General features: G+C 34.6%; 10 protein-coding genes and 1 pseudogene across 10 annotated transcripts; 9 read left to right on the forward strand and 2 right to left on the reverse strand.

Moving 5' to 3' along the window:
• Positions 1 to 9,347: 9,347 nt before the first annotated feature.
• On the reverse strand, positions 9,348 to 59,222 carry LOC140744059 (uncharacterized). The gene is made up of 21 exons (XM_073075513.1): positions 59,078 to 59,222; positions 52,393 to 52,595; positions 51,348 to 51,511; positions 49,560 to 49,697; positions 48,286 to 48,488; positions 44,057 to 44,192; positions 41,414 to 41,515; positions 40,849 to 41,070; positions 40,356 to 40,456; positions 39,501 to 39,669; positions 38,767 to 38,917; positions 30,935 to 31,135; positions 30,328 to 30,491; positions 18,623 to 18,760; positions 17,030 to 17,229; positions 14,784 to 14,919; positions 14,537 to 14,632; positions 13,984 to 14,205; positions 13,447 to 13,547; positions 11,022 to 11,190; positions 9,348 to 9,684 (listed from the first exon to the last, which is right to left on the reverse strand). Exons 2-21 carry the CDS (start codon positions 52,590 to 52,592, stop codon positions 9,518 to 9,520), a joined length of 3,180 nt encoding a protein of 1,059 aa, XP_072931614.1. The 5' UTR covers positions 52,593 to 52,595; positions 59,078 to 59,222; the 3' UTR covers positions 9,348 to 9,517.
• Positions 59,223 to 70,606: 11,384 nt separating this feature from the next.
• On the forward strand, positions 70,607 to 71,969 carry LOC140743974 (15-hydroxyprostaglandin dehydrogenase [NAD(+)]-like; annotated as a pseudogene).
• A 2,278-nt stretch (positions 71,970 to 74,247) lies between these two features.
• On the forward strand, positions 74,248 to 75,130 carry LOC140743975 (15-hydroxyprostaglandin dehydrogenase [NAD(+)]-like). The gene has a single exon (XM_073075414.1). The coding sequence runs from the start codon at positions 74,278 to 74,280 to the stop codon at positions 75,025 to 75,027; it is 750 nt and encodes a 249-aa protein (XP_072931515.1). The 5' UTR covers positions 74,248 to 74,277; the 3' UTR covers positions 75,028 to 75,130.
• A 1,016-nt stretch (positions 75,131 to 76,146) lies between these two features.
• Positions 76,147 to 76,927, forward strand: LOC140743976 (15-hydroxyprostaglandin dehydrogenase [NAD(+)]-like). Its single transcript, XM_073075415.1, has one exon. The coding sequence runs from the start codon at positions 76,181 to 76,183 to the stop codon at positions 76,868 to 76,870; it is 690 nt and encodes a 229-aa protein (XP_072931516.1). The 5' UTR covers positions 76,147 to 76,180; the 3' UTR covers positions 76,871 to 76,927.
• Positions 76,928 to 80,076: 3,149 nt separating this feature from the next.
• LOC140744102 (15-hydroxyprostaglandin dehydrogenase [NAD(+)]-like) lies at positions 80,077 to 80,661 on the forward strand. The gene has a single exon (XM_073075571.1). It carries the CDS (start codon positions 80,077 to 80,079, stop codon positions 80,659 to 80,661), a length of 585 nt encoding a protein of 194 aa, XP_072931672.1.
• A 5,586-nt stretch (positions 80,662 to 86,247) lies between these two features.
• On the forward strand, positions 86,248 to 86,937 carry LOC140744103 (15-hydroxyprostaglandin dehydrogenase [NAD(+)]-like). The gene has a single exon (XM_073075572.1). The coding sequence runs from the start codon at positions 86,248 to 86,250 to the stop codon at positions 86,935 to 86,937; it is 690 nt and encodes a 229-aa protein (XP_072931673.1).
• A 1,006-nt stretch (positions 86,938 to 87,943) lies between these two features.
• On the forward strand, positions 87,944 to 88,369 carry LOC140744105 (alcohol dehydrogenase 1-like). Its single transcript, XM_073075575.1, has one exon. The coding sequence runs from the start codon at positions 87,944 to 87,946 to the stop codon at positions 88,367 to 88,369; it is 426 nt and encodes a 141-aa protein (XP_072931676.1).
• Positions 88,370 to 90,519: 2,150 nt separating this feature from the next.
• LOC140744106 (15-hydroxyprostaglandin dehydrogenase [NAD(+)]-like) lies at positions 90,520 to 91,275 on the forward strand. The gene has a single exon (XM_073075576.1). The coding sequence runs from the start codon at positions 90,520 to 90,522 to the stop codon at positions 91,273 to 91,275; it is 756 nt and encodes a 251-aa protein (XP_072931677.1).
• A 1,694-nt stretch (positions 91,276 to 92,969) lies between these two features.
• On the forward strand, positions 92,970 to 94,881 carry LOC140743977 (15-hydroxyprostaglandin dehydrogenase [NAD(+)]-like). Its single transcript, XM_073075416.1, has one exon. It carries the CDS (start codon positions 92,997 to 92,999, stop codon positions 93,744 to 93,746), a length of 750 nt encoding a protein of 249 aa, XP_072931517.1. The 5' UTR covers positions 92,970 to 92,996; the 3' UTR covers positions 93,747 to 94,881.
• A 419-nt stretch (positions 94,882 to 95,300) lies between these two features.
• LOC140743978 (15-hydroxyprostaglandin dehydrogenase [NAD(+)]-like) lies at positions 95,301 to 96,477 on the forward strand. Its single transcript, XM_073075417.1, has one exon. It carries the CDS (start codon positions 95,356 to 95,358, stop codon positions 96,109 to 96,111), a length of 756 nt encoding a protein of 251 aa, XP_072931518.1. The 5' UTR covers positions 95,301 to 95,355; the 3' UTR covers positions 96,112 to 96,477.
• Positions 96,478 to 128,871: 32,394 nt separating this feature from the next.
• On the reverse strand, positions 128,872 to 129,757 carry LOC140743979 (15-hydroxyprostaglandin dehydrogenase [NAD(+)]-like). Its single transcript, XM_073075418.1, has one exon. The coding sequence runs from the start codon at positions 129,622 to 129,624 to the stop codon at positions 128,872 to 128,874; it is 753 nt and encodes a 250-aa protein (XP_072931519.1). The 5' UTR covers positions 129,625 to 129,757.
• Between the last annotated feature and the right edge of the window lie 14,422 nt (positions 129,758 to 144,179).

Genomic DNA, 144,179 nt, shown 5'->3' on the forward strand with positions numbered 1-144,179 from the left:
ACGGTTCATTTCGGAGACAACGGCACGAAGCATCGAAAAAAGGGACTGTCCCGTAAAAACGGGACGTATGGTGGCTTTCCCATTGATCCGCATGCTTGTCAAAGACAAAGAAATAATGGAACAGAAGGTAAAAAATGTCCAAAACTGTCGTTAATAGTTTTAGTATGTCGTTTACGTAGAAATGTTATAGTACAGTTTAACTAAATAAATTATTATTATATAAAAATATAATTTAAAAGAATGTATCTATACAGATGTATCGACTGGTTTAAAATATACGATTTAAAAATTGTTTATATTTATTATCATAGATTAGTAAATATTACTCACTCCTAACAAGAAAATGTACCCAGTTTTGAGAATTGAAATACTTGCGTAAAAAAGTTTTGCCACGTCTCCGTGCTAAAATGTCTCTAAAATATTTGAAATAATTATTTATTTATTATGTAAATTACGCAGTATTAGTTATTATTTATTCGTAAATTTTCTCTAAAAATGTTTTTATTTGTCAAGAATTCAAAAAAAGAACTTACTAATAAGCCGTTTGTGGCTTATTTCAATTTCAAGACGGCGAAGTATCTTTACTAATCTATGTTTATTATTATCAGTTTTATTTTACACACGACCATTAATTGCAAAGTTGTGTAAATTTTATAAATGTACTAGCTGACCCAGCAAACATTGTGTTGCCATATAAATAAAAAAAATGTTAAGGGTGAACAACCCTTATCACTTAAGAGATATGAAAAATAGATAGTAGCCAATTCTCAGACTTGAATATGCATATAAATTTTGGTGAAAATCAGTAAAGACGTTTCGCAGGAGTAGGTACAGTAACTAACATTGTGACATGAGAATTTTATATATAAGATTCTAATTTACCGTGTTTTTTTGAGGATTAATTTCTGGCTATACAAAGATTGTTTATTAAATTATGTTTAGGTTAAGGAAGAAATACGACCTTAATGATTGAAATATTTATTCAATTAAAGGAATTTTAAAATACCGTATACTATCCTATTATGGTAATATTTTTTATTATTTACCACAGGTATCGAAGGAAATTTAAAGATTAGGATACAGAATTTCCCATATATCGATTTTATTTTATTAAAATAAACCATAAAATGTTATATTTTGACTAAAAACACACTAATATAAAAATTAAGCAGTGGGATCTTAAACTATAACATACGACATATGAACATCGTCAGATTCAATAAAATGTCACTTCTGTTCTGTTGATCTATGACCATGCATTTTGCGTCTTTATCACTTTCATTGATAAAAACATACTTTGTCTCTTTCTGGTTACTCACGTAATCATGGCGGATCGAACACGAAAAATAAACAAAATTTAATCATTTCTCTTCATTTACGTGTGATAGGTGATTCCATGAAGTTTGTTTCTTTTTCGAGCATAATTTTTGCATTTACGCATTGCACAAGAAGGCATTTTGAGGTTTTAAATTCAAAATAATGACGTTTAACGTGTTCAGTGACATTCGTGTGTATTACTACGCCGCGCGAGAGCGACTGGACTTGGCTGGAGTCGTTTTACACCACTTGCCGTATTTTGTATGTTTCAAGATTTGCCCGCTTGTGGCGGATCTTTAGTTATAGATCAATGGCTTTATAGATATGGGAACCTAATGGTTGTTAATATAGGCTAATGTACGCCAGAAATTGCATACGGGTTAGATTTGAATTTATTTTTGATAACTTTTAATGTTTCAAACTGGGTTTACGTATATGCGTTTGTTATTATTGTATGGAAGGGACTATGCGGTAGCAACAAACGCAGTTACAGAGAACAGTATACCTACTAGATATAAGTGACACGTTTATTAAGTTGCAGAATTTTGAGTATTCATAATTGTACAGAAATGTATAATATCTACGTGGTACATATTTAACTGACTGCAAATAAGTATCACGACCACCGTATTGAGTGGCTGAGAGTACCCACGAGGGAAATGGTAAATGAGTTTAAGGTTTATTGTTTTTTTTTTCGGATATTAATTGACTATATTTAAAAATAAACTTGCATTCACATCTACATTGTTCACATTTTCATTTTATAAATCAATGAAATTTTCCTTTTGATTTCATATACTTGATACGTAATTGTTATGAAAGGAGCATACGTACGTTGCCAAATTTAGCTTTCCATCAATTCTAGGCGAACTCACGCAGTACTGTGTACTACTGTGTTTTGACTGCCATAAAGTAGAAATGCACATTAGTTAATGATCTATAAGAAAACTGAGAAACTTATGCGCAGCGGTCTTTGGAATATTATATATAAAAAAACAATCTCCCATTTTACTTCTGACTGACTCACTTATACAGAATATTAAATGTCTGTTTTAAATTTAGTATGCAACGTTTCGTTTTGTATTAATATTTCTTTACATCTCGTAATTTTAAACCTTTAAATTTGAATTTGAATTTGACACATTACACGTCCTTTTGGTTTGAAAATTGGGCACTATCAAATACTGGTAAATGAAGTTTGTACCTTAAACGTTGAGACGCTTAGACTATCGATATTATCAATTATGTGAGCCACTTACGAAATGATAAACGGGATCCACTTTGTATGGGATTCAGAATAAATAATTTTAAGTAAAATAATAATAATAATAATAAATTGATGCTTTTATAACTAGAGCTTAGTTCTATTTACAAGTTACAGCAATTAAGTTATTATACGTATTAAGTGAGAAACGGTCACTGAAGCCTACATACATTTAGATAGTCTTTTGTATACCATATTTAAAATGAGTCTTGCCTGCGACTTTGTTCATGTGGATTCAAAATATAATTTGAATTATACAATGCCCTCTGTCAAGATCACGGAGTACGTTGGTAATTTGGAATTCCCATTACCTGGTCATGTAATGTTTAAAAAAAATGTATACTTTTGATATTAACTTCGTAGTTTTGGTTTTAATGCATTTTCAAACATACAAACCGACAGACAATTTTTTTTTCTTTTTCAAATATATTCGATGTAAACACGTGAAGATTTCATTCTTATTATATGTATATCAGATCCAAATGAATAATAATGTTGTTTAATAATATAATCAAATAAAACATAGGTACATTTCGATGGCATTTTCTTATACAATAATTTACTTTTCATATAAATTTCATACGGTTCACAATTGCGTCATGTCTAGGTTTTCTCTATAGAAACATCGAGCGTCTCCTTGAGAGTGTTGGTTGTAAATGATACATATTATATTAACATAATCTATACAGATATTACGCACTAATATATTTTTTTTATTGCAAACTATATAAAAGTCAGGTGAAGCCGAGGCGTTTGAAATATATATAATAAATATGAATTGTTTGGTAATAAGGTGTATCGTAAGATAGTTTGACTAACTGTTTGTTTGGCTGGCTGGTATAAAATCATGATCAACTTTAAAAGACCTTTTTCAGGTCATAGAAATTTTAGGTTGTGATTGATAAGGAGCCACATGTTATGTAAAACAGTTATAGTTTTAAATCTGACGATCCTGATGAGACAAAATTAGAATTAGACAAGATTATTAAAATCATGTCATGTCATAAGTATTTCAAAATTTTTAAATAAATCTGACCGTTCAAAGTAGGTAAAAATCTAATTCAAATATTCCGTTACATACATACAGGTCAAGTTAATAAAAGCGTGGCAAAAATAAAAGCGTGTTTTAAAAAAAAAATCTGTTATCAGTTGTAGACACAAATAAGTATAGTTAAATAATGGCCGGTTTCTGAAGTCATTTTTCTTGGTAGGTAGTTAACGAGTATGTATTCAATAACACTATCCGTTTGATAACTACGAAAAAAAATCCGCTTCCGAGGAACTCAATGTAAGACAAGGTCTGTTTAAACTCCGTTTAGATTAACGGACCATTTTAATGTGTTTATTCTTTCCATAACATTATTTGATTTTTTTTTAAAAAAACGACGTTTTACGTAAAGTCTAGCAAATCTTCCTTAGTATAATGCATAACTTTTACAATAAAATAGCCCAAACTATAACTTCCTTATGGGAATCTTAATTTTAAACTTTTGGTGAAATAAAAAAAAAAGTTAAGTAGTTAAGCTTATTACACAATTGACAAGTATGTCGCTGACGTGAACGCATGGGTCCTTTGCTTTGTTAATTCATTTTGAAATTCATGTAATAGTATGTATTATTATAACTGAATATAAATTCAATTTAATGTAATGAAATTTCTTTCTGACTTTCAAAAGTGGGTTATGTGGCCCTACTTTGAAAGAAATAATTTGAATTTGTGATAAATAACGTAAAAATTTGGGTTCATACAACTTATTACGTGTTATATTGTGTGAAATTCATGGTTTGTTTACCATTATTTAGTCTTTAACTTTGATATAATTCATTTCAAATATAAACGATATATTATTATTTTGATACTGCTTCATCAGTTGATAAAAGACGTACGTTGGAAAGGCAACTATATTTGTATAAAATAACATTGTAATAATTAAAAGAAGTACTAAGTAGTAATAAAATAATGTTATAATAGTATTTTGAGTCGCATAGATTCATTTAGTGGCCAACTATAGATCTATCTATCTATCAGTATAACAGTTATTGAACAGGTTGTTGAGCATTCCGAAATGGACTAATAAGATAAACGTCGTTATTCTGATGCGTAACTTTATCGAATCAATAGTTGTTGGAAATTTAACTATTGGACTTAGAATCCAGGCATAAGTAAAGTGGGCAGTTAGATGTTGTCATTACTGTAGGTGTAGGAAACTTTGTGGTTTGATTTTTATTTATCTGGAGTTAAGATGGATTAGTGCAGATGCCTCTAGCAATGTGATGTTCACGGGTGTCTCTTGGTGATGCATATGGTTGGGTTGACCCAAGGCATCGAGTACCTGGAAGACATTAAGTGAATATTGCATTTTTGAGTTGAGCACTGGCCGAATGTTATCGTAAACAAGGTACAAAAACTGCGGTGATACATGACTAGAGTGATCCTATATGAACATCACCTAGTTATAACCGTGTTTTTTATTATTTAACAATGGTCTAATGCATTCGCTTCAATACCTGTCGCGCATATGACATTTATGTAAAGAGTCCTTATGAACTATGCCTGCAACAGAAATCCGTGGTGAACACTGTTGGGGCAGATTTATAACCTAGGTAATACACAACTAGTGTGATTCTATATGAACATCACCTAGTTTAAGCCTTGGTTCGGATCAACAGTTCGGGCCTTTTACATGCGAGTCGGTATTGCAAGAAAATGCGTATAGTTTAAGCCATGTTTTTGATAAACAGTTCGGGCCTCTTACGTGCGAGTCGGTATTACAAGAAAATGTGTAACTCTTCTGGACTTAGGCATTAAACAACTGGTTTTCTTTTGCAGCTCTTGCATCAGACCATACACGATCGAGGACGAACGTGTGAGCAGGACGGCCGAATGTTATCGTCGTTAATAAGAAGCTTGGATATTAACGATATCACATTCTTATAACGTTACATTAAAGTAATAAGTGACTCATTTGATACTACAGTTTAAAAACAGATGCGGGTAGGTGAAGTGGGGACGACACCTTGGCGGCGCTCGAATTAACAGAGAGCGACATTCTGGTCGGAGACTTCAGCAAGAGCAGTCGAATAACGGAGATACTTGTGTAGTTATAATACTTCTAATCACTAGTGTGAACTTACTTACGTATAATTGTTATATCGTTACTCTGTACCGTTTATGTGACTATATTATTACATGACTTCAAGACCTTCAAGATGACTTTGATTTCATAAGGGATAGTTTTACTAATCTATGGGTACGATTTATAATTTCTGCGGTGAGACAAATCCTTTACTCATTTTGTAAATAATATTACTCGTATATTTTTCGGAACAAAACGTGCCGGTTTACGACATTAAGAGATTTTTCTCCTTTGCAAGCCATTTTAAACGCTTTTAAGGATTTAGGTCAAGATGGACGAGATCGAATTAATTTCCCGGAAAATTAAATAAAGGGACTTACTCGGCTTTTTACATTTTCAAAAACTTTCGTGAATACCTCCGAATGGTTATCTTTCAAGAAGGCATTGGAGATATGAGTACATTTGTACGGTTCGGTTCGAAAGCCAGACAAAAATAGGTTTTCGGGGACGGCCACGCGTCCCTAAAGAGACATAGTGACTGTATGGTGTATGATTGTAATGCCACATTTACACATTTATGGAAACAACGAGGCGAGGCACGAGGCGAATAGCGATCGCATTGCTTACATATGTGTGTTGATATTCGCCTCGCCATTCGCCTTTGCGCGCTCGTGAACTCATAAGACGCGCGAATGTGTAAATAGTACGAATAGTTCGCAACAGCACTCGTTTACGAATGTTTCGTAGAATGTTCGTCAAGTGTCGAGGCGAATGGCGAACATGATTATTTAAATGCGGTGTAAGAGGTATAACTCAATCCTCGTCCCAGTACACGACGCTGTCACGGGGCTCAAGACAGAAATCATGGCCTGTTCTTTCTGTGGAGTCACTATGTACTTCACAATGCGCACGTGGTAGCACGGCTAGTCCACGGGGACAACAGGAGCGAGAGGGCACGTACAGAAAGTATGTAGGTTCTCGCCGAGCGCAAGAAGACAACTGGGCGCACGAAGCGACATTGACAAGTCAACTCTGGTGGAATATTTACATCTACCCACCTAACGTTGATATTAAACAATATTATTTACATTAGATTTTAACCGGTATTTATGTACATCAGTGATAGTTTGTGGTTAAGAAACTCGTCCTCTCGACCGAGGGGTCCGAGGTTCAAATCCCAGGCAAGCACCTCTGATTTTTTAAAGTTATTTGCGTTAACAAATTAATTATCACCTGCTTAAACACTGAAGGGAATCATCGTGAGGAAACCTGCACACTAGGGTTTCTGATTTTCCGGCATATTTTTCTTCCCGGCCCCAGGGAATTTCCGACCATATTTTCCCGGGAATTCCCGGGAACTCGAGAATTTCTTAAAACATTATTCTATGTCTCCAACCATTCTAACTCTGCTCTGGACCGTATTATACTACGCTACTCTGCTATACGGATTCGTGGACAGACGTACGGATTAGTGGCCGAACCATGTCAGATATTTTATCCATTATCCCTAAGGCCTCTAATAAGGTTTAACGACTTCTAATTAAGTGCTACAATACCGGAGATCGTCGAATTAACGTGTGCTACAAAGCGCAGCAGTGCGCATGAAATTTAGCGGTTATCTATATAGTACTCGTAGTAAGCTGAGAAGTATAATCGTGCTTTTATCTAAAAGCTAGAATGCAATCCCTCGGCCGCAGTCACACATGGAACAGAAGGTTGTTCACCGTTAAAAAATTGTTCAAGCTAATGGAGTGAAAAAAATCTTCGCCTTAACACCAATGGTGAATGTAATATACTTTTTGCCAATATTATAGTGAGCAAATTCACTTACAAGACCTCAGCATTATTAGGTAGAAATAGTTGTGGCGGTGGTGCCGCTGGAGTCTAACCACAATGGATTGTATCATCTTCAAAACCTACGTGACATCCACAATGGCTCACAGCGGACGGATCTTAAAATCAAAAGGGACAAGGCAAAAATCATGCTCAAGACTCCACGACACACCCGTATAGGTTATATTTGTGCGAATGGGGTTACTCGAAGAATCCATCTCAGATAGTTTACGTTCGGAAAATTGTGGAATGCTTTCTTATCCCAAATTCCTCATTACCTGAATTTGAAAGTATTCGAGCCAGTGATGACTTATGGCGCCAAGATATGATCCTTTATTGTAGGCTTTAGAAGCCTTAAAGCCAAAAACTCAAAGTCGGAGGGATAAATGCTCCGTCCACCGACCATGTGGACAGATGATCTGATGAAGACAGCGGAAAACCATTGATCTAAAATTGGAGAAACTTTAGGAGTGCTAAGTAGAAGACGTATGTGAAAGATTGTCTCGCCCTCCAAAGACTTTAAAAATAATTAATAAAAACCAAATTAAATGCTATTAATATGATTTAACTAGTGGTTAGAAACTAAGCCACTCAATCGAGGGCTCCGAGTTAAAAATCGCAGGTACCTACCGAAGGTGGACGCATAGCGGATCCTTAACAAAATATTGTTCCAGTCTTAACAATAAGTAAATAAAATTTCACACCTTTTTCTAGCCAGAGTTGTACTAGGGCTATGCAGACTCCTGAAGATATTAAAAATGGATTATAATAGTAAAAAATAAATTAAATATAAATCGGATGGGATTCAGTATGAATATAGGGTAAAAATGGAACCTTATTACTAAGCCTCCGCTGTCTGCCCGTCTGTCACAGGGCTCTATCTCCTGAACCGTAATAGATACACTTGAAAATTTTACAGAGTATGTATAATGGTAGCCGCTATACTAAAAATAAAAAAAAAAATACAAGAAACCGCTATTTTTCAATGTTTTTCACTTTATGACTAATGAACCGTAATTAGACTGTTTAAATGTTCACAATGCATGTACTTCAATGGCTGCAATAATAACAAAGTAATATTAAAAATAAAAGAAATGAAGATTTTGTGGTACGAATCTCTCTGGGTTCGAGTTCAAACTGCACTTGGCCAATTTTATTTATATAATAAGAGGTCTATGTCCAGCAGTGGTACTCAAAAGGCTGGTGAATGGATGGATAGAATAAGACAGCATTTAGTGCCTCATTTTGTATATGTATTTTTTATATTGACATGATTCTTCATTTCTTAAACATATTTCATTTCGGTCAGCTTGTAACCTCTACCAATAACGTCGTATTAATTCGTCGTTTTGAAACGTCGGTATTACCTAATTTGTACTTAAATGACATATTCTTACGCGATAGGGCTCTACTTTAACATTGTGAATATGTTTTGCTTGAGTATTTCATGTTGAAATCATCATAAATTTTGCAATCTATGAGTAATTTACTATTTTTTTAAGATTTATGGGACCTTTGAAATGTCCCGAGTTCCCGGGATCCCGGACCATTTTCCCGTCCTGACTCAGCGTGAATTTCCGGTCCGGGAATTCCCGACCAGAAACCCTACTGCACACCTAAGAGATTTTATAAAAAAAACTCGAAGGTATATGAAGACTACCAATACTCGTTTGTCCAGCGCGGTGGACTACGGCACAATCCTTCTCAATCTGAGAGAAGACACGTGCCCCGCAGTGGGACAATAACGGGTTGATGATGATGTATTGCTTATTATAGTATTGTGCGTTTATACCAATGCAATGCAGTAAAGCCTAGAGAGAAAAGTTTATTTAGATTTTCGAAATAAAACGCCTTAGTAACTGCACCACGATTATTTTTATAACAACTTTATTATATCGTATTTATTACCAAAATATAAGTGTATTTCTTTATTTAGACTCCATACAAAAACATCAAACATAAGGCGATAACCTGAAATGCACTTCTAAAGAAGCAGAAACAACAAAAACAAAATATCTTGTAGCAACTATGATCTCAACTTCATTCTGACGAAGTGGCCTCCGTACATTCTCATCTGGATGCCGTCAGTGATGAGCCTTGTGGGGTTACACGTCTTCTCGAAGGGCAGCACCTCCATGTTCAGCAGCAGCTGGTACACCATTACCTTCACCTCGCAGAGAGCGAATCTTGACCCTAAAACGTATGGACTTAGTGAATGCTTGTAAAACAAAAGTATAACAACTAAGCGACTTCTTAAAAAAAGACAAAAGTAGTTAAACGAATATGTAGTAGATGGTAAGTAGCCACTGCGACCTATAGACATCTGTAGTCAACCTCAAATAAGATAAGGGGCTGCCTCTGAAGACTCCGTTGACATGCCTTTCTTAATTCTCACTATGCGGCTGATCTATGTACATATATCATTTAAAATCATCTAGGTACATGCCTTGTACTCGAACCTGGGACCAAGTTTTAACCACTAAGATCATTTTACCACTACATTTATCTACACATTCTATCATGGATTACCTCAAATTAACGCCTGACACAAAATAACTACCAAAGGTTACATGGATATAATATACCTACTATGAGATATGTAAACTTTGTGTTGTGTTTTAAGCGCATGATTATTATTCTCATAATTTGTGTCATGTCTAGATTTGGCCTCACCGGCGCATTGGGCGCTTCTTGATACCGTATGATTTAGATCCGAAATTTATGTATCGTCTTATGAGTATACATACATTATTTACATGACTAATTAACATGACGTAACAGATTTATTTGATAGTGAATCACTTGAAGAGGACAATATTACGCAGAGGGTTTCAATGTTACTGGTTCGATTACCAGCTTGGCAGACTTCTAGATCATGAACTTACTTTTGTGCTCTGGGTGACTATGTCTATGCTTAAACTATGTGGGATAAATATGTAAAGTGTAATTTTTATATTGAAGAAAAAACAAACATGTGCTCTTGAAGTTAAGTGGTAACTTTCAGTTATGACAAAACCATAAACAACTCAAATATAACAGAAGTCAATATCCTTATAATTTAAATTCGTACAGTACCCTTACCATGAGTTTTTACGTTTTGACAATTATGACTGTTTTGGTATTTGTTTACGTATTTGCCCATACAATTTCCAATCAGCGCCCCTAGCAGATTGTATCAGAACTATAGTGTCAGTAACGTAACATTATATGTCTAAATTGACAAAATGGCGCTTTATGTTTTGTCTCTCTCTTTTGCGAACATGTAAGGCAGACAAAAAGATGAGCACTACTTATTGTTACATTTACTCAGTCCACTCAAGTAAACGGAACAGAATAATGGATTGAGTAAACCTAACGTAAAATTGTGGGATGTTTTGAAAACTCATGGTAAGGGTACAGCAGTGGAATACGAGTGATTTAGGACCCAATAGATATAGCGATTGGTCTTAACAAATCATGATTTATTAGATGTAAGATGAGAGTTAATAAATAAATAAATGATTACTGCTATAACATTCATTTAACCATACCAATACAGTTCCTAGGGCCAAGTCCAAAGGGCATGTAGGTGAAGGGCTTGATGTTACGCTTGTTTTCCTCAGAGAACCTTTCAGGGTCGAACTTCTCAGGTTCGGGGAAGAACGCAGGGTCGCGGTGGAACGCCCAGATCGGAATATACAGTGTATCATTTTTTTGTATCTGAAATGGCGATGTACAAAAAAAAATTAACAAAAAAATAAAACCGACTTCTATGTCACTACAAAGTAAAAAATAATCCAAATAAATGTTGGTTTAGTACATAGTTCTGAAATCGGCGCTCAATATATTTCGTTGGATAATGGCGTAAACAGCGTGTCCAGTTTGAGCACCGACTTCAGAAATATGCGCCCTGCTCGCTTAGTTTTATAGAGTCTTATAAGTTCCAACCTAACCTAACCAATTCAATACGAAACACTATAGGCGAGGCTATATGAAATACTATATTATTGGCTAGGTTAGGTTGGGACAGAAAAGTAAATAAATCAAACTAAGTGGTAAACTCTGAGACTGAGTCAGGCCAATTCACCAAAAAAAAAACTACAACGTAAAAGTTAACCATATTTTATATTTGTACGAAGTAATTGGCAAGTTACCATGGCTTAGGGCAGCAGCGTGCCTGCATCATTAGGATTGAAAACTTGAAGGTCACATTTTATACTGTATGCGACTACAAACTCTAGCTTTGATACTGTTTATAAATATCCGTAAGCATTAAATGTATAACTCATACGGTTTAGGCGAGAAGCAACCTTGCTTTATCAGGGTTAAGACCTTGAAGGTCAAAATTTTCATCCTATGTGTCTGCTTACTGACGTTAATACGTATATGAAAACACAAAATGGCTAACTCCTATGGTTTAGGTTGGAAGCACACCAGCACCATCAGAGTGAAAGAGTTGAAAGTCATTTCTTTACATTACATTTATCTGCTTAGGAACTGTAAAATATGTGTGAAAGCACTAAATGGCTTATTCATGTGATTTAGGCTGCTGGTACCTCTGCATCATCAGATCTAAGGAGTCAAATTTTTCATCATATGTCTCTGTCTAACCACTTCATTACAACATTACAAGAAATATATATTCTATATACTTTATATGGGAGGCACCACTGCATCATCAGGGTTGAAGGTTCAAGGTCATATTTTCCATCATATGTATCTACTTAAGGATCTTATCACATATTCGTAAGCTCCAAATGCCTTACTTCTGTGGTTGAGGCAGGAGGCACCGCTGCATTATCAGGGTTGGAGAGTTGAAGGTCGAATATTCCATCATATATCTTTGTCTATCACCCTTATTAAATATTCGTAAGCTCCAAATGCCTATCTTGTATCGTTGAGGCAGGAGGCACCTCTGCATTATCAGGGTTGAGGAGTCGAAGGTCGATTTTTCCATCATTTATCTCTACTTATCAACCTTATTAAATATTCTTAAGCTCTGTAGCGACTTTCCGCTACTCGTCAAGAGATGACGCTGCTGAATCACGCTATCGAAGTTTTCTAAACATCTCGCATATACAAGCTCCGAACTGAGACTGTTGGAGCGCGGCCGCTCCCCGGGCATGATCACCTAGCCCGGCGGGAGATCTCCCTTTGCCAAAGCTCCAAATACCTAACTTGTATGGTTGAGGCAAGAGACATCTCTGCATTATCAGGGTTGAAGAGTTAAAGGCCAGATATTCCATCATATCATGTTAATCTAGATATACGATGTTAATTTTAAGTTTCATGAGGATTAGATGGCCAGGAGGTAAAATATCATAAAATGTGTAAAAAACAGGGGTAGTCATAATGTTCTAATCATCAGACCATACCCATGTCAAGGTAGAAAAGTACCGCAATGAAATACCCTTTCATATGAAAAAAAAGAAAATTGAAATTGGCTGAGAAATACTTGAGTTATTCAAGTTTTAAAGGAAACAGGTTTTCCAATTTTCCGGGAAAACTGAAGACAATTTTCAAATTTCCTCGAAATGGGACCCCCTGTGAAACTAGCCGCACATAATGGCGGTTGAATCATGTCGATAGGTCGCGGTAGAGCGAAAAAATCGCTGGACATACATAAAAAAAAATATACGCGACGAATAGATAACCTCTCTTCCTTTGGGAAGTCGGTTAAAAATGATACAAGACTATGTATTTACATTGTATAAATCGATTGAACTTATTGTTTTTTTGGTGCTTCGTCATTAAGCCTCAGATTAAGCGAGTAGATGTAGCACAAATTATTCGAATTAAATAGTCATCATAATTATAATCATTATGATTTTATTACTATCTTAGACACAGTATAAAATAAAATTTAAGCGCTGCTTAGGCTCATACCTTAGTTCCCCAACCACTTAGGACTCAAAAAGTTTAATTAAAATTCCCTAATTTCCCAAAATAAAGATTAAAAAAAAAGAAACAACTCACCACTACGTCTTTTTTTGCTTTAGGATTCGGTTTTCCTAAGTTATAATCCTTAACACAGAGCCGGTCCATGAACGGAGCTGCGGGCCATAGACGTAGTATCTCTGAAAAATAGTCAAAAATACCGGTATACATTTGATAAATAAAAAAAATCTCATTCTGAGAGCAGGACTCCTCATTGCCCAGCAGTGGAAGTAATGAGTTGATGATAATGATGATGAAATAAAAATAAAAAAATAATGGAAGTATATAGGTTTCAGGAGCAAGCCAAGGCTTTTGTGAAAATTTTACAAATTTTTTCTCTCTTTGCACGGATCGACATAATTATCATTTTAATTATAATGATTGTTTTTCATCAATTTATTTTAAAAAAATATTTACGTCATCTATCACCGTATTATGAAAGATTTCCTTATCCTGGGGGTAAAGTCACTACTTCCACTCCTAATTTGGTAAAATGATTTTAACATGGAAAGTCTCGCAGTCCCTCTGCCTTGGAGTTCACGTTTTACAATACTAAATTTATTTAACTAAACTGACCTGACACGACCATATCTAAGTACGTCATCCTCTGTATGGAGTTGTAGTCAAACTTCCCATTGTTATTATCATTATTCTCCTTTATCTCTTGGTACAGTTTCTCCTGGATTTCTGGATGGAGGGCCAGCTCGTTGAGGAGGAAAGAAACCACCGTGGAAATCGTTTCGAAGCCAGCGACCAGGAAGAGGAATGCTTGGGGCACAAGATGCGCATCAGTCCATTCTAGAAAAAATATATAGTCTTGAAACAAGTGTGTAATTGTTGCATTTAAGAAATGCTCTTTGATGATTTTTAATGAGTCAAAAATAATTATTGTGAACTATCTTCTAAATTATTGTTTTGTCTGTTACAAGTAACACATTTCTAAATATGCAAATTACAGATTATTTGCTACTCTTGAGAAGTAAGGCATAAATCAAATGATTAACGAATCAATAAATCAGATGTAATCGAAAATATTTTATTCAAAGTAGATCCTTTACTGAATTCGTTTTGACCGTCAATAGTCTACCACTACTTCTGTTAAAGTATATTTTTTCTGCATCTTGCTTACCATAGTTCACGACTTTTTTGCCTAGAGACGATTCTTCCACCGTAGCGAAGCCAGCATCAGCGTCTTTTGCGTCTTTGTGATCGTGGGATAGATTTCCTGAAATTATATTTTGACAAATTTTACCATGAATATTATACATATCACCTATAATTTAATTTGATGACCCACGTTCCATCTCCAGCCAAATTTAAATCTAGTAAGTAGGTTGAATTAAGGAGATTATTTAAATTGTGCTGATCTTTCTTACCTTTCTTAGCTTCCATGAGAAGGTGGATCATATCGTTCCTGACAATGTTCTGCTCCTCCCTTTGTGTCATGGTGTCTATAACGAGGTTTCTGAAGAAATCGGTGATGGATTTGGTCGACACAGTGATATTCAGCATCTGGTAAATAACACATACATATATTGTATCTTTTTACTCCATAAACGTAGCAAAAAAGTATGCAGTCCATCTGATGCTGAGTGGCTACTGCCGTCTATGGACATATTTAGTCAACCCCAGATAGGATTAGATTCACATATGGGTTGCTATCCCTGAGTTACATATTTTATGTCTACTTTACCCCTTCCTTCAGATACCTTTCGGACCAGAGTGTAGCAGCGCTTAAGGCGAAATGATAGCCCAACGTCCTTGAGAATCGAACACGACACTGTAGGCAGTAAGCGGCCAGCGATTACTGCCTCACGCGCACGCGCACTCCCCCGAAAGTCAAAGAGTATTTGAAACCGATGCGTTCGAAGCATTTTTGTCACCTATGGACTTCTATCATCATAAAACAATTGAATGTAAGCAGACTTCAAATATTTGCAGTGCTTATTTCCTGAATAGAATATTGTTTAGTAAGTACAGTTATTGTTGTAAAAGTGAAATTGGAGATTTTTTAAAATTTTCATTACTTTCATTAATTTTCATTACTAACCAACTACTTCTTTAAATAAATACTAAAATTAGGAAAATTTTAATTTATTTTGTGAAAAAATTATACCGCTTGTCTGTGACGTGACCGGGAGCCGGTTGCACACTGAGTGAAAGGAACCGGTTCCACAGATGTGCCATATGCGTTTTTTGAAAGGTACACTTTTTTATTGTGCTTATTCTAATAAAAAACTGAAATGTGGAAATAACATCTTTATTGAACGTTTCGTTTAGACCGTTTAAAAACAGTCTTGAAAGTTCTTGTCTTCATTATGAGTATCAAAACCAACGTGAAAATGACCCGATTTCACGGCTGTGCATAAAAATCACATCAAATCACTATGAATACGATAGTTCTCTTTTTGCGGAAACACTGCAGTTTCGTTAAATCAATCAAAACTCGGTAAATTTTAAATCTCTAACCAACGTAGATTCTAAATACATAGATTCAACTGTATTGCTTTGGTTAGAGTTTGACTTCCATATATGTTTTTTTCTTCAACATTATGATAATAGTTTAATTTACAGGTTTGTACATTAATAAAAATATGTATATTCAGGTGTCTACTTACTAAAACAATAAAATCTGAATATTTACAAAGTTATTTGCACGCTAATAAAAATATTTATATTAAAAACGTCCAAGCTTTGTACCAAATGCACTGTATGAACTGTTTACTCTTCGACGCAAAGTGTAGAGAGCGGAGCGCGCTGACATGTGACACAACCTCCCCGTGCGAACGCTTGGATAAGACTGGCCCACGCGTCTGAGACAGTCGCGGCGCCATCCGCGAAACAATAATATGGTGTTATTGATTTAATAGCACTTAAGTAGTCATTTTGCAAAACTTTGAACTTAAATTTAATAAAGCAATAAATTGTCTATAATAATGTGAAAAAAACATTTAAATCGCTTCAGTCCTTTGGAAGCAGTAAGCAAATTCCTGCAAATATATAGACGATATAATAGATTTTTTTTCTTAAAAACCACCAAAAATAATGATAAAAATTAACTTAAAATTTAAAGTTTATTATATTATGCATATTAGGTATATTTTATTTTTTAATTTGATCAATCCGTCTATTAGTAGTAGGCCTTTAAAGAGAGGTCTATGTTGTAGTTTGGCCTATCCTTTCGCCTTAATAATATTGTTGTTAGGTAGAAATAAGTATTTGTCCCTGTAGTTCCGGGACTAGAATAGGGCTACGATATCCCCTGCCTGACGTAGGAGGCGACTAAAAGGGGGCTTCCGGGGTTATGGGCGGCAAGAGTGGGAGCTCGAACCATCCAGCAAGCGACCCCGGGAAGGACGGCGGTATGTGTGGTCGCATACCGTCGTAAACACTACATGTAAGTGTGGCTGAGGTGCCTCCGAATTCAAACCGTCGTAAATTTTGGAACATTCCGTTCTACATTATCTGTCACTATTTTATAAAAGAAAAGATATACATAACTGACTTTTGTGGAGGTTAGGTGAATATCAAGTGTACTAAGATTTTTTCATTTTAAAAGAGACAATTTTACTACACTGTCACTAGTCTTTTCAATAAAATTAGAAAATAATTATTCTCTTACGTTTGCAACCTTCGGAAACGTGCTGATTGCGGCAATTTTGACAAAATCCCTCAGCGAGAAGCTGGTAGCTTGTTTGCAGCTGGTGTAGAAGGAGTTGTCCTCACCCGTGGAGTCCACTTTGAGGCCAAACGCGCAGGTCGCTATCACGTCGTTCGCGTAACGAGTACTCATGTCTTTAGAGTCCACGTCTATATAACCCACTGAAAATTACAAGTTTTAGGCGTTTATTCCAGAAAGACAGAATACTTAATATCGATGCATGATACTCGTATCTTACATTACTTTATTAAAATATTGTTGCTGTCGCTGAGGATAAAGTTATAAATACTACTACCTATGGATAAAGCATGATGTGAACTTTAAAGTTAATTACAGTAGCGCTTAACAGTGTTGTTAAAAATCAGACACATTTGTGGAATATGTGATATAACAGTTAAACCTTGACGGTTCTTGGACAAACTTGACCAAAAACGGTCTGGAGTTTCCTTTTAACATTATTTATTTATTTATTTATTTTAAGGACTACCAACAGAACTATATGTTATACATGACTGACAATGTTATTTTCTTAAGTAATATAGCTTAGTACACATATTTCCATTTACAGGTAGTCACAACATGCAAAATAGTAAGTGCTTATACAATAGGTAGCTAGTACAGTTGCTTCTAAATTAGCGTTTAATTATATTTTATACAAAAATAAATAAAACGAGATTACAAGTAGTTGTTGTAATGATGATGGAGACTAATATGTTACATAATTTAAATGTAGTGTTTATACAGTAGTATTATTAAGTATTTTTAAAATTTTAACTTTAAATTCAGATAGATTGTCACTAAACAAATCTATAGTTTGATCTTTCAAGGTTAATTCCTTATATAATCTACTTAGTCTAGGCATTAGAGAATGGTGACCAAGATTGGTTCGATAGGCTTTATGAGTAAGAAGAGATATGGGATGCCGCGAATTTTCTTTGTACACTTTCTAGGCGATCCTTATGTATTTGGTAACTGGGGTTCCATATGATTGTTCCATACTCAAGTTTACTTCTTACAAGAGTGGTGTATAGAGTTCTTCGTGTTTTAGGTTTCTTGAAAGGTTTGGCATTTCTAAATATGAAACCGAGTGTTTTGCGTGCGGACCTACAGATGTTATCGATGTGTAGGTTAAAACGTATCTTAGCGTCTATTGTGATACCTAGGTCGCGAAAGGATTCACATTTCTGTAGTAGGCTGTTATTTATTGTATACCTAGTTTGAAACTCAGAGTGCTTGCGAGTAAACCTTATAAAAGAACATTTACTGGGATTTAAATTCATGCCATTAAATTTGCACCAATCAGCAACTCTATTTATATCGTCCTGTAGAAATTGTGTGTCATTACTCACCGAGATTTTTCTTGCTATCGTAAGGTCATCCGCAAAAATGTACAATTTTGAGTGTTGTATACAGTTACTGATATCATTGATAAATAAGTTGAACAGGAGAGGCCCCAGAATAGACCCCTGTGGCACTCCTGACGACACGTTATATGTGTGCGATGAATACCCCTCGAGTTCAACATAGGAATGTCTATTATGAACTTAAATAAACCTCCGGACTCTTCGATCTTCTTTTTAAGATGATTTATCATGAGGTCGCCGACTTCTAGCATGAAGGGTACCATCAACCGTATCTTGGAGCTCGTGAAGGCTGGACTCAAGGTTGACCGCATGGCTTTCCATTCGTCACCTGGAATTGATACGTGAATTCATATGCGCGTACAAGAATGGTTTACAATGTACATAATTATATCTACACTAATTTATACACATCTATAGGCTTTATACATTTACTAATCCGCATTGGAACAACGTTGTGGTACATACATTCAGGGCTCCCCCAGTTCTGGAAAAAGATTTGAGAGCTGTTATGCAGTCTCCTGATGTTAAGTGTTCACTGCATCGTGAACATTCCTCAACCGACAATGTCTCATATGGTCGGTCACATATAACGTTACTTTAAACACTAAGTTCGAGCACTATTGGTTAAAGAATGTTATAAAAAGGACAAGTTACTTTCTCTCTTTGACAAGAATCTGTCTTAATACTACAGTGGTCTATACTTGTTTCGGTGAGACATTTCTATAAGCATTTTGCAAATAACATTATTTTTATCTCAAATAATTTTAACGCTCTTAAGAAGTAAACTCAAGATGGATGAGATGAAATTAATTTACCGGAAAATTAAATAAAGGAACTCTCTCAGATTTTCGGATTTTTTTTAACTTTGGTAAATACCTTAGAATGGGAAAACTGTCGATAATGGAATCAGAAAGTCTACTGTTAATATCAAAATTACGTTTCGAAATACGTAAATATCTTTGAGATTTTATAAATTTCTCAGATATACAGGTTTCAGCGCGATGTTTCCTTCACCGTTTTAGCAAGTGATAATTAATGTCTAATATGCACAAAATTTCGAAAAATCTAGGCTACCTACTGCTGCTATTGAAATAAATATTGGTTTAGTACATATGTCTGAAGTCGGCGCTCATATTAGACACGCTGTTTACATCGTTATCCAACGAAATATATTGAGCGCCGACTTCAGAACTATGTACTAAACCAACATTTATTTCAATTATTTTTAACGTTGTAGTGACATAGAAGTCGGTTGTATTTTTTTGTTAAAAATATTTTTTCACCCTTTTTAGTGATGACGCACTCTTTCATATTAAAACAATATAAAATTGTATAAACGTGATCATGAATAAAGGTAAGGTCTGAATTTACATTGATTGGAACCACCCGTTCGCAGGGCGCTGCCGCGCCTTGCTCGCTTAGTTTTATATTGTCGTATATGTTCCAACCTTTTTTTTTTACGCGGAGAATTTATCCTCATGGATTCCCTAACGCCCGGGGGAGCGAAAGGGATATGTCGAAATTTTACCGACTAAAACTCCGCGGCGTTCCTCTGGACGCTCGATGCCGGGTCACGAGAAGCGTTAGTATTACATTCGCGGCCCGGCAACATCAGCCGGCTCCGATGTTAACGCCAGCCACATCCCGTGAGGGAGGGGCTTCCTCACTGGTGTTCCTCATGAGATGAGCGTGCAGAACGCACACACGACACCTCGAGCCCTAAAACTGGAGTTGGATTCCCCCGAATCCGCCTCGGTGGGCTCATGGGACGGGGAAAGGGCGGCCTTCATTATCCTCTCTAGCCCTCTCCGCCGCTTCCTTCGCGAGCATTACTGCTTTGCAGAAGGAGCGCACCGCCTGCCACGTCCTGTCACTCTCAACCATAGCACGAATCACGGTCGAGAGAGAGGTCGGCCCCTAATACAGAGCTGAGCGGGCTGCGCTCCGCATTCCACGCAGGGCATACCTCCAATGTATGCTGGGCCGTCTCATCGAGGCAATTGTCGCAGTGATGGCACCTGGCTGTCGGCTCTCGTCCGATCCGGCACAGATAACTCCTGAAACAACTATGTCCCGAGAGTATCTGTGTCAGACGGAAAGACAGGACGCCGAATCGCCTACCTAACCACTGCTGAAAAATCGGACGAATTGGCCTCGATAGTCCGCTGCCCAGCGGTAGGATTCGCCAGCCTGGACGTCCATATTTCTGTAGCCATGTTCTAACTTAACCTAACTAAATAGTCAATGATGAACTTTGCAATTTCATTAGAACCTACACCAAATATCTTCAAACACAACTCAATTATTCCCATCGATTTTGGAGTTACATATTTTGTCTCCGAGCCACATTATCAGACCCTAAAAAATAGTCAATTATGGACTGGCTTTGCAATTTTATTAGAACCTACACCAAATATCTTCAAACAAAACTCAATTATAGCCATCGGTTGAGGAGTTACATATTTTGTCTCCAGAACCCACTCTGATCCTCATCATATTTAAATGGGACCAACTTGTAGCAATTGTCCACACACGAAATTAAAGGCATTAAAATAGGTTCTTAAATGGCGAAGTTATGACTGTTATATTTACATGGGTTGAGGAGTTCCCCTCATTTCCTTCAGAACCCATAGATGGATCCTAACCATATTTAGGTGGGACCAACTTCCAGCTGGCCTCTACCCATAAAAAAAAGAATTATTAAAATCGGTCCACTAACGGCGGAGTAATTAGTGTACATACATAATATATATATATATATATATATGTATATATATATATATATATACCGGCCGAATTGAGAACTACCTCCTTTTTGAAGTCGGTTAAAAATGATTGAATATTAATACGGAAGACGCACACAGGCGGGGATGGGAGCGAAGCTAGTTAAATGATAATTTAAACAACATACTAATGTTAAAAAGCACTTGGGGCAAACAATACAATTATTATACATATGATTATATAAAGTGTTTGTTATGTTCGTTTTTACACCGTCATGATGATCGTAAAATAATATAAGTGCGTCGTGGGTTATTGAATTAGGGTTGTCAACTTAACTGCTGATATTATTAATAAATAAACTTCCAGATTAGAACTTCCTTTCCACTAAAAATAAAAAAGTTATAGTCGTAAACTTTACAGCGACCAGTATTCCTCAATAACAAAACGAAGGCTGTTTATCAAAATCAAAAACGTTAATGATGTAAAAGTAATACCTCATAAAGTTTTAAAATATATAATACTAAAACTTAAAACCTTACTCCTTACACCTTTACTCCTAAATACGTAATTTTATTTTCTTCGTTCGATTGTTATTTCAGAAGTTGATAACCCTAAATTGAACACGTGTAATTATGATCCTTTTGAATAATCGATTTTTTTTTATAATATAAGAGTAGCAGACGAGCATGTAGTCCACCTGATGGTAAGTGGCTACTGCCGCCCATAGACATCTGTAATCAACCCCAGATAAGATTAGATATTCCTACCTGAGGTCGGCCACAGATGCGCCGCTACCCCTGAGGACTAAGATGGAACGCCTCGGAAATGTCTGTCTCCCTTACCACACCCTTCAAACCGGAACACAGCAGCGCCTAACACTGCTGTTATTAGGTAGAAATAGGTGTGGCGGTGGTGCCGCCGGAGGCGAACCACAAAGGGTTCTACCACCTTCAAATTATTACAACCTATGACTTACGTTTCAATGGTGGACACGGGTATCCTCTCAAAAAAGACAAGGCTTTGCAATATTATAGTGACTAATAGCTTATGTATAAGAACTTGTTTTATCACTTGTTGATAAACATATTATTTACTTATTTGACATATTCATATAACATCTAACAAGTTATGGAGTTGTGGTTTACCTACAAATTGTGGTAAAGACCGTTAAGAATATTGAAACACTCGCGGCGAAACTTAGTAAGAAGTAATTTTTAAGATACTTAATTAGTCTGTCGGAGATTAACACGCCAATAAGTAAGCGAAGTTAAAACTATTTTCACGTAAAAACTTACGTAAAATAGTTTTAACTTCACGTAACAATTACTTCACGTAAAAATTACAGATTTAATATTTATTAACTCATACAAAATTTAAATTAAATCTTTATTGTTTAAATCACTACTTAGACATCCTTTACAGGAACTCAAATAATATGGGTTTGACGGGGTTACCGCGATAACGTACATCCGCGAAGAGATTGAGGGCTATCGAAAACTAACGAAGTAACTAAACTCAAAAAATTGTAGAGCTTTTTTTCATAAGAGTTACGTGAGATCCGTGGCCGACAGTCACCACATCGTTTTATCAATAAAAGGTATACACTTGAGACATAACCATAACAATAGCGATACCTATTACAATCTTATATACCTAATAGAAGATTGTATATCAGTTGCGCATGTAATTGAGGGAAGTAGGTATAATTCGAATCACAATAGAATAGAATCATAGATTGCGGCCGGAGCGAAAACCGTGCGAGCGAAACAAGACTATACTATCTCGCTCTCTTGTATTTGCATAGTTCTAATCTACTTATATTAGTATATTTCGCCTGACTTACATCATTATGTTGCGACTACCTTAGTCATCAGGGGCTGCAACGCGTCTATGATCGGTTTTAGGTAGAACCCTTGTTCAATGTGGTGGTATTGGTTAGAGATGTCCGTGGGCATGAGCACAGTACAAATATCTTATACTGTGGCATGAGTGACCAAGCATATAAAGAATTATTCAAGCCATTTGAAGTAACGACAGCTCGATGACTTTAACGAGCTATCAACGTTAAGGCGGTCAAGGGTACTAATTCGAAGGACTAAGTTTAAAACATTGTTACCATATCTTTGAATATATCTCATAATAGCGCTAAAGATTGTTGTTAGCAGAAAAAGGTGCAAGGTTCCATTTCGGTCGACGCTCACGTTACATTAAATTCACCACTATAAAATAAATAAAAATAATGGTGGCGAAACCAACAGTCTGATTTTTTGGTTCTTAAAACCAAGTTTTTAAGCAAAGTTTCTACCTTCCAGTTGGCTGTACTTTTTGTGGAAATATGTTTTGTTCCAAAGGAGGATGTGTAAAAACACTGGATTATTATAACTGTTTTTTTTCCAGTTGAGGTAAAACAAACGTATTGTTGTTGTTGTAACGTACTTCTGCGATGTTGCAAAATAAATGTTGTTTGACCTTGGAGTTTGAAAAGAGTATGTATGAATAATTATTATAATTTAATCTGATTGCAATCAGATACCATGTAACTTTGAGTGACTAGTGTCATAAACATTAACGTATTTACTTATTTACCAAAGGTAGGTTTTAGTTTGATTATTACTTTGAACATTAATTAAGTCCTTTTTTTATAATTAGAAATTAAACGAACTTACCTAAGTGAAGTTCCAATTTCAATTGTACGAACTGCATAGTCTCGAAATGATAATGTTGACATGTAGTACACCGCCAGTCGTCAGCCTTGTGTCACGTATATTCAGAGCTAAAAACCTCGAATTCAAATAATTTAAAACAATATCCAACCTACTTATAGCGCCCCCTACCGGTAAATGTCATTAAGTTTAGAGATCCTGGGGTCAAGATGTAAGTTCATTAGCTCGATTATTTTACAACATAGATGATATTATGGGTAATACTTATCGTATATAAGTATGGGTGGGTGGGTTATAATATCATTTCGAGACTATGCAGTTCGTACAATTGAAATTGGAACTTCACTTAGGTAAGTTCGTTTAATTTCTAATTGTACTTCACTGCATAGTCTCTTCAATGATAATGTTGACATGTAGATGTTTAGAGATTTGTAAAATAACGAGCCTATTAAACAAAATACAAAAACATTTAAATCCTATTATTTTTAAAATTCCTAATTTAATATATCTATTTAAATATTAATTACAGTTATCAAGTAACCGTTTGATGTAACGTCTCTACTACAAAATTGAACTTAGATCTGATCCATTCAGCTATCCTTCTAAGAGGGTCTTAACTGACACTCATATGTTTAGACGTCAGCGTAGCAGCGTGGTAATGCGTGCTCTCTAATGGTATGTATTGTAAAAAATGATATATCAATGCCATCATCCTCCGTGGTTGATAAAATCTAGAAACTGTCGTCTGGGAGGTCACTGTATTATAAGATTACATAAAGGAAATAAACTTATTCTTGTAACTCTCAAGTGTTACTAGGCCTATCTAGGTAATTTTATTAAGGATGTGCTGGACAAATACTATGATTACTATGAAATAATGGTAATACTAGATTGTTTGAACACTGGTTATAGTAAGGTTTAAATTCATGTGGCAATTTAATATACAATATCTTCCGCCAAGCAATTTGGTTAATATACAATAATGTTATTATTATGTTTATGTATACTTTTTAGAAGTCTCGACTCAGATGTAGGCGAATCGGTAGTAATAATGGCATTCACGGGCTTACACCAAGTGAACGTCATAATATATACGATATCTATTGTTTTTATATATTACTTATATATTATTATTGTTTTTTTTTTTTTTTTACTATATGAGTAATTACAATAACCAAAAAAAGTAAATAGTATTTTTTCTTCATCTCCATTAAATAATATATAATATTTTACACTTAACTCGCTAAAAATATTTATACATCAGATGTAACTATCCCAAGTAATAGCATACTTGGGATATGGAGGATAGAAAACCTAAATATGCATTTTAAGAACAAAAATAATTCTAGATATATATATATCAAAATGAAAAGAATATTGTAACCAGTCTACAGATAGATCTAGTTATTTACACTGTTTAGGCCAAAATATTATAAGCACCAGCATCACGTTTTCATTATTGCGTCTAACATTGCTTGTAGAGCAACAAAATCTTGAGATTCGTGTATAGAAACGAAACGCTCCTCGAGGAAGCGAGTAACATACAGGGTAAAGCGTTGACGAAAAACAAATGGAGTTAGATCTTTTTTTTTTTTTTTTTTTTTTTAAATTCATATGAGACCCAAAAAACAACCCTTCCAAAATGAAAGGTTTATTTATTTATTAATTTTTTTTTTTTTTTTTTTAACACTATTTTTTAGGACTGTCTGGACCAGTCTGGTACTACCACAAACTCCCCAACCGTTCAGAGATAATCTTTAACAACAATTATTTTATTAGAAATAAAATGAATATTTCCATTTAAATAGTATAACCTTAGTCATGACATGTAAGTCATACTTCTTGTAGGTTTCCTAGTAAATAAATCTATTTAAAAACCTTCAAAGTGTTAATTCGCAATGTATAATCTTGATTTAGTGATAGCAAATTCATTCTGAAATTATTGAATGTATTAGGGAAATAAAAACATTTTTTGGGTATTCAATAAATCCAATATGTGCCTTGATATTACGGTTAAATGTGGGTATTAAACACCATGCTGTTTCTATATGAAATAACTGTGGAGTTGCCTACACGTATTAGGGTTTCACCGTGTTGAAGATGATTATTGAAAAAATATCTTTAAGCACAAGTAACGCTGCATTTAACTTTAAATAGTTGATCGGATTTGTTATTTAAATCAAATAACAAAAATACCGAGAATAATGACCATATGTTACATAACTGATTGTGTCCCGATAATAAAAATAATATGACAATTACCACCTGTAATTATATCTATCTGTAAGAGGGATAGTATTTTGATAAACATTATTAAAATTGTTATATTTATATATACATATCTTTGCATTTATTATAATTTTTATTTTTTAATATTATTGTTATATATATATATTTTTTTTCTTTTTATTTCACCCTTGTGTTGATTTTTAATCTTTTATCTAATGGTAAAGCAATTTGATTTTTTATTTATTTATTGCTTGTATAATACAATGAACAACCTTAACAGTTGTATTATTTTCAATTATCGAACTATCTTTTAAGTAACCATTAAATCCTAAAGAATGATATAGCTTGTTATGTCTATGATCCTAAATTACTAAGTGTCGTTATTGTTCCTTGTCCATTATTATGACATTTCAAATAGGAACTATGTTATATAAATATATAACTGACACAATGTCCCTAGATCTTAATCAGTTATGTATGGTCTTGTATATGTTTAAAAGGTTAGTATTAACATAAATATAGTGTTCTGCTCAAACCAAAGGAAAGAACTTGAAATGCATATAATTTCCATTTAACCATAGACATGTAAACACTGTTTAAGGTAATCATGAATTAGTATCCAAATATGCATGCTTGAAAACAATAGTAAGTAGTGAGTGGAATGCCAGGCTTTATTTAAAGCTCAAGATTAAGACCAAGATATTCAATATAAACCAACATCACCATCATCAGGTGTTGGTAAAGTAAAAAATTGGTTAAGAGTAAACAATATGTTACCACTGATGTGAGAAGTCTTTCTACATACATACCGAGTATATTTTGACAAAATCTTCATTCCTTGAGAATAATGAGTTTAAGTGTTTATACAAATACTCTTAAAGCTAACCACTTGCAAAGCTTGGGTCAATAGTTATTTGTTACAACTGGTCTTTAAAATTATAATTATAATCGACCACATTATTAACCACTCACCTAAAAATCTGTTGTGATTGTAGATTTATTCCAAAGGAAACTTCGATCAAGCCTTTCTGTGACACAGGTATTTGTGCATGAGGCTTGTTGTAAGTCAGATAATGACCCTATTTGGTATGAGTATCTCAAACTTTTGGATGAAGTTTATCATAGGATGAAGTGTAAATATCTTCGTTATATTTGTTATTATAAAATATTGTACTATATATATATGAATTGAACAATCATTGTTTCTTAAACCATTTTGCTGATTATTTGTTCCAGTACTTGTACTATGAAATTTCTTCTTATTATTTATTATACATAATAAATGACCAGCACCAGTAATAAGATAATTGATAGCAAATTATCTTTATAAAGGCAAATAATTTAAAATTATTAAGAAACAATCATGTCAAATGCTCGAGAGCAGTAAGCATTCACCTGATGTGGCATGGCTTTTGACTCTTTACAGCTACAATAGTAACTGCGACTTGTGCAACTTTTAAAGTCTAATCATGTGTTATCCGTCCCACAGTTTCCTAGAGGCTAGTGTTCTTCCTTTAAACTATTTTTTCCTTTAGTCTATCTATCACCATCTAGATAGATGGATAGTTCCTTTAGTAAATTACTCTTTAATATGCTGATCTACCTAGATACCAAATTCTTATGAATGGTTAAACCAAATTTAGGTTCTTCTAGAGTATTACAAAAGGTTATAAATTGTCATCTCTATATCCTGTATCATGTACATTATTAATCTGAATGATTCTTCAATAAAATGTTCATTCATTAAAATCATTACACCCACTCGATGGTAATAGTTGTGTCTATCTACTGATTATTAGTATTTTGTTATATGGGTTATTTACCCAATGTGAAGGACATAATACCCTATTAGAATGGGTGAATATCCGTTGTATCCGTCTACTTAATAGTAGTATCTTGTTATAGTTGTTATATAGGTAAATATCCAATATGTAAGGGTCCCTTATTTGAACGGATGAATATCCATTAGGTATATTCTACTCAATAGTAGATTATTTTATGTGAGTAAATACTCAATATAAACAGGTTAGTACCCATGAACGGGGCTAAATAGCACCCTATTTCTTGTAATGTAGGTAAATATCCAATATGTAAGGGTCATAACCTTATTTGAACGGGTGAATACCCTTTAGGTATATTCTACTCAATAGTAGATTCTTTTATGTGAGTAAATACTCAGTATAAACGGGTTAGTACCCATGCACGGGGCTAAATAGCACCCTATTTCTATGTTCATAGCTTTGTATAAGCGAGATTTATATAAGGATTTAAATAAGCGAGATCACCTAAATAGGTGACAAGCTTAGTTAATGAACATAAGACGTCAAATTCCTTGCTACAGAACAATATGGTAATCTAAAAATCCTTTGCTTGGAAAAATATATATGTAAAAATTTACCTTGTCATTCCTCATGAATATATAAGATTATCATCTTATCTTTAATAAATGAAAATAATACATTTTCAATTTGCGACGGCATTCGTAATGGCCGCCTAGTACAAGTCTTCAGAATAATTTCGTCAAAATTCTTTATTTTCCATTGTAACTTTTCTGCACAATATATCACACCTACGTCTTTTATAAATTATTAATTGAAATATTTGTTATAAATTAACAATTTTTACTATAAATTACTTATTTTATTTCTTATTTTGAAAAATCATAAATGTACACAGGCTGCACGAAAAACGATAATGACATTTACCGGTAGGGGGCGCTATAAGTAGGTTGGATATTGTTTTAAATTATTTGAATTCGAGGTTTTTAGCTCTGAATATACGTGACACAAGGCTGACGACTGGCGGTGTACTACATGTCAACATTATCATTGAAGAGACTATGCAGTGAAGTACAATTATACCTAAACGATAAAGCAGACGGGCTACCTGATGGAAAGCAGTCACCTTCGCCTATGGACATTTGCAACACCAGAGGAGTTGCTAATGCATCGCCGGCTTTGGAGGAGAGCTCTTTTTACACCTTTTTTGAAGAGCCCCATGTCATAGCGCTCCGGGAATACCTCAGAAGGAAGTTCATTCCACATCTTGCACATCCGTGGCAAGAACGTCCGTGCAAACCGAACCGTGGAGGACGGCCACGAGTCCAGTTGGTGTGGATGGAACTTCATCCTTCGATGAGTGGTGCGATGGAGGAATGGTGACGTAGGCACTAGGTCAAATAGTACCTCGGAACACTCACCATTGTAAAGCCGGTAGAACACGCAGAGGGAACCTATGTCCCTCCGCAAGCTTAAAGGTTCTAAACGATCTGAGGTCCTGGGGTCGTTGACGATTCGGATCGCGCGTTTCTGCACGGAGTCAAGTGGGTTAAGTTGGGATTGGGGCGCCCCTGCCCAGAGATTGGAGCAGTACTCCATGTGGGGTCTCACTTGTGCCTTATACAATAGAAGGAGTTGCCCCGCAGTGAAGTACCGCTTCGCCCTGTTTAAGACGCCCAACTTTTTTTTGACGCCAACTTGGCCTTAATGTCCAAATTACCCCGGTACTGCACGTCATACGATATGTCAACTGCCAGGATCCCGACTGGATTGGAACCGTGGCGCTATTACTTTCAACCTCGTACGGGATAGTACTGCTGGCCTGCACTGCTGGGCATGGGTAACTCTGAGACTGGTTTTAATAATAAGGACGTTAAGCACATGTGGATTGGAAAGCAAGTTGCATGCTTTTGAGAACTTTTTAGAGTGCATAGGTTCTACTGTTTAAAATGAAAGGTCTCGTTCCCCGTGAATGAAACCTCCCATCCCTAGATTGAAATTTATAATTAGCAGCGCTATTTACATCAATTATCGAGCATATTAATTATCGAGTTATTGTAACATAACGTGTTTGTTCTAATCTTCATACCATTATAAACTATCTATTTAATTCATAAACAAATAATAGGAAATCCCGTGTACATCATACTTTTATTAACCTATGTCTTATCTGTTAGTACTAGAGTTGTATAATTGTCGTTATGTGTTAAAAATCATGAGTCTGGTAAAATTATATAACAATTATCGCCAAACTTTTGCTTTCCGCTCTGAAGTTGTTGTGCGTAGGTGTAGTAAGAGAGCCAATGCGGTCGAACACAACTACAAGTACATACTCCGTAGCAACGAAACGGTACACTTACGCAGCTATGTATGTGAGAGCGGGCAGCTGAGGATGCCGGGGGTCCCGCGCTATCTTCGTCCCGTAAATATCTACAGGTTGCTGTTGCGACGCAATTTCTATATTCGGAGCGGACTAGCAGTTTGGCGTGGACTCTACTAACCTTTTAACATTAATAAGCTTTTGGTGAACAGCGGATCTTGGAACCCGTCACCGATGCCGCGGCGGTCCACGAAGTAGTCGAAGTCCTTTACGACGATCTTCTTCAGCAGCTCCACGTCTTTGATGATGAAGACTGGCTTCATGAACTCGTGGAATCCCACTACCCTGAAACAGCAGTTGGTTTAATGTTATGACACTCATTGTGCAACGGTCTGCCATGCTGAGGGTTTTAGGGTTGAATCTACCTCTACTAGATAGCCATAGATTTGAAGGTAGTATCCGGACGAACGAGGCGAACAGACGAACGGTGTCGAACCACAAATGGTTCGAATCCGGTGGCACCAGTGCCATGCCAATTTCTACTTAATAACAGCAGTGTTAAACGCTGATTTGTTCTGGTTTGAAGGGTGTGGTAAGGGAGACATACTTTTCCACGGTGTTCCAGCTAAGTTCTTAGGGGTAGCGGCGCATCCGTGGCGGACCTCAAGTAGGAATCTAATCTCATCTGTGGTTGATTACATATGTCAATGGGCGACAGTAGCAACTTACCGTCAAGTGGACTGCATGCTTCTCTGCTATTGCTATACCTATAATAAAAAAAAACTTACCTGTCATCTGGAAATGTATTATAAACCCTCTCCAAGTTAAATAGCATGTGTTCCTTCTTCATTATGGAGGGGGTCATGTTCCCTAGTATGGGGGTCGCGGGCAGGTGGTTAACCCCCATAGAGCTGAACTTGCTGTAGATCTTCCGCAGGTACAAGTACACCGCCGACAGCAGCGCCACCGCCCATATTAGGTACAGCATTTCTAGAAATTAGCAATTTTATCATTCATACAGTTTGTAAATCAGTAATAGTCTCGTTATAAAGCCGGTCACAATCAGGACGTCCGAATTTCAAATCTCAGGTCTGACTCTTAAAGCACCTGCACCTCTGACTTTTAAAGTTTTGTGCTTATTAGAAAATTATTACTTGCTTAAACGGTGAACCTACACGACTGAAAGTAAAAAAAAAAAACACTCTTTCACCGTGGTAGAAAACCCGTGCCCAGTAGAACAGTAATGGGTTGACAACAACAATTTTATGAGTATAGAAAGAGTGTGAGATTACAAGTATACATATTTTTATAACAATCTACAAAATGATTAACAAATGGTGTATATGTTTTATCGCTAAAGTTTTGGCAATTAAGATAAACATATTATTGTTTGCACATATTCGTATATGAAATTGTATAATATATCAAGAAATGTAAGTAGTTTAAAATAAATAAATTATCATTATCGAAAAACATTCTACCCACAAATAATCGTTTGAAAATAAACGTATTTATCTGTTAGCTACTATTAAAATAACAATAAGAATGTGTAGCTAAGTATTTGTACTCAATAAACGAGTTTGATTCTGAAAACAATGACATACCAAAACATAATATTTTTGTCTAATTACAATATTTACATAACAAACATTGAAAGTCAAGGTCAACAACAAACCGAACAAGAACATAAAATTGATACACTTACTTAATTATACTTGTGCTTACTGCCCAATTAACACCTTCAAATAATACGATGATTATTCAAATTAATTACCCAAAAATGAAACACGACTTTATCAACATAAACATATATTGTACTGAGCGCGTTATTTTTCCAGCGAGTTATCAATTGGTTTCGTATGTCACTAGTGAACTCGGGTACAGATTAAATGATACACTGGTTGAGCAGACTAGCTTTAGTCTACGACTTCGTTTGCATGACCTTCGGCCTATTTCTTTTACGTTTCCGTATGAAAGAAATAAATGAGACCATTATAGGATCACTCGTGGGACGGTTTTTATAAAAATAGAATAGCGGACGAGCATGCAGTCCATCTGAGTTTAGTGGCTACTGCCGCCGATGAACATCTTTAATCAACCCCGGATAAGATTAGGTTCCTCAGTGAGGTCGGCTATAGATACATTGCTACCTCTGAGAGATAAGCTGGAATGCCTCGGAAGTTTCTCTTACCACACCTTCCAGACCAGAACGCAGTAGCGCTAAATACTGCTGTTAGGTAGAAAACGTGGCAGTGGTTGCTCCGAAGTTGAACCAAATTGGTACTACCACTTCTATTATGTACACCAGGTTAGAATTAACTTTTAATAAGTTTCGCATTTGGCCAGCGCGATGGACTATGGCCTAATCTTTCTCATTCTGAGAGGAGACCCGTGCCCAGCATTGGAACAGCAATGGGTTGATGTTGAAGGCCTAAAATAATATACGTACATGAAACTAACAAGATCCTAGATACAGGTAAACGAACGGAAAACTGAAACAGCGTGTTTTATTCATTGGAAGTTTGTATGAAAAACAAATTCCCGGGGGCTATTTCCTAAGTTAAGTAAGTAGCCCGAGGAAATATGCTCTCCCATACAAACTCCAACACCTCATTCCGAGCTCTCGTGGAATAACAACTGTGACTTTTTTGTGTAATGTGGTATTTGAAGTGAAGAAAACATGCGTTTTTATTTTCTTATTTAACTCCACTTTAAATACATGTAACGAAAAAGTTTATTTTAATTTATTCTTTTTCTCTATGAACTATTTTACTATTGTCTATATATTTGTGACGTTTAATTCAACGTCACATAAATTTAAATAGAAAAATGTTCTAGTGGAATAAAAAACTTTAGATGTCGTTTCTCTATTTTACAGAACAACAACATTAGTTTTTTCCACAAGAAAGATCACTATTATATACATTTGAAGTATGTTAAGAATTCCCATACTATTAATAAATTATTATCATCGAAAAACATTATATGTGTGTGTAGATAATGTATGCTATGTTATATATCATCACATAACCACAAATATCTAATGTTTAAAGAATAAATGATGATAGCACGGGAGATGCTGTGTACACAGGCCGTGCGAACACCTCTCGGACATTCGTGGAAGAAAGCAGAATCCGACTTGTGTCTGAAATCGAGAACTCTCTGGAGCGGGTCTCGGAATGGGGTCGTCTTAACCTTGTTGAGTTCAACCCCTCGAAGACACAAGTCTGCGCGTTTACCGCTAAAAAAACCCCATTCGTCATAGCGCCTAAGTTCCAAAGTACCCCGCTCACCATTGGTAAAAGTGTAGGGATCCTGGGAGTCGACATCTCGTGCGACGTGCAGTATCGGAGTCATTTGGAAGTTAAAGCCAAGTTGGCTTCAAAGAAACTGGGCGTCCTAAACAGAGCCAAGCAGTACTTCACTGGGGGGCAACTCCTGCTGCTTTATAAAGCGCAAGTGAGGCCCCACATGGAGTACTGCTCGCATCTCTGGGCAGGGGCACCACAATACCAACTTAACCCACTTGACTCCGTACAGAAACGCGCGGTGCGAATCGTCGATGACCCAGTGATCTCTGATCGGTTAGAACCCTTAAGCCTTCGGAGGGACATAGGTTCCCTCTGCGTGTTCTACCGACTTTACAATGGTGAGTGTTCTGAGGAACTGTTTGATCTGGTGCCTACGTCGCCTTTCCTTCATCGCACCACTCGCCGAAGGATGAAGTTCCATCCACATCAACTGGACCCGTGGCGGTCCTCCACGGTTCGGTTTAATAGATCATTTTTGCCGCGTACGTGCAAAATGTGGAATGAACTTCCTCCTGAGGTATTCCCTCAGGACTATGACATGGGGCTCTTCAAGAGGGGTGTAAAAAGAGCTCTCCTTCAAAGCCGGCGATGCATTGGCGACTCCTCTGGTGTTGCAAATGTCCATAGGCGACGGTGACTGCTTTCCATCAGGCAGCCCGTCTGCCTTATCGTTAGGTTACATATAAAAAAAAAAAAAAAAAAAAAAATACACACGCACATAATCGCTTAAAACAAACTTTTCTATCTAAAGTCAGGCATTATTTAATTAACAATAAAAGTGTGTAGCTAAAGGAGATGTTTCATTTTCGGCCATCTTATGTACATTATATCTAAAAAACACGAATAATTTGTATAATTGAAGAAAAGTACACATATATTTTGATAATCTAAAGTATTCTTGTTTAAAAATATTTAAAATAAGCATTCCTCATTGAAATATTAAATATGGCGGAATACTGTCAATGTCAAGTTTTCAAAACTGTCGATGCCGGCCAGGGAACCTATGTGTACCCCACACATAGGTTACTATACTCTTTGGATGTCGATAATTCTGTATTTCGCTGTTTTTGTCGTAAAGTTATTGTTACCTTAGTACTTTACAACCTGGCTTTTGTTTTGGGTATCCCGTCATTATTTCTGAATTTAATTAATTATTTATAATTATTATAACAAAACCACCTTTTAAATAGTATCTGGTTTTATAGATGTAAGTGACATGTCAAATTAAAAAAGAAGAAGTTGTCAATTTGATATGTGTAAAAGTGGATATATACATATTAAATAATAGTGAAATCCAATGTAAACGTTGAATAAATATGTACTGATGAGAAGATTCCATTTCAATCCTGAATATGTTTCTGCTCTGTGCTGCTTACGATTTTGGACTGATTCTACCTTACTTGTTTACCCAGCTTATGTTTTATGGACTCTTGTGATTTTCGTGCGATCGCTATGAATTGTGTTGACAAGGATTTAATATCATCAGGTAAAATATACATCAGTTACTTGTATTAATCGTGAAATAATCGTTAATAATTTTAAACTAAAGGAGCTAATCTTTTTACATTTCTCTTTTTTAGATAATTACAATAGCAAGACAAAGACATTCTTGGGATGACAAAATAATCAGTTATTATTGCAACTGCATCGCCGGGCAACGAACCGTACTCGTAGGTAGCTGCGCTCACATTATGGCCATTGTTTGATGTTGGGCTGAGCTCGTCACAGGATATTACAGAACGTACTACATGATTGGATGAAAATATTGAGAAGGAAAGATATTGAAAATGAATAAAAAATGTATCTAAATGAAGAATAAATAAAATATTACCTAAATGTGATCTTAAAGTTGTTTTATTTACACACTTAAATGATTTAACTAAAATAAATTGGTATAGAAGTATATATTTTGTTATGTTTGATTTAAGTCAAGATTTATGAAAGTAAATATAATTAATGTTTATCAAATATAGGTATTGTTTCTCAATACATACAATACAATATTTATATATCTATATACGCCCATTCGCATAAATATATATTAAAAAGTATATGCATATAGTAAGTTAAAATAGAATGACAGATGACATTATTACGGTAATCACTACCGCCATGATGTTTTTCCACTGTTGTGTTGCAAGTTTAAGCGTAAATTATTGTTTTTTAACAATTAAACAAACATGATTTGAAGAAAATGAACCCCTACGAATTGTTTTTTGCATGTTTTCTTAGTTTTTAGTATAGTGTACAAAAGGTGGCCGGGAGCCCATACATTTTGAAACATCTCCTTTATGTACTCAAAAAAACAAATAAACAATCGTACCGAGGAATCTACATTTCTATAGTGATAATCTAACGCGTTCAACACATAGTACAAAGTAATAAAGGATGTTAAAAATATTTTCGAAATATTTTTCATACTGAAAAATTTCATGACACTTACAAGTGAAGTCTAGTAGCTAATGTTTGAGTGTATGTACTCGTATGTATGTCTTTCTTTAGCACTGCAGCCTTAACGTATTTTAACATATGAGGTATTGTTGGATTCGTCTAAATTTGTGGGTGGTAAAGACTATATTTTTAGGTAGTCGAGTTTTTGTATTAAATAGTTATCTCGTAAATAAATATTGTTCCCCTTTTGTACAGTTTTAATATCCGAAGTATATTTAGCAACTTCAAATAGGATATCGCACGCTTGTACGGATCCTGCAATAAATTCAACCTTGACTCCAACGTACAGTCCAGATCTACGATTAAAATAGACGTGACATTTCTCAAAATTAGTCCTTAAATTGTTGTACCTAGAAGTAACGATGGGCGATTTTTGTGATATAAAACATATATACGGTCGAATTGAGAAACCTCTTCCTTTTTTGAAGTCGGTTAAAAAAAATCGAATAAATTGACAATCTCCGGAATCAACAATCGATTGTCGATTTATTCCTAGTTAACCATAAACAATCGAATAACACTCGAAGTTCGAATAAAAATTCAAATTAAAATCAACGTTCGAATAACAATCGACGTTCGAATAACAATCCACGTTCGAGTGCCATACAACGTTTGAATAATAATCGACGTTCGAATGACAATCAATGTTTGAATAACAATTGACGTTCGAATAAAAATCGACGTTCGAATGACAATCAATGTTTGAATAACAATCGACGTTCGAATAACAATCGAAGTTTGAATGACATACAACGTTTGAATAACAATCGACGTTCGAATGACAATCAACGTTTGAATAACAATCGACGTTCGAATGACAATCGACGTTTGAATGACAATCGACGATCGAATTACAATCGACGTTCGAATGACTGAATGAAGTTATGACGAATAACAATCCACGACTGTATATAAATGTAAAGTAACGCAATGCAATGTTATTCGAGTGCAACCGAACACAATAACAATTGAATAATTCGATTGTTTTAGGAACAATCGAGCATCGCTATCTAGAAGTACAACAAGTACCTATACCTTCGTTACTTCGTAGCTAATAGCTAATTCGATCATAGCTAACTATAGAAGAAAATATTTGTAAAGATTACTATCTTATCTAATAGCTAACTTATCTTAGCTTATTATATAATACGGAAGTAACAAAAGATTATAACGTATAATAACCAATAATCAACAGGTAATATAAGAGTCCTACTTTAAGTCGGTCATAGGTGCGTTGTTACCCATGGGGACTAAGTTGGAACGCTTCGAATAAGCATGTCTCCCTTACTTCTATACTCCCTTACTTACTTTATTGTTGTTATAAGCAGAACTTGATGTGGCGGTGAAGCTTCTGGAGTTGAATCACAAATGGTTTTACAATTTTAAGTAGGTAAGACATCTATGTCCAGTAAGTGACCCCGGGAAGGACGGCGGTATGTGTTGTCGCCAGAGTGAACACCAGATGGTGTGGGAGAAGAGAAAACTGCAGCCCCAGGGCAGAGCCCGATCGGGACATCGCGCTTGGAGGATTCCGGTGGCGTTCCGTTGGAGATCCCGGAGTTCTCCAACAAGCGTTGAGGACAGCCACTGTGGGGTTTAAGTGCGGTAAAAATCCCACATAACCCGGCGTCGCTCCCACGTCGTCGGGTACCTTTTTAAGGTTTCCTCCTCGATAAGAAAAAGGAAAAAAAGGTAAGACCTCTATGACCTTAGATATCGACATTAGATAGGATATCTGCCCTATTTGCAATCCATTAGAGATGTTGACGAGTTCAACTGTGGCAGTGACCGTTTAACATAAGGTAGGTTGGTGCTCGTTTGCTACTTGCATTACTTAAAAACTTTTTACAAAAAGAAAATGTATAGAATATCTTTTTTTAAATATTATAGAAAACAAATCTCATCATACTAAATTCTTAAGGAACCCTTGACATAGTGCCTTAAGAGCCACCTATGCCCCTCGAGCCAGTTGCGTTAGTGATCGATACCCCTTGATGCATATGTATCGCCTCTTAACTCTATTGCACTCTACATCTTAATGGTCTTACAGAGCTAACATTGACTGATAAGGTACTTAAGCTTAAGGTCTATGAGCAAGTAATTTAATACAGGAATACTTTATTAAATGTAAATGATTAATAAAAAGGTTAATTCAAATTTTTGCACCTAAGGGGACGAAATATGTGATGATGTTTGTTTCTATCAAATTATTCAAATTATTGCCCCATTCTTTTAAATTTATAAGTAAATAAAATTCATTTTAATTTTTGTTTATGTTTGTCGGTCTGTATTACCTAACTCTAAAGATTGATGAACCGATTATAATGAGATTTTGTAGATAATGGAACTTTTGACTTCATAATATTGAGAGCTATTGCATAAAACTTGAAGAAAGAAAAATTATCATCATAGGCGGTGTATAGTAAATTTCAGTAAAATAAACATAAAACCAGTTATATAATATTTTGATACACACTTTATTATGGGATTAAAGTATTATTATTAATATAAATTAACATAATAATCGATATTTATTATTATTTATCACTTATCAAAACGTAGAATATTATAAACCTTATTTATAAATACTAACTTAAAGCCTATTAATAAAATCACTTTAACTGTCTTCTGAGTTAGCGTTATAATTTCCAATACTTCAGCCTCGAGGCCCCTCGCAAACTACATACTTTTTAACGGACGATAGTGTCGGGCTTGCAACGATTGCAACGATTTGATATCGGCCGATAGAAAAGTTTGACGAGCTAGACTATAGCCTTCAAACTTGTCTATCGGTAAACTATCGGCCGATATCTATCGGTAAATTTGCGGTGCTTTAAGGGTTCTATTTCCGTAGCTTGAAGCGAGCCCAGTGGCCTCCTTCTATCCTGATGTTGAAGGAGTCTTTGGCCAGCTTAACGGGGTTAGCGGTCTTCTCGCAAGGCGACAGCTCCATGTGACGGAGAATCTGGTATATCAGCACCTTGAGCTCACACAGAGCGAAACGAGATCCTAGAACAGAAGACAGAAGAATTCAAATGTGTATGAGAGGTAACTCCAAGCGACAAAACTCACTGAACTTTTGCAAACACGTTTTTGTTTCTGTTGATATTTTCGTAAACTTATTTTAAAACTTATGTATTAATTGGACATAGTTAGCCTTACAAATTGGATTTGGTTTTCGTCTGTAATTTAGATACAAAGGGTAGATACATCTAAACCACGTCCGTTGGTCAACTATGTTTTAAATTGCGGCGAGTTTCCGCTACTCGTCAAGAGATGGCGAGTATTCCAAATCACGCTTTCGAAGTTTTCTCAATATCAAGCATATATTCAAGCTATCGAAGCACTACTTGCTTCGATCGCACTGGTCGCTCCACGGGCATGGTCACCCAGCCCGGCGGGAGATATGCCTTTGCCAAAAATCTATGCATCACACGTAGTTCCACACAAGTACGATTCTAAGGTAGTTATGGTACCTACTGTGATATATAATTTTATTTTTTTAAACCATGTTATTATAAGATAGCAAAAAATTGGATCCGATAATTTAGAGTCGTAAAATCATTTAAGTATTTTTGTCAAAGAAACATACCTATACAATTCCTGGGTCCAAGTCCAAAAGGCATGTAAGCGAGGGGATTTATCTGATGCTTGTTCGCTTCGGAAAACCGTTCAGGATCGAACTTCTCTGGGTCCGGGAAGTACGCCGCGTCGTGATGGATGGCCCAGGTCGGCACCGATAGGCTTTCGCCTTTACGAATCTGTAACAATAATTCGGTATGTCTCAACATCATCTGTAACAATAATATTAATCCAGAAATATCGTTGTGACAGCCCTACATTACTGGCAAAGAATACAAAACGTTTTTGAACATTAAAAAATATTCACTTCTTATTTTCAAATTCCGGCCCGAGGTTTGCAGTAAGTATATAATTTTAGACAAATATGTATTTCAATATAGACAAATTTCAATATGTTTAATACTTTGGCGTGATCACCATACCATGTTTAAATATGGTAAAAAAAGCGTTTCGTGAGTACAAATCATAATTTAAAATTTGTCAATCCCGCGATAATACTATTCTAAAATCATATATTCCGATTTAGGTAATCCGGACGATGGCACGGTACATTGATATAGACCAACATTTTGCCTAAACAGTATATAGATAACGAAAGTGCTATGAGCATTCTCCGTTTCACTATCGCAACTGTTTTTCTGTACATGTTGACCTCCTTATAGTTGTTGAAAGTTCTTATTTTAAAACAACAGAGTATAACAAAGGGATTACCTTATTTATATAACCTTATTTTCTTCTTTAGATAGATCTCTTTGCTCATTATTTATTTCTTTCATATAAACATTACATTTTAATTATTTAATTACATAAAAAATGTTTAATTTCTATTTATTTTTCAAACTTCTAAAAAACGTAAAAAACTTACAATGTAGTCGCGAGTGGCTTTGTCGTTCGGTTTGCCCAGATTGTAGTCTTTGACGCACAGCCTGTCCAACACGATGGCTGGTGGCCACAGCCTCAATACCTCTGTACAGACATTGGTTTATTAGTCATACAAGGCAATGAACTTTAATATAAATGAGCTTTTTCTTATAGTTTGTGATTTAAAATTGTCTTCGAAAATTTGTCTGTATAAGCGACATTATTCGTTAGCGCAATAATACATGATGTTTTTTTTATTTATTTTCCAAATGAACTCCTTCATTCCCGGCTAGAGAAATATAGTTCTTAAAATCCTATTTTTTTTTTTAATTTAACCATGCAGTTAGTTTGTATCAATTATTTCTCGTAACTTTTTTCAGTATGTTTCACATTAATTTCGGGTTTGATTTTCCACGTACACTTAAAAATCACGCTGTATCTCAACAATGGCTTTCGTCATAAAACATGTTTTTTCCTCATAGATTTAAACCACTTACCAGAAACAACCATATCCATGTACGTCATGTTTTGAATGGAGTTGTAGTCAAACTTTCCGCCCTTCTTCTCATCGTACTCCTTGATCTCCTGATACAGCCTCTCTTGGACATCTGGGTGCATTGCCAGCTCGTGGAGGGCGAAGGACATAGCAGAAGAAATGGTCTCGAAACCAGCGATGAAGAAGAGCACCGCTTGGGCGATTAGATCGTCGTCTGTCCAAACTGGAAAAGACCATCTATCATTATAAATTTCTTGAATTTAGTAAACGATTTTATGCTACGGGATTACATATGAAGTGAAATGAAATAATTAAAGTTCAATCACATTTTTAAACTGTACCTAATTGTGTTTTTATAGTTAGTTCTAATATTATGGTTAGCGTCATAGAGATACACATAAGGTTTTCATCAACATAATATATCGAGGTAAATAAACTCATACTATCGCATCTACAGTTTGTGTATGTCATTCCTAATCAATATTGAATTACGAAGACTAAAAGCGGAATAAGTCGTGATGTAGTATTTTAGATGACAAAATACATTATTACAAGAATATTTTTACCTTTGGCGTGATTCTTCTTGCCAACTGACGATTCTTCTACCACCGCGAAGCCAGCGTCCTTGGCAACATTCCCGTTTGAATGGTCATCGTGTGACAGTTTTCCTGATAGAAGAACAATAATGTTATTATTATGTATTTGTACGTTATGAAAATAACGGTAACAGACGAGCATTTAGACCACTTAATGACAAGCGGTCCTTATCACTTAAAGACTCGACATCAATTCAATATATAACGTATTAACTAAAATCGTTGTATAACAATGTACTTATAACAATAATCTTTTCCAGGGAAGGAACGTCTTGCGTAAATCTCTGCCTATTCTCTAGGTTTCTTTATAAACATTTCTTTGAAAGTAATAAACTGGAAGAAACTATTTTTTATCCTAGTCTTAAACTTGCAATTTTCGCACTTTGAACCCAGATTAGTATGATATCTAACGATCGTTATTAATAATAAATTTATCTATTTTAACCTACCAAAGGTCGAAGTTTGACAATATTTATTATGTAGAAACTTTCAAATGTCTGTCAAACTTTAAATATTACATAAATTAATAAATAAAACTTTCGTACGCAAAACATAGGATAATCTCATTATTAATAAAGGACCTAAAGCAAGGTCTACAAGTTCGCATTGAAAATATTTCGCTGTTTCAGAAGGTATACCAAAATAAGAAAAGCGTTAATAACATTATCAGCGTCGCACCAAACTCGTTGAACAACGTTCCCGATTAATCACCCCTCGAGTGGCACGTAATCTTTTGTTTTTGTAACAATTACTGCGACGGAGCTTGCGTTATCAGTGCTTGTAGCTGTTTAGCCACTCGACAAACTTCCTAGACTGTTTCAGATTTACGTAAGCGCTAATGTTGAAGCATTTGTTTTCTTTTGTGTTTTTTGTTATTATATAAAAGTAGCAGACACAATAGCATCCACCTGGTGGTAAGCGATTTCTCCCGCCCGTGGACATCTGTAATCAGCCCCAGATGGGATTAGATATTCCTACCTGAGGTCGGCCACAGATGCGCCGCGACCCCAGAGGACTGAGTTGGAACGCCCTTCAAATCAGAACACAACAGCGCTTAAGACTGCTGTTATGAGGCAGAAATAGGTGTGGCGGTGGTGTAGCCGGAGTCGAACCACAAAGGGTTCTACCAGCTTCCAAAAATAAATAAAAATGTGTAGTGTATGTATAGTGTTTTAAATATTAATACCTATGAAGGATTTTGCGTCGGCATCTTTGTTATTGCGCATATTAATGCTGTGCACATAGACATATAATAAATTGCTATTCTTACTATGTCTGATGCGTTCATCGTTCATAAATTAAAACGTTTAAAGGTGCTATATTTGTACGACGCAATGGAAGCCCGTGTCTTTAAGTGGTTCCAATGACAAATACAATAACAAATAGGAGCAGTTATGTACTTAATATTCTTTATACTCTTCAAAGCAAAAATAGTAACACTGGTATTATGAGACATATATATAAGCGTGACGGTGGCAATCGTACAAAACCACGTAGAGATATACTATATCACATGTTAACCGGTTATTTTTGTTCATTAGGATCTTATAGAGGTTTTTCATGAAGACCAACGGGAAAAATATACTCAAAATGTAAATCATTTATAATGATTCCAATATATTTTGGTAGTGTCATTTTAAAGCGCAATTCATCCAAAATAATGATTGTAAATTTGATTAATTACACGACTACATGCAATTATGTTAAAGTACTATGGTCATTATATTAAAATTTTGTTGTGAATTCATTTAATGTACTTCTATAGAATATTTTGTATTTTTGATTTCAATGTTTATTCCTTGATGGGCTTTCATCCCATAATTAGCTTCTTTATAGAGCATTTTTTAAATAGGTTCAATGACAAAATTTCATGTTTATCTGTTTAAGCTGTGCATTGTTTGACTGTAAATATAAAGTATATAAAGATCTTTTATGTACTGAATTTTTTATCAATTTTCCCAATAGGTACTCAACTAAGTAGAAAAAATATATCCGACAAGTCAAAAGAGAAAATAAGTACGGGGCCTGAGAAAAGTATCAAACCCACATCAAATAAGAATTAAGGAAGCCGGGAACTAAGGAAAATATCATACTCGTTCCAAACAGTAGGTATTTAAATAAGCTAAACTGAGAAAATCCGAAAAAGGGTGTTGTACGCCTACACTGCAAGATTCCGTAATAATGATGCATATTTATTTCTTTGGTGGCCAATATGTTTGTGTTGCATCATCATCAACCCATTACTGTCCCACTGCTGGGCACGGGTCTCCTCTCAGAATGAGAAGGATTAGGCCATAGTCCACCACGCTGGCCAAGTGCGAATTGGTAGACTTCACATACCTTTGAAAGAGGCCGAGTTTTCTTAACCACAAGGCTATCATTGTGTTGCATAGTATTTCTTAAAGGGTGTGGAACACAAAGTTATTTTCGCGGCCTTAACTCTAAATCTACATGACATGATTTTCAAAACTAAACGAATTGTTTTTGTAAGTTCTACCAATATTTTGTAGATTTTTTACTCACACATGAATGCAGATGTAAACTGGACGAAATTCATTTCAATTTTTTACGATTATTAAAATGTATATTTTCAATCAGCTAAAGTATTGTTACCTTTCTTAACCTGCATCAGCAGATGGATCATATCAGGTCTGATGATGTTCTTGGCTTCCCGTTCTCCCATGGTGTCCAGCACAAGGTTGGTGAAGAAGCTCCTGGTGGTTGCGGTGAACAAGGTCAGGTTCAGCCACTAGACAAAGAAATGGGCAAGATTAAGTAAAGTCTATCTAGACTTTTGTAGTTAAAAACAATGAAATACCTTATGCTTATTTTTGTGTAGGGGCATGGAGCCCTTTAGAAACCGTCAGTAACATTTTGTAAATCTTTCACCCAATCCTGAAATTACGTTAATATTAGTTTGTAAGTTTATAGTAAGGCAATGCTTTTGTAAAAATGCAGAGATGCTTAAAAACAGAGCATCAACGTCATATTGTAACAACTAATTTTAAAAATAATTAAGAACCTAAAAAAAAACAAAAATGCAATTAGTATACATTGTAAGTTACTTTAAATTATGATTATGTTGTTGTTGTGGTGCTTTTTATTAACTTTTTTGAGAACTTACAAAAACGAAACAGTAATTGTATCCTTTGTCATTCAGGTGCATCGGATAAACCAAATAAAGGATGTTATTAAATTTGGTAGAATTAAATAAAAACTCGCTCGGCACTCGGAGGGTTCCGCATCACCAGATTTTCATTTATTTTTAATTTTAGTATTTGGTATTATAGCGACTACCGTTCTACATTATCTGTAAAAAAATCAAGTTTCTATCTATTATAGTTCTAGCGATAGAGCCCTGTTCCGTTTTTACCCTTTGGATATGGAACCCTAAGTAGATTCTCTTATGGTTATTGTATTTATAGTTATTTATTTTTTAAATAATCACTTTTTATTGTCTGTTATCGTAGTCCTAACTTATAAAAGGGGCATATCTTATAAAATGGCAGTTATTTTGTAATTATAGTCAGACCTAGAAATTATTTAGACAAACTGTACCCTTAGTATGCATTTTGACGTTTTTACAAAAAATACTGTTTTTCCAATCAGTTCTGATACAGGCGCTGATTGGAAATGGATGGCCAAATACGTAAACAAAGACGAAAGCAGTCATTTTTGTAAAAAACGTAAAAACTCATACTAAAGGTACTGTTCATTCAATTTAGGCACGGAATCCTAAAATTAGTGTAAGTAAACAAACGCGTCACGCCGACGCCGTATGTTCCCTTGACCTTCACTGAACTTGACTTTGGCTTATTGATTGAACCTTAAGCTTGATTCACACTCGCTCCTTTATCGTGGTTCATAACTTACAACGTTGCATTCACCTTATTGATTAGACCTTAAGCTTGAGTCATATTTATTTTTTATTGCTTCAATTTACTTTTGATTGAAATTGGTATGTACTGAAATTATTATTATCATCACGTGCATTGACTTTATTGATTGTACATTAAGTTTGATTCACACTACTCCTTTGTCGTGTTATAAACTTTTTATGAACTTTATCGCTGCATTTACCTTTTCAATTAGACTTCAAGCTGGAATCACACTGAAACTTTTATGGGTAGCATTTATTTCTTTATTTATCATAATTAGTAACTTCGTAATGAATTCACTACACTGATTGTAAATAAAGCTTCATTCACATTGCCTTTTTTATTTCATTGATTTTCACTAACGTCATTACGATTATAATTATTGATAATATTGATCCTATTTATAAGCGTCCGGTTGATAATTTGATGGATATTGGTGCTTCGACTGATAATAAAAGTCAAGGGCGTATCGATATGCATATATTTTGCTATTGCCTGAAATATTTACATCAAAAAGAAAAATAAAATTGTTATTTAGATCAATGAAATTAACAAATACTAATAAATGTAAATATTTACTCAAAATGTCTACAAAATGTATTAATTTTTATCCCAAATATTTATTTTTGGCATTAATAATATTGGAAAATGTTGCCTTAGTCATATGCAGAATTGTTTTCTAAAAAATTGTTTACTAAATAGTTTGAGAGTTTGGCCGACTGTGGCAGAATGATTTTTAATCTGTGGTGCGGTGAGGCGCGGTGCGGCGTGGCGGGAGAAATTGAGTTTTGGCGGGAAGCTAATTGTCATAATCGTCATTATTATAAAATATTTATGAAAATATATCATCTTCCTCTAAATGTTTCTTTTATTGTGATACACTCAAGAAATATAGCTAGCATTATATTGAGTCGAAATCTCAGATCAGAATCTCAGAATAGACAGATTTATAACTACGATAAGGCCTCGTTATTTATCGCAGGCACAAAAGATAAGATGTCGTTGACTGTTTCCTAAATGATTTATAATTAGTTTACTGAGCATGTACAATCTACCGCTAATGATATAGGGACTTTTTGTGACAAGTCATTTTAATTTGATTGCATACACGTGTATAATAAATTTTGATGTATATATAGAAAACGAAAAAAAAAACTTTTAAAGAAAAATATTGATTTGGTACAATTACATACGATTGTACAATTACATACCTAGAAATAAATATCCCTTCCAATAAATCATAGAACAAAAAAAGTACATCAGTTAGTTTTGACCACCCCCGTCCTACTTAGGCATCCAACAGCGTTTTTTTGTAAACAAAAAGTTTGTGAACTGGGGTTACGCGAAGTTTTAGTCATATTTATTACATCCTGGTATATTAGAAATTAAGTATTATTATCTATCGTAACATATTTGCATCTATTAAGTTTCTAAAATAAAGCGTGAGTTAGACTTCAACATAATCACTACATTTTAGAATTATCAGACTTCTTTCATTTATAGCTTCCTTTCTTTCTTTCTTCCAATATTTGACGCGGACTATACCTGCCACGTAATCCATTTTTATACTTTTCGAAGAACAATGAATAAAGAAAGTTCCGCAAATATGTAGTATGTTTCCACACGAATGTACAAAACTGTAAAGCTTCAGGTATCAAAAACTAAAGCATGAGTTAGACTTCAACACAATCAATACATTTTAGAATTATCAGACTTCTTTCATTAATAGCTTTCTTTCTTTCAATGCTCAGTATGTTTCCACCCGAATGTACAAAACCATAAAGCTCCGTCCATTACTCCGTAACCCTTATTGAGTGTCAACCCTCACTCAATGTCACGGGATTTTTAGCTGAATTTAAGGGTTGATATATCTGATGCATATATTTATTTTAAAATCAAGTGTTCTGGATTGACGAAGTTCGAAATCGTGCTCATATCAATCAGGATTTTCATTTCGTTAAGTAGACGTTTCTGTAAGATTTGTATAGGGTATTTTTACTGACTCAGGAGGGTAATGTTTTACGAGCGTATGTATGTACTCGTATGTGTTCCTCATTCTTTCTCACGTCCTGCAGCCTAAACGGACTATGACAAATAAGTTGACGGCAAATTTTTAAACGGTTTGGTTTATGTGCTCAAGAATAAATCCCTAGTTTATATCAATTAGGGGCTATCTCCGTAGCAGTTACGACAGGACTATCCCACAAAAGTTAAATTTAAACAGGAGCCTATAGCGACATTTGGTTTCTAAGTACGAGTAAAAAAAGTCGTGTAAGTAATTAGAGATTGGAGCCGCGTGTTTAAATAAAGCATAAGTAATTATAATATCCTACAAGTTATAACCAGTGCAACAATACATCATTATATCAACGTACAAACAATGTGCATCATAAGATCAAACAGGTATCAGTTACCTGTGCAACATGTTGATTATAGTTATTAAGTACCTGGCGTTGGGTTAGTACGTAATTGCCTGTAATTTGATTGCTTTGAACAACTATATATTAGAAATATGCGGTTTTGAGCTACCATTTTAAATATATCTGTTAAAATTATTTATTAGCGATTCGCAAAGCCCATCACGGGCCTGGTAAAAGACGCGAGCCGTTTCACTTAGTTCTTTATGGAAGCAATGAATGTGTGACTAAGCTCGAAAATATAATCATTTCAGAGGTTAATTACAGTTGTCCATGCAAGACAACTACAAATGGCCAATGGCCAATTACAAATGACCATCCTATGTACCTCACATTGCATGGTCTTAAAATCTTAAATTGAAAAAGAGTATTTTATCTGTTGTTTATACTGAGGACGCATATAAGACGAATGACATGCATACAAATATCCCCACTCAAAACAGAATTCTATATAAATTGTTAAATAGATATCCTCATGACCGGAGTCGAAGCTAGAACCATCAGATTGTAAATAACTAATAGTATAAATATCAATTATTTAACGAACCTTAACCAGTGCGGGGCACGAGGTGTACAGGAAGAACATCATCAGCTGCTTGAATTTAAACGTGGAGGCAGTCTTCCCCATCTCGTAGAACGTGTTGTTTTCCTCCGTATGGGAGTCCACTTTGAGTCCAAATGCGCAAGAGGCGATCACGTCGTTAGCGTAGCGGGTAGTCAGGTCCTTCACGTCTACATCGAGGTAGCCAACTGCAAAAACAATATCAGTGATAGTTTTGTTCAGAATAATGAGATGAGGTAGAAGAATAAGTTAAAGGACAATGGTTTCATACGTCGCGGCATACTTATTTCTGTCTTAAACATTTAATGCTGCTGTTTTCTGATTATTAAGATGTGGTAATAAAAGATGCTTATATGAGGCATTCAAGTTAGTTCTCAGGGGTACCGGCATATATGTGATCGTTATCATTAGGTTTTCATTCCTGTCTTGGGTTGAATTCCCATGTCCGGAGGCAGGTAGCCATTTACCATTAGACGGACTACATGCTCGCTGGATACATCTTTTGTAAATTTCAGTATTTTATTAAATGACCTAAGTCTATTATTTGAATAACTAAGATCCAAGACCAGAAGAAATGGCAATAAATATAAGACGTCAAATTCACAAATGCTATAGTAAGTATTACATTAATTAGCAAAACAGTATTATTAGCCTTGTAGCAATGACGTAAACCTTTGATTGACCCCAATAATAAATTCCTTTTTGGCGGAACTATTATTTCAACCACTTGAGCCAATTGGACGTTTATTTGCACTGGACTGGGCCCTTGAAACATACATGACACGCATGCGTGCTTCTAAATAACGTGTTGTTTAATCCCGACGAATCAGGTATTGTTAGTAATTTGATTGTGATTAGACGATGATTGCTCACGGAAGTCATGATGAGCGTCAACGATAATTGTAGGTACAATATTTATGCGGATGAATGTAGTTTTTTGCGTAGTTAATTTTTGATTCTAAAAATCTGTTGCTTGCAATTCAAAATACGTCTTGTTGGGTTCTAATTTGCTGAATGATCAGATTTTCATAAGGTTTTAATACTTTGTTTAGGGAGACATATTTGTCTGGGGCGTTTCAACTTGACCCTCAAGTGTAGTAACGCATCTGTTGTCAACCTCAGGAAGAATTCTATTCTCATCTTATCTGGGATTGATTATAGATGTCTATGAACGGCAGTAGCTATTTTATCATCAGGTGGACTGTAAGCGTATTTGCTGCTACTAAATTACAAAAAAATAATAGAGATTAGATGCTTACCTCCTGAAGCTTCGATCTTCTTCTCGAGTACTTTCAACATCTGGTGCCCGACCTCATCCATGAAGGGGACCATCAGCTTAATCTTCGAGCTCGTAAACGCTGGGCTAAGGGTCGAGCGCATGTCTTTCCATTCTTGACCTGGAACAAGAAAAATATTTATCAACTGTTCCTATAAAATATGAGTATGTATGCTATGCTGACTAAAAGGGTCCATGAAATATTAACTTTAATTAAATTAGGTTTAAGCAGGGACATGTCGTGTATGCAGTAAGGTAAATATTTCGGATTGGAACACATGCATTCCAACTTGTTTCTATAATGCAGACTTACAGTGCTGTTAGAAAATGTAAAACATTGAAATGGTTGATTATAATATATACTGAAACATGTTATGTGTAATATAGGGTGTATAAACCGGTAATATTATCTGCTTAAAGTTAAAGATTCACTGTTTTATCTAGTAGTGTAAAAAAAACATTTGCAGCATAATTCTAGATAGTAACAACAGTATATTAACATAGTATATTGAATTTTGGTCCAGTACATAATTTTTATAAAATATTACTCCAAAAATGTTTAACAATTTCCCAAGCATTTTTCCGTGGAGTGAATTTGTAAAATGAAAAGTTAGCACATTAACAAAACATACTCAAATAAGCGGATATAAAACAAAAGTTTTAAATGGCTCAACAGTAAAACTTAGAATTACAAGGTACATTTGTAACATAACTTCATAACTTTGTACAGCAGTTGAGCAATAAAATGAATTTGTGGGCTCGTAACTTCACACTTCGGAGATGTTGCTCATAAATTCTAGACCTTTATCCATCACTAAGTAAATCGATTTGCTGTGAAAATGGTAATGGAGATTTTGGGAATGGTTAGATAATTTTCAGGTTTCGCGTAAAAAAGAGAAAACATTGAACATTGTTCAACTAGCTACTATAGCATCCTCAAAATAGTTTCCTTTACAAGGATAAATAGTTTAAGCCTTAATCTCTTTACTCATCTATCATCTCATTTCTGACATAATCACTACACGTATGTATAGTTCATCGACCGACTACCAATAATGCAAAATATAAATGACATTATTTTATAACATATAATTGTAATTTTATCAGTACATGTAATGTTAATTGTTACAGTATGTTTAATTGTCCTGTAGCTTTCGTTTAAGAGGGGACTCTAAAAATTGAGTTCACCGCATGTTGACTTGCATGTCAAGATGCGGTGAACCATAGTACACACTACACAGGCCGTAGCGCCGTTACTTTATTTTCCTGCGCTTTTGTTGGTACATTTTATTGCATGCAAACCACCGTTTTATTTGGCGCCGCACCCCTTTGTAGTGACTTTGTACGCTCTATTTTGCAATATTTCGACCATTTTGTTATGGATGAATGTGTGTGATCTGCAAGTCCAGTTTATTTAGCCACGCAACAAAATGAACACGCGAAACGACTTTGATGGACTGTAAAGGGACTTCACACTTTAGAGGAAGGGGTATATATGCACAAGAGTGATAAAATGTATAGTGTGCTTTTTACTTTAAAAAATTAAATATGCGAAAGTCTCCGTAAAATTACTATTAATTTGTGTATCTACGGGGATCTTACGTAGACTACTCCCAGCTTTAATATAATGTGTATTTGTATATATAATACTTGTGTGTGTCACCTTCGGATAAATGAATCATATAATCTAGATTTTTAATAAATAACTAATTTAAAAATTAAACACCCTGTATATACGAAAGAAGTCTTAAAAATATTGTTAAATGAGTACCTCTCAATGAGAAGAGGTTCCTCGCGAAGATCGGTTCGTTCTGCTCATCAACGATCCCACGATGGTCCAGGAAGTGCTCGAAGTCTTTAATCGTGACCTTCTTTATCAAGTCCATGTCTCGAACGACCAGCATCGGGTTCAGCAGCTCATATCGTCCAACAAATCTGTAGGAAAAACGCTATTTTATTTAATATAAGTAAACATTTAAGCTAGAACACAGCAGTGTTTATTTCTCCTGTTAAAATATAGTAATAGAAAAGCCAAGTAAAAGACAAGATTAGAGAGGGAATTCGGATTAAGATGCACGAAGATTAGGTCTGGCCATGCAGCAAGGCAACGCCGCAGCGTTTTGGGAACCATGCCCCATACGAAAATTTTAGACGGATTATTTTAATTATTATTTTTTGTAAATTTTGCAAATAAGTTTTTTTTTGTTGGTCCATAGTTTAATTAATTACCTTTTTACTTTAAATTTCATGTATTTAGTAAAATTGAATAATAAAGGAAATAAATTGGATTGCTAAGGATTGTACCACGTTTAGGTAAATACAAGTTTAAGCTAATTAGTTGCTACCCTTGACTACTACGTCACATAAACTGTCTACTTAGGCATATTTGTAATTATTATATTTGTAGAAACAACATTATGATTGCTTATCAAAGCCATTGTTATAATAAAATGTATTCAGTGATTCATTTGACTTAACTGTATTTAGTTAATAATTATACTGAAAATATAATTTTGTTTTAGCATTCTGTACATCAGACTTGGTTGTAATTCGATGTTAAAATACTCATAATACAAAGGCTCTACGATTTTATTATGAGTATTTGAAAAAGAAATAGACTATTTTACAAGAATTAGACTTATATAATATTAGGCTAATCATTAGAATAAAATTAGGGTAAAAGATACAATGGGACATGTACATCGTACATAGTACATCGAGGAGCTAAGCTTCAATATAAAAGACTATTTATCAATACGTCGCGTCGTTGCGAATATCATATACTTATAATATCGAATAAGTAATCTGAATCCTACCTTTCTTCCGGGAAGCTAGTATACAGTTCCAGGACATCATCCACGAAGTGGGTGCGTCTCGTCAGTATTCCCAACATGTTGCCAGCAATTGGGAGGGGCCTGAGTGTCTTCACTCCATTTCTGCTGAATTTGGTGTAAATCTGACGAAGGTACAGAGTCAACGCTGCGACGAGCACCACAGTCCATATTAGGAATATCATGATCTGGGGACAAGGTAAATTCATTAATAAAATTCTATACCACTGCCGGGCACAGATCTCCTTTGACTGAGAAGGTTTTGGGGGTCATAGTCAATAACGTTGGAGGTGACAGAACTCTCTGTGGCTCGAGTCCAGCGGCCGCACCGCCACACCTATTTCTGCCTCATAACAGCTGCTGTGGTCTGGTTTGAAGGGTGTGATAAGGGAGGCATAGGTTTTCGGAGCATTCCACCTTAGTCCTCATGAGAAACGGCGCATCTGTGGCCGACTTCATGTAGGATATTAATATTGTCTGGGGTTGATTAAAGATGTTCATGGGCGGCAGTAGCCACTTATCAGTTGACTGCATGCGCTTCCGCTACTTTTACATAATAAAAAAGCCTCATCATTTAATCTCGGTTCAATAAATTTAACACTATTACTATTATTATGTGCATTATTTTTTTAATTGAAGCTTTATTTAAGAATCATTCGCGAGTATCGGGAATTTTATGTTTGCTTATGCAATTATAGGTACTTTTATCTTTACGATTAGGCATGAAGTGGTATGTCCGTAAATGGCAATCAGTATTCATACCTCAAGTGGCTAAGTGGTCTAAGGTGATATCAATTGTACGCAGGTTGTGAATGATAATTGACTTTATTACTTTACGAGGCGTCTTGCATCTTTAGCAATAACGTAACTACTTTATGTAACCAGTTGGTAGATTTTGCTTTAAGGCTACCATATTTTGATGGAAATTGTTAAGAAAGAAAACGCGTTTATAGCATTAATTGTAACACATATAGTACGTACAAATGTGAAAGATAAAATATTAAAAAAAAACAAAAACAAACAATGACAATTATACATAACAAGTACACAAAGTAATGCATATGTGTTTAAATGATAAAGCTTCAAAATAGTAAAAAGGAAAATAAGATACAAAAGTAATTTATTTTAAATACGGTACTTAATAATTAAGTTAAAGCAGTATGCAGATAAACATACCGATATTACGATTATTTTTTAGTATTATTGGTTATGACCCTGGTACGGGTCTATTCTTCAATTTATTTATACTAGCTGACCCGGTAAACTTGACTTGTGTTGCCATATAAATAAAAGATTCTCAGACCTACTGAATATGCATATTAAATTTGGTGAAAATCGGTAAATCCGTTTCGGAGGAGTACGGTAACTAACATTGTGACACGAGAATTTTATATATAAGATAATGAAGTTACTAATAATATAATACAAGATTATAATAAAAATTTAGACTTGTTATAGATTTTAAAATATATTACAGTCTAATTTCTCTACATCTGACTACTTTATTCCAAACGAAATGGTACAGTAGAATTCATATTTTAGTTTACGGAGTTTCAGCTGAAGTAGTAATTTCAACATGGGATTTTTGATGGCAAAGTTTTATAATTTTAAAACTGCAAAATTGAGCACGCCATTACATATTAGACTTTGTGAAAACAAACTCGCAAATATTATTTAAATCAGTTTCGAACTCGCATTCGTCGCTACAGTAAGAAATATAAAAAAATCTTTCATTTCTGAAATAAGCTGAAGTAGATATAATTTAGAATATCAGATCAGTAATGTTAGAGACTATTTGTGGTAAACATTTACATTAGAGTCTTATTGTATCGTTTCTTATGTAGAGACAAAATAGTAGAGACAACATAGAGCGAAGTAGTACCTAATTCTGAATTTCAGAACAGTAATGTTAAAGACTATAGCGTTTCGTGGCAAACATTTTCGTTGGTAGAGTCCCTGTTTGTACCGTGTCTGATGTAGAGACAACATAGAGCGTGCGTCGTGTGTTGTCGACTACAGAGCGCCTTTGTCGGATCAATCCACGGCCGCAATGTTTCGCTATGTTTGAACTGACAGGCGAAACTCTTGTATTTGTTTGACAGGCTTGTTGCTTTTGGTCATAGTGATAGTATTTTTATTTAGTTATGCCATACAATTCAATTAGGATGATTGAAACGGACATATGCAAAAACAAACTCATAAAGGACCCTGGACAAGCCAGCCGATTTAAGGTTAAACACGCAACACTCTATATGCTAGATGGTGATTTGCACTAGACTAGTTATGATATTGACCATAATGATGATGATGATGATAATGCAAAAATACTGTAATTTAATCATAAAATGATAGATTAATCTGTGGTTCAATTCTGGAGGTACCAACTCTAACGAAGATATAGGGAGTTGTTGTTTATGTCTTTGAGTAGAAAGCATCAAAGAACCACACCAGAACACAGACCAGTAAAATAAACAATTAAAATACATTAAATTGTAGTCATAATACCTCGCAAATACGGAAGACACCTAAATTACGAAAAAGCAACATGTTATTGTAATCAACTATGATAAGGACCATTGACCAAATCCGTGTTTAACTAATTTGTGTGCAAATAATAATAAAATATAAATTGTTATATCTTCTACGGATTTTACGAACGTTATTCGTAGCATATAATGGTTTTCAAATTCAAATTACATTTATTTGAAAGCAATTCCCATAGACCAACTAGGCGCTACTGCTCTGGCATGATCAATCTGTATCTAAAAAGGGTTTTGTAATAGTCATCTCGATCAACTCTGCGCAATAGTGACCGCAGTAGATGCATCTTGATGCAGAACTTCTTTCTGATGTATGGCTGCTGAAATTCTAGATTTGATGCCGTAGCCGCCGCGTAAATGGTAGATATTTAGAAGAAATGGAATGATATTATTACAAGATATCAAAGTATAATAGAACAGTCTGTATTTCTTTGGTAGTGTCTTTTTTTTTTTTTTTTTTTTATAATATAAGAGTAGCAGACGAGCATGCAGTCCACCTGATGGTAAGTGGCTACTGCCGCCCATGGACATCTGTAATCAACCCCAGATAGGATTAGATATTCCTACCTGAGGTCGGCCACAGATGCGCCGCTACCCCTGAGGACTAAGCTGGAACGCCTCGGAAAAGTCTGTCTCCCTTACCACACCCTTCAAACCGGAACACAGCAGCGCTTAACACTGCTGTTATTAGGTTGAAATAGGTGTGGCGGTGGTGCCGCCGGAGTCGAACCACAAAGGGTTCTACCACCTTCAAAAGTTCTGCCTTTAAAGTTCTTTAGATGGTTTGAATGATTTTGACAAAATCTTAACCAGAACACTGATGGAAATGAGCTTTACAGCAATAATATAATTGTTACTGTAAAGATATGTCACTGATGATTTAAAAAAAATGGAAAGGGGAGGTGTGGAAAGCGCAGTAAAGGCAGTCAACAATTCTTTCTGTAAATTTTCTTCTAAATAACAAGCTATATCATGAATCTTGTGCAGCAGCTGGCTCGCTAACTTGTCAAAGTCGTGTCGGTGCCGTACTTGTACTACACTAGACATCTTCGATGAATCGCCTGCAAACTTCACAACTTTGAAACTGCTTTACAGTAGGATTGAGTGTCAATTAGGGAAGTTGAAGATTAGACTTAACATTTGTGTTATATTATGCTTGGCTATGATGGAAGTTTACACTTCCTTGCTAAAGCTTGCACGGTCCAATTACGCCAGAGGTTCTCAAACTTATTTCGTTTAGCGTCCACTTTATGAATTAACTATTTTAATGTTACCCAGATTTTTTATACCACGTAATTTCAGACTAGACAGTTACCGTAAGAATGAGATAATCGGTGTAGTGTACGTAGGTAGCGCAGTTTAAAGTAATAAAAAGTCAGCACCGTAACCTTACCCGCAAATAAATCATCTTTTTCTCTAGGTTCTTTACCGCCACATTGAAAAACACTGAGATCGATTCTCAAATACAAATCTTAAAGAAAATAAAAAAGTGGGAGAGACATATAGCAAAGGAAACAATATGGGTTGCAAACAGATCAGAAAAAAAATCCTTATATACCTACTAAACTAAAGTTTTCGGAATACAAACAATATACTGACGTCTAAGGCCTCATGTGCACGCATATCTTACCACATATAAAAACCGATTGAATACCACCGCCACCCAATTTGTGATTTGTGGTCAGACTGGTTATGTTACGCAGTATGTTACTTGCTTTCGACCATGAGATGGTAAGCTATAAGCGAACTTCCTAGCGCTAACAAAGTAGTTACTGGAGGTTTGACAACCAGCATGACACATCAGCCTGAGTTATGTATTGAGTTCTAAGTTCTATTACCGGCCAGGCAGGATATATAAGTGAGTAATTTAGATTTATATTTTGGGTCTGGGTACACGTTTTCTGTGTCCAAAGCAACGTTCGAGGATCCAAGTTTTTTTAAGCTATTGCATAGCTTTTATCGCGGGCTTTGAGCGCGGCGACTGAATCGAGAAATTCCGTAACGAAAATAAGTAACACCTTTCAACAACTCGGTTGCCTGGAGACTTGATATCCAACTATCAAGTCTCCAGGCAACCGAGTTGTTGACTGTCAATAGAAAAATATGGATATAATTGAATAAAGTATTATTTTACATTCCTTATTATTTTATTTGATAACCTTAATTCGTCAACTTGAACACAGATGGCAGTAATACACATTTTTTTTATAATCCGTGCAGAAATCTTAAAATTGCGTGAAGTATATTTTATATTCCCATTATAAAATTCAAAATTATATTACCATATTATCAAAATAATATGTTTTATCAACATAAGCTATGTTGAATTCTGGATTGATAAAATAACGTGAAAGAGTGTTTGTTATTTTTAAACGTACAATTACAACTGACAGACTTGACAGCACAAAATCAAAACGCCATTATGATTTATGGTACAAATAATTTGTGTACAAAGTGTTTTAAATATGAATAAACAAAGTGCATTTATTAATGAAAAATGCGATGTACCTGTAACATTCGGCCAAATGTCACAGGCACATCGCATTGATCCATTTATATTGCTGGTTGTTAATACTTTATGTCACTTATTAAATACTTTTCTATTTTATATTTTAGAATGTTCAGTCTTGCTTGGAGTTATGAAATGTCAGCTGATATTTGCAATGTCTTATATAATGGAGATATGATAAAATAGTGGATAAAGATGTATTAATGTAAATGTTGATGATTATGGAAGAATATATTGTAGTTCTGGAATTCCTTCTGAGCGTTTTCATAGCATAAAAAATGCTATGCAATAGCTTTACCGCGGCAGTCTCCGAGTGCCACACGTATTTTTTAAATATTTTTTTTAATAATTTAGGAGTAGCAGAAGAGCATGTAGTCCACCTGATGGTAAGTGGTTACTGCCGCCCATGGACATGTGTAATCAACCCCATATAGGATTAGATATTCCTACCTGAGGTCGGCCACAGATGCGTTGCTACCCCTTAGGACTAAGCTGGAACGCCTCGGAAAAGTGTCTCCCTTACCACGTCCTTCAAAACGGAACACAGCAGCGCCTAACACTGCTGTTATAAGGCAGAAATAGTTGTGGCGGTGGCGTTCGAGAGTCAAGGTAGTATAAACATTATAAATTTTTTGACACTATATCCGGTCTAGAGTCTAGACCATAAAATTTTGGCTTAATTAATACTTACTCGCCTTTTGTATAGTATGAGGTTACAATGTTCAAATTAATTGAAGTGTTATTAATAACATAAATACTATGAAACATATAATACAAATATAAAAAGTTATTATGAATATAAATTGCACGTGTAATTTTTCGTAAACACACAATTGAAATCAGAATAGAAATATTACCGCTGATATAATTGCAAATAATTCGTTGTCTATACTAATATTATAAAGAGGAAAACTTTGTTTGTTTGTTTGATTGTAATGAATAGGCTCAAAAACTACTGGACCGATTTTAAAAATTATTTCACCATTCGAAAGCTACATTATCCACGAGTAATATGTTACTATATTATATATATATATATATGAAATATATTTGATAAATAGATTTTGAGGCGGTACAAAGTTTGCCGGGCCAGCTAGTTAATTATATTTTCATGAGTTAGGTTTGCTTTGGCCTATGAAACAGGTACCTTAGGAGCATCACGGCCTTGCATAACGATTTTACTTTCAATCAAATATACACGTTTCTGCAGTCTCGTAAAGTATGTTTTTCAATAGCAGAGTTTTTTGTATACACTAAAAATATTTGGCAATCAACATTGAAACCTATTGCGATTGTTTAAAGTTTAGTTTTGAAGCGCGTAACGTTTGTTTTGAGAATTTGGTATGTTATTTTTGGGTTGACCGATGTTTGGCTAAAAATTTTATAAAAAAATATTTAGTTTTCAAAAAAAGCTTTTCATTTAGAAAGCTTCCTAAAATGCTAAATGCTAAGTTAGAAATGTCATGAATTTTCAAAAAAACAAATGCTAATAAAATAAGTATTTCCCCTGACAAAAATACTTGCCCTAAAATAAAATGTTTAATATAAAAATTACGTTATAAAATATTGGTAGGTACGAAATTAAAATGAAACAATAATTTAAAAAAAAAATTCAACTCACTGTTTTTTTTTCAAAACATCCACGTACAAGGGAGCTTAATTATTATTTTTTGTAACAAAATAAAAACAAATTATGTCAAGCAACGTGCTATCACTACCGAAGGTAATTCACTACTGTGTCTCCGAAGGCTGCACGGAGGTATATATGGGAGATAAACACAATTTTTTATTTTGTTTACCACTTTAGATAAGATTGACAGTAATTTATGTAGTAGAGTATAGTATACGCAATTCATGTTATACATAGTTACGAGTTAAGTATCAATTGTGGGAACAATAGCTATTAGAAACATTAGTTAGTACAGTATTGTTATAAAGAAAAAAATAAGTAAAAAAAATATCTGATGAGGGGTTGCTCTAGTTACACCATTGACTTAAGCTTACCCCATTTTTAATATTATATTAGTAGGTAGAGTTACACCATGATAATGGCCTGATGGTAAATTGTTATTGTTAGCCATAAACTTATATTTGAGCCATGTCAGATTTTGAGTCCTAACTGAGATTGTCTTGATACAACCATCTTGTTTCTTTAATATAGGTAGAAATAGAAGTATGGAATGATCGTCAGTCAGATTACAAGAATAATTTTATTTACCTGATACTTCCAAAAACTACAAGAACGTCCGTTTCTCATAATCGATTGATCGACAATATCTACGTACTAAGAATTGTCAAATTTCGATATTCAATTCGATAGTTTAATTATTAATAAAGATTATTGGAACTGAATATAAAACTAAAATGGAAGGGTGTTGTAAGGTAGAGATCGCCCGGACTCAGGACCCCAATTGTATTGAGCATTGATTTCAGAAGCCTTTTGACTTTAACGACCTGTTTGGCGGAGTGGTCACCATACTGGTCTGACGCGCAGACCGAACCCGGCCCGGGTTCGATCTCCGGCCAGACACAAATCTAAATTATGAATTTAGGTTTTTGTGTCTGGGTGTTTGTGTATTTGTCTCTGTGTGTGTGCATAGCAACCACGATACAGGGAATCCTAGTGTAAGGGCTGTGATTGTAGAAAGGGTTTTTTACGTTTTACGTTAGATGTGGTAATTTCAATTTCGTTTAAAAATATATATTTTTGATATGGTAATAATTCAATATTAAGAATCAAGACACATAGGAAATAGGTACAAAACAACATTCAAGCGTAGGTAGTCTAGTCATTTGTTTGCAATACATGTAACACAATACTTACATATAGATATTATATATCAACTGTGGTTCAAGGATACCAATCTACGACACATTACAAATACTTTTTTATGATATAGAAGTAGCAAACAAGCAGCCTCCTGATTGTAAGTGGCTACTGCCACCCACCACAACACCAGTTAAAATAAGAGTCCTACGGAAACGAGCCTTATGAACTAAGTTGGAATAAACCATTCGTACCTACTCCAACAGGGGACCCATGCGCAGCAATGGAATCAAGATGGGAGGACGACGAAGCATATCTTAGCACAATAGACAATGGTCATGAAAAATAAGTTAGGTAGGTACAGTTGAGTCTATTCATCTTTTATTCAAATTAGTGATCAATTCATTAGAATAACACGTGCATCTGCTTATTTATCTATTAAGTATACTTGTGTAGCTCTTCAAACATTCCTTTGATGTTTATTTGGAATAGGTAAATAATGATTAAAAGTACTCGTATTTGTACTATTTTGCAATGTTTTTTAATGTTATAGGATACTAGTGTTTCAGCCCCGGAGGCACGCCGCCTATTTCTGCCTAATAACAGCAGTTATAAGCGATGCTATGTTCCGCTTTTAAGGGTGCAGTAAGGGAGGCATGGGTACCTACTTATTCGAGACGTTCCAACTTAGTCCTGAGATGTAGTAACGCATCTATGGCCAATCTCAGGTAGGAATCTAAACTTATTTAAGGTTGGTTGCAGAAGTCTATAGCAGCCGTAGCCACTTACCATCTAGTGCACTGTGTGCTCGTTTAGTACCACAATATTAAAAAATGCTAAGGGTCCCGACCTTGAGCAGTGATAGCCTAGTTTTTAAGAAACTCGGCCCCTCGATCGAAGGGTCCGAGGTTCAAATCCCAGGCTTCTGATTTTTTCAAAGTTATGTGCGTATTAGAAATTAAATAATCACTTGAAATAATCACGCGAAGGAAAACATCGTGAGGAAACCTGCACCCCTGAGAGATATAAAAAAAATATCAAAGGTATGTGAAGGCTACCAATACGCACTTGGTCAGTGCGGTGGACTATGGCCTAATCCTTCTCATTATGAGAGGAGACCCGTGCCCAGCAGTGGAACAGTAATGGGTTGTTGATGATGAAGGGTCCCGACCTATAGGGTCTTTCTATAAATGTGTTATACCTACTGAAACATCTAAACCTCTGGTGCAATAACCTGTGTCCGTAAAACAAGTAAATCGACGCGATGACGCATCGTTTCATCAGGAATAAAATTATGTTACGTTCAATACATACGTATTGCAAGTGAACGAATGCAAGCTTTGTGCAAGTTGATGTAATAATATGTTATTTAAAAATACAGAGCAATATATTGCAATAAATACAGTACAATATCACTGTTTTTATGTCAATATTAAATTACAATATTTATAATATGTAAACAAGATATTGCATCATAAAAAGAAATCGGTCGTTTTATCGCTGGAGAAAAGATATGATTTTTAAATATTGCAGCGAATATGTAAATATGTTGATATATAATATTATCTTCAATATTGCTTGCCGTTTATTAATTCGTTGTAACATCATGTTTATTTTTATTCTGTGTAATTATCTGCGCATTAGGTATTTAAAATTATATTTAGGGTATATTTATTTAATCTACTAATTGTGGTTACTAATCACAAAATAACCTAATGCTCTTGGGTGTCACATGAGCGAATAAAGGCTTTTAAATCCAGCGTTAGCATTAACCCATTATTGCCCTACAGCTGGGTATGGGTTTTCTCAGAGAGAGAAAGGTTTAGGGCATAGTTCACTGTGCTCGCTAAGTAGGTACGAATTGGTAGAATTTATACTCTCTTCACTTATAGAACTTTATTTAAGAATTCTTGGGCATACATGTTTTCTGACAGTGTTTTCCGTCATAATTGTTGGAAGTATTAGATAACTTCTTATACACTTAAGACGAAAATTAAAGGTCTGCGATTTGAACTTTGGGCCCCCGAATCAAGAGCTTGAGTTTAATTCACTAAGCTTTCACTGCCTATACATCAGATGAAATAACAGTTTTCTAAAATCAAATATTGTTTAAGAATTAAATTCCCATACATCCATTCCCATTGACGACCCGGGTGGCGGAGCGGTTACCATACCGGCCTGACGCGCAGAGGTTGCCGGGTTCGATCCCCGGCCAGACAGATATCTAAATGATGAATTTAGATTTCTGTTTCTGGGTCTGGGTGTTTGTGTATTTGTCTATGTGTGTGTCCATGGCACCCATGACACAGGGAATCCTAGTGTGGGGCTGTGAGTCTAGAAAGTGTTTGTGTGTGTTTTTGTTTATTCATTCAATTCTATAATTAAAAACATGAAACATAAATCGTACTATATAATTTAATAAATAATATACTTAACCGCTTAAACAAAAAGTCGAAACGAAAACTTTCTTTCTAGAAAGCTTATTGAAAAAGCATTGAATTTGTAAGTCAACTAATAGGTAAGTTCTAAATAAAGACATGTTACGAATTCGTGATGAGACAATCTACACTTGTTTATTAAATTGACACAAAAACAATATAATAAATCGAAAACAATTACTCATCATAACTGAAACTAAAAACAATACGCAAAATACAACAGTTTTATCTAAATGTCTGATAAATAATAATAGGTATGTGACTGACGCTTACACATATTATTATAGAGTAGATATAAATTGAATTCAGTCAACGAGCCCGTATCTCACTACCGCAGCTAATGAGCTAATTTACATTTGGTTGCCTGTAGTGCAACAGAATATAAGCCAGAATATTAGTTTAAATCCTATAGTACGTAATTTTAAGTAAAATGATGCATAAGTTTTAACAAAATAAATGTAATATAGAAGTAACAAACCAATATGCAGTCCACCTGATGTTAAGTAGCTACTTGCGCTCAATGGAGATCTGCAATCAACCCCAGACAAGCTCAGATTTCCACCTGAGGTCGTTCAGAGATGCCCTGCTACACCATAGGACTAATTTGGAATGCTTCGGAGAGATAAGATTGAAGGTGGTAGAACCCTTTGTGGTTCGATTCCGGCGGCACCACCGCCACACCTATTTCTACCTAATAACAGCAGTGTTAGGCGCTGCTGTGTTCCGTTTTGAAGGGTGTGGTAAGGGTGACCGACTTTTCCGAGGCGTTCCAGCTATCAAGGATATTGAGGACTATCAAGGGTAGCGGCGCATTTGTGGCAAACCTCAGGTAGGAATATTTAATCCTATCTGGGGTTGATGACAGATGTTCATGGACGGCAGTAACCACTTACCATCAGGTGGACCGCATGCTCGTCTGCTACTCCTATGTTATAAAATAATAAAGATAACCTTCAAACTAGAATATACGCTGCTGTTATTAGGTAGAAATAGGTGTCGCGATTATGGCGTCTGTGCCGTCTGAGTCGAACTACAGAGGGTCTTACCACCGTTATATAATAATGTAGAGTTCCGTACCTCTTTGTTTCCTTTGAGGGTACAAATTGAACGCTATTGCCAGTCACCACTATCTGTTTGTCGGTCACAGGGCTCCCATAAATCAAAATACAACAATAATTGTTGTATTGCTTTGAAATGAAAATTGATTAGCTAGTTAAGATTCTGCTATTAAGGATTATATCCTAGGTTACTTAGGCTTAGGTAAGTAGCCTCTTGTCTCTGTAGTCCCGGGACTAGAAAAGAGCTACAGTTTCCCCTGCCTGTCGTAAGAGGCGACTAAAAGGGGTCTTCCCGCGTTACAGGCGGCAAGGAAGGAAGGAAGGACGAGGGTAATTGTGGTCGCTTCCCGTCGTAAACACCAGATGGTGTGGGACGAGGCGAAAATAGCTCCCCCAGGGCAGTGCACGATCGGGGCATCGCACTTGGAGGACTCCGGTTGTGTGTTACGTCGGAGATCCCGGAGTTTGCCACCAAGTGTTGAGGACGGCCACCGGGGGATTTTAGTGCGGTAAAAATATCGCTCGGCGTCGCTCCTACGTCGTCGGGTACCTTTTGAAGGTTCCCCCTCGTAAACAAAAAGAAAGGTGAGTAACCTCTAAATAAGTAATAAATTAATTAAAAAGAAGTACTCAAAGACTACAGTGCAGATGTATAAATCTTACCGAATTCGGGGACAGAAGCTAGCAATTAAATGTACTCTCAGTGCTAGGTCTAAAAAGATTAATTAGTGGGAGACCTAAGCGGCTGTGAACATTGGCAATTATTCTGTGCAGCATTACACTGGCCAGTTCTGAATTATTTATGGTGTCCTGAAATTAGTAGTTGCTATTTGTCTATTAAATGCTCAAATATATATGTGGCGTAGCATTTGCACATTTAGTTGCAATAATAATGTATACTAGAGCCATCTAGTAGCGGTGATCTTATTTATTTCGTATGCAACTGTTAGTTGCTTACAATGCTTACAGTGGAACATCGATATAATAATAGATGGCGCTGTTGTCCATGCGTAAGCGCACTTGCGAGTAGCAAAATAATATATTATCATAAATTTACTAATACAATTAAAGAAAAGATAATTTTATGTAGTTGTTTTGCACTTTTTATTACTTACTTTTTTATGCATTAAAATTCATGACTCAAAAATCTATTTTATGCGCATACTACAGAACGCCTGCATAAAAACAATAGTATCACTACCAAATGATATTATTTTGTGCCGACTTTCGGCAATCTATCCCGGAGTCAAAGCACGCACCCTTCGTTACCTCTCCCGGATTAGGAAAATTCTCAAGCTTATTACGCGGGAAGTATTACATTAGATAATAATGTGGATTGTTTATTTTCTTTCTCTAGATTTTGTAGTCGTGATTTAATTTAGAATACGAGAATTAAGGAACAAACATAGACTGAGACATTAGACTTACAAACATAATTACTTAGTAAATGTTACAAAGACCCTAACGGTTCGACTATGGCAGTATGGCTATCACTTTTTAACCTCCTTCCCAAAGAAGAGAGGTTATCTATTTGACGTGTTATATACTTTATGTATGTCTCATATTAGACACGCTATTTACGCCAACGAAATATATTGAGCGCCTACTTCAGAAATAATTAAATAGGACTTCTTTCTATTGTCGATTAAAGATGCCCAAGGATGGCTGCGATCACTAATCATTTGTTGAAGGGCATTCTTATTTGCTTTAAATCCTTTTAGTTCCTAAACGAAAGGAATAGTAAAGTTACTAATCTATCTATCTAGAGAGATAGCAACCATACATCATGCAGCAGCAATCTGTTTATTACCGAGTCGACGCACGCGCAGTTGGTCACAGAGATTACGGGAGAGGTGAAAAATTGTGAGACGCATCGCCGGAGATTACTGGCGGGATTGCCACCGCCATTTATCAACTACATCTGGGAACGCCGCTCGATCCGACGTGTGGCCCAAGTTGGGGAACAATTGCAAATTTCGACCACGAAAATTGATTTGAGGGTGGGTGATCGACATATTGCGTGACTCTGGAGATATCACCGTTACAATTATTTCTGTCTAATAGCTTTGATAAGTAAACTAGAATGATACTTCACCGCATTGAAGTTGAATGAAGCCACAAAATGATGATTTTATTTATTGTTAAAATTCTTGACAAATAAAGAACATTTTTAGAGAAAATGTACGTATAAATAACTAATACTATGTAATTTACGTAATAAATACATATTTCAAACATTTTAGGGACATTTTAGAACGGAAACGTGGGAACACTTTATGTACGCTTACAATTTCAATTCTCAAAACTGGTTACGCCTTCTTGTTAGGTGAGATCGCCAAATAGTGGGAAACTCTGTCGAGTTCCGCTTTGAAGGGTGGTTAATGAGTTATATATATCCGAGGCGTTCCCACTTAATCATCAGGGGTTGCAAGACCTCAGATAGGAATCTTATCTTATCTAGGGTTGATTAAAAATGTCTATGTACGGCAGTAGGTACTTAGCATAAGGTGCATTTTCGTTGCTATTGCACGACTCATGATGCGAAGCATCAGAGAGTGCTTTACGATCGAAAAATTTTTTTCGCTTCATTTTGGCGGCTATTTTTATTATTATAGCCTTGATAGTTCACGGAATCAAGATATTTTGCATACTATTGTCGAGATAATTTAATGGAGATTAATTCCATATTTTTTAAAAATTGATTTACTGCAATAGAATTGGAAAAAAACACCAAAATAGGTCAAAAAATTTTCCTGTCCGTCATGTGTGAAACCTGAAAACACTGTAACTTGTGAAAAAATCCATCATTTGAGTTATTTTTTTTTTTAATTCTAATCGACGATTGTAGGTCACTGAATGCGAATGATTAATTAATTCAGTGTCGTTTAATTGCAATTAATAAAAAACGAAAACTACAAGACTGTATATCTATAGATATTATGTACATTTATTTCACCAGGGGCGCTTGTGCAGTACCTTCTTCCTACTACAGCTGTTTTTTCGGCAATTAATTTTGAACGACTTAAGTTTTTTTTTTTTTTTTTTTATATTTCATAATTAAATGAGCATTATGAGTCGTGCACTTTTGGATTCTCCAAACTTTTTTTATATTACAAAAAAAGACAAAGTAATCGGTGGTCAGTACCTCAACGCCCTCCATAATAGTTAATCTCTTAAATTTTTGCCTACGAAAACATTATAATATCTCCTACTATTATTACGATTTGTCTAGTATTTTTTGTATTACATAACGCTTTATCAATACTGTTGATACGCGAGAAAACACTTTGAACTTTTTGCACTTAGCTATTATCAGTAATATTATATAAACGAATGATATTAAAATGTTTGATTAATTTTTTTAATTGTTTCAATAACGTTCAGATAATTTAACTACTTATGTTCTTATCTATACGCTTATAGTTTTATGTAAAAACTAAAGATATTTTTTTAGACGTAGTTACATTAAAGGTATGTTTCAGATCATATATCTTATAACAATAAAAAAACAGAGGGCCATGAGAAAAAATCCTGAATGGTCGTAAGGAAACCTTAATTGTACAGTCATAGGCGTGCAGGTGGACGAAATGGTCGTTTTCAGCTTCCATGACATAAAAAGTAACATTAATTTTGGACCGAACCCTGGCAAGTCGTGACAAGCGACGCGAGGGCCGCCCCCGATAACTAACGCCGAAAAAATATTGATAAAGGAATGCGTATTTAAAGTCTGTTTCTGAGATTTTTCTTTCTGTTCGTCAAAATTTGGGGTGCTACGAATTTTCGATGATTATTTTTCAAGGATACGGAAGAGATTGATTGATTTTAATTGTTTATTTTGGCATATTAATTCATATAGTCAAATGACTGTGGTAGGGAGTTGTGCTGTGAATTGTAGCATAATGAAATCCATGGTAAAATACATAATATGCAATAATATAAAACAAGTATTCGACGGAAATATAGTAATAAACAAAAATATGCCAATTCTATTACAACTATTTTGTTTTCATAGTTAACATAAACACTTAATTTTAGAACCACAACGATCATCATTTAAATCTGTCTGGTCGGAAAATGAAATCGAACCTATTGCGTATTAGAGCGGTATGGTGACCCCTGCGCTACCCCTAAGCGTAATTAAAATTTGCAAACCCAAATCCACCAAATAAACTCCATTTTGATCATATGTCATAAAGTAATCAGCCGGTTATAATATTGACACATCCATCCGCGGTTTCCTGTTCAATACCATATTAATGAGTATCGAGCTCTCGACTGATCCGTCGCGTGTCGTTAATATCATCGTTATTTATTCATTCGCGTCATTGCGTTTTGGATGTCAACATTCGTATTTAATTTTAAATTCAATACTAGATGCAACTAACTGTTTACTATACCTCATCGGTGTTAACTCATGCCCAGCAGTGGAACAAGGCACTGCCAAATACATAAGACTGGGAATCAGATAATAATATATATATTTTTTACTTTTTGTAATAGCATCGGATGTTATTTTTTTAATCACGCTTAAAGTGACCAAGATATTTCACCACGTTGTTCACAAACCACGACACGGTTAACATTATCAACCGGCCACTCATCTACTCTACTCACTACGAATTAACACATTTATTGGAAGTCATAATGGTAGAAACAGACAGACATACAATGTTGCTTTAGTAACATTGCTTGCTAACAACGTGTGGACCTTTAAAATCTATAGCTGTTCCTAAATTAGCAAAATCCACAAAATAATAATATGTCATAAAGTAATCAACCGGTTATAATATTGCCGCATCCATCCGCGGTTTCCTATTCAATACCATATTAATGAGTATCGACCGACTGATCCGTCGCGTGTCGTTAATATCATCGTTACTTATTCACCGCGTCATTGCGTTTTGGGTGTCAATATTCGTATTTATTCAAAAGTAGATGCAACCAACTGCCAAATACATAAGACCGGGAATCAGATAGAAATATTACTTACAAATTTTATTTTTTACCTTAGAATTTTATTTGTTACCTTTTGTGTTAATAGTATCAGGTGATGATTTTTTAATCACGCTTAAAGTTACTAAGATATTTTAACAAGTTGTTCACAAATCACGGCACGATTAACATTTTAAACAGAATTTACAGATTTTTTGAGTCATAATGTAGAAACAGACAGACAGACTATGTTGTTTTAGTAACACTGCTTACTAACACCGTTGGTTTTATGTGGATCCTTAAAATCTATAGCAATGTATCAAAATCCACAAAACAAACTCCATTCTGATCCTATGTCATAAAGTAATCAACCGGTTATAATATTGCCGCATCCATCCGCGTTTTCCTATTCAATACCATATTAATGAGTATCGACCGACTGATCCGTCGCGCGTCGTTAATATCATCGTTATTTATTCACCGCGTCATTGCGTTTTGGTTGTCAATATTTCGTTGCATATTCAAAACTAGGTGAATCAATACGATTTCATTAGTCATCCTTGACAACCTGTTATTTTCCCACTGCTAGGAAGCTTCTCTCAGAATGACGGGTTTAGGCCATAGTCCACCGCAAATTAGTAGACTTCACAAACTTTTGAAAACTTACGAGTATTTTTAAATGATTGTTAGGGTTTCCTCGTCATGTTTCATTCACCCTTGAAGCAAGTGATAATTTATTTCTAACACGCAAATTAAAAAAAATCAGGAGTGTATGTGTCTGTGTTTTGGAACTTGCACATCTAAATTGAGAGTTTCAACCACTACACTTTAGCACTACTTGTATTATAGTGTATAATTATAATTTTATAACTTTAAATAATTTTAGATTTCAATATAATTTATTCTAATTATGCATCTTTATAATTTTAAACCTCTACTATATTTCAAGTAATACCATATCCTGGACGTTATCAAATCGTGGCTGTATGCACATTGCACAATTACAACGATAATGATAGGAATCGTGCTAAAATCCAAAAAAAAAGATCTCGGGTATGATGTGTACCAGAATGAGAGGGATTACAAGTGACGCGGCCACACATTGTCCCTGCTCACTTCCCTCGTCACTCGTCGAGTGTGTGGTCACACCATATCTTACCACCACTATCTGTAAGTGCATGCTTGTATTATTGGGTACGCAACAATGATGTATACTTATGTGCCATATCATCATAAGTAGCCACATTTTATAATAATAAACAACTCTTCAAATTATATTATTTGTATATATGTTTCTATATCATAGTCATACGCATATATAGATATTGAATTAATATTTATATGAAGAAAACGGGTCTGTTCTAATTTTCAAAATATTCAGAATGGTAACCACGTCCGTAAATTTAATGTTCACAGTGCTTGTAAAACGGAAATTAAAATTGTTTTTTAAAAGATTAGTTACATCTTATAAAATAGTTTTAGTATAAACAATCTAAGTACTTGTCTATTGTGATGAATCGGAGCCAAAATATATAGCACCGCTATTCTGATAAGTCGTTTCTGTTGATAGCTCTAGTTTCAGACCATTGACGTTCAGACTATGCGTGTAAGTCTTTGATCTTAATAAATTTGTTTAAAAATATTTCACAAAAGGGCAGATATAACGCAGTTAGTCAAATAAATGCTTATAGAAATATATGCAAACAACTCGTTGAATTAAATGAAAAGTACAAACAAATATTTTATTTTAATTAAGTATGTTTTGAATTGTATTTTCATATTTAGATAAGATAAACTATGTTAAAAAAATAATTAATCAGAAGTCAAGAAGTCAGTTTCTGTTGATGTATCTACGATTATTAGGTATAAATATTATTATAACATACCAAATATTATTATAACATACGAAAGATAACACTATATATTTAAAGAGAAACGTCACTGAACTTAGCATTAGTTAGTTAATTGGTATAATAGATTGAACACTTGTTACTCGTTTAAACACAGTTTAAAGTCAAAAGTGTTGACATTATGGCGAATGAAGTGAAAAATAAAGTTGTGCTCGTCACTGGAGGGTCCTCGGGCCTAGGGCTTGCAATGGTTGAAGAGTTTTTGAAAAAAGGCGCTAAAGTACTTATAATTGTTGATATCAATGAACAGCAAGGAACTGATGCCACGAAAGCTATGAATTTGAAATACGGAGATGGCAAAGCAGTTTTCTACAAGTGCGATGTTGCTCTAGATTTAGATGCTACCTTTGAAAAGATTACCAATGCTTACAAGACTATTGATGTAGTTGTAAATAATGCCGGTGTATTAAATGAAAAATCAATCAGGAAAACCATAGATGTTAATGTGGTAGCTTTAATGGAGTGGACTATGAAATTCTACGAATACATGAGAGTGGACAAAGGGGGAAATGGTGGCACCATAATAAATGTCTCATCTATTTATGGATACAGAATAATTCCTTTCATACCATACTATCAAGGTTCTAAATTTGCCGTTTTGGGTTTCTCGAAATCTCTGGGTAATGAATATCATTTTAAAAAGACGGACGTGTTGTAGTACTGTGCCCTGGTTTGACACATACCAATATGGGCAAGAACCCTAAGCCGTGGGCTGAAGATTCGATGCCAGATTTTATAACGGAAATACAAAATACCGAGTGGCAAAATGCAGACGCTATTGGTAGAGGTACTGTAGAGATATTTGAGCAAGCAGAAAGTGGAACGGCTTGGTTGGTAGAAGGATCGCGCCCAGCGGTTATGGTTTAAGTAGCTTTTTACACTTCAAATAAACTTCAATAACTACTGTTTTATACTACAGTTTTGTGTTAGTTTTTAGTAACGTTAATTGTAATTATTAACATAATTATATTTGATACTATAAAATTAAATTGTTTTTTTACATTTGTTGTTAAAATATACTCGTTTGACTCGTTTCCAATTATTAAAAAAGTTTCGAAGGTGGAAGTTGTATCATAACTCATTGGGCGAGGAGACCTCAAGCACTTCTTCTCTCTAAGAAGAGACCCATGTATGTGTAACTAAGTTAGCTCGTGTCCTGTTAGTATTTCTCTTACCACAGCCATGATACCAGATTAACTCAGGGCTTTACACATTTTTTATAACTTTTACATGCGTATAGGGCAGCCCCTATACGGCTATAAGGCTGAAATAAGTACGTATGTCAAAGGATACATACAGGACCATCGTGTCTTAAAGAACTCTTTAGCTTTTACTTATTATCAGAATTATCAGGCAATTACTACACTACTGTTAGCACTTGGTGTTATCTACGAATGCGAAGAGTTGAGAAAACAATAAATACTCTAGTTAAATGAACATTTATTTTTATTTAGCCATTTTTAAAGATTTGAGAAAATAATATTATCTAGGTTACTAGATGTTACATTTTATTTTTAAGTATGTCAAGCTGTTAAGCTGTTAAGCTTGACATACTTAAAAATAAAATGTAACCTAAGGATTTCTTGAAAAATTTTGAAATTATTTAATAATAACATTTTTAACACAAACAAATCTTCATAGGCCTCGCTGACGGGTAGCAGAAGGGGTATAGCGCTCTAACTGCCTTATTAATAAATTTTGATTGAGTAAAAGTAACTTTAAAACTCGCCGTAATCAAAATGTATTCAAATTCAGGATTAATAAGTACGTACGTACATACATAGTGGAGAGTAATAAAAAAATCCAAATATATTTAACTAATGTATATTTTGTTTACGCTGAATTTATATTGAGAAGTTAGGAACGATACAAGTAAATTTTACTATCCCCATCTACTGCATTCTCTGAGCGGCCAAACTATAATTAATTAGCGATTAATTAAATAAACAACTGATAATTTTGGACCCGATAAGTATATAAATGCGCGTAATAACAAAAATATTATAATCATATTTATACATTTTTATAAACTGTTACATCGACTTTATTGCGTAAATGGAGACTACTATTAAAAATAAAGTTGTACTTATAACTGGAGGTGCCGGCGGCATAGGATTAAGCATGGTAGATAATTTCATGGAACATGGTGCAAAAACAGTTATTATAGTTGATAAAAATGAAGAACTACTAAAAGCAATTGAATCAATCACTACAAATCATGGATGTAATAAAGCAGTTTTATTAAATGTGATGTTACTTCAGACTTGAATGAAACTTTTGAAGAAATAATACATAAATATAAAATTATTGACATACTAGTGAACAATGCCGGTATTCTGGATGAGAAATCAATCAATTCTACCATAAACATTAACTTGTTATCATTGATCGATTGGTCATTTAAATTTTATGATTGTATGAGAAAGGATAGAGGTGGACGTGGAGGAACTATTTTCAACGTGGCTTCTGCTTACGGCTCTAGAATAACGTCTTACCTATCAAGCTATCATGCATCAAAATCTGGTGTCAATGGATTTAGTAAATCGATAGGTCATGAATACAATTTTAATAAGACTGGAGTTCGCGTTGTGCGTTGTGTACATACACAACATTAATTGAAAAAAATGGCCTAAGAGAAGATAATAATTTAGAAGATTTTATAGCAGAAGCTGAGTCTAATAAATGGCAGGAAGTAGATGCTGTGGGAAAAGGTGTAATAAAAATTATGGAAGAAGCAGAAAGTGCGACTGTGTAGCTAGTTGAAGGTTGCCGTTCCGCGGTTATGGTCTAAAAGTAGATTTAAAAATACTAGTGCTGCATATGAAATTACTCGTGCTATTTGTGGAGATATCGTTTTACTTTGGGACTTTTTACCGCCACATATGAGTTAAGTATTCGTAATTCTGTCATCGATTTATTTCTCTTTGTACATAGATTATATGCAAATCAATTCAATTCTGATTTATTTCAATCTATGTTTACTTATGCAAGCACAATCGTACAGTTGTATCTTGAGCTATGTATTTCAATATTAGTGTATGGGAGAACGTAACTTATTTTAATATCATTAATTTAAATTTGATACAATAACTTTTATGTGTTCAATGTTCATGTTTTGTACTAATTTCCAAATAAGTACAAATAACTGCATACCAACCCATCTATATATTTTGACTGAACCCTTATGAATTTTACAAAATGTAATGTAATATCTACCAATTGAATACGACTTAATATAATGTTAATTGGTTATGTTATAAAAATCCAGCTGACAAATTAGGAAAAATATATTTAACCATTAATTTAATTGACTATCGTATTAAAATTCTGCTCAATAATCAGGAAGTTGATTGGATAGTTTAAAAGTAATGATATCTATTTATGTCTATTCATATGAGTTTATACAAATAGTGATCAGATAAATAAATATTCATCTTCAGTAACATCTAAGACTTTACTAAAATTGATATAACCATTAAAATAAAGTGCTTAGTATTTTTACTGTTTATATAAGATAAATTACGTTAAAAAAAATCAGGAAGTCAGTTTCTGTTGATGTATCTACGATTATTAGGTCATTATTACGAAATATTATTATAATATACGAAAGAAGAAGGGAAACCTTATTGTACTTAACATTAGTTAGTTAATTGATATAATAGATTGAACACGTCTTATTCGTTTAAACACAGTTTAAAGTGAAAAGTGTTGACATTATGGCGAATCAAGTGAAAAATAAAGTTGCGCTTGTCACCGGAGGGTCCTCGGGCCTAGGGCTTGCAATGGTTGAAGAGTTTCTGAAAAAAGGTGCTAAAGTACTTATAATTGTAGATATCAATGAACAGCAAGGAACTGATGCCACGAAAGCTATGAATTTGAAATACGGAGATGGTAAAGCAGTTTTCTACAAGTGCGATGTCGCTGTAGATTTAGATGCTACCTTTGAAAAGATTACCGATGTTTATAAGACTGTTGATGTAGTTGTAAATAATGCCGGTGTTTTAAATGAAAAATCTATCAGGAAAACCATAGATGTTAATGTGGTAGCTTTAATGGAGTGGACTATGAAATTCTACGAATATATGAGAGTGGACAAAGGGGGAAATGGTGGCACCATAATAAATGTCTCGTCTATTTATGGATACAGAATAATCCCTTTCATTCCGTATTATCAAGGTTCTAAATTTGCCGTTTTGGGTTTCTCGAAGTCTCTGGGTAATGAATATCATTTCAAAAAGACGGGCGTTCGTGTTGTTGTACTATGCCCTGGTTTGACACATACCAGTATGTGCGAGAACCCCAAGCCGTGGGCTGAAGATTCGATGCCAGATTTTATGACAGAAGTACAAAATACCGAGTGGCAAAATGCAGACGCTATTGGTAGAGGTACTGTAGAGATATTTGAGCAAGCAGAAAGTGGAACGGCTTGGTTGGTAGAAGGATCGCGCCCAGCGGTTATGGTTTAAGTAGCTTTTTACACTTCAAATAAACTTCAATAACTACTGTTTATACTACATTTTTGTGTTAAGTTTTTATTAACGTTAATTGTAATTATGAACATCATTATATTTTATACTGTAAAATTAACTTGTTTCATTACATTTGTTGTTAAAATATACTTGTTTCACATTATTAAAGAAGTTTCGAAGGTGGAAGTTGTATCAAACCTCATTGGGCGAGGAGACCTCAGGCACACCTTCTCACTCTCAGGAAAGAACCACGTGTGTGTGACTAAGTTGGCATGTTTTCTGTTATTATTTCCCTTACGACAGCCATGACCCCAGAATAACACAGGGCTTTCATAAGTCTTAAATACGTATAGGGGCTGATAAGGCTGAAATACGTATGTATGTCAAAGGATACATACAGGACCATCATGTCTTAAGGAACTCATTAGCTTTTACTCATTATCAGCATTATCAGGCAATTACTATACTACTGTTAGCACTTGGTGTTATCTACGAATGCGAAGAGTTGAAAAAACAATCGATACTCTAGTTAAATTAACATTCAGTTTTATTTTGCCATTTTCAAAGATTTGAGAAAATAACATCATCTAGTAACAGCTTGACATACTTAAGAATAAAATGTGCCTAGGGACTTCTTGACAAATTTTGAAATTATTTAATAATACATTTTTAACCCAAACAAATCTTCATAGATCTCGCTGAGGGGTAGTGAAGGGGTATGGCTCTAACTGCCTTATTAATAAATGTTGATTGGAGCAAGAGTAACTTTAAATCTCGCCATAATCAAATGTATACAAATTCAGGATTAATAAGTACGTACTGGAGAGTTAAAAACAAATCCAAATATATTGAACTAATGTATATTTTTACTACGCTAAATTTATATTGAGAAATTAGAAACGATACAAGTAAATTTTACTATTCCCATCTCTAGACATACCTTAAGTAATAGTTAATTAGCGATTATTTAAAGAAACAACTGATAATTTTGGAGCCGATAAGTATATAAATGCGCGTAATAACAAAAATATTATAATCATATTTATACATTTTTATAAACTGTAACATCGACTTTATTGCGTAAATGGAGACTACTATTAAAAATAAAGTTGTACTTATAACTGGAGGTGCCGGCGGCATAGGATTAAGCATGGTAGATAATTTCATGGAACATGGTGCAAAAACGGTTATTATAGTCGATAAAAGTGAAGAACTAGGAGTAAAAGCAATTGATTCAATGACTACAAAGCATGGAGGTAATAAAGCAGTTTTTTTGAAATGTGATGTTACTTCAGACTTGGATGAAACTTTTGAAGGAATAATACAAAAATATAAATTTATTGACATAATTGTGAACAATGCGGGTATCCTGGATGAGAAATCAATCAAATCTACCATAAACATTAACTTGTTATCATTGATGGAGTGGTCAATAAAATTTTATGATTATATGAGAAAGGATAGAGGTGGATATGGAGGAACTATCATTAACGTATCTTCTATATACGGCTTGGAAATAACGCCATTCGTAACAACTTATCATGCTTCAAAATTTGGTGTTATTGGATTTACCAAATCGTTAGGCCATATATACAATTTTAAGAAAACTGGCGTTCGTGTGGTGGCGTTGTGTCCTGGTTTTACATATACAGCAATAACTGCAACCTTTAGCCTTAGAGATGATAATATGCTAGCAGATTTTATGAAAGAAGCGAAGTCTCATGAATGGCAGGAAGTTGATGCTGTGGGAAAAGGTGTAATAGACATTTTTGAAAAAGCAGAAAGTGGTACAGTGTGGCGTATTGTTGGAAACCGTTCAGCCGTCATGGAGAAAGAGTAGAATCTTAAAAATACAGGTATCGAATAATTTAAAAACAACAAAATTATTTTTAGTCAATGTGTTTTACGTTAAATAAATTTATTATTGTGTGTAACACTTTCTTTAGTATACAAATTTGTATATCATTTTATATAATAATGTTGTATTTAATATTAAGAGTTCATGTCAAGATAAAATATATAACAAGTAATTAAATAAAAAAATTACAAACCCGACTGCACCAAAAAGAATTTCCAAAAACTGTGAAATAGACGTTTTATTATTTTTATCCAGAAAGTCAAATACAGAGTTTCATAATAGGTACCTGCTTGAAAATTTTCAAATCCTATTTTATACCCGTAGTGCTCATTTAAGATATATAAAGAACCTATTTAAAGTTTCAGCTCTTTAAAGATACGATATGTTTTTAAAGATATCATTGTGACGTGATAAGATAATTAAATCCGCATACGTCCCCACACTGACATACCCACGCAAACAAACTCTTATTCTCCGGCACACATGTCCACACTTACATACCCACGCACACACACACACGTATAAACGAAATTTTACAGGCACCACAGAATACGAGTGCTGCAGGTAACCACGTTTACCTGCAACACTAAAGCTGAATAGAGATCTACAGTCTCTAATAGTTATTCTTATACATAGAACGTATATTGTTATTTTTTATGTTATTGTGTTTATGTATTGCAACAAGGTTTTTGTTATCTGATATGTAAAATTTTATTAGCTGAAGTTTTCATACGTCAATATTCTATTGGTAGCAGACGGCTATTCGATAAAAAACTTGGCAAGTACGTTGTAAATAAAATACACGTTATCCCTTGCGTAATGAATAGAAACATATTTTCACCAACTGAAAATGCAAGTTTGTTCATAACCTTAAAACTATGTATTGTAGAACCCGTTCATTTGACATTTCACTGCCACACGAAACAGTTTGAAAAACCTTTTTTTACCTACTACCTTACTTAAGTCCAACGAGTAGTACAAATAACATTATCTTAAAACAAGCATAACATTTGTGTAGAAAACTACAGAATTAATATAGAAAAAAGAGCTATACTATTCAAAAAAGAGCTATAAGGTCAATATATAGTCTGCGGCGTGGTGAATCCCTAAGAGAACTGTTTCCCACTATTAAAATATTGACGGTGCATAGTCAATACATTTATGAAAATATTATGTATGTAAGAAAACACACTGATATGTTTGAAAAAAATAGTAACCACCATAACTTTAATACCAGAAATAGAAATAAATTAGCAATTCCTAAGCATAGATTATGTAAGGTGGCTAGATCTTTCATGGGCAACTGTATTTGCTACTACAATAAAATACCCGACCACATTTTGAATCTCACAGAAAAAAAGTTCAAACATGTCGTTAAACTAACGCTATGTAAAAAAGCGTACTATAAAGTAAGTGATTATTTGACTGACAAAACGGTGTGGTCTGAATTAGCTCCAGCTCCACATGTCCCATTACATTAAGTTGACATTGTCAAAAACATTTTTTTAAAAAGATGTGTGTTATGGAGTTTCTTTCGCCGCTTCTTCTCCATAACGAAACACCTTGTGAAGTGGTGGTAGTTGTATTGACATTCAAAAAGTGCTCTGTAAATAACCTATTTTGAATAAAAAAAAATGATTTGATTTGATTTGAAATTTCAATTTAATCATTCCAGTAGATTCTCAGATAATTGGCACAAAATCATATTTTTCTATACAATATTTTACACGCACGACCCGTGTTTGTGTGGTCATGTTACGTAAGATATACAGGGTGAATCTCCATAAAGTGCACATATTGAAACAGGTAAAATTAAACCGCATTTTGTCGACAAAAAAAATATAAAAAAAATAAAAAAAATTTTTTTTGGGTTTTACGACCTTTTGAATTTTTTTTTGGGAATTGTGCACCTAAAGTAAATAAATCGCTATAACTTTTAAACTAAGAGGGTTATCAGGTTCAAACAAAAATAACAATGATTGCCAATGATAGGCCGTACTGATCCATGTAAAAAAACAAACAAAAAAAAAATATCTTCCCAGAAAAAAAATGTCAGATTAGTGCAAAAAAGCACTTTTTTTAAGGTAAAATTTTCAGTAATCATCAATTTCCTCAAAATAATCTAGGCGTTTTATTTTTTTATTATTATTTAATGCAATTCTACGTCGTATTAGCTTTCAAACACTAAAAAAACCACGCCTCTAACTCATGTATAAAGTTTGATAGGAACGTTTCAAAAAAGACGCGACGCACGTGCGCCCTAATAAAACTGGTATAGTCCAACCTATAATTAGATGTCCAAAATATAAACAAAGGAAACTATCAAAAATATGTTTCAATGGTAAATTCATGGTAGTTTCTTATTTTTGACGATATTAAAGTGATAAAACAGTAATAAAATAAATCTTTAATAATTAAAAAAAAAACACTAGTTTGTATTAAAAATGTTATTTATTACCAACACCCTTAAGAACTGCCTTTGTTTAAGCGCTCGTAGGAAACTTTATACTTAAGTTAGAGGCATGCTTTTTTTAGTGTTTGAAAGCTAATACGACGTAGAATTACATTACATAATAAAAATAAAATAAAAAGCCTAGATTATTTTGAGGAAATTCACGATTACTGAAATTTGACCTAAAAAAATTGCTTTCTTCACACTAATCTGACTATTTTTTTCTGGGAAGATAAACTTTTTTGTTTTTTTTTTCATGGATCAGTACGGCCTATAATTGGCATTCATTGTAATTTTTGTTTGAACATGATAACTCTTTTAGTTCAAAAGTTATAGCGATTTATTTACTTTAGGTGCACAATTCAAAAAAAAAACTTCAAAAGGTCGTAAAACCCAAAAAAAAAATTTTTATTATTTTTTTTGTCGACAAAATGCGGTTTAATTTTATCTGTTTCAATATGTGCACTTTATGGAGATTCACCCTGTATATATTACATGCGTTTAATACATTGTATACAAATATTTAATTTCTTTCTTTCTTTCTTTCAAATATACGATTTGTTTTGCCACTGACCCTATCTGACTCTTCCAATGTTCAACTTTAGATATAAATGCAGTGTAATTTAGAAACCGATAAGATATCTTTTATTTATATTAGCATATAAACACAACTTTATGTCAAAAGTGATCATATTCATACAATTTTAGCAGTAGCAATACCAAAAACTTTGCTAAAATGGAGAAAACAATTGTTAATAAAGTTGTTCTTGTAACTGGAGGTGCTGCTGGTATAGGGTTAAGTATGGTAGATAATTTTTTAGAAAATGGTGCCAAATTAGCTATTATAGTCGATATAAATGAAGAACTTGGAGAAAGGGCGGTTGAATCAATGACTACCAAGCATGGATGTGATAAGACAGTTTTCTTGAAATGTGACGTTACTACAGACTTGGATGAAACTTTTGAGATTGTTAAAAGGAAATACAAATATATCGATATACTAGTGAACAATGCGGGCATTGCTAATGAGAAATTACTAAAATGTACGATAAACATTAACTTATTATCAGTGATGGAGTGGTCAATGAAATTTTACGACGATATGAGAAAGGATAGAGGTGGACGTGGAGGGACTATTATCAACGTGGCTTCTGCTTACGGTTTTAGAAAGACTCCTTACCTATCAAGCTATCATGCATCAAAATCTGGTGTCATTGGATTTAGTAAATCGATAGGTCATGAATACTGTAGAGTTTTAGGTCGCTGGTTTCTAATCCGATATATAATTTGGAACCCTTGTGCGCTAGTGACAATAGTATAGGTGAATATATGTATAAATACCGTAGAACTGTGCGGTGCTCCCTTCGGCGACCGATCGACCGTGATGCACACACACTCGCGACGTCCAAATAGGTCCCCAGGACCCCCGTAATATACTATATAATTAGATACGTCCCGTGACGAAATCTGAATACCGACTGTCCGTACAATGTGTGTTATGACAGAAACGTCAACCTTTTAAATTTTGAATTTACTCCTTTATTTATAATCAGTATTTCGACCAGTTCTAAATACTGAACATACCCCCGCCCGAGAAAGGCCAAGCCTTTATCAACCAAAATCCAAAAAATAAAACTTTACACCGAACATATAATAAACATGAAATAAGTGAAATAAGTTTGTGACAACCCTATTCCGAAGGCAGCCTACAAACCTTAACCATAGGCCGAATAAATATAACCGATGTTGTTTTCAGTTTATCCGAATAATACAATCTTTCTCAGGCAGTAACACAAAATCCACACTAATTTCCATTTTTAAAGAAGGCAAGTTCTCTTCTTTTAATAAAACTAAATCTCCAATTTTAAGTGATCCTCCAGGTTAATTCCTTTTACTTCTAGTTTGAAGCAAGTGAAGATATATACTACTCCGTCTTCTCCGAAATCCTTGATAAAGAGCTTGCGCCAATTAACATCTCTTCAATCTATTGTTTGGTAAATCCGCCAAGTTATATTCCAGTTCCAATAATAAGATTTACCTATTAAAAAATGAGCTGCCGTTAAAACGTCAAAACCATGTGGATCTTCCGTTACCGTACATAATGGTCTAAAGTTGAGAACTGCTTCCACCCTGGTAAATACAGTTTCAAGCTCTTCATAACTTAAAACAAGTTCACCGATTACTCGATTCAACACAGTTATTGCTGACTTTACAGCCGCTTCCAATAAACCACCAACATGAGGTGCCGAAGATATAATAAATAACCATATTATATCCTTTACAGTAGCATCATTAATCAGTACTTCTCAATCTAATAATGTTTGTTCTTCATCTAGATGTCTTCTTGCAGCTGTATTATTTGTCCCACAGTCAAACCGAATGACGTGTGAAAAACCCCGCCGAGAAGTGAATGTAGTCAATACTACAAGAAAAGCTTCCGTTGTCAAATCGTTGACTCAAATATGCTTTGTACAACATTTTCACAAGAACAAACAATAACCTACAAAATATAACACCCTAATGTTTTAGGATTCCTCAACCGCGAAACCCTGATAAATAAGAAAAATCTTTAAATTTAAAACAAAAGAGAAACAAAATCCTATTGCAGTGTGAAATACCCCGGTGGTATTCACCCTATCCGTAGGTAATGAAACCATTGTGTCAATACATTTGACCAAAAACAAAATTAAAACAAAATATCCTGCAACGAGGATAATAGACCTTTACCAATAAAAATAATAAATGAACTAAAGCCATACAAATATAACTAAAATAAAACCGTAATACCGCTAAATTAAATTTACAACGTTTTTCCTAAATTTGTTTACCGCACGCTGTCTTTCCATGATAGAGAACCGTTTTCTCACCGATGAAAAAGAACTATTTACCGTAAACGTATCTGGTAAATATGGCGAACCTACCGCATATCGCCGTGTATCATCCCGTTGATTATTATTTTTATTATAAATTTTATGATCCAAATGTCTCCAATCCGCAATGGCACTAGAATTGTCGTTAGTGTCCCTAACCTTATGTACAAAATTATCCGAGTTAACGTTTGTGAATGTTTGGCAAACGTTTATATTCTGGGCAACTTTATCATTCTTTACCGCGTATGAAAAAGGCCCCGACAATACATAACCGAAGATAGTTTCCATAGCACAAGGCAAATCAGTGTTTATTTTAATAATATCCCCGAGCATAACCTCTCCTAATAAATCTGCACCTATTAAAATATCAACCTCTCGACTGAGGTAAAAATATTCATCCGCAAGAGGCAAATCTTTGTAATGACTACAAATCTCTTGAGGTAAATTGAAACTAGGCAACTGATTAGTTATTTTATTTAAAATAGTAGCGGTAGTTACCAATAACGGTCTACATGAAAACCGCGGCCGAATGGTTAAATTGACTCCATTTCTACCACTATCCACTGGAATGCCACTCAGTCCCGTGACTGTAGAAGCATTCGTCTTAAACCGTCTTAAACCTAATCTATTAGCACAACTCTCCGAAATAAAGCTACCTTGACTACCGTTGTCCAATAACGCAAGCGCTTCTTGATATTGCCCATGTGCATCCTTAATATGTACCATGGCCGTAGACAAAAGAACCGTACGATTAAACATGTTACCTTCAATCATGTTAGAAGTCAACGAAGCACCACCTTGATTCGAAACCGTAATATTTGCCCTGTTAGATCCGCTAACAGATGAAGTACATGGATTATCCTCCACCCTATCCGTGACAACATTAGAAGCATGTGCCCTACTGTTACCGGTCATAGTAGGTGTCGCCGCCGACCTTGCACTGCTCGATGCTGTCTGGTAGTGAGGTAAATCCATGTGAATAAGATGATGATGCTTAGGTGACTTACACTTAAAGCAAACCCAAGAAGATTGACAGTCCGCTATCTTATGAGAGTTAAAACATCTAAAACATAGTTTATTTTCTTTAATAAAGTCTTTCCTAAGACCCACCCTTAAAGATAAAAAATTATTACATTTGGAAAGATGATGTATTCCCTTTTTACAACATTTGCAGCCTACCTGCCTACTTTCCTGAAATGCCGCATGAGTTTTAGTAGTGCCACATGTCCGATGTGAATCACCACTTGACTCCAAAATCCTAAGTTCATTTTCCAAAAACTTTATTAAATCCTTAAATTCCGGAAACTCCTTTCCTGTAAACCGTTCTTCAAAACCTTTTTTTAGACTATTATCTAATTTTTGAAAATTAATATAAAACAATAAATGAGTCCACTGATCAACCGGAAAATTCATCTTTTCTAGCGCTTTCGTATTTTCTAATAATGTATTTAAAAATAATTTAATAGAACTTAAATGTTTGGTGACATGTGAAATATAAAACAAATTATAAAATAGTTTATCTGCTAACAATCTTTTATTATTATATCTATTGTTCAATAGATCCATAGCAACCGAAAAATTATCTCCCGAAATAGATAAGTGTTGCAATAAAACCTTTGGCTCTCCAGCCAATGAACCTAATAAGTAATACATTTTCTCCGAATCAGATAAAGCATTATCTTCACATATCAAAGAATTGAATAAATCCATAAATGAAACAAATTCTTCTATTTTTCCCGAAAATGTAGGAATTTGTATTCGTGGTAAAACCACCCGCTTCCGCTTGTCACCATCATCCATTGATCTGAACTCCGAACCATGTTCAGTCTCCGAAGATGATATTTCTAAAAACTTCCTCTTGATATCATAATATATTCCATTATATTTTTTAAAATCGTCCGAATAATCTACATCAGAGCCTTCGTCCAATTCCGATTGCAGCTCCAAAAACATCGACGTAAATTCTTCATAATTACGATCCAAATCATGATACCGTATTTTAAAATTATTTTTATCTATTTCAGATTTAGGTTCCCGCTGAGAAAGATCGTAAATAGAATCCAAATTATGGATTGCTAAATCGTATTTTAATTTAATCAACCTTTGTTTAGATTTAGGAGCCATTTCAAAAAAATTGAAATAAGAAAAAATAAAATAAAATTTAAACCGATAGAACGCTGTCACAAAATTATATGTCAACCGACTTGACAAATATGAAAGCACAAAATATTACCGAATGTAAATTATAATCCGCAGTAATAAAAATTCAAACCAAAATAAAACCGACCGAAATAATAGAGTAGACAACGACCATGCAGTCCACCTCCACCTGGTGTAAATGACCACACGTGCGCTGTTACTCTTGAGGACTAAGTTGGAACGCCTCGATTAAGTATATCTCCCTTACCACACCTTTTTCAAACCAAAATACAGCAGCTCCAAACACTGCTGTAATGGCAGAAATAGATGTGGCGGTGGTGCTGCCGGAGTCGAACCACGTAGAGTTCTACCACCTTCAACCGACACAACCCGAAACAGGAGAATGCTCAATACAAACCCGACCGAAACACTAATAATAGTCCGAAAAAACGCCTAAAACCGTTGACGTTTCTTGTAGTACCCGATGTACATAAATAAAATAGTAACCGAAATAAATACGTGTATCCCTACGTAATAATTGTAGAGTACACAGTTTTTTTTGAATTTGTCCAGCCGCTGTAAATACTTATAATCCGGCAAAGTATTTACAAACGACGTGGACGTGTGCCGATGTCTACACTACTGTTGACCAACACACAAGAATATACTTGCGAGCACGGAAACCCGAATCCCGACTCGAAGTGACCATAATGTAGAGTTTTAGGTCGCTGGTTTCTAATCCGATATATAATTTGGAACCCTTGTGCGCTAGTGACAATAGTATAGGTGAATATATGTATAAATACCGTAGAACTGTGCGGTGCTCCCTTCGGCGACCGATCGACCGTGATGCACACACACTCGCGACGTCCAAATAGGTCCCCAGGACCCCCGTAATATACTATATAATTAGATACGTCCCGTGACGAAATCTGAATACCGACTGTCCGTACAATGTGTGTTATGACAGAAACGTCAACCTTTTAAATTTTGAATTTACTCCTTTATTTATAATCAGTATTTCGACCAGTTCTAAATACTGAACAAATACAATTTTAATAAGACTGGAGTTCGCGTTGTGGCTTTATGTCCTGGATTTACATACACAACATTAATTGAAAAAATTGGCCTTAGAGAAGATAATATGTTACAAGATTTTATGGAAGAAGCAGTGGTTGTGGTGAAGCAGTTGATGCTGTGGGAAAAGGTGTAATAGAAATTTGTGAAAAAGCAGAAAGTGCGACTGTGTGGCTAGTTGAAGGGGCCGTTCAGCGGTTATGGTGCAAAAGAATATTAAAAAAAAAAATAACGAAAAAATCAACCGACTTCTATGTCACTACAAAGTAAAAAATAATTCAAATAAATGTTGGTTTACTACATATTTCTGAAGTCGGCGCTCAATATATTTCGTTCGATAACGATGTAAACAGCGTGTCTAATGTGTCATGTTTTGTAGTACTTTCCAAATAAATACGAATAACTGCAAACTAACCCATCTATGTCGACTAAACCCTTATGATTTTTACAAGATTTATATCTACCAATAGAATGAGACTTAATATAATAATGTTAATCGGCTATGATATAAAATGCAGCTGATAAATTAGATTAAATTAGATAATTAGAGATTAAATTAAAAATATATTTAACCATCAATTTAATTGACTGTCATATTAAAATGTGCTTCATAATTAGATAGTTGATTGGATAACTTAAAAGTGATTATATTTATTTATGTCTATAAATATGAGTTTACATATTATAAAATTATATAAATAGTGATCAGATAAATAAATTTCCATCATCGGTAACATCTATTAAACTTTGCTAAAATGGATATAATTGTGAAAAATAAAGTTGTACTTGTGACTGGAGGCGCTAGTGGCATAGGTTTAAGCATGGTAGATAATTTTCTGGAACGTGATGTAAAACTAGCCATTATAATAGATGTAAATGAAGAACTTGGACTTAAAGCAATTGAATCGATGAGTACAAAGTATGGAAGTGATAAAGTAGTTTTCTTGAAGTGTGACGTATCAACAAACTTAGACGAAACTTTTAACATTGTAATAAGCAAATACAAATTTGTTGATATACTAGTGAACAACGCAGGTATTTCCAATGAGAAAACCTTGAAATCTGTTATAGACATTAACTTGATATCGCTGATGGAGTGGTCGGTTAAATTTTATGACTATATGAGACAGGACAGAGGTGGACATGGAGGAACCATAATCAACGTGGCATCTGTTTACGGCTTGGAAATTACGCCTTTTGCACCAATTTATCATGCTTCAAAATCTGGTGTCATTGGATTTACTAAATCGTTGGGACATGGATATAATTTTAAAAAGAGTGGAGTTCGTGTTGTGGCCTTGTGTCCTGGATTCACATATACACAAATGACTGCAAACACTGTCCTGAGAGATGATGATATGTTGGAAGATTTTATGAAATTAGCAAAGTCTAGTGAATGGCAACAAGTTGATGCTGTGGGTAAAGGTGTAATAGAAATTGTTGAAAAAGCGGAATCTGGTACTATTTGGATTGTGCAAGGAAGCCGCTCAGCGGTCATGGTAAAAAAGTAAAGCCTTTTTAGTAATGTGATGTAGTACTTAATAGTAAGTTATGTTTCTAAAATAAACCACATATCTTGACCCAGCTTATATATACAAGATTTTTCCTCACAGATCCTGAAATTTCCTTTTAAATCAACTTGAATTCCTTTAAATAAAATATCATCGTTTTAACATGTATATTAAGTACATTTATTTTATGTAGTTTAACGTGTTATTGGAGTCAAGGGAGACCCCTTGGACCAAAATCTCATACGCATTTCGGCCTGAGGAATATGCGTAACAGCAATTCTTGTGCTATTGATAAATACATTGTATTTTGTTACTAAAGGGCAAAGAGAAAAAACAGTAGTAAACGACTTACGTTATATTCTACACAGGTTAATGGCTGTATAGCAAACATTGTAATTATTTGACTTAAATGTTACGTGTTTGCTGTTAAAAATAGTTAATGAATATTTGTAGCATGAGTATAATTACATTTCCTACAAAATATCAATTTCAATACTTTCAAGGTATCAGCTTATAATTGAATTTTATTAAATCAGGAGCTGATAAGATATTTTAAAGGACGATTGAAATTTATCGCAATGTATTCATATAAATACGTGTTTATATAATAAGTGATCAGATCAAATAAATTATATTAGTAGTAACATCTAATCATCAAAATATTGTTATCATGGAAAAAACTGTTAAAAATAAAATAGTTATTGTGACTGGAGGTGCTAGTGGCATAGGGCTAAGTATGGTAGACTATTTTTTGAAACATGGTGCGAAAATAACGATAGTCGCTGATATAAATGAAGAACTCGGAACAAAAGCAATTGAAACAATGACAACAAAATATGGAAGTGATAAAGCATTTTTTTTTAAGTGCGATGTTACTACAGACTTAACCGAAACTTTTGAGATTATAACAAATAAATACAAAACTATTGATATACTAGTGAATAATGCAGGTATCGCGAATGAGACATTAATCAAATCTACTATAAATATTAACCTAATATCGCTAATGGAGTGGTCACTTAAATTTTACGACTACATGAGAAAAGATAGAGGTGGAGATGGAGGAACTATAGTCAATTTAGCTTCTATTTACGGATGGAGGATAACGCCATTTGCTCCATTTTATAATGCTTCAAAATTTGGTGTCATTGGATTTACTAAATCGTTGGGCCATGAGTACAATTTTAAGAAGACTGGAGTTCGTGTTGTGGCCTTGTGTCCTGGATATACGTATACGAAGTTAACTGCACATGTTTTACTAAGAGATGATGACACGAGCGTCTTAGAAGATTTTGTTAAAGAAGGAGAGGCTAATGAATGGCAACAAGTTGACTCTGTAGGTAAAGGTGTGATAGAAGTTGTCGAAAAAGCTGACACTGGTACTGTGTGGGTTGTTGAAGGTGGCCGTTCAGCAATTATGGTGAAAGAGTAGAAATTAAAAACATTGTAAATAAGTAAAAGACAAATCAACGAAAAAAAGAATATTCTGTGGTATGTTAATTTTAGTTAAAGTTTGATCATTGATTGGTTTATGTTTATTAAAACATCAAGTGACGAATAAAGGTGCGTAGAAAGGGTTCTGTCCAAATTTAACATTAAATAAAAACATGTTCTCCCATATGTTAGGTATAGGAAAATATTTTTACCGACTGAAAGAGTAAGTTTATTTGTTTTCTTTTAAGACTAAAGACATCTTCTACGTTTTACTGTAATATTTATAACTTTAAAACCATCTATTGTAGAACACAAACATAATTAATAATATATGTGAGAGAACCCTATAGCAAGCCCTTTCATTTGACATGTCACTCGAAACGGTTGACAAAACATTTTTAAAATATTTTTCATTTTGTCCTTCAATTCAAAATTCAGTTGAGTACCATTATACAACTTCGTCTAATTTTAAGAGATCTGATCCAGTACACAGTAATCATATAGTTAATAATATGTTAATGTATTTCCTATGATATAATATTAATTATTCATGACTTTCAATGAAATATTTCGTTATGATATTTTCATATGTGTGCTTAGTAAATGATGCATTTAAATCACTTCATAGTTAATCATATATTTAGGCTAAACTCTTATTATATTTTGATGTTAAAGACACGTAAGCATATAATAATCTACAAGATACTTAAATATATTTCTATATGCTAGAGGTACTTTTATCAAGAATTTTGTTGGTTATAACATTATAATGCAGCTGATAATTTCAGAAACTGATAAGATAAGCTTCTAAGCATATAAAATGTCATCTATTTGTACTTTAATATAAATACCAGCTTACATCAACAGTGATCAGATAAAATAGCAGATAAAATCTTGCTAAAATGGAGAAAATCGCTGAAAACAAAGTCGTACTCGTAACTGGGGGTGCTAGTAGCATAGGGTTAAGTATAGTAGACAATTTTTTGGAACATGGTGCAATACTTGCTATAATAGTTGACATAAATAAAAAACTCGGAGAAGAAGCAATTGAATCAATGAATGCATAGTATGGAAGTGATTGAGCAGTTTTCTTGAAATGTGATGTTACTTTAGATTTGGATGAAACTTTTGAGATTGTAATAAATAAATACAAACCTATAGATATATTAGTAAATAATGCAGGAATTGTAAATGAGAAATCAATAAAATCTACTAAAAACATTAACTTGATATCGCTGATGGAGTGGTCCGTTAAGTTTATGACTATATGAGACAGGACAGAGGTGGCCAAGGAGGAACTATAATCAATGTGGCTTCTGTTTACGGCTTCACAATAACGCCATTTGCAACGATTTATCAAACTTCAAAATTTGGTGTTGTTGGGTTCACCAAATCATTAGGCCATGAGTACAATTTTAAAAAATGCGGTGTTTGTGTTGTGGCTTTATGTTCTGGATTTACATATACCCAACTGACTGCAAACATTGCCCTTAGAGATGACAGTATGTTGGAAGACTATATGAAACAACTATATGAAACAAGCGTAGTTCAGTGAATGACAAGAAGTAAACGCTGTGGGAAAAGGTATAATAGAGATTTTTGAAAAAGCAGAAAGTGGCACACTGTGGGTAGTTAAAGGAAGCCGTACAGCAGCCATGGTAAAAGAATACAATTTACAAAAAATATTAAAAATAAATTTTCATTATGATAAATTTACGTTATTACAGTTAATTTGAAATTTTCAATTAAGTGTTTAAGATATGATTATTATTTTTTTATTTCTAAAGAATATATTTTAAAATTACGATAAGAATATTTAATGTTCTAAACCGACGATAATTATTTTAATACTGAAGATATATATTTTGACTGAATTGTTACAGTATTTGGTGTAAAAGAGCGTAACTATAGGTAAAGTATAATATCGGATAAAAAAATATTTCACATACCTAGTACTATTATTATTTTATTGAAGTTACTCGAAATGATTTAAAACAAGCTGATAAAATTAGCAGCTGATAAGATTGTTTTAGGGGAAAATTAAATTTATCTGAATGTTTTCATATATAAATACTCGCTTATATTGTTAGTGATTAGAACAAAAAAAATGTATTAGCAGTGACATCTAAGCATAAAAGTATTGCTAAAATGGAGAGAATTGTCGAAAATAAAAATATCGTTGTAACTGGAGGTGCTAGTGGTATAGGACTTAGTATGGTAGATAATTTTTTGACACATGGTGCAAAAATTGTTATTATAGCCGATAAAAATGAAGACTTTGGAGCAGAAGCCGTTGAATCAATGACTTCTAAGCATGGAAGTGAAAAAGCAGTTTTCTTAAAATGTGATGTTACTACAGACTTGGATGAAACTTTTGAGACGTTAATAAGTACATACAGATCTATTGATATATTAGTGAACAATGCAGGTATTGCGAACGAGAAATCTATTAAATCTATCATAACTATTAACTTAATGGCGCTGATGGAGTGGTCAGTTAAATTTTGGGATTACATGAGACAGGATAGAGGAGGACGTGGAGGAACTATAATCAATATGGCTTCTGTTTACGGCTTGAGAACAGGGCCATTCGCTCCATTTTACCATGCTACAAAATTTGGTGTTATTGGATTTAGCAAATCGTTAGGTCATGAATACAATTTTGGGAAGACCGGCGTTCGTGTGTTGACCTTGTGTCCTGGTTATACTTTTACAAAATTAACCGCGAATATTGTCCTAAGAGATAGCGAGACGGCACAAGATTATGTTAGGGAAATAAAGTCTAATGAGTGGCAAGAACCTGACGCTGTGGGTAAAGGCGTGATAGAGGTTGTCAAAAAAGCTGAAAGTGGTACTGTATGGATTATTGAAGGAGGCTGGCCTCCTGTCATGGCGGAAGGGTAGAAAGTGTTAAAGGTTAAAATATAAAGATATCAAGTTGTGAATTAGAAACTTCGCTAGTTACGAGTGACGGCAGCCGGCGGCAATCTCTGGCGACGGGTCGTGACAAAGCGAAAATGTAACTAGAATCCTAAGCTTATAATTATTATTACAATAATATTACTTGGGATTAAATAAAAGAAATATCGACACAATACTTAGTCGTTGGAAACAACGCAACAACAAGAAATAATATTAAAATTAATATTTTCAAATATATTTTATTGTTATTATTTGTATATATTAGTATTTGTTGTTAAAGCGGTTAGCTTTATACATCCTCTGTAAAAAAATCAAGTGTCTATTTAATAAGGTCCCGGAGATAGAGCCCTGTGACAGACGAACAGACAGCGAAGTCTTAGTAATAGGGTTCTGTTTTTACCCTTTGGGTACGGAACCCTAAAAAAGAGTATTGATAAATAATCGAGAAGTAACCTTTCTAGCGCTATTGACGATGACCACACCACAGAAGAAAAATCATAATTCTGCGCTGACTAGATACATTTATCATCTAAAATACACGTGTAAAGTCAAGGTTATGAAGAACATTACATAACTATACGTATGAGGAATAAGTAATAATGTCATATCATTAAGTAATCTAATGATACTTTACGTAAAAAATCGATAACATAATCCATTAGTGTAATCGCAATAATAATCGCGAAAGTAGATAAATAAAAAAGATATTATCGGTGTTATTGAAAAAAATTCTATTGATACCACCCCAAAACTTACTGATAATATCATAGTACTATTTAATTACCTAGATGGAATATTTCTAATCCTTAGCAACTTCTCTAAAAATATACCTGGACATGCGGCATACGTATGTCCCTAATATTGCATTTATCTGTTAAATTGGACAAAGATTTAGTCTCGAGTCAGTTTTATTTATCTTTCCAGTCATCGCAGACTTATATTTGAACTTTTTTCTGTCTTATATCAATAAAAAAAAATGTATAAAGAATGAATGTAACGTTTTTATTACTCACTAATGAATTAAGAATTAAGTGTGCAATAATTATACTGACTTGGATTAATCATGGTATGGGTGTTTATTATTACCTCCAATATTTAAATTTTATTATTAAGTAAAAACATATATATTTTTAGCGATGGATGGTATTTTTTGTTTCAAAAGTTTTAGTCGGTTTTAAACATTACACAAAACCATGTGGCGTATATATATCGTGTAACTATGTATACGTATATTTATGTAATTAAATACTTCTTTCATCTTACGTTTTTTTCGTTAATGACCCAAATGATTTTTTTAAACATAATATTATTAGAAGCCAAGTTATGGTTAAGGTGTACCATTTTTTTGATTTAAACATGTTTTATCTGTTTATACAAAAATATTTTGGCCAAAATTTAAGATTGTGTCAGACTCCGAATGTATGAGAATTTAAATATAACTAAATACTACTTGCTAAAAATGTGTTATTTGTATATTAATTGTATATTTTTTATATTGTATATTAACAACAATAAAACTATGTAATGCAATGAACTTATAAGGGGCTTCCTCGTTATCATCTCCTGTTGATTTCTATCTGCAAAACAATAGTTCAAAGTCAGAGATAACATTGGAATTTAGATAAGTTGCCTATATATATTAAGTTTTTGCAAACAATTTCCACACACGCGGAAAAACACGACACAATTAATGTAAAGGAAACATGGAGAGAACTATTGAAAATAAAGTTTTAGTTGTTACTGGAGGTGCTGATGGACTTGGTCTAGAGATGGTTTGCAAGTTTCTAGACAAAGGTGTTAAAGTTGCTATTATAATTGACGTTAATGAACAAAAGGGAGTTGCAGCCGTTGCGAAACTGACCGAAAAATATGGAAATAATAAAGCAGTTTTCATAAGGTGTGACGTCACATCAGACTTGGAGGTTACTTTCGAAAAAATTATCAATGAATACAAAGCCGTTGACGTTCTTATTAATAATGCTGGTATATTAAACGAGAAAGCATTAAGAAAAACCATAGAGGTTAATACCTTAGCTTTGATGGAGTGGACTATAAAGTTTTATGATTACATGAGGAAAGATAGAGGTGGTAACGGTGGAACAATTATCAATGTATCGTCGATTTTTGGGTTCAGAATAATCGCCCACAATCCATTTTACCAAGCATCCAAATTTGCAGTTCTAGGCTTCTCTAAATCTATAGGCCATGAATACAATTACAAGAAGACCGGAGTCCGTGTTGTTGTGTTGTGTCCTGGATTGACGTACACCAATTTGTCAGAAAAACCCAAAGCGAGGGACGATGATTCTAATGAGGATCTTTTCCAAGAAGTAGAGGCAATGGAGTGGCAGGAGGTGGTAGCGATAGGAGACGGTGCAATTGAAATATTTAAAAATGCTGACAGTGGTACAGTGTGGCTAGTGGAAGGATATCGCCAAGCTGTGATGGTATAATTTGTTAATGTATAAACTGTGGATTAAATATATTCCTTAACTTTCGTTATAATACACATAATGTCTTAATTGGTAGGAAAATTTAAATGTCAACTTATTAAAATACATGCAATTTGTATGATACATACTAGTGATAATGTTGCTTCATCTGTGAGATATTAACATTACTGTGTTTAGTTTAACATATGTTTTAAAATTTTAACACATTTTATGTACAAAAATAAGAATAAAATAATATACAGTAAATGAATTCACAGTTAAGCTGTATTAGGTATGTGTGTTTAGAATTTGAGACATTATCTATTTCTATTGAAGTTGTTATTACTTGATAATGGATAAAACAAATATTAATTACTTACTATTAATTACATAAAGTGATGTAACCGTGAGAAAATGAGAAATGTGAGAAAGTGAGAAAATAAATATATTAGTAAGTGTGATAAATTTATTTTATGTTCGATTTCGTGTAGTTATGAGTTTTGGACGTCGTCAACCCACTGTCGGACAGTTGGACACGAGTCTCTATTCAGAGTAAGAAGCGTTTAGGACATAGTTCACCGCTTGCCAAGTTGTAAATTGGTAGACTTCATACATTGCCGTACAAACATTGCCGTACTTTGAATATAATATAAATAATTAAAAATTATAATATTAATTAAAGATTTCTTGTTTTTGTAAACATTTGCACTGTCACGGTGATCGTTGGTAATTCGGTTAATCGTGTACGCAAATCGCTTATCTTAAAATTTTATTAAGCGTATCATACATCGATATAAATGTATAATTGAAAAATATTAAATAATAGGATGACAGTTTTGATGACTGATGGTCGATTACAAATAGATAGAGGCCTACACTTCAAATCCTAGAAACTAGAAATCGATGAAATTCACGAAGCCCCGATGAAAGTCCAGTGAAATATATATTTACTCACGCCAGCAGATGGGAGACAAGTCCAAGCTTAGCGTTGCTCTATGTCATAAGGAACTCACAATTAGTATTCGTCCCCCTTTTTGCTGGTGTGTTGATATGCTTACTAATATAGCTTTTCCGTGTAAGGTGTTGGTATATTTTTGGGTTGTCCAACATATCCGATCTCAAGCTTATAAAATAATGTGTAATACTTAAAGATAATATGTGTTATTACACAATTTCAATGCCAATTCCATTGACTTGTAATTTTAGTTTACAACTCTTCACTTTATATAAGAACAGGAAGTTAAAAATTTCAACTGCTTATAAATCCTGTCTAAAAATATTATTTCTTTATATTTGATGAATATAGAAATAATTAATTATGAGATTGACATTACTGGACACTTTTAACGCGAGTAAAACCGCGAAATACCCATAGTCACAGAGAGTTACAATTAAATCACTTTTAGGTGGTACGAAATAATATATCTTCGTGGTCCCTGGGTCATCAAGGTATAAATGGATCATTATAGATATAATTGTATAATCTACGAGCTATACTGACTTTATGTAAATAAATCGAAATAATTAATATTTATAACTAGTGTCAGTTTTATAAACATGATAAGAATTTATATATAAGTAGTGCAGTTTAACAATAACTTAGTTCGCCTTCGTAGCTTACAAGAATATAATGGCTAAAGATTTAAAGAATAAAGTTGTGGTTATAACCGGTGGAGCAGTTGGGATCGGTTTTGAAACAGCCGATCGGTTTCTACAGAAAGGTGCTAAAGTTGTTATTCTACTCGACATAGACGAGAAACAAGGAGTTGAGACGGCGAAAATTCTTAATTCCAAATATGGAGCGAACAAGGCCGTTTTCTACAAATGCGACGTCACTAAGGACTTAGACGCAGTAACCAAGTTGATCTACGATAGTTATAAATACGTTGATGTATTGGTTAATAATGCTGGAATACTGAACGATTTGCTGCTGAAGAAAACTATCGATATAAACGTTACAGCTCTAATTGAGTGGTCGTTTAAATACTGGGAGCGGATGAGGAAAGACAAAGGCGGTAATGGAGGTACGATCATAAATTTGGCTTCGATTTATGGGTTCAGGATTGACCAGTTTTTACCAATTTATCAAGCCTCGAAATTCGCTGTGATGGGATTTACGAAATCTCTGGGACATGAGTACAATTACAAGAGATCTGGTGTGAGAGTGGTGGCGATATGCCCTGGCTTCACTGAGACAAAATTGACGGCTAATGTCCAGACGTGGGATAATGAAGGATTTGGAAAAGATTTGACAGTTTTCATAAAGCAAAAAGCCTGGCAAAAAGTGGATTCTGTTGGTAAAGCAGCTGTAGAAATTTTTGAAAATGCTGATAGCGGGACTGCTTGGCTCATTGAAGGTGCAAAGCCTATAGTTGCAGTCGCTTGAATTTACAAAAAATATGACTACTTTGGTGTGATTTTTGTTTTGATTGGATGTTTACTTCAAAATAATATAATGCTACCGGATTTTTTCAAAAAATGCGAATTAATTTGATAAACGCGAATCGCTAGACTGTTCTATCGATAAATAATTGTTGACTATTTTATTGTTAGAAAAGGTTTAAAGACAAATATTTTTATTTTCTTTTAAAATTATCAAACAAATTTATTTTTGTACAGTTGGTAGGTTCCATGTAGGTAATCTTATACAAGAGGAATACATCTTATCTATCGTAATTTACTCTGGTAGGCAATATAATGGTTGAGTGAGGTATGTATGAGTATTGTTCCAATAAAAAAATGAATAATTGTTTGTATTATTTTTCCTTTTTCTGCAAAATAACTTAAATATGTTAAATTTGAAACTATAATATAAATAGTAAGAGTATTCAGTTAGGCTTATAAATACTAGGTAAAAGAAAAACACTTTGTTTAAGGCTTACACACCTCACACATAATAGTACTCGTACACAATTATGAAAATTAAATAAAAAACATGTCTAAAACTATTTTGCATATCTCAGAAAGAACCCAAGTGAAATAGCAATATATGCCACTCTAGTATATTATGCTATCAATTTGTGCATGATATATCGCAGTTAGCATACTTATACAATCTAATTATATCTGTGAGCTAACGATCTAGCTCTCAAATGGTGTGGCTCTTTACTGTTGGCTGGCCTCTTGTACCATAGCGGCTCAATTTCACTAAGTGGACCGTTGGCTCTTGAGCTCTGGTAATATCTGACATTGAGGTCGCTTAAAAGCTGTCCAATTAAATCCGGTAAAATCTGGTAAATAGGAGAGGTTGTAAATATAGTTAAATTTTATTTTGGCTCGAATTTATCTCTCTCGCTTTTGCAGTTTTAAGAAAAATTAAATTATTTTTGATAGTTAACTTGACCGATTTGTATTCAGGTATGAATATCGAGATGTGTGACATGTATGTCTGTTGATCGGCACAAAATAGTACTTAAAGAGGCAAACTTAATAATTTTCTATTACTTTTGAAGGCAGTTCAAAATGTATAGATTGTATAATATTTATAGGTCAATTCATCACTATTACATTTCATACATAATTGGAAATACTTTCTCTCACGTCTTAGTTCAAGGAGTACTGATTTCAAATTTAATTTCTATCTTTAATAGTAAAAGACATTATTTTTTTTTGTTTTAAATACAGTTTGCTCTTTTTTCTAGACGAAGGCAATTGCCATTAAGTTCAAGACATCTAAGATATTTAGGATTTAACTCTGTTCGTTGTAATGACCTTAAGATTTAGGTTTAGCAATAATCATTAGCTTTAAGCTGAGGGCTAACCTTACCTCTAGAATTTCTAAGAAATGAGTTTAGTCTCATTAAGGATAGTTGATGCTATTATCTTAATCGTTCACCTAATGTAAGTCTTGCAGCTGAATTTTGATTCGGCTGATTAAAAAAAAATGACTTTACCTTCGTATAGTTTACACTACGCTACTATACTATATTATACTCAAATATCATCAAGGTCTATTTCTAAGGATTGTATTTGAAATAACAGCTAAGGTGATAGCAATATAGACAGCTTTTTGTGATGTTTTTTATGTACTTATATGAATGTGTTATAATATTTCACCACTCACTTTACACCTTCGAATTTAATTTGAAAAAACTGACGCAAGATTTTCCAACGACAATTTTTTTTTTATAACCATACCTAACTTCAAAAATTGAAGGTTGTGGTCTGACTAGGGGTTCGATCCCAATCCTTGATTTTACATGGAATTCAAAACCACTGTTACTGCTGCTAAGATTTACTACGTATGGCATTAAGTGAGGCATGATTCACCTCAATGTGCATATTAGACGTTACTTAAAAAGGCTTAGACCGGTTTAACAAGTGTCACGTGAGATCATTACTTATTCACAGTGGGAACGATTTTCTGTGAGCTGCAAAATTTCTGCGCCAATCGGACTATCTCCACGATCTGAATACTTCATAGATAGAACTTGACTTATTGATTTTCTTTGCATGAAGTGTATTGAATATTCTTGAGTTAGTGGTTTTCTTTGAATGTTTTTGTATTGGTTTCTATTTAACCAACTGCTTATTGCGCAGTTCTGAATTGTTTGTTTTCTAGATATGTTTTTGTTTGTTTAGAATTAGTTTCATAGTCACTTCAAGATAGCAATATCATTAAAAATATATATTTTTAACGATTTATATTAATAAAATAAATATAACTTCAAAATCAGGAGAAGTAAATAATAATTTTGGCTAAACGTAGTAAATTTTTGAAGTCTAATTAAAACGTCTATCTTTTTGGTAGGAAAGTGAGTTAAAAAATTGATTATATAAATGAAGACGAACAAATTATTGCTCATATATATCGTTTGATATTTTAATTAATTAATTAAAATCAATAGAAACAAGACACGTTAACAGAAATTGTTATTCATTTGGCGTCAAACAAGTGGTGATATAAGCTATTTATTATACATTAACGACATTATATTCTGTACATGTACCATACATTAGTATGGGTGAACATTGCAACATAATGTGCACTAATGCAGACCTTACTTGTAGTTACGAGAAAAATCTCCGGTAGCGCGTGATAAAGTGGTGCGACTCCGTGGGACGCGGTTTACGACGCAAAACCTTGTGTACATACGGGAAATAAATGCTACGAGCATGAAACTTGCTCCTACATGTATTATTGAAAGAAACTGCTTACCCAAGAAACATGTAAATTCATATTCAGCATTATTGTCACGAATTAGTTACTGCTCCACTGTCCTACTCTTGGCCGTTTCCTTTTGAAATTGTAAGGATCTAGTTCTAGAACATTAGCTCTTATGCGAGCGAAGAATGGGTTGAAGAAATTCATCAGAAACGAAAGCTACAAATAATTGGTGTTCGTCGCAAAATAGTCCTGTATATCCCCCTTTAAGACTCACAGTAGATGGGGACTAATGTGGCAAAGCTTTTAGCCGCCACCTGTCGTCACAGGACTCATTATAGCGCAACAGAACCTGCACCGACCACCATAAAGTAAGTAATGTACATTAAAAATTGGTCGAGGAAACTTGGATGAAATTAGACGAAAATAATATTAGTCAAAATTAATATGTTTATACGAGTATTATTATATTCCGATGTTTGTTTTGAATTCGCTTCACTGTAGTTCTATCAATTTTGTTTTTGTGGTGATAAGTGAGCACTCGGTGATAAGTGGACACTATTACCCACGCAATTTATGTAAAGAGGAATTAAATTTGTTTATCATTTTTAGTTTAATGAATGTGACAAGGTAATTAATAATATGAGACATTGCAAAGAACCTCGGCAGAAACGCGTTCGTAATCAATTTAAAGTCTGACAGTTTTTCAAATGTTGATGAAATGGTTCCAGATAACTATGGGATATCAGGTGAACTGCAACTTCGTTAGCTGCTCACAATAAAATAACAGTAACAGCTCCTACAACCAGGCGTTATTAAGACGGTAACGTTTTGATTGAGTAGAATTTCAAGCAATTGACGGCCGGCCGCAGAGAAAGCGGATTATAAGGGCCGGGAGCCTTCAGTACTCACTAACACAGTTAACGGACCTAAGGATTGTACACAAGGGATCTCGAGAAAATTGTCTTTTCCTTTTATCGTTTTTATGAAATTTAAGTAACAAAAGAGCAACTCATCGGATGGTAAATGTTCCCGATCGCCTATAGATATTTGCACGATTGAGAATATTTGATTCACTAAGGATAAATTGCTGAGGAGTTGCAGACTAAGTTAGGTGTGGTTCTTCATGTGTTTCTTTTTATCATACTTTTTTTACGTCTTTAGAGTTGACACTAAGGGTAGTACCAGAGCTAAGAATTTGTTTTCTTAATGAGACGAAATTGCAAGTTCTTTTTCTTGTGATATAGCTACAGGGTCCTAAAAAGTAACGACCTTCCTTCACAACCGGAAGTATACACGAAAATGTTGTAAAACAAATCCCATAGAATTTTCCATAAAATTTCCCGTGATCATCATTACCATTCTTTTTATTTTTATTACAATTTCTTGCGTCGTCACGATCGCAAAGAATGACTCTGTGGGAATTTCACGCAAGATTAACTATAACAGATTAGCTGTTACCGTTGCAAAGTGTGTCAAACGCTGCAAATGGGTCAACTGTCAATGGTCACTAGAGTTTCATCACGTCGTGCGAGATTTCCAAGGTGTTATTTCTCTTTTATTATATTTTTATTATATTTGTTCTGGTTTCAAGGGTGTGGTAAGGGAGACATACTTTTCTGAAGCATTCCAGCTTCGTCCTCAGGAGTAGCGGCGCATCTGTTGCCGACCTCAGGGAGGAATATCTTACCCTATCTGGGGTTGGTTACTACAGATGTGTTTTAATCAGTAGTGAAGTAAAACATAGTAATCATCAAGTTTGTTTCAATTTATCTTAGACCAATAGTTTAGAGTAAGCTTATCGTAATCTTATGTATGCTAAAGTATAAAGAAAGTTAGCATACGTTGTTATGTTATGGAGGTCCAGTACAGAAGATTGTATGCACATTGTACTAAAAGTAGCACTTAGCTTCTACTATATAATACATAGTAAACTATCGTATCGATAAAACTAGGTTGATATTGGTACAAAATAGAAATCCCATAGCAACCATCACCAGGTCATTACGATAGAAACACAATATTGTACTCTCATCTGGCTTATGTGAAGATATGGCGAAAATTTAATCTCGATCAGAGAAAGTACTTTAAATTTGTTTGTAAGACAGAAATACCAAGAGCAAGAACTAAATAAAACAACAAAACGTAACGCAATATATCAAATGTAGACTTCGCTTTATCCTGAGGCTGTAAGTGGATTATCCGAGACTGAACTCCAGATATACGCGCAGTCGAGTTCGGATATCCAATTACTTGTGCACTTTTTAATAATGGAAATAACAAAACGTGCAGCGCAACTGACGCCACGCGGACAGTATTGAAGTAACAATGGAGCCGCCTATCTTTAGGCTACGACTTTTCTTGCATGACCTTCAGCCTATTTCTTTTAGGCTGAAGGTCGAAGGTTTTGCTTATACGAAAGCAAAAAATGGGACCATTATAGGATCACTCTTGCGTCTTTTTTATAAAAATTGGTGGTAAGTGTTTCCTACCGCCTATGGACATCTGTTATCAACTGCAGATAAGATTATATTCCTACGTGATGTTGGTAAAAGATAATTTTCAACTTAGTCTACAGGGGAAGCAACGCAGCGTTTCTATCTGTGCCCTTACCATGAGTTTTCAAAACATCCCACAATTTTACGTTACGTATACTCAATCCAATATTCTGTTCCGTTTGCTTCAGAAGACTGAGTAAACGTAACAATAAGTAAGTGCCTATGTCTTTCTGCCTGCCTCACATGTTCGCAAAAAAGAGAGACGTTTTGTCTCTCTTTAATAATAATAATAATAATAATAATAATAATAATAATAATAAAGCGCCATTTTGTCAATTTAGACATTTAATGTTACGTTACTGATGCTATAGTTCTGATACAATCCGCTAGGGGCGCTGATTGGAAATTGTATGGGCAAATACGTGAACAAATACCAAAAACAGTCATATTTGTCAAAACGTAAAAACTCATGGTAAGGTTACTGAGGACTAAGTTGAAACGTCTCGGATAAGTACATCTCCCTTAACAGTTGCTGAGCTATCATATACACTTTTAAATATCGGGAGTTCCCTTCTTTATCAATTCCTCTCCACCATTAGATATATCATGGGATTTCCATTCGATCTGGTATTTGCAAATCTTATCCAAATGCGTCTTTTTCAATTGCGATCACAGTCATTGAGGTGACGTCTTTTCTATCAGGTATTTTACGTCACGTTTGGTTCAACTTTGTATTCATTCCGGTTTTCGGATATCTGTTATCGACCCAAAATAGGATAGGAATTCTATATAAGGTTGATCATGGATGCTGTCTGAACGCCTGATATTAGTGTATTTATCTTACTATATGCTTCAGCTCGGAATAAAAGCATTAAAAAGGTGTCATGACTTATATTAAGCATATCAACAGACAAATTGCTTTTTTCCATGAAATAATTGTCACATAAAGTTAATAGCTGTGGTGTAAAGAGTAACTTGTACATTTGACAGATTTTCTTAAATGTTTTTGGGTATAAGTTCGAATTTAGCAATCAAAAATAAGATAAAGGACTTCACCCTAAGTTTTAATCTTATTACTTCATAATAATTGTGTATAACTTTACTATAGGAATAGACACAAAAGGTTTACTCGGGCTTGTGTCTGACAAAAAGACATTCATCCATTATGGCCAGGAAAGTCTAGTCACTCCGTGCTTCATTGTGCGATGGAAGCTAGTCAAAAGATGGATATTTTAGTTTATATTGAAACATAAAGTAATGATGAACTTTAATTAATCACTAAAATCTATATTGGTAGGTAGTATATTAATAATAGTTAACAAAATGTTTATGATTTTACGGATAAAACTATGTGGTCTGAAGTAGCTGCTTCACATGCTCATTTAGCTTAAGTTAGCATTGTACAATTTTCGAAAAATGTGTGTTATATAGTTTATTTCTTCTTCTCCATCAGAAGACGCCTTGCGAAGTGATAGGTTATTGACGTTCTGAAATCATTCTATTAATGAAAGTACTTTGAATAAAAATAGTACATCGAGAAAAAGAACAATTACCAGTTTTTTAATTTAGAGATTTCATTTATGAGTTTGTACACCTTTAAACTTTTGTACTAGCTTCACTTATGTATTCATTTGTTTACTTCCATTTTATCTAAATTCTTATCTCAATTCACTAGGTATAGTCAAGATAACCTCTAACAGCTATCCAGTTCTAGTTCAATTTGAGATAAATGGCATGTTATTCAGATCATTATCTGAATTAATTAAAATAGACAGCATCTGAGACGTTTGATAAGTCACGAACGAATGTTAAAATTATCACTGTTAGGTCACAAGTTTAGTTGTGACCTAAAACATTGGATATATTTATAGTCCAGATTAGATGACTTCGTGACTACGTAAAACACAATAATTATAGGATATTTTTTAACCTAAACATTTATTATAATACTCTTCAGCTATTCTTAACAATTTCAGAGTTCGGGTAATTATGATATTTACGAAGTTCAACTATTTATGCTGTTAGTTAGTCAACTAGCAGCATAAATAGATGAACACCGATACATATAAATATATGTTTTTAGCCGACTACTTCGAAGCAATACGAACCTCTACCCATAACCAAGGTTGCTCTGAGGCGTACTCTTTCCCTAAGAGAAGAAGATGGGCACGGGCCATCCCTGCGACAGGAATGGGTTGACGACGACGATGATTATATTTTAAAAAATATATTTTCCTTAATACACTTTACAAAAGCAGAAAGTAAAAACAAAAAGTTTGGAAAATCCAAAAGTGCACGACTCATAATGCTCATTTAATTATGAAATGTAAAAAAAAAAAAAAACTTAAGTCGTTCAAAATTAATTGCCGAAAAAACAGCTGTAGTAGGAAGAAGGTACTGCACAAGCGCCCCTGGTGGAATAAATGTACATAATATCTATAGATATACAGTCTTGTAGTTTTCGTTTTTTATTAATTGCAATTAAACGACACTGAATTAATTAATCATTCGCATTCAGTGACCTACAATCGTCGATTAGAATTTAAAAAAAAAAAATAACTCAAATGATGGATTTTTTCACAAGTTACAGTGTTTTCAGGTTTCACACATGACGGACAGGAAAATTTTTTGACCTATGTTGGTGTTTTTTTCCAATTCTATTGCAGTAAATCAATTTTTAAAAGTATGGAATTAATCTCCATTAAATTATCTCGACAATAGTATGCAAAATATCTTGATTCCGTGAACTATCAAGGGTATAATAATAAAAATAGCCGCCAAAATGAAGCGAAAAAAATTTTTCGATCGTAAAGCACTCTCTGATGCTTCGCATCATGAGTCGTGCAATACGCTTTAATAAAGTTAAAACAGACTGCAGTCGACCCAAACGTCCAAGACTCAGTTCAGTTCATCATCAGATTACAGTTTATTCGAATTACAGTTTATTTCATCACAATAGCGCAAAATACAGTAGAATGTCGAGCACATTCCACCCGTCCTTGTGGAGCTGGCTTACTGAGCGGTGATCGTAAAACAAATACGCGCTCATGACGTATTGTGTGGTCCAAGTGACGAAATATAGCGGAAACAAAAAAAAAAGTTACGAAGTTGTCAGATTTGTAAAAATATATATCTTCTATTATAAAAGCGTTGTGTTTTCTTACAACACAAATTATGTTTGGTAATATCTGATTCCTTGAAAACGAGGCGACCATCTCAGAACTCAGGAGTGGCAAAGTATCAGATCGGCTTCAAATAGAATCAGTTTTCTTTATGGAATTGTTCACAGATGTACATTGTACATGGGCGGCAGTGACCACTTACCATCAAGTGGATTGTAAGTTTATTTGTTCCAATCTTTAATGCAATCTTATAAAAAATCTATAAATGGCTTCTGATTAAAGTACACATTTCTTGCATCATTCCGTTCCACTAATGTTGTTTGTTCATTGCGCCAATAGATGGATAGATATTCAAATACAGCCATGTCAAAACAGTCAGTCAAAATAGCAGTATTCTAAGTTTCTCTATTACTACTTATGACATCACAAAATACTCTACATTATACACTACTAGTAGTTTAACAAATCAGATTAATGCCAGCAAGAACAATATGCTAAACCTCTGGTATTAACAGCGAAAATATTAATTTTGCGGCACACAAACCGTCTCAGTGACGCGCGTCAGTCTGCAGCCGACGCTGTGATTAATGCACTGTCACTGTGATATCGTGTGCTCTACCCCTAAATTATAACAGTATACGCCACAGTGTAACAACACCCTATACGTCATATTGACCTACTGGCTGCTTTACGCGAAATGTATAATGTAAACACATAGCCTGTGGGTTGTATATATATAATTTATTCACATTTAGGTTGTATGCTCTTTATGCGGACTCCGGACATGGAGAAGGCGGAATGGTAAATTTTGTTATCGGTTTGTTAGCATCGCGTAATTCGCTGAGTTTATGTTTGGCATTTGTTATTTGTAGGTCATAGTGTATTGTGGTTTGCGGCTGCAACCCTGTTTATGTCCCAATATTGAACTTGGGTCAATGTTTACATCTAAGGAAAGGTTTGAAGCATAGTCTACAATGCTCTCTAATGCAGGTAACTAAAAGAAATCATCAAGATTAGTGTCCAGCCTATGTTTTTTTTTTTTTTTAATTTTCTGTTAGGTCTTTGGTTAGGTTTAATGTGTGATATTCAATGATTACAACGACGATTGGCAGTGGAATGCCGTGATGTTTCCCGCTAAACAATAAGAAGATATCATCCATCCAACTCCTGACCGCACTCGATGGTGCTTAATTTGGATCGGTTACGATCTTTTGTAATTGAGTTGATATACTTATTTTTAATACTAGTCCGGCCTTATCCCGTGTACGCTGTAACTGACAAACATACGAGATATTCCGACTTCGATTTTAGCACCTGTGTTACAGGTAGAATTTGTCACTATCGCTATTTAGGTAGGTAGGTTATTTAGATTTATATGATTATGGGTGGCAGTGAACAGTCATTACGATCGATAGCACAACATTATTGCATGCTACTACAATTTTGTAAAAATAAAACTTGTTTTGGTTAAAACGACGAAAATACTAATTGTTGTTTAGTTACATTACCTATATTAGTTAGAACGTCAGACAAAATTACCTATAAGATAGATTTCCACCCTACAAAGGAGTTCATTACGGACAAGTCAGGGGTGTTTACGGCGAATGGATAAAATACGATCAGCGGGCCGCTAATTAAATTTGCCGCCACTTAGCGGCAACGGGGATCGCCCATAATGGACCTCGATAAAAGTAATGCTTTAAACAGGAGCGCCTGTTTAAACAACGTGCACTTTGAACATAATGCTGATGGTGTCGAAACAATAGAATGGATCGAAGTCTCGTGTTAGCATAAAAAAATGTTTATTACTTTCTATATGTTGAAGGTGGTTAAACAATTTGTGGTTTCAATACGCTGATACTACCATGTGTTTATTTCTTTTTCTATGTTGAAGGTGGTCAAACCTTTGTGGTTTACGCTGATGCCACCATTGAAACTTTTTCTAGAAACACGGGAGTGTTAAGCGCTACTGTGTTATTTAGAAATCCAGGCTGAACGGCAGTAGCTACTTACCATCAGATGGAATACATGTTCATTTGCTACTCTTACATTATAAAAAAATAGATGTTGGCATGCAGTCTACCTGATAGTAAGAAGTTATCCTTACTGCATATTGCGGTGGTGCTATCGAAGTCGAAATACCAAGATTTTACTTCCTTCAAAAGTTGGCATAGAAAACAAAAACAATAACTTAAATAGACTTATTCGCCGTTTCAATTTAAAAAACACCATATTCCCTCTGTAAACCACATAAAAGGTCTATTTCATTCTACACTATTTCCTTGATTCCTCGTTTTTCCGGATTCAAGCGGGTTTCTTTAAATTCTCGTTTTGACTTCAAGCGTACAAGATTTATGGGCTCGTAAAATCTCTACCAGTGATTCTGTGCTGACTTGCTTTATACTGCGAACTGTATGCGATGTACGCAAATACATGTATGTGCTGTTTCGTGTTTTTTGCAAACTTTTTCTTTGCTCTGTAAATGATTATGAGTTTCGCTGGTAATATTAGCTGTAAGATACATAGGTAGCTCATTCTTGGTTTACCTTGTAAGTTATTTTATTTTCTTTTCTCATGGTTATGTAGGTATGCGATATGTTACTAGAATTATCAAAAACTGGCATATGGCTATTAATGTTGCATTGGTCTCGTTCAGAATGAACATTTTTAAGGTTTCAATCCACTATGCTGGTTAAATACATCAAACACTTCCAGGAATATTAAAGAGAACTTTCGATAATATAGGTTTTCCTTGAGCTTTAAAGCTGCCCGCCCTTTGCCTATTATCACCAGACCGATAGCCGTAGGCTACTATTTTGTTGCTTAAGCTTAGCAGTCACTGAAACCGCTGTTACTCGGCCGTCTATTTTTTAGTCTGTTTTCGAAAAATATGTCAACAGTTGATTATTATTCACGTAGTTAGCTTAATGATTACATTTTTAATATATTTAATTATTCAGGTCCTCCACAAAGATATTACGAAATTCATACTACTTTTTCAATGGAAATTAAAACGATAGAATAAATCAACAATAATAGCCTTAACGGTAATCACACTTAACTAATAGCTGTAGCTATAAAGCTATTTAAGGAATTATCGACACTCCAAGCAAACGCTTTGTCCAGATCAAAAGGGTTTAGCGAAAAGATAAACCATTCATCACGAGATGCTCTCAACAGTAATCCTCGTGGAATCAGAGCCAGCAGATTGATGGAAGAAGACCTTAGAAATCTAAGTTTTATTACTTTCCAGACCTAGTTTTAGTCCTTTGAAGAAAGCGCCATCTGTCAAACCGTCTGGCCCTGTTTAGGACGTTTTGTTGCGGGCGATTTGTTTTATGCCTTATTGAATTTATATTTCTTTTTTGTTTTTCTTTAATATTTTGCAAACAGGCGTAATGTAATCTGTGTGGATACTTATCATTAGGCGACCTTAAACAGGATAAATTTTCACTTTTGTCCCAACTGATGCGCAAAGGGTTCCGAGTTCGATCCCCGGCCAGACAGATATGTTGTGTTTATGTGTTTATGGCACCCACGACACTGGAAGTTCTAGTGCTGGCTGTGACGTTACAAATAAGATTGCAGTTTTTATAGCAACAAATAAGATTACAGTTTTGGATCATTTATCATCCAAAATTTTTAGGTCAAATACTCAATAGTACAATCATTGAATAAAAAGAGTAAATTAGATTATCTATGCAATTGGAGAAAAAATAATTAAAATTAATTATAATAGTACCGAGACATATCTTACGACAATGCTATAAACGATGACATTTACGCTTTTTTATTTTTCTTAAGTACTCCTTTAATCAAATGTTAGATCTTATTGATACGACTATTTAACATATTTTCAAAGATTGCCAAACTTGGAAATTAAACAAGTTTTTGCCGTCTAATGAACTTATGAGGGATTGCACGTATATCGACTACAGATCGTTTCTACGTTTGGAGACAAAGTTGAAACACACATTGTAAGTGTCTCGCATAATTTATAATTTTAACTAGAACACTGCTACGTTTCAAATAGTTTCGATATAGGCGTAGTGACAGTCCCGGAAAATTTTAACCATGAATGGCTCTGTCACTTTTATTTGTGTGGTGATGAATCCGTCCCCATTGTTACTGCATGCATTAAAAAATAATATGCGTTGCTTCCGGAATTTGGTAGTCGCACTATAGTGCATCTAGTTAAACTACCTACCTTCCTTGTGGCACCTTCAGGTAAAAATAAAAAATGATCGCAAAATCGAACATTGCCTACATTAGCTTATCGCTTCTCGTTCCAACTCGTACAACTGCTTTACACGGTAGAGTTCTGTTTAAAAATTGACGAGAAAAGAGAGGTTTGTAAGAGCGCCTTTCACAAACTTTCTTAGGAATTTCCTTGTTATTTACTGTTTAAAGTTGCCATTGAGAACGAAATGAGGTTGAGAATACGTTATTATACGATGTAATGACATTATGAGGCTCTTAACTTGTAGTACGAAGACTATTAAAACGTTAATAGGCTATTGCTGAGCGGTTTCTCATTAAGACAAATTTGAAAGGCAGTGCTAATAAGATAATAGTTTAAAATATTTTAAAACTATGTATTAAATTTTTGGTACCATATCGTAATATACTTAAAATAAACTTTCGTTAAAATATCAATAATCACGTGTTTATTATGAACCACTATAATATGAAATATATTGTCCTAAGGTCTATGTGACGGTATCATCAGCCTATTGTAAGAACTGTGAGATAAATCGTGCCTTTAAACTACATTTCCGGTATTATAAGAACAGGTTGTTAAAACTGTAAGATAAATTGTATATTTAACATATAATATTTTAATAATTTATTTTTATTTGTGATTATTTTATTGACAAATTAAAGTAATTTATAAACAATTAAAAGAATACTTACTATCGCTCACGCCGTTTCCGGTATAATAAAAGCAGTTCCTTTTCTTTAGTTTTTCTGTTCCGGTCACAAGGGTAGTTGGGAGGTGGCGAGTGCGAAAAGTGGTATTCGACTTTTAGTTCTGAGCGCGAACGGTCGTAACTGTGTAAACCAGTGTAGTTGGTTGGAATTTGTAAAAGAAGCAAATAAATTATTGTTAAAGGTGAAGAGAGTGTTATTATTTCAACTTCTAACACTATGAATCGGCAATCTCTGATTTATTTATTTATGCACGCAAAATATAATACATATAAGAAATCTCTTCCAGCAGACTTGCGATTGCGACTACATTTTTTCCGAATATAAAAGAAAATAAATGTAAAAAAATACTACCTACAAAGTTAATCTATGTCAAACGAAGTAGTGAGACTATTAGTGGTTAAAAATGTTATTCCGAGCTATGGAGGGTACGTCAACACTTTTTCGTCGGTTTTTGTCATTATGTTTTGTGTTGTTATCATTAACCTAGCTAGCCAGTACCTCCCTTTATTCGCAATATCACCCATATTGCGAATAAAGGGAGGTACTAGAGTATACCCAAAGCCCATTATCTTCTCTCAGTTGCAGTGGCCCGTCACTATACTTGTCTACGTACAATATAGAATGTGGTGTATAAATCTAACTAGAATATTCTTCCATCTCGGGATGACACGTACATTTTTACATATTACATTCCGCTTTCCGCGAGTGTTCAATCACGCCGGCTATTGTGTGACTGTCACCGGATCGCTGCAAGTTCCGTATGTTATTAATTCTTAGAAATGTTTTATGAGAATTCTGAGTTTAGCTATAAGTAGGTAGTCCGTGTTATTTTCTGTTATCCAATATTTTGGTATAAGTAGGTAGTATGTAAGTAGGTAGGTAGGTAGTAAGTAGGTGGAAGGTGGAGTAAGTGTAAAATAATCTGTAATTCCCCTTAATCCTCTGGGGTAGTCGTCCATATTGGCTGACCTTAGGTGTTCATGAATGGAAGTGACCGAAGACTACATTTGTTTCCTGGAATAGAAATTGCTAAGAAGAAGGGACGTCTACACTCAAACTAATAAAAATACATATTTAATACTTTACAGCACCTGCAGCTATTTCACACGCATTTGCGCGATTTCGCGATTTTTACTAAGAAGCTTTATAGTTAGGTACTCAAGAAGAAAAATGTAGTATTTTAGGTGCTATTAAAATTGGATCTGGGGTCACGAAATTTGTCGCACAACATTCGCAAGCAATACAAACGAATTATTATATTTGTTAATATAATGTGGAACTATTTACCCCTAAAAATAAGGTTTCCAAAAAAATAAGCGTAGATAAGATCTAAGCAACTCCTGTGTGAATAGGCTTAAGTTGTTTCTCAGAAGTCGATGTTAGAGTTTATTAAAGACATATATATTATATAATTTACTCTGTCAAGACCGTAGTCTTATATATAAAATTCTCGTGTCACAATGTTAGTTACCGTACTCCTCCGAAACGGCTTTACCGATTTTCAACAAACTTTATATGCATATTCAGTAGGTCTGAGAATCGGCTACTATTTATTTTTCATACCCCTAAGGGATAAGGGTTGCTCACCCTTAACATTTTTTTATTTATATGGCAACACAACGTTTGACGGGTCAGCTAGTATTATATAATTTATTCTGGCAAAACCGTAGTTATTACTATAAATTTATTAGCCAGTCTTACCGCAACAATAACCATTACATTGACAACTTGTAACGGTCTTGTCAGATAGGGACAGAACTCTTTATTTTATTATCTCCCTTAATCGGCGCCGTCCGAAACTTTTTGCGAAGTTTCGCAAATGGACCTCATTCCTACGATATTGCCGTTTAACGTTATTTCTTATTTAGATACTAAGAAAGACCTAGGATTTTGGCTGCGTATCTTTTAGAGACGTAAAGTCCTCAAAAGTCTTTAGGATTCTTTGTAGTTTTAGCAGATGCACGATTTTAGTTTTGTCTCGTAACAGTACTGTTAAGCGCCACCATGTTCTCCTTTGAAGGGTTTTTATATAATATAGGAGTAGCAAACGAGCATGCAGTCCACCTGACGGTAAGTGGCAACTTCAACCCATTGACATCTGTGATCAACCCCAGATTGGATCAGATCCCTACCTGAGGTCGGTCAGATGTGCCGCTACCTCTGAGGACCACGCTCAAATGCCTCGAAAAAGTATACCACACGCTTACCACATCCATCAAACCAGAACACAGCAGCGCTTAACACTGCTGTTATAAGGCAGAAATAGAAGTGGCGATGGTGCCGCCGCAGTCGAACCACAAAGGGTTCTACCAAATTTAAAGTAAGGGTTTATACAAGATGCGTTATTAAATTTAGAATGATATTCGTCAGCTAATCTTGCAGCTTGTCATTCAAATCAACTGTGTATTCAAACTTTCAGCTCAAACGGTTGGACTTAACTGGTTACAATTCAGTTGCCAGATTTGGTCCTCACATGCATACGAAGTAACAAGTCCCGTTACATAAAAGCTTGTAAAAATACAGGAGCTTACACTTTCTATATTAACTTGAATGTGAAGGGTAATATTTTTCGAGCATATGTATATATGAGTGTATTTCTCGTTTTTAGTACGCTCTACTGCCAAAAATTTCTTGACAGATTTAACATATGAGGTAACATTGGATTAGTCAAAATTGTGGGAATGGTATAGGTTATATTACTTTCCTTCTCAGTTATTTATTTGTAAGAGGTCAGTTTTTTGATTTAATAATGAATACTAGTTTTATAAAAATAAAATCACGTTGCTCAACTTCAATACAAAGATATAATGTTTTGTTGAAGTTCTTTTATTCTTGGTTTTATTCGCGGCCATTCATCCTACTTTGTGGACATCCAATTGTATTGTGAAGTTAATTTTTGTTACTTGTTCTGTAAAGTTGGCTTTCCTTTCTTTTCTGGGTAAAATAATATAGCGTAATATTTTACAATTAAACGATAGCGAAAAATTAAAAATCATCTAAAATGAATTTTTGTTTGAAATTGTGTAGGTATATTTACATTGTTACGAACTTTGAAAATTGTCAATGACAATATTTTCTTAAGCAACTTGCTCATATGTAACACATAATGTGTCACAACGGTGCGCGTAAATTTTGTAACATATTAAAACATTATCATTAGTTTCTCCTAACGCAACTAATGTAATATTACTTCAAAAACTATAAAGTGCATATTACTTCCTAAATTAAATACTCAAGTAAATGACTGAGAATATTTCACAACAATGTGGATATAATTTATTATTCGATTAGAATATCAGCCTAATTGGAGTATTGTCGAAGACGCAGCCCTTAATCAGAGCTACAAATATTTGCTCAAATTACAAGGAAGGCGATTGTTATTAACAGTCGGTGGTGAGCTAACTTTAATCAAGTTCCTTTCCACTGCGCTCTGCTAATCATCTGTTTTGCAGGGTTGTCCAAAATAGTTTTTAACGTGCGCCCACGATGTACGGATATTCATCCCGCAGAATTCATCCCCACTTTCTAAATCAAATTTGATGATAAATGTCAAGATGTCTTAGATTTATTTTTCTTTCGTAATATAATAGCAAAAGTTATCTACAGCAAATCGTAGATAGACGCTATTGACATTTGCTAGTATTTTGTACTACCAAAATTTGGTACTACCAAAATGAAAATAAAAAGAAACTGGTGTTAAATCCAACCCAATAATAAGATGATAAATATGATGCAAAAGCTAAATAAATAAAAATAGTTTGTTTATTTTAACTGTTAGTAAATATTTTTCTAGCTGTAGAAATCAGGTAAAATTATTTCTAGATAAAAGGCGCTATTTTATGTTTACTTTCGTGGCGCTAAGGTAGTAGAGCCGGAGAGAGTGGGACAATTAGACGATGACGCGTCTAATTGTCCCACTGTTGGATCTCTGAGTGAGAAAGGTTTAAGTTACGATTGCCAAGTTTGTCATGTTTGCCAAATGATTGCGAATTGGTAGATTTCACAAACCTTTGAGGAATATATTTACTAACTTTCTACAAATCTCTATAAATTTGTAATACGCACAAAATCTCAAAAAGTTAGTGAAGAGTTCTTGGGAATCGAATTTTGGACCCCTTCATTTAAAGGCTGAGTTTCTAATGACAAGGCTCTCACTGATTATAAATATTTATCACTGCTTATAAATAATGATTGCTGATTTACTGATGCGGACAGTGGGGTGGAAGGAAACGCCGATTAATTTGGCAAATAAAACATTTTTATTTTTATAATATGAATGAATTTGTATGTATTTAACAGTGTTCTCGAACGAAACGAAACGAAATCAGTTGAGTTGCTCACTAAAATCGGTATATTCGTTCTAAAATCGGTATATGACACAACAATAATACAATATTAATTTTTTTACCTATATTTTACAGATTATTTCGTCCTGATGACCTTTATTTTCGCTGATACTTGACTATCATAGTTCTAAATTATCAATGTTTTAATTTGTTCACAATTTCTTAAAATTTGTCACTAACTACCGAAAAATCGGTAAGTTCGAGAACACTGATGTCAAATTTGCTATATAATGTAGCTAGATGTAGTTTCCAAGTCAGCCCTAGCTGTCAGCGGCAGGAGCCGTGACGAACTTCAAAATTACTCCGGCCAAGAATTTCGACAACTGGCGCTGTTAAGCATCTTTATTGGATTTGGCTCATTGTTAATTAGCCGACTTGCCGGGCTAAGAATTAACGTTTTCTTAAGGTATTGCTTGGAAGAACATATATTTGAGGTTGCGGAACATTTCGCGTGCCTCCGAAGTATTCGTGGTAGATGGGTTTAATTCTTCCATTAGAATAACAGAATAAACTTCTTAAATCTTTATGAAGTGACGTTTAGCGGTTTTCTATGCCCACATCGATTCATATAAGGATACCCTTTGGTGTCATGGACCCATACGAATCAGATCACATAAATAAACAAACTCTGACATAAGTGAAAATTGGTAAATTGCTTAGGTGCCGGAAGCTCAGCATTACATCGGTATGGGAACCACTTCAGTACGCGTGTGGTCAATATGTATATTGCATAATATAATATTTAGTACCATAAAAGCTAATAGTTTTTGTCACAGTCATTAATCCATTATTGTCCCAACACTGGGTACAGGATTGAGAAGGCAGTTTGATTTACCCACCTACTACATAGTTCCCCGCACTGGCCAAGTACGAATTGGTACACTTCACCTGAAGAACTTGTTCTAAAGAACTTTAAGCCTAAGATACGTAATCAAGTTACCTACGTAAGCTACGTATAAATAAAACATCATGTTTTGTACAGAAATAGGGAATTTCGCTTAAATATTTTTGAAATTTCTGCTCCTATCAAACTCCGAGAAAATGGTCGTGTCTAAATCTTTGTCAGTAAGCCGTCTCAAACGAGATCAAAGAAGTCTTGGGTATGTTCTAATGAAAGGCTTAGATGGTGTCGTTGTCAATGAACCCATTAGCATATTGAATAGGACCCAGCGTCTCCGGGAACTGGGCAGATTCTAATCCGCCTGGATGATTGAAAGATTTACTTAGTCTTAGTTATCTGATTTTTAAACCCTAATTACACTTTCGTTTCATTTATTGACTTCTTTAAATTTCGTTAACGTAATTACGTTATTAATGAGAAAACCTATTTCGTTCTCTTTATTTATATAATTACTGTTAAAATCAAACTAACTAATTTTAATGACCACCATTAAAAATCTTTAATATAATTTCTTTGGCACTACTATTTTTTTTACAACAAATGCGGAATATCTAGTTCAAGTTTGAAGGATGTTGTAAGGTTAACCCTATACTTGGCAGATAATTTTATCCTAAAAAAAATTATACTTTTGCTACTTCCCTGCGTTAATTGGGTTATAAGGATATTAGGAAAAATAAAATAAAAAATCTCTGAATTTCAGTTTTCAGAATATAGTATGTGTCTTTAAGTGCACACTGCCAGGTTCATAAGAAAAAAATATGTGTCTTTAAATGCACACCGCCAAGTACTCACTAAACTAAGAAATAATTAAGAAATATAAAAAATATCACACATTTTGAAAATACTAAAGATAAAAGTCTCGGAAGTTATGACAAGTCAACAAGTTTTGAGATATTTTAGTTGAGTTGAGAGATTAGAAGACCTCCTCCCAAAAAAATGCAGTTCCCACATAAAGCGACTCGAAACTTTTTGAGTGGCAATAATTTTTGTTTACCGCTGTTCCCATGACGAAACAGCAACCAGAAATTACAAACGAAGATATCCAGGATCTGTGAAGACAATACTAACGATGGCCTATCACATTTGTACTGTTTAAAGCTACTTGTCTGTTTAGACCTTCATCCATGTTTCCGTTAGAATGTTGTATTAAATTTGAGCATATGATTGGACTTTATTGCAATTGTTTGAAGGGTGTGGTAAGAAGATATACTTTTCTCAGGCATTCCAGCTTAGTCTTCAGGGCTAGTGGCGCATCTATGACCGACCTCAAGTGGGAGTTTGGTCTTATCTGGAATTGATACAGCAGATGTTCTGGAATCATCATTATTGGAGATGTTTACATTTTTGACGGAAGACGCTATTGATTGGACAGGACTTGAGTTCAGGGACGTCTTGATGAGACCTAGACATCAGGAATTCATCTTTCTAAGATTTGCTGGATTCTATATCAGATTTAATTACGCAATTTAGATACCAAAGCTAGAATTTTTCGGCCTCCAGTCATCTGAAAAAATATTGCAAGCTAAGGACTGGGAATTTAGTGGAAGCGGGGAAATATTAATTGCAGTCATGAATTATAAAAAAAAAAACTCTGTCTGAACTTTGTCCACCCTACCCCTACCTTGTGTGCAGAACCTTAGTATATAGTAGCAAAGTTGGCAGTGTGCATTTTAATGCACACATAACAAAAGTCATTAATTACTATATATTCAAAACATTATAACCCAAAAAATATCACTAAAACATTGCATAAAGCTTGCAGAAAGTAAGATTATATAAATTTCATACATATAACTTAATTTCATTCAGATAAGATAAGATACTTAGAGAGCGTTGCGCAAGCACTAACCGACGGCTCGCTATTTTGTTTACCACTGACAATGTGTGAACGAGACAGATATAGATTTCATTTTCTGACGTAAAGAAACGTTTGCTAAGTCGCATTAAGTTATTATTAATAAGATTCTATGTTGCATTTTCCAAAAAAGAAAATCTGATTTGAATGTGCAATGTGCATTTAAGTGCACCCTGTCAAGTATAGGGTAAGGCACTTACAAGAAGATTTCGAAGTCTGTCCGCAGGTATCAGGTATGATATCTTGGCTTCAAGTGAGCTCCCATGTTATTTGTAGTCGATTACAGTTGTCGATCGTTGATTACTTACTTTCAGATAGTGTGCATGTTTGCTTCAAAATCTTGGAAAACACGTCTTATCTAAATCTCTTTGCAGTTTGGTTTACAGCCAGCGCTGGCTAAATGATGACGTGTTCTGAAGGAACCGTTATTCCGGAGTTACAAGACGATCGCCCGCCTTAAGGCGCATTAGATAGCGATTTCAGCGATTTATAGACTGGAGCTTTGCTTTAATAGAGTGCCATGTTGCCAAAGTTATTTGATTTATAAGATTTGTACAAACTCTTTTATCGTATCTCTTATAAGTTTCTGTTTTGGCTGCCTTGCATGTCAATTTTTGGAAAAATTGTTTGTAAAACATTATTTCGCAGAAAAATCTACTTCTAGTTCCGCACGTTGAGCAGACCACGTGACAGGAATAAGGCCAAAAGTGGTTATTGTAACCTATATATACAATCGAAATGTATATAAAACGGAAGTCTTATATGTAATTGATCATAGATATATATTTTACGTTTAGAATTGTTAATCTGGCCTATTACAAGTCTACAAAATAGAACACAGCTGCGCTGAACTGTTTTTATAATGTTAAATATCGCCGCTGCTAAACATAAGAGTTCTACCACCTCCGCAATTTGGAAGTAAATTTAACTCATACCATCTGACCCAGAGTAGTAGTATCAGTCTTGTAAAGCAAAAATAAGTATAACCGTGCTTCCACCAGTTGAATTAAAAAAATATATCCTACCACCTTTTCAGGGGCTAGAAACTTTGACAATTACTGAAATGTTACAACAATTCCAGCTCTCTGAAAGTAATTTAATGATCGATGATACTCATAATATTATCGCAACGTATAATGACGTCCTTAACCTCGTTTCTCATTCAATGGCAACTTCAAACATTATATAAGAACATTCCTTAGAATTTTTTGAAAAGCACCCCTCGGCACTGAGCGCTTTTATCGTGCATTTAAACAGCCCTGCACCCTTAGAAGTTGACACATAAAATATTAGTTATATTGCAAGTTAATAAAATGATTGTGTCTGCTACATAAATGAAAATTTCATGGTGGATGTCTTGAAGGGAACCCTCCGGGTGCAAGTTAGACTTAAATTATTATCTCCTACCTCTGCTGAAAATGTATGTCTTCCCACCCATTGGTTGTTAATTATCACTTTTTGTCACAGTGAAGAGAACGAAAAAAACCCTTAATTAGATGTGTCGACGAGGAGGCCAACCCGACTCAACCGCACCCGGCAGTATATTGACAACTTTGTGGATCAAATACGATCTATAAAAGCTATGGTGTGAGTTACGTTTCGCTGCGGCGGCATTATACGCGTTACACCACGGAGTTATGCGCAGTGCGCAGCGTCGCTATGCGTGCTTTTCGCAGCGCTGTGTACTTTGTCGCGGCGTTATGCGTACTTCACCGCGGCGTTATGCGTACTTTGTAGCGGCGTTCTGCGCGCTTCTCCGCGGCGCTATGTGTACTTTGTAGCGGCGTTCTGCGCGCTTCTCCGCGGCGCTATGCGTACTTTGTAGCGGCATTATGCGTACTTGGCTGTCCGGCATGCTTAATAAATTATTATTACTATTTGAAGCAATTAAGCAATATAAGCAATAACAAACTGACCACGTTAGACCTCCTCAATCAGTAAAACCAAAGAACAAATTGTAATATTATTTTACATCAATAATTTGATTTTCAAAGAAATATAACGTTTGTGGGATAAATCTATTTACTTAGTTGCTTTGTTGAAAACTCCTTTAAACCATTTTAAACTGGGTGTTTTGAAGCAAACAAGCCCGCATCGCAATCAATTAGACCCCCTCTCCCCCTATCATCAAATACTTGAAATACCCAAAGTTTTAGATATCTTCCTGAACTCAATCTTTACTGTTTGACTTTAAATTGTAATGATCAAATATCGGCCATTACTTCGGTCTTTAGTATAATTTTACTGTGTAATTTTGCTCGGTTGTATTGTAGTTTACATGGAATTCCTGATGAAACAGTGTTATTAAAAAATATTTCCTTTTATTCTTGCTCTGTTGGGCGAAGTGCTCCGCGGTTCAAATGCTAGTTTACTATATTTCGAAGTTATGTGAATAATACAAAGTACTCAACATTTGCTTTTATGGTCAAAATTTGACCGTGGAGGTACCACCGCTACACTAATTTGTAGCGAGATTTGTAGCAGTACCCTTACCATGAGTTTAAAAAAAAACCCACAATTTTACGTTACGTTTACTCAATCAATTATTCTGTATCGTTTGCTTCAGTAGACTGAGTAAACGTAACAATAAGTAAATGCTCAAGTATGTTTGTCTGTCTCACATGTTCGCAAAAAAGAGAGACAAAATATAAAGCGCCATTTTGTCAATTTAGACATTTAATGTTACGTTACTGACACTATAATTCTGATACAATCCTTTAGGGGCGCTGATTGGAAATTGTATGGGCAAAAACGTAAACAAATACCAAAACAGTCATACTTGTTAAAACGTAAAAACTCATGGTAAGGGTACAGGTCTGTGAATATATGGAATTCATCGCAAGATTTGCTAATGGAAAGCAGTACTACAGCAAAATGACTGACTGTGGCCCAACCTGTGGCCCACATTATGTGAGTAATATAAAATATACCTACATTTATTTAATCGCATGATTTTCATAACTGTTCTAATTTTTAACATCATTAAAACGTTGTAAATTTTATTTCGTAAAATTTCTAGGCAGTAGTCGGTTGAGTAGGATTGTAAAGACTTTTAATGATTTAGCCGTTTGGGGTAAGTTTAGGAAGATTTATTTGATTCGAATGCTAGTGGGGCTTTAATTCAAGGTCTGGAACCGCGTTGGATCGCTTCGGATTTGTCGAGAAAGGAGGTCAAGTAAGTGACAAACAATCATTATTTTAGATACTCTCAATCTGGATCCTTGTAGTGCTAAACGCAATTAATGTACACCTACGATTAGTTGGAAGGAAAATCTGGCTTTTATCACTTGTTAATTTATGTATTAGTTGGCTGATGAATATTTTAAATATTTTAAAAATAATTTCACTTTAATCTTAGCTTAGACTGTATTGAATACAAAAGTTTACACGAATAGTTGAAGACGATTGAAACCTTTAGACAGTTTTTTTAGCCAAGGGTGTCAGAAGGAAGGTAATGGTACAGGAATACAAAGAATAAACACAGACTAGATAACTTTGGGACAACGCGGTGGAGCATGCATCAGGCTTCCTCCTGCTGTGCATTACCCATGCCCATCCCACGCAGATGAAACACAGCAGAGCAGTCCAGAGTAGTCTGATATACTTACAGATTGACAAACATAATATTATAAACAAATATTAACAACTTGCTATTTTCTTCTTTATTATTTTACCAACTACGTAAAGCATCAATAAATAAAGCGAGCCGAACAACCTATGTTCTTTTAAATTCATGTTAAACTTCCGTCCACTAATCCCCGTTTATTTAAACGCGCTCTTATAAAGTAAATTTCATTTAGAAGGAGATAAAGTAAGCCGGTAAGCGGCCATTATCTCCTAATAATACCGCTTCGCTGGACAAACGGGTAGAGGCCCGAAATATTGGCTCTCATTCGACCGACGGCGATTGCTTTGTAAACAAAATAACTCTTATCCCGTAAGACATTGATTGTTTTTTCATTTTCATCAATCTTTAATGTCACTGCCAGTTTTTTATATATACTCGTTATTGATAATCTATGTATCCAGAATTTCGCCTATGAAAGATTATATTTGACACTTTATTTTCTTTTTACAAACTATACACTTTATTCATACTAGAGATTGTCAAATTCCAACCTTTGGTAGGTAAAAGTAGGATAGATTGATTATTAATAACGTGTAAATAGGAAGCAGCGTCGGATTTAAAGCAGTATTTATAAAGTCTTAAGACGACACAGTACAAACATAAAAAATACTGTTTATGTTTAACTATATAGTAGAACAACATTTCATAGTAATTTTGCTTACGAGTCGACTTTCTTTAATTTCATCTGCTACGACATATAACCTATAGATAAGGGTAATAATTAATATCATAATTGGACTTATATGTTACTTTTATTATAGTGAACTTTTCAGCTATTCTTCGTTCTCATATTCATAGGCGTAAGTCTCAACTTACAAATGATGAAGGCCTGGACCGTATCCCAAAGTGAAAAAGACAGCTTAGTAACCAATCCATGTTAAATAGAAATCAGAAAGCTTCCAAGTATAACTGCTATTCTAGTATGACAACCGGAGATCGATGGTCTAACGTTCATATGAACTATTTGAAAAATTAATTTTATTTTTGAGAAGATATTCAATAACACCAGAACCATTTTAACTAATATGTTTATAAAATTATCACCGAAAATAAGGTAAAGCGATATCGAATATAGGTATATAAAGCGAAAGGAATTCTTCAAAAAGCCAAAACAGCGTTTGTTCGCAAAATATCCGAAACTCTGTCTTCTATTTAATGGAACGAAATCCCCGGAAGGCTCGTTTTCGCAAATTCGCCGCATTCCGAATGTCTGCTTAAACGATTATTTTGGTTTCAGATTAAATTCCAAATTTTCCACTTAATTAAAGCTCTGAGCCGGTAAATTATACTTAATACCGATAATAGGTACAACCCGCATGGTTTGAGTATAAGTACTCGTTCATGTTTTTGCAAAAGAGTTTAAAGTAAAACTAAAATTATATCGCAAAGTTAAAACGATTTCGTAAGTATTCCTCTTTATTTTAAAACAGATTATCTATACTAATATTATAAAGAGGAAAACTTTGTTTGTTTGATTGTAATGAATAGGCTCAAAAACTACTGGACCGATTTTTAAAATTCTTTCACCATTCGAAAGCTACACGACTTATCCACGAGTAACATAGGCTATATTTTATATATATGAAATATATTTGATAAATAGATTTTGAGGCGGTACAAAGTTTGCCGTCCAATACTATTTATAGAAGAGGAAAAATATTTATACATACATGGTGCTCGACCTATAGCGGCATCACCACAACACGTATTTCCCTTTACTGTAGTGTAACGCCGTTCAGGTCTGGTTTGAAGAATGTAGAAAGATAGATTCAACGTTTCGATGTAATACAGCTAAGTTGTTAGGAGTAATAACGCATCTTGATTCACTTCGTATAGAACTCCTATTATTATGAGATTGTTTATGACCAGATTTGTGTTAAGACTGGTAAAGACACTCAAGTAGGACTCTAATTTTTCAGATATGCATAGGCAGCAGTAGCTACGCACCATCAAGTGGACCGCATGCTTGTACTTCCATATCTGCCTCTATATTATAAAATGGTTATTAGGTACACGTTCCCTTGATATTTATATTAGGTAAATTAAATTAAAATAAAGAAAGCTAATTCCCCAAAGTAAAATCGTGCCCTGATGATACGATCTACAAATTTTCTTCCTTCCTTATACAATCCAAATATTTGTCTTTGGTTAAAGACTTGCTAACAAGACCATTACTATAATTACGATCTTCAAACGAATCAGCAAGTTTAAACTCTTCTCATGATTTGGATTTCTAAATTGAAAATTAAACGGGAGAGATTTATTAGATTATAAAGGTAATTAAATAATCAGAAGCTAACCGAGATTTTGAAGGTACGTATTAAGTAGAAAACGAAGTTATGAATGGGGGGAAAAGACAGTATCTACTGTGTGCGTTCCTGAAATTTCGGAACGCACTCCGTGCTTATTGATAGAGAAATTACGGGGACTGCTCACACTGAACAAGTCCTGTAATTACTGTGTATGCATGTCGCCACGGGCATGTTAACTAGCGCGTAATATGTATCTATTAATCTACAGCCGCGTATGCGTCGACACTCTACAGACAAATGTGTAGAAAAATATTATTTTGTTGGCTACGGTACATGTCTGACACGTTTAATGTCTGTATAATGAGATATAAACGAACTTCAAATCATAGCAATCTGCACTTCGCCTGGGGCTATTCGTACATACAAAGAGTTTACATCTTTTATTTGGCGGTTATAACTTTGCGCCAATTCCATTGTTATTGTAAAAGGATCGTATAAAACCTTATCTCTATACACTGCAGCTAACAAACTAAAGCCCAACTTTCTGACCAACGGAACCAGTACAGTTCCGCCAAGTTCTTTCGGAGTCAACAAAGAACTGCACATCGCCTCGAGCGAATCAAATACAAAAGAAATAAAAATACGGTTTGGAATGCTGTTACTTAGTACAAAAGGGTTTTTCTTTAGTTTAAAGATAAATTATATAATAGAATAATGGGTGCTTTCTATAATTAGTAAGAATGTAGAACAAATTGTTTTATGGCAACAACATGAATTTAGGATAGAGTACGAGGAAAAGAACTAAATAGAAATTAGTAGATCTGTAGTGTATTATTGATTCTAAAGTGGTATTTGCTATGCTATTCCATTAGGCACGCGTATGTCAAGCGGTAAATTTCCAAAGGCTGATAGATCGATAACAGAATAGTCCATGTCATCGGAAACTTCTCGTGGTTATCATGCAGGCAACTTAGGAACTTCACCAAAGAAATAGGCACCAGAGTCTTTTTGTGAAGTTGTTTCCGACATAACGTCAATAACCTACCATCGCTTCGCTAGGTGCAAATTACATTTGTCCCTGTAGTCCCGGGACTAGAATAGGGCTACGGTATCCCCTGCCTGTCGTAAGAGGCGACTAAAAAGGGGCTTCCGGGGTTGCGGGCGGCAAGATTGGGAGGTCGAGCCGTACAGCAAGCAACTCCGGGAAGGACGGCGGTATGTGTGGTCGCATACCGTCGTAAACACCAGACGGTGTGGTGAGTCCTGAAGCTCACCTAGGAGGAGCCCGAAGGGACAACGCGTTCAGAGGACTCCGGTTGCGTTCCGTAGGAGATCCCGGAGTCCTCTTGGCAACGCTGAGGACGGCCACCGGGGGGGTTTTAGTGCGGTAAGAATCCCACATAACCCCGTGTCGCTCCTACGACACTGGGTACCTTTTGAAGGTTTCCCCCTCGTAAACAAAAAAAAGGTGCAAATTACATTGTGTAAAAGTAGCAGTAATAGAAAGTCTATAACTCATAAGTTTTCCATAAAAATATAATTTTGTAATTTAAACCTTTTTGTGATACGAGGCATTAATAGGGACGACCCAGTCATTCACAACAGCGAAACATTTAACTTATTCTAGGGTTATAAGCAGAGGTGAGAAAAAGGTTCCCATTTTAACAATAATGTAACAAAACCCTCGTGAGGTAAATTAACGTACTGTTGATTAATATGCGATACGAGAGGCGAGTTTAGTGCACGTTTACAGAAACAGGAAGGGATCCCTTAGTGATGGATGGGCTTGGTTCAAGTTTAGAGATAAGTGTACCAAGATTTCGCGAAAACCTTTTATGGGATCTGTCAACTGTGAAATTATAGTCGATATTTATTTTGAACCTGTAACAGACATATTACTAGATTTCACATTTCTCTAAAAGATAACTTTTGGGACATTGGCAAGGATGCTGATCAAATGCGAGTAGACAAACTTCATCTTCTTATTATGAAAACTTATTATCAAGAATTTTTAGTGTCAAATGAAGCTTTTAATGCAAATTTTAATATACACAAAGACGAAAGCAGACCTCCAAAAGCTGGTAGATATGTTGTGTATGGGGAGCCGATATTTATATCAGTAAAGAGAAGAAAAAGGCCAATAATATTATTATTGAACTTATTTTCAAATTAAATCATTTTTTAAATCCTAAATCCTTGATTAATATTGTATTAAAAACTATTTGCCTTTTTATCTCTTGTTATACATGAATTAATAACGTAAATTAAGTCCATGTTATTCTTAATTATATGTATAATTCCGACAAAACATATTTATGATACATAATGTACCTAAATTTAAATAAGAATTATCAGCAACATGCAGAAGTTAGTAACTTAGACCAAACGCACGCAAATTCAATCGAGTGCCGGCCGCTCATAAAACAAATGGAGCCCAGCTCCCGAAATCGGTTCCCGTTAACTATATAGGTACGTCCTTACTTGTAATAGTGTTCGCTTACCCACTATTCCAGTTGAAATGTGTTCCTGTATTTTTGTCTGCAACTGAGCTGCTAGGTATGATCACGTTTTCTATGATGGTTGATTGACACCAGGATTATTATTTTTTCTTGACTACTTGCCTTTTAGATTCCACGGAATCCACATGAATTCTAAGCGATAAGTATAAAAAAACCAAGACCATAACTGGAAATCCTCTGAGGGTCGGACATGCACGGTCACCGCTCTGCCGAAAGGCCCGTCAATATTAAATTCACAAGATACTATTCTTCGTCATCTGCAAACCATTTCATATCGTAGTTCTAGGCACGGGTCTCCTCACAACTGGGAGTGGTCTAAAACGAATTCTGCCCTGTTGTTCCAATACCTATTGGGGAAAGGTTGTAAGAGTTAAATGGCAAACAATCGATACCAACCTTGCTAGACTGCTTAAACAAGCAGAAAATTTAGACAGTTCATGTTACATGTCCAACTTACATCCCCGACTTGCTTAAACTCCAACTAATTGGGGATATTCAACACAACGTCAGAATACGTGCTGCATATTTTTCTTATTACATGCTAATTACAAACCAGACAAAGATTAGGTCAGATGCTTGCTGTGAATTGAATAATAAAGTATTGGAGCAATAAAATGCAGCAAAATCGTTGAATAGCTTCAAAATCGCCGACGTGCTAAGAAGACGAATTCTTTTGATAAGTTGCCAAGTGAACAATTTAACTCAGTGCAAATTTTATCAGACGCCAGATATAATAAAATGTTACTAAAATAAAAACATTTTCTTTTCCAAAGTTCTTTGGTCGTTTATTATTTTGAAAATAGGACGTTAATTTCTAAATCGGCTGCATCGGTCCTCAAATCAAGTTAAATGGGTACCGTCACATGAAGCATTTTTAATTAGTCATCAATGGCAACGCATTTCTCCTCATCGTCGAATAGTACATACTGCGCTTGTCAATATAAAAGTTTTCTTTTCTGAATTTTGTTTATCATTTATCTTTATTTTATTTATTTATCTTTTTTACAAAAGTCTCAGTGTGTTTATCCTGACAAAACTATACAAGTGTATCTAAAATAATTATTATCTGAAACAAGAGACAATATAGCCCCAATATATAGCGGCAACTCATAAGTTAAAATCAGTTTGGGCTGGTCGAACGAGACGTACAAACATACATTGTATATTTATTTTATAAAATGTCTCAATACTGCGATAATTTTAGTCTAAAATCATACAGTACAAACATACGTTCGAAAAACATTACTTTCTTCAAAGGGGTAAACATTTTGCAAAGTAACCAACCAATACTCTATATCCACAAAAGATCATCATCATTTCAATGTTATTCCACCCTAATACTAAACTACATTCTAGATAAATCAAAATAGTGTCTATTTTATTTGGTAACAACTAAAATGTCTTACTAGCTTCCTTGCCTTTGAACACAAAACAAAAGTTAATTTGACGGCAGCAGTGAGTCAAAGCAACGAGAGAGCCTCCGGCGGACAGTCGTGTAGAAAAATGTCAAAGGAATTGCACAAATACTCTACTACCCTGCGGCTATTTCTGACATTAAACAAAATCAAGGGGAAATTAATCTGAATGACTTCCTTACAACAAAGTAGCAAATTAGTTTGAATGAATATTTTAGGATCTTGTTGCTTGTTGCTGCCGCCTGTGGACATCTGTGATCAAGTCTACAAGGTGAATATTTCAAACAGACCTTCAGGACCAGTCCGAACTAAAGAATCCAATGAATTAACTTAATGATATTTCAGTACCACTTCAGTTCCCTTTGAGTTACAAGCAAATTCACATTCTGCAAATAATATATTATAATGAATAAAATTATTTATTTCATTTCTTACCATCGTCTTACTTGAAATTACCAGACTAATTAGTACAAGACTGGAAAATGGCTCTGGGCGGTTAAGTTCCAAGGTTTTTGTAAGAAAATTCTTTCATAATTAATGTTTCCGCAGAGTTGACTGTGCCATTGATGTGACAATATCTTTTTATAGCAACGAATCGCAAAGGAATATGCATCAACGGGAAAAAATTCAAGTATTTTTCAGCGCTTAAGAGCTAAATGTTTACCTAAGGGTCCTTATTTTATTTGCTAACAAGCTTCTACCCAGTTTATTCTTTAGGGGATTAATTTTCAAATGCTTTCTAGTAGCCATCTACAATTTCCTAATAAAATACAGTGCAAAATTCCATGTTAAAAGCATGGATAGATTTTAACTGAATTCTCTGCAAGCCAGTTTCGTTATATGAAGCAGATAATATTGTCTTCAGAATTATTTTAATCGAAATAGCGACATATAACACGTCTCCACATCTTATTTTTTTCACTATGATGAATGGTAAACAGTTTTATGATGATTATTGTAAATGGACCCTCACTTACAAATGATACAGAGCGTGTCAGACAAAAAATGTCTTCTATTAAATGTGTATTCATATTTGTCTACCGTAATATGAATGAAAAATATGATTATGTCAGTCTGATGGTGTGTAACACGTTATACTTCTGTAGATATAAACGATGTTTTCGAAGTATAATTATTACTGTAATAAAGCCAGCTTTTAACTATTAAGCTGTCACAAGGATATAAAAATGCATACGAAATCTATAAAAAACATATGTGGTATACAAGTTGCGCCAACTACACCTCAGTTATCACCGTATTTCACAATTTCCACACGTGTGTACCGCCTGTAGCGAACTAAATTGTTATGTAAAAGATGACAGCAACTGTGCGCGACTGTACATTTCATATGCCTCGATTTCGGATAAAATAAACACGGTGTACAGCTATGTAAATAGTCTTATATCTTTTATCCTTTGTTCCTTTTAGGCGCCTTGGTGTTTAGTTTTGACGGCTCTTTGTGAATTTATTATAAGTGTTCGCTCACACGTACAGTTATCGTTTAAGACAATGGGCAACTTCTCTATGGGGAGTAGGGATTTGAATGATGCACCATTCTATTGCGCTCATTTTAGACACTATAGTTTAAAAAAAAAGTAGTCTGAATACACTTTTAGGAGACATTTTGAAGGTGGTAGAACCCTTTGTGGTTCGACTCCGGCGGCACCACCGCCACACCTATTTCTACCTAATAACAGCAGTGTTAGGCGCTGCTGTGTTCCGGTTTGAAGGGTGTGGTAAAGGAGACAGACTTTTCCGAGGCGTTCCAGCTTAGTCCTTAGGGGTAGCGGCGCATCTGTGGCCGACCTCAGGTAGGAATATCTAATCCTATCTGGGGTTGATTACAGATGTCCATCGGCGGCAGTAGCCACTTACCATCAGGTGGACTGCATGCTCGTCTGCTACTCCTATAAAAAAATGTACTCGTAACTTAGGGGTAGCAACATATCTGTAACCGATCTCATATACGTCTCTCATCTTATTTGAGGTTAATTATAGATGTTCATCGGCGGCAGTAGACATCAGGTGGACTACATGATCATTTGCTACTTCCAAGTTATATACTATCATATGATTTAATTTATTATGAAAAAAATTAAATGACAAAAAAAAAAACAATTTTAAATAGTGTTCTATGTCTCCCTACTATTTGTTGTGCCCCTATAGCACCCATCAGAAGAAATATGAGTACTACAGCTATACAGAAATAAGGACGTACCAAGAGTTCCGTTCCTCTACTTAGATATGTATGGTCCGTTCTACCTGAGGACGCTCTCAGATGCGTCTTAGCTACGTCCTTGTAGTGAAGGAAAGGCTCACAACTTGTGGTAAGGTATTACTTAAGTGACATAATTTAAATTACCATATTAATATCGGTTTTTTCGCTACGGATTTACTATATTTATTAGTTTGTTATATAATTTAGGTAAAGTCGAATTAAGTGTGTACAATTTCTTATCTTTTTCATGATCTTTTTTAAATTGTGATGAGGTATTACATTTAATGGGAAACAAAGTTAACACACTATCATTATTTGTTCTATAGACTTTAATTCATGAAATAAGTGTAAATACATCATACAACTTCGGTTAATGGTTCACCATTCTCTATCTTCCAAACAGTGCCACTGAGAGCCTTCTCGAATAATTCTACAGCCGCTTTCCCAACAGTTTCTGCCGTTTGCCACACAACTTCTTTGACAATTTCCATAAGACTCTCACGTAGTTCTTCCTCATCAAACCGTAATTTGTCTGATCTCTCTGTGGTGTTAGTCCATCCAGGACACAAGACCACCACTCTGACTCCAGATCGGCTAAAATTAAACTCATGTCCCAAAGACTTCGAGAAACCAATAACGCCAAACTTTGTCGCATGGTAATCAGGAAAATGTTGTTGAACGGTAAGTCCATAAATCGATGACAAGTTTATAATTGTTCCACCATTACCAGATTTATCTTTTCTCATTTTCTCCCAAAATGCAAATGACCACTTTATAAGTGCTCTTAAATTTATATCAATAACAGAATCAATATCGACGTTAGATACGGCAGCATTGTTCACTAATACATCAACACTTCCAAACTTTGTATAAATTTCTTGGCTGGCACTTTTCAAGTCTGTGACTATATCACATTTTATAAAATAGATTCTCTCTTCTCCATACTTGTCCTTCAAAGTCTTCTCTGCTTTTCGACCTGCTTCTTCATTGATATCAAGTATAACAACGTTCTTCGCGCCATTTGCTAAGAATTGATCAGCGATTGCGTACCCGATACCCCGAGCGCCTCCTGTTACTACTACGACTTTGTCTTTAGGATTCGTAGCCATTTCTTTCTATTTCAAGTTAATTGGAACACTGTCAATACTGTCACTTTTATATTTAATTTATTAAATAAAACTAGTTAGTATTGCTGTGAACGTATTGTTTAATGTGTCTTTAGCCAGACCACAATGATAGCTGGTATAATATGTAAATGTTCAAAGCGATATGAAACACGTTTATATTTTATGTAATGTAATTTCACCGACATTATATAAGTTTCAGTTCTCCATTTATTTTGTTCATATGAAGCGTCTGTTACAAACGAAATTTTGTTACTGGTTATTATTTAGGCATGTTCATACATCATGTCTGTTGTAGTACAAACATATGGGTTTACAGTGTGTTATAAATTTAGTTCTAGCATAAGATTATGTTACTATACTACATAGTGTAACAACGTGAATGTTTCGGGAAGATTTGCATATAAACCGCTTATCAGAGGCCACGCGGGGAACTTGGGTCTTCATAGATGTTCTATGTAAATAGCTATAACAATTGTACGTCGCCTTAGTATTATATTATGTAATTTTTGAATTATTTAAACATAAATTATGTACTCTATTTTATTTAACATGAGCTATACTCCGTGGTTTCACGCGCGATTAGAAGTGTACGAGTAAATAGTCAGGAAATTTTATAGGTTGTAACTTTTGGGCGGAATTCTAATCGTGTTACCTAGTAAAAAGTTAATATTTTGATATTGCAAACAGACACTGATATTTTATTTATTTGTGTAGTAGTGTGTTACTATAAAAACTAGCTTAGTTGTCAATCTATTGGTATATGAACCTTTAACATACCTTACCTACGTTATATTTATTTATTATTTATTTATTTATTTGTACAACTTACATTTAACATTACAGGATTATCCTAATGCGTTAAAGTAGATCTCATTTAATTAGTTCCAATAAACACTATAATTTAAAACATATAACAAGATTAGTACTATAATTTATAATTTGCCTCTGTGAACTCATTCAGCGTGCAAGTGAATAAATCGATATTGTTAGCCATCGCATTAAGTGTATGAAGCGCGCGTGTGAGCGGCGCATCGCGCAATAGGTTAGTGCGGGCGCGCGGCAACGCCAGCAGGCGCGCTCGCCGCCGCCGGTGGACGGCACCGTCCGGTACGCACAAACTCAATTCTCGTAGGATGGCCGGATTATCCACCTGACCACGCAAAACCTTAAAGAGGTATTTGGCCAAGAAAAAACGTCTCCTTGTTTCTAATGTATTGTATCCTACCATACCGATGACAAACATACTGGGATACAATAGCGGATAACCCGGATACACTCCATACATCTTCAAATATAAAAACCTACAAAACTTATTTTGAATTCTTTCTAGCATTATCTTATATTTAACTTCGTTCGGAGCCCATATCTCTGAATTACATTCCAGATGGCTTCTAACCAAGGCATCATAAAGCACACGTATTGTGGCAAGGTTCGTGAATCCATAAGATTGTCTTATAATGAAACCAAGATTTCGGTATGCTTAATAGGTATAGGTAGTAATAGATAAATACATAGGTAGTAGTGTTTCTGATCGGGAATTCCCGGGAAACCCACGATGAGTCGGAACAGAAAAAACGTAAAAAACGGGCCGAGACACCGGGAACTCGAGAAATTTTAATTTCAGTTCCTGTGAAATCCCGGGAAAGTGTTTTCGGGAATTCCCGAGCATGGAGAATAAAAAATAGTCGGAAAACAGAAACTCTAATAGGTTGCACATATAATACATAGGTTCGTCGGGATCTTCATTTATTATTTCGCAAACAAAACCGCAAGCTATACCTTGTACAAACAAAATATACATTTTATTATCACGAATTTAGTATAATGTCGGTTTTATTTCACTTTAAGTACACTTATTTCATTATATTGTTTCCAAGACACCTGAGTAATCATTGTTTCGCAAATGTTAAAATATCTAAAATTATATTCTCTTCAATGTCTTCATTGATTAATTATTCATTGACAAAATTTTTGATAAACGGCATATAAGATATAAAAACGTATATATTAGTACATGTTTTCAGGGACCCTCGTCGAAATATTTAATGTATTTGTGTTATTGATATGAGAGTAAGTACCTACGTATTGTTTTTTAGGGTTCTTCAGCTTATAATTTGGAGGGTTGATTTCTACCTGAGGTCAGCCACAGATGCACCGCTACCCTTGAAGACTGATGAAATGCTTTCCCTATCAAATTTCACTAGCATCATTTTTGTAATAAATCCAAAATAGAACTGGAATACACTAAAATTGACCCTAAATGCATTGATTCTCGAAAAGACTCAAGTCTGCAGTGAAGACACGAAGGCTTACCTCTCCACATACGACATGTGTTTTCAACAAGTTTATTTTACTGCTCCACTCGGAATTGAAACGAGCGATGCGAGCGGAACGATCAACTTTAAGACGCCGTAAACTTCACATGATCTGATCTGATTCCAACTTCCATTAGGAAGTTCTGACACCCCATCTTCACTTCGCTCGAATCACTATCGACGAATATTAATTTGAATGTCTCTTTAATACTTGCTGACTGTAACTTATTTTGTGTGGTAGGAAACCTGGTAGAGCCAGTATAGATTCGAGGAGATATCGTCCCCACACGATGAGATTTCGATGTGTTGATGGTAAGAGGCGAAAGGACAGAGAAAAATGTGCATTGTGCATTAATATTTAACCAATACAGCGCAGGATATTTTCAAACTGTCCGTAAGGTCGTGAAACAGGTATGATGACTGGAATTCAGTGATGGGTCCACAATTAACTAATGACCGAATCCGATTTAGCTTATATTTATAGAGCAGTCATGATTATATGTATACAGTGTCACTGCCCAGTAGGAGGAAATAAAATGGGTTTCAATAGGTGACCATTGAAGGCAGTGACTATTTAACATTAAGTGAGATATGATGTGTTAGAATATAATTTTATTATCACTCGCTTAAAACCGCGAAGAACATGTACGCCCGGGAGTTCAAACAAAACTTCTCAAAAGTATGTGAATCCATTCAATTTGCAGTTGCTCATTGCGGTGGACTAAGGTCTAAATTCCTATTATTCTCAGAGGAGACTCGTGCCCGGCAGTGGGAAATTAATCGGTTGATGATAACACCTAAACATTAGATGAAATAAAGACCCTTTTATCACTCCCATTACTTAAAAAATGAAAGCACTGACAGCACTTACACGCGTAGATAATAAATTTGATTTAATGTTCGCATCAAAATAGATTTGATCGTACAATAGGCACATTTAAGCCTTAATAATGTTAAAACATTAATGCTATGGCTTTTTTCTTTTTGTTCCATTTACACCAAAATGTAATAAATATAACAGGGTCAGACCACACAATGGCGGTGTGATGTGATTAATCTGCGTCCCTTCTGACCCGATGCCAGTGTGACCTCTGAAGACAATTTCAGTCGATCTGACGAATAGGACCAATCGCAATCTGACCTCCATTTTCTGTTTCTTATTGCAATTATTTAATTTTCTTGAAGAAGTAATTAATTTGTTTTATTTAAGACAGCTAGCATTTGCCAGTGACTTCATGACATTGGGTTAAGTGGCGAGTTGAGAAATACAGTGATTAGGTGTTTCATCATTTCTAACCAGAAAGCCAAACGCTAAGTTTCATAGAGCTTACGTTAAATTGGTGGGTTTTCAAACAAACTTTCAATCACCGAGTTACATTAGAGGTGGAACATCAAAAAATCCTTCCTTAGTGGATGCCTACGGCACCGTCACCTATAAAAGACAACTTCTTTCTTAAGTACTTAAGGCTCTGCGGTGAAGAATCTCAGTGACAATAGTTCTAAGGAATGAGCTAGACGTAAGCAAGGAAAGCCAATCCACTTTAACTTACTAACTTCAGCTCAATCCCGATCAGAGCTCGAGTACCTGATTCAATTGAAACTAGTCAACTGAACTAGAAAGTATTTTCCAACTAAACAGTTCAGTTTCGAATTAAAGCAGAATTTGAAGTTGAACGTTTCCAACCCTACTTCGAGTCTTCGAGTGTGGAGTCAGCACTTGGTTAATTGTGAATGTTTGTTACTTGTACACATACTCGTATGTTATTCGAAACTGTAGCATGTTTATGTTAATTATACATCCTGATACCTTGTGTTAATATGACATTAAATTTAAATGTTTTTATTTGAAGGTGGTAGAATGATTTGTGATTTGACTAGTCCGACGAGTCCGAACACACCAATCGTACACGACTTCTACCATATAAGAGAAGTTAAGCGCTGATGTGAGCTTCAAATCTTTAAAATAGTTTTCAAAGGTGCGAGAAGTCTACCAATCCGCACTTGGCTAGCGTAGATGGTCTAACCCCTCTCACTTTGACAGTGATCCTTGGCCAGTAGTAGGACAGTAAAGGGGCGAATTTCTGCACACATATACTGTGTGTGTGTAGAAATGAGTTTTGCATAACGTTGATCTCAAATAAGTTTCTCTTGAGAACTAAGTAAATCGGGTGACAATCGGCATCTACTTATTTTGCAGAACTGCTTCACGCTAGAAATGGTTCCACAGTTCCTAGGTGTTGTATAATTTCTGTATTTCCCCTTTACGTTTCCCCAAATACATAACAGAGATAACTACAAACACAAGCGTTCAAAACATAAATATTGTTGCGTCAGTTGTAACTATCAATACAAGTTTCAGCGTTTGGCTGTCAAAGAGAAACTCAGACTCACCGCAGACTTAGAACTTTGCATTTCTAGACCGAGCCTTTGTCAGAAGTTCTAAGACAAATGGAAGACTGGAACTTTGAAAATAATTTCAGCGGGTAAACTATGTACTTAATAATTTTAACAGTTGTTTATATTATTAAAAGGAAGAATATAGAGGGGTATCGCTTGTGGTTCAAAGGCGCTGGTTGATGTAAAGAACTTCGATCGTGATGTTGTTTTTTTTTTGTTAACCTTATAGCTACAATAAGGTTTTATCTGCTGCCAAGTCGAATAAAACAAAAAAAAACGCATAAACGTAACTGTCTTTTTTCAAAGCTATTCGGGGCATTTCCGATCCCCGACCCCCTGTAACTTGATTTTGGGTAAAACTAAAGGATCGAATTTTCAGTAGTTGTACAATACGACAAGATCTAACAAGTTTTCACGGTAGAAGAACTACTTACTACTACTACTTACGTAACTTTTGATGGTATAACATTCATGGCGCTGAATGTATGCAGGTTTATGCAGGTGTATGCAGGTTTCCTCGCGATGTTTTCCTTCACCGTTTAGCAAATGATAATTAATTTCTAATACGCACATAACTTTGAAAAATCAGAAGTTGCCTAGTGCCTAGGATTTGAACCTCGGACCCCTCGATCGAGAGGCCGAGTTTCTTAACTACTAGGCTATCACTGCCAACTAGTTTAAACAATTTTTCGAAAAACATAAAACCAAGAACTGACGCTCAAGGGCTATATTTTAAGAGCGGAGTATGAATGTTGTGATGCATAAGACGTGGAGAGGCTGCGCGTGGCCGCTCTCCACGTGAACTGGTTCAGATTTTAACAATTTTGGCAAGCTCGGATTTTATTTCATTGTACCAGATGTAGCTTTCGGCATTTACGTGTGTGTGTGAAGAGTTCTGGTGTTTAAAAGTCATATACCTATTTTTCAAAATTGTGTACTTATTTAATTTTTAGTATTTATTTTATTTACTTAACATTGTGAGAGAATGAGAAGAAGACATTATGAAGCTGAAAATTTATTGAATTATAACAAGATGCAATTTCTATGTATACATTTTTAAACATAGTTGGTGGTGTGAATATTGGGTTTTAACGTAGGGATTTCATGGTCGATTTCCTATGTGCGTATAATACATTTGTATTATTTATCACTAATTTAATAAACATACCGGTAGGGTTTTTTATCATCTAGAAAACTTAGAAAATTTTAAGCACGAGTTAAAAACTTACGCATATTTGAAAATAATTGTAGATATTGGTTACAATTCACCGAGCCTTAAATGTTGTCATATTTTTACTAAGAAAATATTAGGCATGAAACACGTAATATTTATTAGCTATAACTATATTACGTAAAACTAGCCTAATGTCTAGGCAGTCTATAAAGTACTCGTACAGTTTTTGCACGCAGACTCCGGGGCGAAACTATAACGCACTTACGACGAAATAGCCTTTATATTACTTTCGTGACCCTGACTCATAGAGCTTGGTAAAGCCTAAAGGATTTATGTTTCCACCGCCTTTAATAATGTAATTATGCTGTATAATAAAATGTAATATTAAAGTCAAATTTATTTATATAGTACTAGCCGACCCGGCCAACGTTGTGTTGCCATATAAATAAAAAAAATGTTAAGGGTGAACAACCCTTATCACTTCGGGGTATGAAAAATAGATAGTAGCCGATTCTTAGACCTACTAAATATGTATAAAAAATTTGGTGAAGATCGATAAAGCCGTTTCGGAGGAGTACGGTAATTAACACATTTTTTTGTCATCTGGTTTTGTACATTTTCCGAACATTCTAGTACATACAATGATCCGTGGATGTAACAATCATGATATCAGTTTGATAAGAAGGGAGTTCCGGGTTTGAATTCGGGCCGAAATTACATGATGAATTTAGATTTATATTTTGGATCTAAATTATCAATCTAAATGAAGTCATAATCTTTATCTTTATGAGAGCCTACAATCTAGGTCTATAAAATATAATATGTATTGTAAAATAAAAGTTCAAGTTATTTTCAAAGTTAAGTGAGGTGAACTTTTTTAGAAAACAAATTTCCAAACCCTGTAACATACCAACAAGTAGATGAATATTGAGCGTAATAAAAATATAAAAGTTAACATTTCATATATTACCGTTACTCTTAAAAGTCAACACTTAGTTTCGAATATTTTGATATATTTCACTGTACACTCGTGTACTTTACAATTCCTCTGAAATTCTCCTGAAACACCGCAGCTGACGTCGTGAGGGAATATGCAATAGCGCCGCCATGTCTCAAACTTCGTGCTCACTTCATAAACCTACCTTATTTTAGGCTGTGACAACACTCCTGAGTTAGAAAGGATTTTCCTGTTTTACAGTGACTTATAAAAAATCAAAAAGTGATTACATATAGCCTTTTAGCAGCAACAGCGGCAAGTTATTGTCAATAATTGTGAATTGGCCAAAATTCAGTGAATAATGTTTAATTAGTTGTAAAGCATTTATTTTATTACTAGCAGTTGTGTTTTGATAATGGCTAAAAAAGTTAAGCTCGATTGGTCGGTGTTTTGTATTCTTTGGATAGTTTAGTTCCGTTTCGTCTAATTCCTAAAACACTCGAATCTACTAAAGTGCACTGCAAATAATCCATTAGAATAACATTTAGTGAATAGTTCAATGGGTAATTTCTATAAAATAACATTAAAATTGTGTAACACATAAGACATTTTGTACAAACTTTACGGTGTCTAAAAATGATTAAATTAGCTTACTACTTGCAAATGTTAATCTGCTTTATAATTTTAGCCAAAGCGCTCAAATATATGCAAGTTTACTTAGTACGTTCCATGAACAATAATTTTACCTGAAAAGAAATTAGCTTTATAAAATGTATTAAATGGGGTGAATTAAGCAGTTGTAAAATGTTATAAGTTTTGTATAATCATTTCAATGTAAACTGACTTCTTTGTTCTATGCCACGTCCATTATAACTTTTCAAAGTATGCTACACCACTCTGGTCACTTACTTATGAAGGCGTTACAATTTAGCTCTTAAGACAGAAACTTCCTTTTAGGTTTAAACTGTATAATATTGAAATATTTATACATTTAAAAATATATTTCTATCTACATCAAAACCTAGTCCGTCTGTAGGTACTAATAATCTCTCGTCCCTGTAGTCCCGAGACTAGAATAGGACTACAGTATTCCCTGCCTGTCGTAAGAGTCGACTAAAAGGCTTCCAGGGTTGCGGGCGGCAAGAGTGGGAGCTCGAACCGTCTAACAAGTAACCCCGGGAAGGACGGCGGTGTGTGTGGCCGCATACCGTCGTAAAATCCAGATGTGCGGGAGGAGCGTAAAGTGCTCCCCAGGGCAGACCCTGATAGGGGCATCGCGCTCGGAGGACTCCGGTTGTGTTACATCGGAGGTTCCGGAGTTCTCCACCAAGCGTTGAGGACGGCCACTGCACCGGGGCGGTTTTAGTGCGGTAAAAATCCCACATAACCCGGCGAAGCTCCCACGTCGACGGGTACCTTTTGAAGGTTTCCCCCTCGTAAACAAAAAAATAATAAGGTATTCATAATCTCTATTATGAGATAAATAAACTTCTCTGATTTTATTTGTTCATTTAAATCCGCTTACTCTTTTAAATTCGCAAGAGCCTTTTAATCCGCATTATCGTATAAAAACCAACGTTGCATCCGTACAATTGTCGTCTCTTTTAAAACATTTGCATTACTTACATTTCATACCGTTTTTAATTTCGCAAGTTCAAATTTAACCAGCGGGGTTTTTGCAGAAAATATTAAATTTGTCGGCGAACCCGGCTTACAATTCTTCACGAAACTCACAAATAGATTTAATTAAAATACACGAAATATCGCGCTGAAATTAAAAGAGCATTGCCACTGAGCCTTTATAAAGGTCGAAGCTTTGTATATTTTGACATGATGATGAGAAATTGGATTGCGAAAATATTTAGGAATTTGCTTTGTAACTTGTAAGAAATTCAAGTAACAGTTCATATGAAAACGTGATGGAATTTTAAAGTGATAACATAAAAGGATTCTTGAATGAATTACATCGTCTAAGTAAAATCATGGATTTAATTTTAATCGTTAGTCCAAAATACTAAGTTAAATGTCTATTGAACTAATATTATAACATTAAAATTTGTATGAGTGTTATAATATTATTTGTCATTGTATTTGTCAACCCTAAAAGAAAAAATATACAAGTAATGCAGTGATGATGACTTAATAATATGGCTAAAATAAAATTATAATTATGAAACAAAAAAAATATAAAATAAAAGCTGGCTAGCTAGCTAAAATGATACACAAGCAAAAAAAAATATTCTAAATGTAAACTATAGCACCGAATTGTTAAATTACTTTGTTTCAAGATCTTTTCAATTTTATAAAATATATCCGTACTATTTTCTAAAGAATACTTTAACATTACAAACGTAGCGCGACAGTCCTTACAAATTTAGTAGCATTGTCAACCTACAGTAGCCAACTATTGCATTTTTGAACGAGACAGCCACATGAGACTGGTCCAGGCATGAGTGTGGAGCAAATTGTGAAATGTTTGCATTCTCACGTCACCTAAGTTTTATCACATGATATCTTAGATCATCGGTAAAAGTACATCTTTAAAGTTAGTACAACTCGCCTTCATATTGTTTTATGTAGATTATGTATAATTTAGTGCACTGTAGTCGCGGTTATATATTGGATTGGACTTTCTAATACTATTTTTAGTTGATAAGAGTGTTATTCCTTTTTTATATAATAGAAGTAGCAAACAATCTAGACATTTAAATGATGAAATATATAATGAAAATTTACCTTTGAATGAATATCCTCCAAGGATTGTAATCATTTTAATGGAGGTCCCATAGGAAAAAACACAAGTCTATATTGTTTTGTAGGATTGTATTGCATTATTTTGATATTTGCTATCTATTATACCAACTACAAAAATAAGTTAATTTTGGCTAGAGAGTTCGACAACAAAGAAAAAACAGTAGTCTTTTCCCTATCTGGTAACGAAACTACAAATATTGTTAAGGAGTTACAACGCCTCAACTACTATTGCATTACCACAACCCAAACCTAAACAGAGCATCGTGGAATAGCAGAGGCAGGATAAGTGGCCACTGTCACCCGCTAATGCTTTGTCAGCGTTGAAAAATGTCCTCGTTTGCAGTTGTGGAAACGTCCTCGTTCTCTGTGTAACACTCGATTCATTTTCTAACTTTGAAGATTTTGAATTCGACTACCGACTTAAATGTTTTTGACTGTAACTCCTTAATAAATTATTAGGATGTTAGGTAATCTTGATTATTTTTCTTGAATATTTAATTAACTATAACCTATTAAGAATTTGTAGTGATTTTTAGGTGTAAGTAACGTGTCAATTTATCTTTGTGATTTTTCCACATGTATTTTTATTGCAAAAAAATTCAATATTTGATCTATCAATAAATAAAGTTATATAAAGTACTAGCAATTCGCACTCAACCATCGTTGAACTATGACCTCATCTGTTTTACTCTAGACCGTGCCCAGTAATAAACGTGAAACTGTTCCACAAAAGGTGTGAATAGTTGCTCCATTAAGCGGTGGTGCCGCCGAAGTCGAACCCACAGGGCTCTTCCACCTTCAAAAACCTTCACCTGCGTGTATTTTCTTTTTCAATACAATATCGAGAGCGTGCACAGATCAATTATTATTCAATTCGTTTACAGTGTCTAACGGTGCCTGCGGTGTAGATACTAGGGTCTCCTAATAGGGTACTGGGGTCAGCTTTAACTATTTTCACGCTGTTGAATATTTTCTAACCTATAAGGGTTCTGCTCCCCTATTCCACATCCGTATACGGCTTTTCCACTTAAATAACTTAAAAGGGCTAATCTTTGTTATATTTGTGTAACTACTTCTATTAGGATTCGTTTAGACATAGATATTTTAGGTAGGATTCCTATTTTATAAACCATAGTAATGTACCTGTAAAACACTATTACAAATTAAGGATTTTTTTTCATAATTGATTTATTAATTCTTGAAACTTGCCTGCCAGTATACCTGAGACTTAAAAATATCTCAGAGTCGGATGAAGTCTACCTATTCTCACTTGGCCAACGCTGTACCCTCTTCTTACTCTGAGAGGAGACCCGTTCCTACAAGAGGAACTGTTATGAGTTGAAGAGGACACTAGATTTTAATCAAACTTACTTTTGTGTAGCTATTATTAATATAGTCACGTTGCTCGCTTGTTCCGCCTATTGATTGGTACAGTCGAATGCTAATTAGCAAACTGCCTCAGCTGCACAGAAATCCGCACGACCAATAGGCGTAGTTAATTGCGTGAATGCTCCGAGGGATTCAAATCCAGTTTACGTAGGACGTTAACCCTTATAGGGACTGTCATTGTCACAGAACTCAGCTGGTAATCGTATTCTGATTTAAAATTAAGGATAGATTTTGTATATAATACTTAAAGTACAGACCACGCAAAAGAGACGTCGTGCAAGGACGCAGCACTGTTGCACTGCTCATGTTTTCTATTAACAATATTATCGTAGCGATGAAAATTTACATAATTGTACGATGCGGGGGTGCGTCGTCTTCGGCCAACGGCTCTTCTATGTTGTTTATTCATCCCTTCAAATATACTTTAATAATAATTGAATACTAAAGAGTGCTTTGTCACTAAATTAAACTCTGCTAATAAAGGTTTAGGAAAAATAGTTAAGTATTGAAGTAATTGAGAATGAACTGATAGTAGTAGAAAGGGCCGACTATCCACTTTATTTAAATAAATAATTATTATAAAATTGAGACTAAAAAATATTTTTATGTCAAATAATTTGATACTTTCGTAACGAATGGTATTGGGCCCCAAAATAACAATTTATAGTTTAACGTTAAGTACGTTTGCAATATTTGTAGCATACTACATATATCCCTGTTACATTGTTATCTATGTAGGCTCAATTAGGTCCAACCACAGTATCCAAGTCTAGATAAGCGCTTGGCTCCGATGCGAGAACTTTGTGCAAATTAGCGTCACTCGTACCAACAGACCGCGAATTCTCTTGATATATATAGGAAAGTACATTGTATTAAGCTGTTATACGAGTTAATTAATGTAAATGTCATTAGTGTATGTATTTGTACTAGATAAATATGTGCATTTAGATGTCTGCGTAATCGGGATCGAACCCGGAACTATCTACCAATATCAGTATGGTAATCCTCTGCCACGTGGGTTATGGAAGACGGCACATGGTGTTATTAAGGACCAGTGATTCTGAAGCAATGGTTCGCAGATAACTCGTTGCCCTCAGCGGCACTAGGAGATATCTGTAAAGTTTCAAATAATTTGTAATCGTGAACAATATTTTTATTGAGATCATACTACTGTTGATGTTGCTAAAATAGGGGCACCTTTTTATGCCGAGTTATTTTAGAAATTATTATTATATGGATTTTTTGACGTATCCAATTGATGATCTATTTTTATTTTGATTAAGTAAAAATATGTTAAACGTTCCATTACGATGAAAAGTTTAAAAACCCATCTAGACTAACCGTTCCGTAACTATAACTGAAATAAAGAGCTACAATTCCTTCACAAGTAGCAGCTATTACGCAAATGGGCAAACTTTTCGAAGAGCTGTCTACCATTAGGTCACCGCAAATGGAAAACCTGGAAACCATTGTCAGGAAACTTTCTGCTTTAATTAGATCTACAGTACTGAGTACAATTTGCACGTTCATACTAACTGTCCTCTTGTCGGAAATAAGCTTAATGGAGCAACTCTTCACACCTTTTGTGGAACAGTTTCACGTTTATTACTGGGCACGGTCTAGAGTAAAACAGATGTGGTCATAGTTCAACGATGGTACATCTATATATTTTTTCCCAATAACAGCAGTGTACAGTAGCATTTGGTTTGTAGGGTGTGGCAAGGGACATACTTATCCGAGGCTTTAAAGTACTTATGGGTATCGATCAACTTCAGATAGAAATGTAATCTTATAGGAGATTGATTACAGTTGGAGGCAGTAGCCACTTAGCATCAAGTATACTGCTACTTAACTGTTAAAAAAATACAACCGAACCAGGAGGTAAGCCAGGAGGTATTATACCTCTTTCTTTTTTAGTCGGTAAAATAGCATGAACGCGCGCGGGGATGAGACTTTGCACGGGCGGCGGGCTGCGGGCCCATGACGCGATCGCACGCACTTTAAACCAATCAGCTGTTCATATTTATCAACCAGCTGTCGGAGTCAATCCACACGATTCGAAGCAATCGTTGTGGAATTCAGTCATATCAGCGTGCAGACTAAACCAATAAGTATGTAGACTCCACCAATCAGCGAGCAATACAAACTAGTCAGCGTGTAAACAGTGCAAATCAAATAAGGCGGATTCGCAAACTTACTTATTAGTAAAAAAAAAATAATACCACTATTCTATCTATTATATTAATTATTTATAAATGGAATACAAAATAACAAGATAATTTTATAAGTACAAGCAAAATTTCCGAGGAATCATTTTATTAATTTCTCTCATGGAAATTCCCCGCATCTCACATGCTCTATAATTGACGTTCCCCCGTATCTGCATATAGATAGAATATGTGAACATGTACAACAGCTTTTACTGAATTTTTCATAGAAATATATTAAAGTTTATTTTATTTACTAATGATTATTTTATTTTATTTTGAAAAGCGGTCAAAACAGCATGGTTACCGGGGAGGTACCACCGCCATACGTATTACCAGTATAAAGTTATGCGATTCGGTGGAAATGCGTGGATAAATCTATACTAATATTATAAATTTGAAGGTGGTAGAACCCTTTGTGGTTCGACTCCGGCGGCATCACCGCCACACCTATTTCTGCCTAATAACAGCAGTGTTAAGCGATGCTGTGTTCCGTTTTGAAGGGTGTGGAAGGGAGACATACTTTTCCAAGGCGTTCCAGCTTAGTCCTCAGGGGTAGCGGCGCATCTGTGGCCGACCTCAGGCAGGAATATCTAATCCTCTCTGGGGTTGATTACAGATGTCTATGGGCGGCAATAGCCACTTACCATCAGGTGGAGTGCATGCTCGTCTGCTACTCCTATATTATAAAAAAATGCGTACGTTATTTTGTATATTTCTTTCTTTCATACAATCTCACGCCTTAAGTAAATCACCGATTGTCAAATTTTGTATACCCGTTTTCATGATTTCAGAGAAGGTACCTTTTATCCCGAAAATAGTACCGTGCTCAAGGCATAGATAAAACCCTCAACTGCGAGCACAGTCACGGGTCACAGCTAGTTCCAAATAAACAACTACATCGTGCTACCAGTAGTAAGACAAAAACAGTTGAAAGCAACTGTAATTAGGTACGTAGATAACAGAAAACATATTGTAGTAATTATGACTACCAGTTAAATGGAGCTGTTTTGCTATGCAAATTATATGTGTAAGGATCAAAGCATTATAAAACATATTTCAGGTGTATATTGAATATTTTAGCAAAAGCAGTAGTCAGCTGACCTAAGAATAAGTAATAATAACAATTTCTAGCATTTTTACATTTTTTTTTTCTTTACCACAACTATAAATGCATTAACAATATATTCCTAGCCCGTATCTTGACCTAAGTTTAGTCTTTATTTCAATCAAATATATATACATATGTTGTCTAAAGTGCAATCAAATAACAATGCAAAAATACGATCGCGGGTCTAAAAGCAAGCAGCATTACTCGTTCTACTTTTCCGACTTTGCATAATTGTTAATTTTCAACTAAAAAA

The sequence above is a fragment of the Epargyreus clarus genome, unplaced genomic scaffold (genome assembly GCF_041222505.1).
Source record: "Epargyreus clarus isolate Ecla_fem2 unplaced genomic scaffold, WU_Ecla_fem_2.2 ptg000008l, whole genome shotgun sequence".
Lineage (NCBI taxonomy): Eukaryota > Metazoa > Arthropoda > Insecta > Lepidoptera > Hesperiidae > Epargyreus > Epargyreus clarus.

Coding starts and splice junctions, on each gene's coding strand:
- LOC140743975 (XM_073075414.1), top strand. CDS start 74,278: ATGGCGAATCAAGTGAAAAATAAAGTTGCGCTTGTCACCGGAGGGTCC.
- LOC140744103 (XM_073075572.1), top strand. CDS start 86,248: ATGGTAGATAATTTTCTGGAACGTGATGTAAAACTAGCCATTATAATA.
- LOC140743978 (XM_073075417.1), top strand. CDS start 95,356: ATGGCTAAAGATTTAAAGAATAAAGTTGTGGTTATAACCGGTGGAGCA.
- LOC140743976 (XM_073075415.1), top strand. CDS start 76,181: ATGGTAGATAATTTCATGGAACATGGTGCAAAAACGGTTATTATAGTC.
- LOC140743977 (XM_073075416.1), top strand. CDS start 92,997: ATGGAGAGAACTATTGAAAATAAAGTTTTAGTTGTTACTGGAGGTGCT.
- LOC140744059 (XM_073075513.1), bottom strand. CDS start 52,592: ATGATATTCCTAATATGGACTGTGGTGCTCGTCGCAGCGTTGACTCTG. Junction 31,136..38,766: donor GGAGGCCACTGGGCTCGCTT/CAAGCTACGGAA, acceptor CTAATTTCTAGA/AATGCTGTACCTAATATGGG. Junction 14,206..14,536: donor CAAAAAAGTCGTGAACTATG/GTAAGCAAGATG, acceptor TATTTTTTCTAG/AATGGACTGATGCGCATCTT.
- LOC140744106 (XM_073075576.1), top strand. CDS start 90,520: ATGGAGAGAATTGTCGAAAATAAAAATATCGTTGTAACTGGAGGTGCT.
- LOC140744105 (XM_073075575.1), top strand. CDS start 87,944: ATGGAGTGGTCACTTAAATTTTACGACTACATGAGAAAAGATAGAGGT.
- LOC140743979 (XM_073075418.1), bottom strand. CDS start 129,624: ATGGCTACGAATCCTAAAGACAAAGTCGTAGTAGTAACAGGAGGCGCT.
- LOC140744102 (XM_073075571.1), top strand. CDS start 80,077: ATGGAGAAAACAATTGTTAATAAAGTTGTTCTTGTAACTGGAGGTGCT.